The 138,228-nt window shown below is 58.9% G+C and overlaps 3 protein-coding genes and 2 long non-coding RNA genes across 9 annotated transcripts; 2 read left to right on the top strand and 3 right to left on the bottom strand.

The window, feature by feature from the left end:
• Window positions 1–6,225: 6,225 nt before the first annotated feature.
• LOC122467786 lies at window positions 6,226–8,736 on the bottom strand. The gene is made up of 2 exons (XR_006293062.1): window positions 8,545–8,736; window positions 6,226–6,545 (listed from the first exon to the last, which is right to left on the bottom strand). It is a non-coding gene; the product is annotated as an uncharacterized LOC122467786 (long non-coding RNA).
• Window positions 8,737–37,699: 28,963 nt separating this feature from the next.
• On the bottom strand, window positions 37,700–40,136 carry TLNRD1 (talin rod domain containing 1). Its single transcript, XM_043554610.1, has one exon. The coding sequence runs from the start codon at window positions 39,439–39,441 to the stop codon at window positions 38,350–38,352; it is 1,092 nt and encodes a 363-aa protein (XP_043410545.1). The 5' UTR covers window positions 39,442–40,136; the 3' UTR covers window positions 37,700–38,349.
• Window positions 40,137–51,248: 11,112 nt separating this feature from the next.
• On the top strand, window positions 51,249–80,541 carry MESD (mesoderm development LRP chaperone). 3 transcript variants are annotated; one of them, XM_043553894.1, is made up of 5 exons: window positions 51,258–51,519; window positions 57,362–57,594; window positions 58,805–59,074; window positions 69,519–69,522; window positions 80,528–80,541. In XM_043553894.1, the coding sequence occupies exons 1-3, from the start codon at window positions 51,316–51,318 to the stop codon at window positions 59,067–59,069; spliced, it is 702 nt and encodes a 233-aa protein (XP_043409829.1). In that variant the 5' UTR covers window positions 51,258–51,315; the 3' UTR covers window positions 59,070–59,074; window positions 69,519–69,522; window positions 80,528–80,541. The 3 variants fall into 3 exon arrangements, with proteins under 3 accessions (XP_043409827.1, XP_043409829.1, XP_043409828.1); XM_043553893.1 differs by lacking the exons at window positions 69,519–69,522; window positions 80,528–80,541 and adding an exon at window positions 73,940–73,956 and having other exon boundaries at window positions 58,805–59,087; XM_043553892.1 differs by lacking the exons at window positions 69,519–69,522; window positions 80,528–80,541 and having other exon boundaries at window positions 51,249–51,519; window positions 58,805–60,059.
• On the bottom strand, window positions 74,118–129,734 carry LOC122467521 (cell migration inducing hyaluronidase 1). Of its 3 annotated transcripts, none has more exons than XM_043553889.1 (28): window positions 126,864–129,734; window positions 122,931–123,080; window positions 122,299–122,437; window positions 121,421–121,657; window positions 118,801–118,980; window positions 116,279–116,349; window positions 115,401–115,496; window positions 114,887–115,008; window positions 112,972–113,104; window positions 112,035–112,226; window positions 106,029–106,204; window positions 104,177–104,386; window positions 97,007–97,212; window positions 96,348–96,417; window positions 95,444–95,572; window positions 93,142–93,227; window positions 92,114–92,245; window positions 91,153–91,188; window positions 90,916–91,071; window positions 88,069–88,249; window positions 86,806–87,021; window positions 84,618–84,829; window positions 83,791–83,976; window positions 81,662–81,866; window positions 81,407–81,493; window positions 80,663–80,820; window positions 78,415–78,515; window positions 74,118–76,783 (listed from the first exon to the last, which is right to left on the bottom strand). In XM_043553889.1, the coding sequence occupies exons 1-28, from the start codon at window positions 126,940–126,942 to the stop codon at window positions 76,656–76,658; spliced, it is 4,074 nt and encodes a 1,357-aa protein (XP_043409824.1). In that variant the 5' UTR covers window positions 126,943–129,734; the 3' UTR covers window positions 74,118–76,655. The 3 variants fall into 3 exon arrangements, with proteins under 3 accessions (XP_043409824.1, XP_043409825.1, XP_043409826.1); XM_043553890.1 differs by having other exon boundaries at window positions 81,407–81,490; XM_043553891.1 differs by having other exon boundaries at window positions 122,931–123,077; window positions 126,864–129,733.
• On the top strand, window positions 81,864–83,696 carry LOC122467524. The gene is made up of 4 exons (XR_006292999.1): window positions 81,864–82,260; window positions 82,412–82,633; window positions 83,242–83,330; window positions 83,605–83,696. It is a non-coding gene; the product is annotated as an uncharacterized LOC122467524 (long non-coding RNA).
• Window positions 129,735–138,228: the final 8,494 nt, after the last annotated feature.

Raw genomic sequence — 138,228 nt, 5'->3', positions numbered from 1 at the left:
CGGGTGCTCCCCTGGGCACAGAGTAGGGGACGGGGTAGACTCACGCGCCCGCCCGGCACGCCGAATCCCACAAGCTACGGCTAAGTATCCCAGTGGATGAATCCCAAAAGCAGGATCTTGGGTTACAAAAAGAAAAGTTGCAGAATATATCCATAGAATAGGATTTCTTCATCTTTTCTTTTTTAATTTGTTTAAATGTTTTTATTTATTTTTGAGAGAGACAGAGAGAGAGAGCATGAGTGGAGGAAGGGCAGAGAGAGAGGGAGACCCAGAATCCGAAGCGGGCTCCAGGCTCCGAGCTGTCAGCCCAGAGCCCGACAGGGGGCTCGAACCCATGAACTGTGAGATCATGACCTGAGCTGAAGTCAGATGTTTAGCCAACTGAGCCCCCCAGGCGCCCCTTAGTCATCTCTTCTTTTTAATACATGAAATAATACTCTATACTGTTTTCAGGGTGTAAAATAAAATAAAAGCATAGAAACACGGCCCGGGAGTGGGGGGAATGTCCACGGATTTCATGGTGGGTTTGCTCTGAGGAGACTAAGGCAGAACAGAAAGGGGGTTTCAGGGACCTTTGACTTCTGACATGGTAAAAATCGAAAGAGAATGTGCCCAGATGACAAAAATCTGTTCAATTCCAGTAGCAGGCTATACGAGTATGCATTAAATTAGTCTCTGCACTTGCTCTGTTTCTAATTTTGTTGTCAAAATTACAAAAAAAATTTTTTTTTCAGAATCAAAAATGTTAAAGAAAATGAAATCATGAGATAATCAAAATACCATATAAGTAAAGTTTAATTCATATAAGAGCTCTCTGAGAATAAACACAATGAAACAAAATCACAGCAAAAGATCAATTTTGACTTTAAACCAGTTTGAGGGTAGGGGCACCTGGGTGGCTCAGGCAGTGAAGCGTCCGACTTCAGCTCGGGTCATGATCTCACGGTTCGAGAGTTCAAGGCCCGCGTCGCGCTCTGTGCTGACAGCTCGGAGCCTGCCGCCTGCTTCGGATTCTGTCTCCCTCTCTCTCTGCCCCTGCCCTGCTCGTGCTCTGTCTCTCTCTCTCTCTCTCCCTCTCTCTCAAAAGTAAAAATAAACATTTAAAAAATGTTTTTAAACAGTTTGAGTGTAGAACCAAAACGTTCTGAATTGGGTTAGAAAACAGCCAATTGCAAACTTGCAATAAAATGGCAAAGGATTAATACTCATAATTCGTCAAGAATTAAGAAAAAAATCAAGTCTATTTAGAAAAAAACCCAATGGACAAAAATGAGAGTTTTCACAAAAGAATACGAATAAATACATTTAAAAAATCAACCCCCACTACTAATCCCACAAATGCCAGTTAAAATATCTTTTGTTAATCCATCAAATTGGCAAATATTTTCTTTCTTTTTAAATAGAAGTTATTGTCAGATCGGCTTACCTACAGCGCCCAGTGCTCATCCCAACAAGTGCCCTCCTCAACGCCCATCACCCATTCTCTCTGCTTCCTTCTGGCCAGAGTTGGAGGGTTCAATCGGTAAAGGTGACAAGGGAAATTATCATTCACTCAGGGCAAGAGTACAAAATGGGTGAATCTTTCTGGAAAACAATCTGTCCGTGTGTAATAAGAGCCCAAAATCTGTGTGTCCTCCTGGAACTACCTCTAGAAATCTAGCCTAAGGAAATAACAGGACACGAAGCAAAGACTCGCTCAAGGACACACGGAACCTTGTTCCATACTCGCTGCCATGGGACATTTAACGTCGCGAATTAGAGAGGGTTGAATGCCCACTGCTGAAACAGATAGTTTTTGTTTGCGTCCACACGTAGCAATGTTGTACGACACTGAACGTATATTTCCAGAAGCTACAATACCGACATGTATGAATTGCGCACGATGAAACGGAGGGCGCGATGCGGCTACGTGCATCGCGTGCTTCTAACGTCGTGCGCATCTATGTGCACATTTTATGCTCAGAAAGCATACACGTGAGAGAAATCAGGTTGCCAAATAAAACCGTGCAATCCCGGTTTTCAAAAGATACGTGCATTTAATAACCTGGAAAATTGTTAATTAAATCATGTGCATCCTGTCTGGACTTTTTTCCCCCTTCTCTATCTACCCTACACTTTTATGAAGTCTAAAACTGAGTTGAAGGGGGAGAAACATGAGTGTAACAATGTCCAGAAACCCAAAGCTCCCCTGTGAGTCAGAGGAAAACAAGGAATCAAGGTCCAGAGATTGGGGAACCCAAGCTCTTCCTTGTTAAAGCTCTACCATGGCATGGGCACCCACTTCTGGACAGATTCAAGATGGCACCCGATAGACCTCTCTAAGCTATTCCACGTTCACGGCTGGAAGGAAGGCAGCATCTGCACAACCTGTGGGTCCTCACATGGGGGCTTCCTCCTCAGAGCCCCCAGCCAGCCGCCCAACCGACCATCAGCCTCTCTGCTCCTGGGCCTGTGCTGTCCTCCTCCTCGGCATCCCGAAGTTCAGGGGTCCGCTGCTCGCCCGTCACCTGTGCCGCTGTCTTCCTGAACGAGATCACATCTCAAAGGCTCTGCATCTCCAACCTGCCTGATGATCCTTCTGTTCACCCACTTACATGGCGAACGTTTGATCTTGGGTTCTGGAATCTTATCATGCATTTCAAATTCTCTTTTTAGCTACTGCTGGGTGAGACAAACAAAAACAAGAACAAGAACTCAGCACACCCACTGTGACAAACCTCCGATCACAGAGCCTAACTGAATCTTGAGCCCTGAGAATTTTTCACAAAAGCAACAAACCAGAGACAGCTTGTCCAAGTTTGCCTGAGCTTTCTGGTTTGGGCGCCGAAAATCCCACCTCTCGGGAACCCCTTCTTTTCCTGAAAAACCAGGGCAGGTAGGTGGTCGCCCTGGGAAGGGTCCGAAATCCTTCAGCAGAAACTCAGGGCATCATCGCTGATACTCAGAAGAGACTCTCTGGATCCCCCACGGCTCTCCCTGGTCACAGCCCCTGACCTCACTGCCACATCACGTCCATGGGACTCAGAAAGAATCCTTCCTTCTTCTGATCCTTTGTTCTCTCAAGCTTCTACCTTTATAACCCTTGTTTGGTGCAAATATCCAAAATAAAAACCATGCTCACTAAAGCACTAGGAATCACACCGAGATTCTAACAGAGAATCTGCTCTGACATCTTCTGTGACAAATCAATGGCTGTCATTCTTCAGGAATTGGAGGTATGGAGCCAATGTGAGAGTCGTGATTCCCCGCAGCCCCTAGCTCCTGCCCCCGCGGGGGCGTCCATTAGTCAGGAGCCTGTACATTCTCCAAACCCAATCCAAGGGAGCTCGGTCAGGTTGGTATGATCAAGTCCACAGCCGGATGGTGGCAAGGCGGCTTCGGAGATGACTAGAGCCTCAAGTCTCTCCGTCTTGGGCCCCTTGTGTTGGTTTTACTCCCTGCACACTCACTTGTCACGGCCACGGCACTCTGACACTGGGAGAAGCAGCCTGTCTGTCCCAGACCCCATCTGAAAAATCCCACTAGAGGACTTTCTGATTCTGGCTGAGATCATGTGTCCATCCTTCTGGCCAAGAGGTCAGGTTCTTTTGCCGGATGGCAGACAAAAGGACTGAGCAGATGGAAGCAACAGGTTCCCACAACAGCCCCCTCAATGATAGCACGTGTTCGTGCCCATCCTGAGAAGCTGGCCTCAAACCTCACTTTCTGGACACAGAAGCACCAGATCTGATTCGATCTGGTGAACACCTGAGGTTCTGAGCTCCGATTTGTTCTCGTGAACACCCAAGGTTCCGAGCTCTGATTCGATCTGGTAAACACCTGAGGTTTCGAGCTCTGATTCGGTCTTGTGAAAACCTGAGGTTCTGAGCTCCAATTTGGTCTCGTGAACACCCGAGGTTCCAAGCTCTGATTCGATCTGATAAACACCTGAGGTTCTGAGCTCTGATTCGATCTCGTGAACACCTGAGGTTCTGGGCTCTGATTCGGTCTGGTAAATACCTAAGGTTCTGAGCTCTGATTTGGTCTCGTGAACACCCGAGGTTCTGAGCTCTGATTCGATCTGATAAACACCCGAGGTTCTGGGCTCTGATTCGATCCGGTGAACACCTGAGGTTCCGAGGTCTGATTTGGTCTCGTGAACACCCGAGGTTCCGGGCTCTGATTCAATCTCGTGAACACCTGAGGTTCTGAGGTCTGATCCGATCTGCTGAACACCCAAGGTTCTGAGCTCTGATTCGATCTGGTAAACCCCCGAGGTTCTGGGCTCTGATTCGATCTGATAAACACCTGAGGTTCTGAGCTCTGATTCGATCTCATGAACACCCGAGGTTCGGAGCTCTGATTCGATCTGATAAACACCTGAGGTTCTGAGCTCTGATTCGATCTGGTAAACACCCGAGGTTCCGAGGTCTGATTCGGTCTCGTGAACATCCGAGGTCCCGTCGTCTCTGTTCCACCCTCAGACACTCACACGTCCTTTCTCAACAAGGAGTAAATCTGCACAACGGAATGATTTTTCACAAAGTCCTTTGTCTAGAGGGCTGAGTATTTATCTAAATATAGAGTTAGTTGTAGGGTAACCAGAAGTCGTGTCGCAGATCATGCAACACGCTCACCTTCCTTCCCTGGTTCCTGACCAACGGGGGCAGCATCCCCGCCCTGAAAAGCATTTATGATCATTTATTCCTTTCCCGCCTGCCTCCACAAACTTCCAAACACGACGACAAATTACAACGATGGAAGATGCCAGAGCGGGGTGACGGGAATCCCGGCTCCGCTCCTCCGCCCTCCAGGCCGGTGAGAGAGAGAGAGGAAGCCGAGGGAGGTGGGAAGAAGCCCGAGACTCTGGAGTGACGTTGACCCCAGTGGGTCACTGCACAGCCAGGGCAAGTGCATAGAAAAAGCCCTCGCTGGCTGGGCATCCAGTGGAAAGGAGAGGACGTCGGAGGGCCGTCAGATCAGCGTCCAGGACCCTGCACTGAATTGGGGGAGGGGCTGGAGGTCAGAGATGGGTCTCTACCTCCCAGAAAACAGATGCACACCCCTGCTTGGGAAGTGAGCCCTGCAGCGGTCCGGGAAACTATTTCAGATCAAAGGCAAGGCGCCCACGCACTCTCTGATGTGTCCTCTCCCCACGCAGTGTCCTCAGGCCACAGGAAGGCCAGGGGACGCTGGAGCCATTCTTTCTCAGACTGCAGCTGGGACAGGAGTCCAACAGGCTCAGACGAGCCGGGAAGGGAAGCAAGTTTGGGGAAAAAATGGAAGAGCCACTGCAAACAAGCACTAAGGCCCGGGACTTTCATAGGTAACTCCTCCAGCCTTCCCGAGAGAGCGCCATTCCATGCCGGAGCCGCGGTCACCTGAACACAAGGCACCAGAAGGGACAATTGGAGGCATCACAGCCTCGAATGACCTCACAGGCCGGACAGTGACTAAAATGTGTGACGCTGACCAACCAAGACGATGGGAGTGCACATTTGTGTGTGCCAGTCCCAAGGGGGGCCTCGGGTACGGCCGGTCCCAGGGGGGCCTCGGGCGCGGCCGGTGCAGAGGTGACCGCCATCCACCCCAGACCGTCTGCCACGCGGACACTCAGCCCCACTGAAACGACAGACTTTTCGAGAAAAGCTCAAGGGAGGGCGCCTGGGGCCTCAGTAGGTTTAGCGTCCGATCTTGACCTTGGCTCGGGTCTTGATCTCACGGTTCGTGGGTTTGAGCCCCCACATCGGACTCTACGCTGACATTCAGGGCCTGCTTGGTATTCTCTTTCTTCTTCTCTCTCTCCTTGTCTCCCTCCCTTTCTCCCTCTCTCTCGGTCCCTCCCCTTCCTTGAAAATAAATGAATAAACTTTTTAAAAAAAAAAAAAAGGAGAAAAGCTGAATTGTATGTTTGACCTCCCAGTTCTGAAACACCGACGGGCCCAAGCAAACTTCGTCAGCTGCCTGGACGTGTCTCACAACCCAGCGGTTTCGGACCCCTCCCCGTTGAGCCTGCACTTACAAATGTTGGCCCAAAATCTTTTCTACAAGGCAGCAAAAATGTTTTCTTCGTGACCAAGTGGGCCCCATCATTGGAATAAAAACGTGGTTCGATATTAGGAAACCTATCAACACGCTATACCAACAGCTCAAAGGAGAGAAAGCGTAAGAATAGTTGCCTTCTAATAGGGAGCCTTGATTTTTGAAACAAAAGTAGCGCTTCGTAGAACAGCCATGGCTCACATCTTGCACGCTGCCGAGGACTTTTGATTGTCAGAGATAAAGCTCAACTCAAGAAACATACGAGGAGTTTTGTTTTGTTTTGCTTTGCTCTGTTTCGTGAGTTGCGCATCTGAAAAGTCCAGATGCGGCTCCACCTTAGGTCTGGCTGGAAACCAGAGCGTAACACAGGTCAGTCCTGACCAGTTTGCCACGACTCACCTTGGCCTCTCTTTTCACGCCGGCTCCGTTCTGTCCCCCTCCAGGTGGCTTTTTCCGTGTGGCCGGGAAAGACGCGTGCAGGGGGCTCTGGTTGAGTCCGGGCTTAAAGTGAACGTGGAGGCAGCCTGTGGGAGCCAGAAAAACAAACAAGGCGTCTGCCCACAACGCGAGCCGCGAAGTCCCCAAGTGGTCTCCAATCTGCTCGGCGAGGGACACGTGCGTCAGGGACTAGCACCCACAATATATACACACCTCTTGAACTCCATAATAAAATGACATGATAGGGGCGCCTGGGTGGCGCAGTCGGTTAAGCGTCCGACTTCAGCCAGGTCACGATCTCGCGGTCTGTGAGTTCGAGCCCCGCGTCAGGCTCTGGGCTGATAGCTCGGAGGCTGGAGCCTGTTTCCGATTCTGTGGCTCCCTCTCTCTCTGCCCCTCCCCCGTTCATGCTCTGTCTCTCTCTGTCCCCAAAATAAATAAAAAACGTTGAAAAAAAAATAAAATAAAAAAATAAAATAAAATAAAATAAAATAAAATAAAATGACATGATAAAAACTAAGCAAATGATCTGAATAGACATTCCTCCAAAGGAGATATGCAAATCGCAAATAAGCCGTTGAAAAGATGTTCCGCGTCATTAGTCACTGGGGACACGAGAACCAAAACCACAATAACAGACCCCTCACGGCCAGTAAAGTCAGAAAGACAGACAATAGGGGCCCCCCGGGGGGCTCAGTCGGTTGAGCGACCGACTTCAGCTCAGGTCAGGATCTCACGGTTCATGGGTTCGAGCCCCGCGTCGGGCTCTGTGCTGACAGCTCGGAGCCTGGAGCCTGCTTCGGATTCTGTGTCTCCCTCTCTCTGCCCCTCCCCTGCTCATGCTCTGTCTTTCTCTCAAAAGTAGATAAACATTAAAAAACTTAAAAAAAAAAAAAAGACAGGAGATTGGTGCGTGGGTCCCCAGGATGGAGGGCATGGGGAGACAAAAGAATTTGACTTTTTGTCGTAAGCCATTCTGTATTTTTAATTTTGAAAACTTAGCCAGGAGCGTGTATTACTTTTATGATTTATCGAAGTGGCTCGACATTGTTAACTCTCTGTCCTGACACGGCCTTTCTCCGGGGCCTTCCACGCTGGAGAAACGGAGTCTGGTGCATCTGGAATGGGACGGCTGGGTGGGGGCCACCCTCCCACCTGGGACGTCCCCACCCCGGGAATGGTGGGTGTGTGGCTAAGGCCGACTGCCCCCACCTCAGGAAGAAATGAAACGCTCTCTTCCCGTTCACGAGATTGTCCCTCGTGTCCTGCCTTGCCTCTTCTTACCGTCGGATGTCAAGGGCCAAGAGAGGGTGTGGGCCGTGGGGAAGGGGCCAGGGACGCTGCTCAGCCTTTGTTTCGTCCTGGCTGGGACAGGAGGAGCGGGAGAGTCCTGTGGCTCAGGTGTGGGCCAGGGGGCCCACAGGGAGGTCTGGGCCCCAGATCTGCGCTGAAAATAAAGGTGACAATGCCTGGCCTCGTCGTCTCTGTCCTAGAGGACTGGGTGTCACGGTAGATGGCACAGCTGACTGCCCAGTCCAAGTAAATGTGCCAAACATCTGCTGACCCTCGGATCCCCCACCCTCCCCCACCTCCCCTGTGCCCAGGGGCCTCGCCGCGCCCGCAAGACCCAGGACAGCCCGTTTTTGCTGCGGGGAACTTGTCACGGGCTTCTCGTCCTGACGTCTGCACGGTTCCACGTGCCTTCTTTTTCACTTTTTTAATTTTTTTTTAATGTTTATTTATTTTTGAAGGAGAGAGAGAGAGCGTGAGTAGGGGAGGGGCAGAGAGAGAGGGAGACCCAGAATCTGTGCTGTCGGCACCGAGCCCGACGCGGGGCTCGAACCCACGAACTGCGAGATCGTGACCCGAGCCGAAGTCAGACGCTTCACCGACTGAGCCACCCAGGGGCCCCTCAGTTGATGCTCGGTCCCTCCAGCCTGAGCCCCATCGGCGAAGCCTGAGCACGGCTGTAAGGCCAGGACGGGGGCACTCTCCCCACCTGCTGACAAGGTGGCCTCCTAGCAGGCGAGCTCGCTGACGGGGGTCCCCGCTCAGCAGCACGTCCTAGGTCACACGGGTGAATACCTCCAGCTGGAACTGCTCCAAGAAGCCCAGGGCCGTGCTCTCCTTCGACGCCCCGAGAAAGAGGTTGGGCTAAATTCCCTCCGGATGCTGGGAGGCCTGCAGCCTTGTAGATGAGCCCCAAAATCCACATAAGTTTGCAAGACAGCACTCAAAGAAAGGGATTCAAAATGCTCATCCTTCTGAGGGACAGAGTCCTGAAAAGGAGGAAACCCGAATTCATTATTCATTCACCTTTTCAGACCCCAGCGGTCCCGTTTGTAAGATGGGGGCGATCGGACAAGAATGTCCCTTGACTCTCCCACACTTATTACTAAGAGATGGGCTGTGATTACTAGGGAGGACTAGACTCTTCCCTTTGAGGAGCCTCAGATTACCTGGTGGCATCTGTCCCCGGGGCCCTCACGTCTGCCCTGAGACGGCGGGGTGGGCCACGTGGTCAGAAAAGCTCTTCTCTATCCTGCAGCCTCGCGGCCGTCTTTCCCAAGTCGGCGTGGGACTCAGGCCCACAGACTTCCCCCGGCCCCCAGCATCTGCTCGTTGGGACTTGCCCTTCCAAAAAGGTGTGACCTTCTCGACCCGCCTTTTCACCGTCCAAGCCACCTGTGAACGGCATGCAGATGAGAGTACCAGCCAGTCACGGTGACGGCGTTCTGCGTAGACGCGGGAAGGCCCCTCCGAGTGAATCTGCTACTCGGGGTGCCGGGCCCGGGACGGCAAAGGGAAGAGAGGCCCGTCTTCCAGCCGGAGGCTGCTGGGCGGCGGGGCTCGGAGAGGGCCGTGCAGGGGCGGGGACCGGCCACTTGCCTCCTTCCACCGGAAATGGGTGAAGCCGGCTCGAAATCATTACTCAGACGCTCTGTGCCGTGAAGGAAATGTCTTCTGATAGCACAGAGCTATTGGTTTCCTGTTGTGAGCGGAGGGTTCTGGCTTGCCCGAGAACGCGCAGGAAGGGGGAGGGTGGCTGTCCCTGGAAGCCTGTTCCATGAAAACGCCAGCTCAGGGGCCTCGGGGACACTCCACGGGCCGGCGGGGGGCTGGCGGGCGGGGGAGGGCAGGCCGGTCGGGGAGGCCGGGCGGAGGGAGCACCGGGGGGCAGACGGTTGTCCCCGGGTCTCTGCGCTGTGCGTCGTGCCACGTGCGCGAGGCGCGGGCGGCCCGGGACCTCCAGGTGACAGTCCCGGCTGCAAACGGGCACCAAAGTCGCGTGTGCGCGGTGCAGTGAGGGGCAGCCTGGAGCCGTGCCCGCGTGCCGGCAATCTACGGCCGAAGCCCGGACCAGACTTGACCCCTTTCGGGCTCCGTTTATAATGAGGGGCGGGACAAGGAGTAGAGTTTTCTACGTGTTTCCACGGAGTCATACCTCCTGGGCACGCGGCACGTTCCGGGTGTTCCCCAAGCATTTTCTCATCCACCTTCGCGATGACCCGTGGCAGGGTGTTTAGAAGGGACGGCAACTTGGGGACGGTCCCGGTGAGTAAGTGGCAGGGCGGGGCTCCAGCCCTCCTCCCCCCACGCTCACCTGCCATGCTAGACGCCCCTTCTTCCGTGAACGTGGGGTCGGCAGGGCTCGCCACAAGCCCGGCTCTGGGCCCGAGTCGCCCTCCGGCAGGTGCGCTCGACGGGTCGCCGCGGCCCCCTGTGGGTGCTGCGGCCGCCGACCCGATCTGCCCCGCGGGTCCAGCCCCCCCTGGTCCATGCAGCGTCGTTCCTGCCTCGCCGGCCCCTGGAAGGTGACGGGGGGAAGCTCAGAGTCCCTCGGGGACCTAGCCCGGAGCCCCCCAACGCCACCTCGGAAGGCTGGCTGTGTGAGGGGCATGCTATCGGACATCTGGGGAAGGAACTGCAACGCTTCATGACGCAGGAAGGTTCCCCTCCCCCCCCATCCCAAAGAAAACAGTCTCTCCTAAAAAGTTACAGACCAGCGGGAAGTGGTGGGCTGGCAGGTACCCCCATTCCTAGGTTTGACCCCCTGAGTTCACCCCTCTCCTGTCCCTGCACACTGCCGTCCTCACACTCGAAGGCACAGCGACCTACCTACAGGGAGCAGGTCTGAGGCTCCCAGTCCTGTGCACGTGTCCACTCCGGCGTGCGTGCGATTTCGCACGGCGGTCAGCGACGGGCCAGATACTGCTCTAGACGCTAGGGATTCAGGACAAACGTTCACGGACCCTTCCTGTCTTGAGGAGGTGGCTCTCAGTAAGGGGACACTGTTTGCAGCTGATGCTGTGGATGGGCTCGCTGAGCACCTAATTCCAGCTCCCTTCTCCCAGAGGCTGGAGAGCTAAATGCTTGCTCGTCGGCCCTCCCTCCTGGAACACAGTGCAGGTCGGGGAAACATAAACAGAAGCCTATGGAAGGGTGTTCTGGAAAAGCTTTTGCTGTCGCGTGAGAAGAGGGACGGACAGAGACACGACTTTCTTTGCTTCCCGCTTGGAAGGCAGACGTGATGCCGCAGCCACCCTGTGACGGAGAGGTGACAAGACGACCCCGTGATGGCGGAGGAGCCTAGAAAGTCCCCGCGTCCCCAAGGACCCTGTCACGTGCACTTGGCATTTCTCGCCGTGAGGAAAACAGCCCCCACAAGTCTAAAGTTTATTTATTTATTGTAGAGAGAGCACAAGTGAGGCAGAGGGGCAGACAGAGGGAGGGAGAGAGAGTCCCAAGCAGACTCCGTGCTGTCAGCACAGAGCCGGATGCGGGGCTCGAACCCATGAACTGTGAGACTGCGGCGGGGGCCGGAATCGAGAGTCGGTCCCCAACCGACTGAGTCCCCCGGGCGCCCCCAGCCCCCCCACGAGTTTAAAACACCGTCAGCAGTCCGGGCTCTGTTGCGTGCCTACGTCCCTAACACGATCCTACGTGAGGAATCACATCTATGCGAGACGCTCTGTCGTGAGAGGCGAGAAAACAGAGTGCTGGAAACACCGGAGAGACGCCCCGGAAGAGGGGGCATCGGAGCGAACCGCCAAGACACACAGAGGCAGGAAGGGCGCCCGCAGCACGGCCACGCAGGGGCGGCAGGTGCACAGTCCCGGTGAGGACGCCACCGGGGAGCGAGGAGGCCTGAGTGTGGGCTGAGGGACGGAGACGGGGGGTCCAGGAGGAAAACACGGGGCCGAAGCAGAAGCCGGGTTAGACTTTAGACGTGGGGCCCTAGAGGCGCCCCTGAAAGTTGTGAAGCCAGACGACGCCCCAGGGTTTATTCTTGGTGCCCGGGGCACTGGGGTCTCACACGGGGGGACACCAAAACCGGCACCGAGGCGGTGGCCGCAGGGCACAAGGAAGGGAGGAATTTTTAAAGCACCGGCACTTAATCCCCACCTGCAGACACACACACACACACACACACACACACAAGCGTATGAGACTGGTGGAAAACTGAATAGGGTCTGGAGCCCAGTTAACAGGACCCGTGTCGCCGTCCTGATTTCCATGCTGTGCTCCGGTTACCTAAGGCGTCACGGCCGTGGGGGGCTGGAGGAAGGGCACACCGCTCCTTAGGCACGGTGTTAGCAACTCCCTGTGAATTTATAATTCGTTCAAAACGAAACGTTTAGCAGCCTCTCATTTCTTCAAAAATTCTACAAGAATCTAGGCTTTTCTTTTAGAAGGAGACACGTTTTGTAGAGAGGAAAGTCACAGAGGCAGGTGCCAAGGTGGCATCTACGAACTTCTAAGGATGAATCAAAATAGGGATCTCGAGGGGCGCCTGGGGGCTCAGTAGGCTGAGCGTCCAACTTTGGCTCAGGTCACGATCTCACGGTTCGTGGGTTCGAGCCCCACGTCGGGCTCTGTGCTGACAGCTTGGGGCCTGGAGCCTGCTTGGGATTCTGGGTCTCCCTTTCTCTGCCCCTCCCCCCCCACCTCTCAAGAATAAATAGACATTTAAAAAAATTGTTTTTAAATAGGGACCTCAAGAATGGGGAAGACATAGTTTAAAATACTAAAAGTCAGCAGTGACATCATTTCAACGTGGAGTAGTCTTTTGAGATTGATTTCGATTTTCCAAACGCGTGTTGGGTTCTTTCTATCTCGTTCTTCTGACTCCTTGGCCCACCTTCACCCCCTTGGGCTGGTGGTCTTTGCATTTCTTTCTCTTTTTTTTTTTTAATTTTTTTTAACGTTTATTTATTTTGAGACAGAGCATGAATGGGGGAGAGTCAGAGAGAGGGAGACACAGAATCTGAAACAGGTTCCAGGCTCTGAGCCGTCAGCACAGAGCCCGACGCGGGGCTCGAACTCACGAACTATGAGATCGTGACCTGAGCCGAAGTCGGACGCTCAACCAACTGAGCCACCCAGGCGCCCCTGCATTTCTTTCTCAAGCATGTACATTCTCTTTGGCCACCGGCCTCCAGGGGCGGGTCCCAGGTCACCTGGCCTGCACCCGAAACCACGGGGGTCACGGTCCCTTGGTCCCCCCTCAGGTGTCTAAAGGATCCTATGAATGGGCTCAGAGCTGCCCCCGGGCGCCAGGGAGGCATCGTCTGATGGCTTTGCCCGCAGTGACCAGTAGCCACACTGGCCTCCGGCGTCCCTGTGTGTCCTCCTCCTGCTAACCCGGCCCACATCCCTTAGCCGTCCTGACCCTCTGGGGTTTGATCTTGCGTCACCCCTGCCCTCCGAATAAATGATCTCTCCTTCAGCAGGAGGAGCGACGGGAGGGGCGATTTATCCCACCCTGTGATTCCAGACCAGAAGGAGTGATTTCAGAACAGCAATCCCCAAACTGCGTCCTGGAACATACCAGAATCCCGGGAGATTAGCCATAGGCAGTGTGGGGCAAGTTCAGTCGGACGACCATTATTGTAAATCATCTCAGACTTCTCAATGCGCGATGTCATTGTAAATATGATGCCGCAAACGAATTTGAGGACCCTTATTTGTGGAAAACCTAATTTCGCTGCTCGGAACGCCAGACGTTTACAGAGCTACAGTTTGGGGACAGGCTGCTCGGGGGAAGGTGGCCCCAAGGAGCAACGGACCCCTGCGGCACAAAACCCGCGGGGAGAAGAGTCTGCTCGCCCCGGTTGCTGGTATTTCCAGGCAAAGAGCGAAGTAGGTGGGAGGGAGAGAAAACCGCGGAAGGAGGGCAGGAGGGGGTCACGGGGATAAATATAGTCTCTTCATTCTGGATGCTCCCCTATGTCAGTCCCCTGCCGACTCGCTCTCTCCTCTCTCTCTCTTGCTCTGTCTCTCACTCTCTCTCCCTCCCTTCCTCTCTCTCTCTCTCCCTCCCTCTCCCTGTCTGCTCCCCCATCACCCTAACGCCATTTGATTCTAATTCCTCCGTGAACCGTCTTCTTAAAACCAACACAACCTCACTCATCCCACATTTAGGATTTGCCTCGAAACATCTGAGAGAAAAAAGAGAGAGAAACAGAAGACAGAAAACAGGTGAGGGTGGGTGACTGGGGTTCACCGTGTGACTCTTGGTATTTATTACAGTTTCATGATGAAGTAAATAAAGCGACGCGCCCGTCAGGTTCTTGGCCCCACGGCGGGCGTGGCCTCGCCAGCACCCGGAGTTTGTACAAGATGCCACGTGGCAAACGGAATTCATAAAACGAAGAGGAACCAAGAAAGAAAGACAAAGAAACAAGAGACCCGAACAGGCAGGAGACCCGGGCGCTGATTACACAATTGCGACATCTAAGCCTTGAGCAGCCGCTGAGGAACAGCCCTTGTCTCACACCCAGCACCCAGCACCCAGCACCTAGCACCCAGGATAAGATACCCACCACCTCAGTACCCTCAGTACTCAGCACCCAGCACCCACCACCCAGCATGAAGCACCCAACAGCCAGCCTCCTGCGGCCATGCCCCGGGCTGAGCCCGGGAAGTATAAGTAAATGCTACAAACCTACCCGAGAAATCATCTGAATTTTTAACTATTCACGTTTCTGTCAGACCTGTTTGGTTTTGTGAATTTGGAACAATTGTTTAATCTTTTGTTGTGGTCCATGCTAACTATCCACAGTAGAGACCAATCTTTTTTTTTTTTTTAATGTTTATTTATTTTTGAGAGGGAGAGAGTGCAAACAGGGGAGGGGCAGAGAGAGAGGGAGACACAGAATCGGAAGCAGGCTCCAGGCTCCGAGCGGTCAGCACAGAGCCCGACGCGGGGCTCGAACTCACGGACCGTGAGATCACGACCTGAGCCGAAGTCGGAGGCTTAACCGACCGAGCCACCCAGGTGTCCCAAGAGGGACCGATCAGTTTTGTCTCTAATCTCCAATTCAAAAATGCAGTGAGTATAAGTGACACTGAAAACCTTACATTTTAGAGTGACCTCTTTTGTAAGCTTGGTTTAACTTGCACTTCTGGAGTTAGAGCTCGGAACCGCATGAAGGCTTCTCTCTCTGGAACAGTGTGCCATACAGCCTGAGTACGGCCCGATGTACGTGTGTGATTAGTATGTTGCTGGTGGACCCTCGACGGCTTGGCATTCCTACAGGTCGTGCAGACACGGGACCCCAAACCCCCGGCCGGCCTCTGCCTCTGCCATCCGCCCTCGAGGACTGGGTGTGTTTGTGACAAAAATGCAAACATCCTCCTGTTTTGCCCATATTTCTCTCCTCTGACACCAAAGGGCTTTCCACACTCAGTCTCCGCCCGACCGTGACTTCCCGCCCTTATTCCCGGCCCCAAGAACTGTTGGGTGTCTGTCCTCTCCCTCCGAGGGGCAAAGAAGCCGTGGAGTCTTGCCTTCGTGGTAGAAAGCCTACGGGGCAGGAAAACACACAACAGTCCACAAGAGGGAAACCGGCCGTGTGATGTGGACGTGTTTCCCTTCTCCCCTCTCACAGGGGCCGCCTTCAGTCCGCAGGACAGCGTCTTCACGCTCAGAAATCCCTCCGGGCCGAGACGGCTGCTGGATGTGGGCTGACTCCTCTCCGATTCGGCAGGCTGAGCCCAGTGGCCACACGTGGTCGGGGAGGGGGGCTCCGCTCCCCTGGCCCCTGGCCCCTCGCCAGCCGGGGAGCCCCAGAAAACCAGGGGAGTGTGGACGTGTGAACAGGGGCTTGGTCGGGTGAAAAGCGCTGTCTCTGCAGTTGGCGCGGGCTGCGGACCCGACCCTGTGACCCACGTCCCCGGCGGTACAACGGTCACCAAGGGGGCCGTCGTCGCCCGGTCACGACGCGCATGGGCTGAGACCATCCGCAGAGTGCCCGGACCGGCACACGGCCAGCCCACGATAAAAACGAGCTGTTCTCATCTCCCGGCACAGGTAGCCCTGTTTCGGTTCCCAGGTGTTCATCAGCCACGGACCGTACAGACCCTTCCAGAAACACGCGGGAAGTTAACATCGACCCGCCGTTGGGGAGTTTCGGGATTTCCCCCTTCCGTTTCCCCTCAGCAAAAAAGACTCGGAGGAGCATGGACCGTTTCTGATTTCTAACGTGACCCCTCCCTCTCCCAGTGCCCTCGGTTTCTGGAAGATTCCTAACACGGCTTCCGCTCTCAGAGCTACGCTTCCCCTCGGGCCTTGCGGTATAATTCAGGTGGACCCGACGACTCGAATCCAATTAGCGCGGCTACCCTCCCCCTCCCCCTCACGTACCTTGGTTCACTCATTCAGCAAATACTCCCGAGCGGAGCCCTGTGTCAGGGCCGGGTCAGTTACACGCTGGCAGGACCCAGCTTGCAGTCTAACGTCCCAGACGTCAGCTCCCTGTGCGTGCCATTTGCCCCATCCGTTTGCCATTAAAGCTAATTCCCTGGCCGCAGAAAATGGAATCAGAGTAGGGGCTGAGCCACTTTGCTTCCTCTTGGTCCCCTGGTAATTTTACGTCATCTCCTCCGAGCCAGGGGCCTTTCCTGTCCTGTTCTTCTCCATCCGAAGCCTTCGAAGTCCGTTCTGAGGAGTTCCGTCTTTCCTCCACCCCTCTGTTTCTCCCCACTCCGTCCCTGCATGTTGCCCTCTGTCCACCTTTTACATACGACCTAAATCTGTGCCTGGGGAGAGATCGGCTGGGTCCTCCGGGCCCCTCTCCCTGTCCTCTCTCCCTGTGAACGGTATTAGTCAGGACAAGTCAGTTTTTGCTGCGGTAACAAGTACCACCCAGGCCTTAAAGCCACAACAAGCATCGGTTTAGTTCTGGCCCGGTCAGCCGGCGAGAGTCAGCAAAACGGGCTGACCGAGGCTCGGCGTCTTATACCGCGCCATGGGAACGGGTGGCCTTCTGGCCAACGGGGCAGGACGGAGAGGACTCGAGGGTCTCCCACCCGTGAGTGAGGGCGGCCGCAGGGACTGATGCACACCGCTGCCACTCACGCACCACCGGCCAGAACGCGGCCCCCGCTCCATCCGCCTGCCGGAGGGGAGGGGGGCGCTGGGGAAGTGGCCCAGGCAGCAGAAGAGCAGAAATGGGGGAGCACGAGCTCCCACCACGGGCTGCGTCACAATAACACAACCACTCATCTTCCAGGCCCTCCCGGTCCTTAAGCATCACGGACCCTTGGCGACGCTCTGACCCAGCCGAGGGTCACTCCCATCCCCGGCTGACCCTCTTTTTCTAAAATCCGCTTCACGTCCGATTACTCCCAGCCTGTCCCTGCTTCGCTCCTTAAGCCCACGAGCAAGATTCCTCGGGAGAGACCCCGGCCCATCTGACTTAATTCCTGAATAGCTTTTTGGGCAACGGGAGGGAAATCTGACTCGAGCCAGACGGCCCTGCCGGGGGACAACCATAAGACAAGTGCGCTCAGGCCAGAGAGAGGAGAGAGGCAGAGGGCAGAGAGGAGCACGCGACTCCCGTAGGGTTGGGGGACGTGAGGCAGACAGAGGCAAGGAGGGTGTCACCGGGAGCTCATCCAGCCTCTCGGAGCACGGCCCCCCGTGCCCGCTGCCCCAGCGCCCCCTGACCCCCAGCCCCACCCCAGACCTGCCTGCCGGCGGGAATCTGCACTTTAACCAGATCTGAGGGTCCTCACGCACACGGTACAAGTTTGGGAAGCCCCGTGTCAGAGCACTGAGAACGCACCTGTCGGGACGGACGACCTGGCTAGATCTCTGGAGCCGAGCGAGAGCTGGCAGACAGAATTCAGCAACCGCGTATCTCAAAAACAGAGGCATGAGACAGTCACGTACAGGGTGTGGGCACGTGCCAGTGGTGGTGACAGGATATATGTTCTTTCGGCAGCAAGACGCAATGGGTTTATGAGCATGTTGTTCAAACCAAAGAGGAAGGAGATTCTGCAAAGCCTTTACCGAGTAAGGAATAATAAACGAGAATTACTTACGTGACGTTTACCGTCGTTGATGGGAGGTGTGCTAAATGTTATCGGTAGCCTCTGAATTTAGTATTTTATTTCAGGAGGGCGCAGATATCAGCAGGGCTTTGGCGCAGGGTCCCCCGGCACCCTCAGCCCCGCCAAGCTCTTTTTCTGTATCAATTCCCGTTGGCGGTCCAGGATCACAAACCACCCGCCTCGCCACCCCCCGCCTTCGCCTGAAGAAGACGCGGTCAGGGCATCTGATTTGGTCACTTCAAATTCTCGACGTTCTTACCGCCCACGCCCCGAGCCTCCCCCCTCCAGCCCGGGGACTTCTTATCTCCGCACCGTTGCCCTTATCCGTCCTGAGCGGTCACAACCTCCAAGTTTACAGGCCCCATTCTTCACCTTTCGTGGGCTTGGTTACGTCCTCAATGGCCTGGAGAGAGGCATCTGGGCCACAGGCCACTTGGGAACAAATCCCGGACGAAAAGACGAAATGCAGACTGATTTCACGCAAAGGAAGGCTATTCCTTGCATCTGCTGATAAACCAGGCTCGTTTCACTCTTTTTAAAATTTTTTTTTCAAAGTTTATTTATTTTTGGGACAGAGAGAGACAGAGCATGAACGGGGGAAGGGCAGAGAGAGAGGGAGACACAGAATCGGAAACAGGCTCCAGGCTCTGAGCCATCAGCCCAGAGCCCGATGCGGGGCTCGAACTCCCGGACCGCGAGATCGTGACCTGGCTGAAGTCGGACGCTTAACCGACTGCGCCACCCAGGCACCCCTGACTCTTTTTAAGGAACTTTTTATATCGCCATCGCTCCACATAGCTATAGATAGAGACGTAGGTGTATGTATTCATTTATTCATGCACGGGTTTGGGATCTATGCTCCAGCCACGCGCACCGTAAGCGGTTATAAGGCTTCTCTCCTCTTGGGAAAAGCCAGTGTCAGTGAGAGCAAAGCCAGCACACCAAAGGCCGCAGGTGGGAACACGGGCAGCACAGCCCCCATGCGTTCAAGGCTCCAACATTCGATCATTCCGGAGGCCTACTATCCCCTCTGCTTTTTGACTCAACTCATTCTCAACCGTGAGCCAACCCCCTTCGGTGCCAAGTAGCTCAAGCTAGGTTTGTGTTGAGGTGGGACCAAGAGACCAAAGTCATTCTCTAAGGCCTTACCTTCTCCAGCCTGATGCACCCAGGCAAGCTAACGGGGGACGCGGGAGGGAGTGAGCAGCCCTGAACGTCCGTCACCATCTCCAGGATGACCTGAACGCACGCCCTGCTGAAGTCAGGCAAGAGGGCATCGCTGAGATCACATGCCAAGGCACGTCCACTAGAAGATTTGCCATATGGGAGGACGGGTGCATCCCACTGGTCCTGGGGCTGGCTGAGTCCGGAAAGAAAAAGAATGTGTGTTTTTGAAGAATCTACACGTACCAGGCTTGGTGCATTTCCTCAGTCGACAATCTGTGGGCTTACGTGCGCCGTGGCATTGGGACGGCGTTCGTCATCTTACAGAGGAGGAAACTGAGGCTCAAGGTCGCCAGCTAGTGAACAGTAGAGGAAGGATTTGAACCCAGCTCTGCTAGACTCTAGAACCCCTTCTGTCCCGTCACTGTGCTCCTGACTATACCGTGCACACAGCTCCCCGGGGACCTTGTGGACCGCAGTTTCTGACTCATTGGTCTAGACTTGAGGGTTGGAACTGAGAGTCCACATTTCTAGCAAGTTCCCAGGTGATGTCGGTGGACCCACTTTGGAGAGCAACACTGCGGAAGGCAACATGGCCTTGGGGCTTACGTTGAGAATTCTCAAGGGCCCTTGGGAAGTAGGAGCAATCTTGGGGAAGGACTCTGACTTTCCCAGCCCATGGAATGGGGAAAGGTTTGAGCTAATTTTGCACAGCTCTTGTGGGGTAGGGAGGCCTCCAGCTAACATCTGGGCTACATAAGTATTTAGTTTTACAGAACACAACTTCCTTTTTTCTAACATGCAAAGGAGTTTGCAATTCCTTTTTTGGTCTGCGGGACCCTGCTTCTTCCAGACCTTGTTCTTCACCGGCCCCGTTCAGCATCCCCCCACGCCCTGGAAGCCGAGAGCACCACGGCCGGCCGGCCATCAGCCCCCACCTCCCTGCGTCCCTACCCCGGAGCTCGCTGTCCAAAATATTAAAATTATAGTAATTATGCGAATTGCTTTGACAGATGACCTGGAGACATGGATTAGTACAATGGAGCCCGCGTCGTCAATCCAGGGGGAGGAAGGGCAGAGAAAACTGGCTTAGGGATCCTTCTAGCCCAGAGTCTGGGCAACCCAAAGAGCGTGCCGGAGGTGCTTGGCCGTGAAGACAGCCCCAAATGCGCTCCGGGTCCGGAGGTGCGCTCCAGGACGGAGGTGAGCTTCAGGACAAGGGCGCGCTCCAGGACAAATGCAAAGACGGCTCCAGGAGGAGGGTGAAGGTGCGCTCCAGGACAAATGCAAAGGCGCGCTCCAGGACGAATGCGCGAGTGCGCGCCCCAGGACAAAGGCGCGCTCTACGACGAATGTGCCCCCCCCCCCCCCCAAGGACAAAGGCACATTCCAGGACGCGGGCCAAGGCGCGCTCCAGGACAAAGTCGCCGGGAGCCATGTCTCACAAGCAAGTCAGACGCCGCCGAGGCCTTTTCTCACGGGACTGTGAGCTCCGCGTGTGATCCATCAACAGCCGCAGCTTGACGCACACCCGCCAGCCTCGTTCACAAAACCCAACCTACCAAACCGGAAGCTCGTGTGCCGCAGCACCCGCCTCCCCGGGGACCCTGCGTCCGGTCCCGGGTGCAACCCTCAGGACAGGTGCGCTCGCGTGGGCCTCGGAGACCCGGCCAGGGCCGCCCGTGGAGGCCCTGATGCCGCGGGGTCTGCACCGGGAGCCCCTCGGTGTCCGCCGGTAACGGAGGAAGCGAGGGAACCGTGCTGTTTTTGTACAGCAGAACGTGGGGAGCGCGCGAAGCGGACCAACAATTCGCGGGGATTTCACAGCACGCTGAATGGAAGACAAAAGCCATCTGCGGTTTTGGGAGTCAGAATGGCGGGATCCTCGGCAGAAGGGGGGAGGGGAAAGGGGGACACGGGGAAGGGGGCCTGGGGCGCTGGCTGGGCTCAGTCTCCCCATGGGGGTGCCGGTTAGGCCTGTGTTCACCCTGCGAGGAGTCATCAAGGGGTAGGTATCCTCACCGTTTGCGTGCTTGTCATGGATATAGGTGACACTTGAGAAGTTTACTAAAAAAGGAAAGCCTAACAGTCCCATCTAAATCAAAACCTTCTTTCTTTGTTTTTTTTGTTTTTTTTTTTTTTTTTTTAAATGAAGTTCTCCAATTTTTTTTTTTTAATTTTTTTTTCCAACGTTTATTTATTTTTGGGACAGAGAGAGACAGAGCATGAACAGGGGAGGGGCAGAGAGAGAGGGAGACACAGAATCAGAAACAGGCTCCAGGCTCTGAGCCATCAGCCCAGAGCCCGATGCGGGGCTCGAACTCCTGGACCGCGAGATCGTGACCTGGCTGAAGTCGGATGCTTAACCGACTGCGCCACCCAGGCGCCCCAAAACCTTCTTTCTTTGAATGACTTCAAAGGAGCACGCTGGAAGGTGCCCTAGTCCCCCCTCCCACACCAGCCTCCACCACAGCCTGGCTTTGCGGGGCCCCTAAGCCACCGGCGACTGTCCCCTCCCTCCCCACGCCCTCACCAGGCTCTCAGGCCCTGAGCCCCGTGGTGAGGTCGCTGCCTTTCTAGGCTCCCTGCCTCCTGTCTCCCCCAGCCAACCCCTTCCAACCTGGCTGTCCTCACTGCTGCTTTCCTCGTGACCTCCCTCCTCAGCCCTGGCACCCTAAGCAAAGAGAAAGCCTGGGTCCCCTCTCTCTGGCTCCTTCCCCCCAGAAGGACGGATTTCCTCAGCCTTCCCGGGGCAAAAGTCGGCCTTAGCCTCGCCGCCTGGCGCCGGCCGTCCCTGCTCACTTGCCCAAAGCACGCAGGGTGCGCCCCTTGCAAAAAGCGGGAGAGAAAACTTCCTGAATTTTTTCTTCCCCCCCATACCCGATCCGGTCCCGAAACGTCACAATCCGCAGAAAGTCGGCTCAGCGGGGAGAACGCTGCCAACGATGACAGAGCGTGAGCGTTTCCTCCGGCTACACAATGGAAGGCTGAGTAATTCACCCACCACTGAATGACAGGGACTAACATCACAGGGCTCGGAGGTCGGCTGAAAGTCCGCTGCCGAATTTGTCCTTCCTCTCGGGGGAAGCCTCCCTGAGAAAACCCTGCTTTTGCAGAGAATCAAAGCTGGAGTCACGGCCCAGGCAGTGCCTGGCCTGCCGGGCTGGGCCGGCTACTTCTCGGCCCTTCCCCGGGGTCGGGCCGCAGGAGGGCCGGGGACAGAGTGAGGCAATCCTGGCCGGGCAGCTGCCGCGGGGGCCGGCAAAGCCCCGCGGGCCGCAGTGGAGAGGAAGCGGAGCAGAGGCGGCCTGTCAGTCTTCCGCGGCCAAAGACTACGAGTCCAAACTGGATTTCTGACCCAGCCCAGACGATCCCCCTGGGAACGTCGGCACGGCCGTCATCGGCGGGCCAGGGAAAAGCCAACGGAGCTGCTAGGAATGCACACGCAGGCGGTCCCGGCGATTCCGGGTCCGCGTCGCGGTGACACCGCGCGCCGTGTGGCCTCGGACCAGGTGCCTGAAGCCTCCGCGACGCCCCTGCCCGTCTGGAAGTTGTGATGACCACATGCGTGCTTCCTGGCGGTGTCGTATGAGATGGGGGCGTACCTTAGGGGCTCTGTCCCTTCGCACGCCCTCACGATCGGGATTCTACCAATATCCTGGGCGTCCGGCATCCTCTTTCCAAAGAGAAGCCCTTCCGTGCAGAGGAAGTGTGTGTTTTAGTCATTCCCATACTAGCGATGAATTAGCACTCTGCTCCTGCGAGGGACTCAGGGATCTGACTGGGCGGGGGGGGATGCGGTTAATTCAGGAGCACAGAGCACTGCGAGTGTTAGGCCCGGGCCCCCTGGTCCCGCCACCCCGCCCCACGCAGAGGCTCTGGGTAGCAGCGTTGTTCAGAGCACGGATTCTGGAACCGCCCTGCCTAGGCTCAAATCCTATATTTCATCATTTAGTGGCCGTGACCTTGGGAAAGCGTCTGCACCTCTTCGGGCCTCGGTTTCCTCACCTATAAAGTGGGGATGGTGATCCTGAGGTTATATCAGGAACACGAAGTCAGTTGTGTGTACGCGCTTGGAACCGTGCCTGGAACACAGGAAGTATCATATGCGCACGTGTTGGTTATTATTAAGAAGTTAGAACCCGGGGCCCAGATCCCGAATTACCAGGAAGATGATGTCAAGGACACATTGCCGCCATTTCCAAACTCAAGGCCCGGCCAGAGTCACTGTTCCTCCCCACATCCGGGCCATCCCATAGTCCTTTGCTGCCGACACAGGGAAATGTCCGTCCACCCCGTCTGGGGGAACGGGAGTGTGGGGGCCGCTGAGGACGCCAGGCAGCAGAGTTGGCACATTTTCCTCGGCGAAATGCACCTAGGCTCCAAACCACCCGGTCTTACCAACGGTTTTGTGGGTCCAGGCCTCACCTGGCTCATCCTGGAGCACCGTGCGTGTGAACACGGGGACCTGCAGCCTGGAGAAGACACCAGTTTGTCCGGACAGAAGCGCCCTGGGGTTAAGATGGGTGAGAGCAAGCTGTCTCCCCACAAACATGGCACCCAAGTGGCACCCAAGACGAGAAGCTCCTCTGGTCGCAATTGTCTTTCTGGAGAAATCTCACAAAATGCCCTTATCAGACCTTGACCTCAGCCTTCAGACTCAAAAGACAAGAATTAGCTTATTTTGCTCTTCTGTGCATTCTGGCGATGACCTCACTTTCCTTTCCCTGGGACAACACCCTGCCGCAGCCCTTGTCCCCTCTTTGAACTTCCGGCTCCTCATCTGTACAAAGGGGATAAAAACCCAGACCTCCCAGGGCTTGAGGAGGTTTAAATGAAGTCAAGTACGTGCTGAGTTCGGAGATCCGGCCCGCATGTAGCTGGTCCGTCACACGGTTCCCATTAGCATTTCTTTCTGAGCCAAACAAATCTCCCCATTGCAAGGTGCCTCTTTCCAGAAGCTTTTCATTTCTCAGCTCCTCTTTGCTCCAGGCCTGGACCCTGTTTCTTCATCGATAATTTGGTTTGTACGAAGGTGTCGTCTTGGGGTCCTAGGGCAGAAATAAACGGGGCTACCTCGCTGCCTCCCGGCGAGTCCCACAGAAACTGTCCCAGATTGCTGGACGTAATTAGACATTTAAAAAAGGAAAGTATGCACTCATGCTCACCCACAGCCTCCAACTATTTAAGGGGCACAGAATGGCACCATTCGAAACGACCTAATCCAATGACCTCATTGAAAGATGAGAAGACCAAGGCCACACGAGGACAACTTGTCCCAGGTCACAGAGGAGGGCGAAGGCAGGCTCGGGTCAGAATCCTTCAGCCCTGAGTCCCAGGGAGCGCTCAGTTCTCCTCCTGGGAGTTCGGGCCCCAAGCACAGGAAGGCGTGTTGGAAAGCGTGCACAGAGATGACCGTAAGTCTCTCTCTTTGGGCTCAGTCCTATTTTCACTCCTACCATACTCCCCGACTAGACTCTAAGGGCAGGAACCAAGTTCAAGAATTTCTTCACCAATGCCCTGTACTCACTGCATGCGTGTGGCTAAGCCTAGAGACACGTTCTGTACGATGAGAGAGCTCAAACTCGGGCTGTTCACACGGTTTCTACAAATCCATCGTAGAAAGTGATCACAAATGTGGAGGGGAAAAACTCATTCATAAAGACGCCCATGCAAATACGACTTGTAAAAGCAAACGATTGACAGAAAACAACTAAAATGTCTGTGATGAGTGACCCATTATACTGTAGTATACTTATATAATAATATCGAATTGTATTTTAACGACATTTTAATTCACTTAATTTCTACACAATGGGGGAATGCTGATTTTATGAAATATTTTTTTAGTGTTTATTTATTCCCGAGAGATAGAGAGACACAGAGCACGAGCAGGGGAGGGGCAGAGAGAGAGAGGGAGACACAGAATCCGAAGCAGGCTCCAGGCTCCGAGCTGTCGGCACAGAGCCCGACGCGGGGCTCCAACTCACGGACCGTGAGATCATGACCTGAGCCAAAGCCGGACACCTAACCGACTGAGCCACCCAGGCGCCCCAGGAGTGTTAATTTTAAAAAGCAGGTTACAAAATAATTTTTTTAGGCGATGAGCTTTGTTAAAGAATATGTACAGGAAAAAAACTTGGAGAGATGCACACCAGAAATTAAAGAGTGGTTACCCCGAGGGCGTGGGTATCAGGGGAATTTCTTTTCCTTAGAACCTTTGGTGTTTTCTAAATTGTCTACAGTGGGTAAGCATTTTATGACAGAAAAAAAAATCACTATAAAAGTAACAATTGAGAAGCTTACTTTTAGAAGAGTATGTGCTTGGGTCCCTAGAACTCAGGGTACCAGGCAAGCCTGCAACAGAGAAATGTACTGCTTCCCGAGTGCTACATGCCCCTTTATCCCCAGCTCTCCTACAAGTAGGGCACGTGATTACTTCTGACCAATCACCTATGACACAGAGCACTGGACGTCACTTCTAGGCTGAATGAATCATTGAAACCACTGGCCTGGTTCTCTTGGCCTTGAGTAATACACTCATATTAACTCAAGTGCTTTTTTTTTTTTTATTTTTTTTATCGTTTATTTATTATTGAGAGACACACAGAGAGAGAGAGAGCATGAGCACGGGAGGGACAGAGAGAGGGGGAGACACGGAATCCGAAGCAGGCTCCAGGCCCTGAGCGGTCAGCACAGAGCCCGACGTGGGGCTCGAACCCACGAACTGCGAGATCACGACCTGAGCCGACGTCGGACGCTCAACCGACTGAGCCACCCAGGCGCCCTTTAACTCAAGTGCTTAACTGAAGGCGGACTTATTAATAAGATTATAAAAAGACAGGTCCCAGCTCCTCAGAAATGCCTCTTTGCCTGGATTCACCTTTGAAAGAATTTTGACATAGTCTTTTCCAAAAGCGACTGCATTAACTCAGGCTCGTGGCAAAAGAAAAGCCATCGGACTCAAAATGCTTCCCGGGCCCTTCCATTCGCCACCCTTCCATTTCACTGTCTCTGTTTTCCCTTTTGCTCAGACGGGTGAGATCTCCGTCACCGACAGGCTCTGGTCCTCAGCCAGCCTCCTGGAGCCACTGATGTAGGGGACAATTAGGGCCAGCTCTCTATTCCCCGGGACATTACGTAATATCCGAAGCCTCCCCAGAGGCGCCAGAAGTGGACCCTTCTAAGCACTGCTGTGATCTTCAGGACCAAGTTGTCACAACTCACCAATCATCCCACCTCTCCAGAGGCTTGGCTTCTGCATGTCTACAGCGTCATTCACGTATTTCCCCAATCTTCTGTCCCCAACACAATGACAGGCCAGAGCATGTTGTTAAGAATGTCCATACACAAGGGGCGCCTGGGGGGCTCGGTCATTAGAGCATGCGACTCTTGATCTCAGGGTCATGAATTCGAGCCCCACGCTGGGTGTAGAACTTACTTAAAAAAAAAAAAGGGAGTACCAGGGCACCTGGGGGGCTCAGTTGGTGACACGTCCGACTTCGGCTCGGGTCACGATCTCGCGGTTCGTGAGTTCGAGCCCCGCGTCGGGCTCTGTGCTGACAGCTGAGTCTGGAGCCTGCTTTGGATTCTGTGTCTCTGTCTCTCTCTTTCTCTCTGCCCTTCCCCAACTTGTGTGCTCCACCCCTCTCTCTCTCTCTCTCTCTCTCTCTCAAAAATAAACATTAAAAAGAAAAGAATGTCCGTCTGTAAGCCCCACTTACAAAGACACAAGTCCTGCCCAGCCTGACACACCCTTCCCTCAGTACAACCCTCCCCCAACACCAGTCAAAGCTTCTCTCCTAAGAGACAAGTGACCAAGTACAATCTCTGTAATTTTTTGTCACATTTAGTTATGAGTTGGCGGCTTGCCTGGAACCAGCTAGGACATCCTCCCTTTGGGGGAGGGCGAGGCCTGAAATCAGTGCTCCCGGACGAGGTTATTAGTACAAAGGCCAGAGCGATGCCAGTTAAGCAATCTGAGTCCAGATTTCTGTCCAGTATGTTTTGCCCCAGAAAACACCGCCTCAGATGTATTCCCCGGAGCCTTGCAGGACGGGCCTGCGGAAATCAAGCGTGTTCTAAGAGCAGAGTCATTCTTAGAGCGTCGAGAGCGGGCCTCACTTGTGTTTCATGCATGCCTGGCGGCCGAGCAGGCTTACAGGAGCAGGGGCGTGGCTCCGGGCACTTCTGGGGGATGCACTTGATAGGAAGTCTGCTGTGTGATAGGAAGCCAGGCAGTGAGCGGGGGAAAGCGCTCCCCTGGGGGACGTTAAAGGCGGGGTTGTTCTGAGAAGGTCGGTGAACTGCCTCCAGCTGCTATGAGCTAATCTCTTAAGGGTTCGGATGCAGGCATCCTCGGACAGGAAGTACTTCGGGGAGTATTTGGGGAGAGGGCAGGGAGGCGCAAAGACAAGATGCCAGACTGCGCCTCTCACACCTGCCCTTGGACCCCGTGGGTGGGGATTCCTCCCCGTGCCAGGGGCACGCGGCCTCAGACCGGGCTCCCGAGCCCCATGGCAAGCTTTCGCGTGTGCTGAGAGGGGCCGCTGAAATCCTCAGTGGCTTCATCTGGCATTTCCTTCGCAGTTGAAAAGCACAGTGTGCAGCAGCAGGGCCACTTGGAGGCCATCAGGCCGTGGCCCACGCAAGGGGCCCGGCCCCGCCCCGGTGCCCCCGGCCTGCCAGCGCTCTTCGGGTCCCTGTCACCTCAGCGGAAGGGAACGCGAATAACTCATTGTGGCTTTTATGGAGACTGTTATGGCAACGCACCGTGGCCATGGTAACTCTATCTGCCTGTTACTCCCCTGAAACCGGAAAGTCGGCACTGGAAGGAAAGTTAAATGATTAAGTAGATAGAATGCTTTCGTTTAAAACAATCCCTTTAATTCGATGAGATAAGCATCGTCTTTTATTTTTAGGTAGTGTCCACAACCACAGGCAAGAGAAAAGAAAGAAAAACCGGTTGGATGAACTACTCCAGCTGCAGGGATGAAATGGAAGTGAAGCCCGAAGGCCCAAGTGCCAGTTTGCCGGACGCCTTCAGAGGCCTCTCGCTCTGCCCGCTGCCGGGGGTTCGGGCAGAGCGCCCCGCCTTCTTCCCCGAGGCTTCGGCTCCTTCCCTCCGCTCACAGGAGCCCGGGCTCAGCCCAGAGCCCGGCTCAAGCACGCTGTTACAACCCAAACCTGACTACGGAAAGTCGTGAGTAATTTTTGCACTGACAACAATTACGGGATCGAAAGCCAGGACTCACCCCCTCGGTCCATTCTCACGCCGGCTTCAAGGGCTCCCCGGGGAATGTGGCTCTAAGTCAGCTTGTGGGAAAAAGCGTCCCTTCCCGGGGTAGCGAGCGGTTTCCACATCCCCGCTGGGCCCAGCACCACCCCGAGGAGGCCAAGGAGAATGACTACCAGGCTGCCCTCCAGTCCCACAGCCGAGGCCCCAACGAACCCCGACCGGCTGAGACAAGAAAGTTTGGTCCGTCCAGGGCCTCTCAAACACCCCCCTGGAACCCACCCAAAGCTCTGGAAGGTCTTCAAAGGACCAGACGTGTCAGAGCAGCTCCGTCCCGCAGCACTGAGAGCCCCAGTCTTCGGACCCGGGGAGCTGTCTGGGCTCAAGGGGTTAGCAGCTGTTTGGACGGATGGGAAGGACATTCACGTAGAGGCCAACAAAAGCCAAGTGCAGAGCCGGGAGGTCCGCCGTGCAGGAGGCAGTGGGAGGTGAAGGCCACAGCCGGATCGGGGCCGTGTGCCCAGTCCCGAGGCGTGCCGTCCGGACTCCATTAACGTATCGAAATACCGACTGTGCGAAGCGGCAGTGAGGGTCTAACTTTGCTGCACTCGAGGCAAGGCAGGGGGAAGGTGAGAGCAGGCCTGACGTGGGCGAGTGACCCAGGCTGCAGCCAGGGTGCCTCACTCTGGACCGCTGTCCCGGCGAAGGCCAGCGAGGAGCCGGGCGAGGGTCTGGGCAGTGCAGTCCGGGGTAAAGGATGTTCGTGCAGAAATGTTTACTGGGGCCCCAAGGCAACTGCACTGGTCACTGCGGATGAAAAGATCACTCTATCACCTGACTGATGACACGGGCTGGGGGCGTGGTGGGTAAACAGAGCGTATGACGCGGTAAGTTCTAATAAAGGGGAAATACTAGGGACCCTAGGGACCCGCAGGAGGCTGCCACCAGGCTGAGGAGTAGGGGGCAGAGGGGAGAAGCAGTGTGCGGGACGAACGGCCCAAGCGACACCCGGGCAAGAGCTCAGAGGTCAAATGAGAGCGCGGCCAGGGAGGGAAGTCACAAGCGTTACTTCCCAGGGAGTTGGCCGGGAGCTGTGAGACACCGGGCTGGTTGGAAACATCTCCATCGGGAGTTGGCCTTCCACCCTGCAGTCAGCGGAGCCGCCACGGAGGTCGCTAACTGGGCAAGTAAGAGAGAAGTCTGTACGCTAGAAATCCACATGCAGGTTATGGGACAAAGCCGGGGTCGATGTTCCTCAAGCATCCTCAGGAGACGAGGACCACGCAGCAGGTAGAAAGCCACTGGTCCACGCGATCAGCTCTGCGGGAGACTTTACGAGGGGAGGGAGGGCATCCTGGGCCCTCCCTCCGCAGAGGGTCCAGGAGGGGCTCCGTCCAAAGGCTCATGGGAGGCTCGGAAGGAAACCCACAAAAACGGCCGTGGGTAAAGTTAAAAAATAGCAGGCGTGGGGAGCATTTCAGCCTCGGAGGGCAGAAGAACTCCATCCCAGAAACTCATTCCTTCGTTCACGGTGGTCAGGTGACTAAGGACGCTGGGCTCCATCACCGAGACCTCGATCCTCGTCTGCACCCCACCGCTCGCCGGCTTTGTGACCCAGGGCGCACGCTTTCCGTTCCGCGCCCTCCTCTAGAAGATGAGAACAACTCTTCATACCTTGAGCGGTGGCCCTAAGGACTCGGACACAACGTAACCCGTCTACCATACGTAGTAGGAGCCCCCCAAATGACAGCTGTTGCTTTTCTCCCATTAAACATTTACTGAGCACGCTGGCCACCTGCTCGGGATGACAACAGTGAAAAAAAGAATAATTAAAAAAAAGCAAAACACAAAAAACCGGTTCTTGCCTTGGAAGGCTCCCAGTCTATCAGCCAGCCCACACCCCTGCCGCACACTTCTTCAGGTGCCCCAGCTCCGCTCCGGGTGACCCCACGGGATGCCAGGCAGCCCGGCCCAGGTCCCGTCTGCAGGTAAACTGGCCTCACCGGCCCCACCGAGAGGGTTCCCGATCCAAGGCCAGGCCAGCAACCTGGGGGAGGCGGGGACCTGTTCTGCTTCCTGTAGGGCAGACCCTGCCCAGTAACAGCCCTACACTCTGCGTCGACACTACTCAAAATCAATGAGTGAAAAGAAAATGATCCCCAGGCCTTGGAATAAAGCCCCCTCTTTAAGGCACCTACACCCCCTAACTGAAAACCCCCCTCCGGCTACAAAAAAATAAGTTCAGTGAAAGTCTCCCTTAAATGCCATGCAGTCACCTGGCACCAAAGGTAGGAAAGACCGGCTCTGATACCGACATCCTTCCCCGGTCACCAAGATAACATCAGTCTGATCAAATCCAGGGACCTCCAAGTTCTCGAGTAGCCAAAGACCCAGGCTCGAAGGTCCTCCGTGAACTCCACGGCGTTCATTCTCGTCTCGCGTCCCGTGCTCTCCCTCCTATCATCTGCACGACACCCGAAGTATGTCAGAATCAGCCTGATCGGAGAGCGCTGGAAAATCCAGGGTGAGGCTCCCGCTATCTCGACATCCCCAGGAGGCGTCAAGTGACGTCCTGCACTCTGCGTGGTGTTTGTGACCCATTCTCTTCTCAGCCAGAAGGAAAAAAAATGAGCCAGAACAAGGTAGGAGGAACCATTTAGTTTAGGTAATTAGGAAGTCCTTCCGAAAGTCTAAATGAACTCACAACAGACACTGTAGAATTCACTTCTCCACCCGTCAAGAGGGTAGAAACAGCTAGTCTCTCAGGCCTCAGATCCATACAAGCTGATGCCATATGCAATTTCCTGGATACACCTACACGGGAAAGATCAAACAGACTCTCACTTGTAATACATATTTAAGCCCTTTTCCTGTGGCACTTCAAGTGAATAATCCTCGTACGTCCAAGAAGGAATCGGCCCCCGTGCTACTAAAACCACTTATCGTATCTAAAAGGGAAGAAGCCGTGGGGAGTCCTGATGGTTCCCGCTCACTTCTCCCCGGTCATTCGGTGAGTTCTCTGAAAGCCATGCTTTCCCAGACCTGAGTTTTTTGCAAAATTAAACGGGTGTAACGCTAAAGGACGGCGTGCCCAGAAGACATCTCCATCGGAAGACAAAGCATCTCGAGTCGATTTTGAGGGCGACAAAGGAGGGGGCTTCTGGGATTGTTGCTAAGAATAGCCGTGCGGCTTCGTCATTCTTCTCAAACAAGCTGATATAAGGAACATGGCGACCATCAGACTTGCTAAACCTGACACTGTTCTAGACCCGACTAATAATAATAAAGTGTCATGATCAGCAGCCTGACCCTAGGGGACACTGGTGTCACACCTCATCTGGTGTGGCTCTCTCCCGTCTTCTCTGGCTGCCCAGGATGAAGCAGCCCCAGTGAAGTCAAGAACTGCCAGCGTTTCCAGAAACTCTAGTGGACAAGAAGCGTTGGGTTGAGTTGCAGAGGAGAATGTCGGGACTGCACTAGAATACTTGAATGACTATTGACATTATTTCACATCGTTGGACACCACAGTTCCACTTTAGTTATGGTGGGAAAACTCCTGTTTTTGTCCTAAGTTGTCAGAGTCATGGTGGCTGAGCCACATTGGATTCAAAGCCATCTTCTGGGACTCCCCCTGGTCACTAGCACGTCTGTCTGATGCCCATGGCACGACTCCACTGAGAGATGCTCTCATGGAAAACCAAGACGGGTGAACTACCAGATGATGCCCTCTCTTGTCATTTCAACAGACGACCGCCCTACTGTCACTAACACAAAATGCCCACACACCTTAGAAATGAAATTCCGAGTGGCAAAACCAGAACTACGCTTACACTTTCAGAAACACCTTTATCCGGGAACTTATAAGGGAAAGAATGTCCAAGTAAAATCTAGCCTCCAAGGAAGCTTTTAGGGCAATCGTGCCAAAATCCTACCTAAGGGGTGGTGCTCGAATGACGCGCCAATTAATTTTAGAACAGGAAGCGGATGGCCATCAAACAAAAAGTGAAGTTGAAGCCCGAAAGGCACCAGTAAGCACTGGATGGACGAGGTTCCCTGCAGCGGTTCTGGAATTTCTGGAGGTTTGACATCCATCTGGGTCTCCTGAGAAGTTGCCGAGTAGGAGTGTCTGGCTGGTTCGGTTGGCAGAGTCTGCGACTTGATCTCGGGCTCCTGAGTTCGAGCCCCATGTTGGGTGTAGAGTTTACTTACGATAAAAAGCTCTTAAAATTTTTTTTTAACGTTTATTTATTTTTGACAGAAAGATAGAGACAGAGCACGAGAAAGGGAGGGGCAGAGAGGGAGACCCAGAATCCGAAGCAGGCTCCAGGCTCCGAGCTGTCGGCACAGAGCCCGACGCGGGGCTGGAACTCACGGACCGTGAGATCGTGACCTGAGCCGAAGCCGGACGCTCAACCGACTGCGCCACCCAGGCGCCCCTAAGTGGATCCATTTTTAAATCAGGCTAGCAAATCTCAATTAGCATTCAACCTCCTCCGTGAAGTCTGAAATGTCTGACTGACACCGCGGTTTGAAGAACTTAAGACCAGGGGCGCCTGGGCGGCTCAGTCAGTTAAGCGTCCGACTTCGGCTCCGGTCCCCATCTCGCGGTTCGTGGGTTCAAGCCCCGCATCAGGTTCTGTGCCGACAGCTCGGAGCCTGCAGCCTGCTTCAGATTCTGTCTCCCTCTTTCTCTATCCCTTCCCCATTCATCCTCTGTCTGTCTGTCTGTCTCTCCGTCTCAAAATAAACATTAAAAAAATTTAAAAATTTAAATAAAGACAAGCAATGTTTCAAGGTGCCTGGGCAGGCGTGGGCAGACGGACGAAGAGGCAGGGCTATGCTCCCTATCTGGGATGTCCTTGAGCATATCACAACATAGCAGCTGTGTCAAATTGAGTGAAGGGTGAAGGAAAGAATACTAAGGGAAACAGACTTGCACATGAATGTTTTAGATGATACTCCCAATGACCCAATGGAAGCAGAGTAAGGTCCACGGAGCTCATCACATGCCGACACTTCACGGCAATTCATCAGAAACATTTAACTTTTACAATGGGAAAACAGAAGCACAAATGTTTAGATGACATGCCCAGCAAACACCTGCCTACCTTCCCAAGACCGCCGGAAGGACCCAGCGACATAGCATACGCAAACTTGTAAGTTGAAAAGAAGTAAAACACAGTAACTGCCTCAGCTCCCACAGCAAATAAGGCCGTAGTCCGGTCATGGTCACTACGTGCGTCTCCTAGAACAATGCTTCTCAAAGTTACCGTGTCCACAGATCACCCCGGAGTCCTTGCCAAAGAGCAGATTTCTCATCGGGTAGGTCGGGGTGTGGGGGTGGGGGCAGGGGTGGGGAGATCCTGCTCCCCACCCAGTTCCTGGGCAAGGCAATGCCAGCCCCCGGGGACCACCCTCGTGAGGAGCGAGGCTCTGAGAGGTCACCCCGGTTCTTGGTGCAGGACGGCTCTGGTAGGACACATTCCTGAGTGCACTGCAGGCGTGAGCGTCCCTACCGTGGGCTTTGGAGAAAGTCGGCATGCTTCGTTTGGTTCTGAACAGAGTACTTTAAACTCAGTGGCAAAGTGTCCTTTCTCGGGCGGCCCAAGAGCTCAAGGGTTGATTTTTAATTACGGTGTCTGCCAGGCTCTAGTTTTCTAGGACGAGAGTCGGCAACATGCAAAAACCCAGAAAGCTGATTTGCCAGCGTGCTATCCTAGACTTCAGCTCCTCTCCAAGGGGGGGTCGGAGGAAGGGAAGAACTCTGTCCTCGTAAACACGCCCCGACACACACAGCAAAAGAAAACCCTGCCAGTTTGGAACTAAATTTGGACTAAATTATCTTCTCTATCGGAAGAATCGGGCTCAAAATATCCAGGAGGGGGAAAAAAAAGAAAAAACACCTGAGCAAACAAGAAACTTGCAGAAATGCAGCTCCCTCCTGATACAGAAGCACTCTGGTCTCACGGAGTCTGGCCGAGAATAAAAAGACACCAGCAGGGTCTGCAGACCGGTGGTTGTCCAGGCTGCGTGTGCATCAGAATCATCTCGCTGGACAAAATTCAGACGCTCCACCCCCAGGGTTTCCGATCGATCGGGCCGGAGGGAGGGCGCAGAAAGGTGCTGATAAGGCCACTGCCGGGGTCCCCAGACGTGGCCCGCAGCACAGAGTCTATGCAAGGGGGAGGCACCACGTCTCCCACACAACCGCACCCCGGCGCCCAGCACCGGGCCCGGCACGCACCGCTCGCCCCCAACAAGTATTTGCCGAACCAATGCCTGTTCTAACTTTCACTTCCAGAAACATTTCACTGCTCGCCTATATACACTTGCACTTTGAAAGCCAATTACACGTGTCCCAGGCATGACAGCCCGTGACCCGTAAACGGGGACCTGTAAACGAAATCCATCCCAATCACAGACACTGGTATCACTTTTCCCAGACACTCTCCAGACGGTCGGCCTCTGAGCCTTCTCCCGCTAAAGCGGAAACGCACACACAACTCACCGGGCCGGAGGACCCCAAAAAGAAGGACCCTACTCGGGTAAGACAGGTCAATTCATTTCACGCATGCTCGGGCAAAAACGAAATCTTTCATCAAGACAAGAATTTGCTGGGAGAGCACACAAATATCTGCGTCCCCCTCGGAAACCCAGAGATGGTGCCGGACCCAAGATGCAGCCCCGCAGGACCAAGTGCGGGGCGGGGGGGGGGGGGGGGGGGGGCGGCGTTGCGGATTAACTCCCTAACTCCGAGCTCTGCACAGAAGGGGCTGCGGCTGGCGCTCTTCAGATCCTCTGCCTGATCTGCACGTTACCATAGCCACCAACCTTCCGAAAAACAGGTGTTTCTGTTAAAATTAGCTGTTTCAAACTGTTCGGTGTTCTAGATCCCTAGATGCCAGCTTTAAAAAAAAAGCGTTCACGGGATAACCAATCAGAGGTCACCGATGCTTCCGGCATCATAGTCTTTAGATCTTCCTGAGAAACATCTCCCCTAAATTAGGAGAAAGGGGGGTGGGGGGGAGGAAAGAAACTGAAGTCGGGGAGAACACACACACCACACACACAATTTCTCTAGTTCCTCCCATCGACCCGGAACGAATAACAGGACGAGGCCATGCTTAAACCAGCCAAGGAAAGACAGCTTTTTTTTTTCGGGTTAAGTCTTGTGTTTGAAAGCCTTTTGTCCCGCTTATTTGCCTTGACTGTCATAAATAATGGCTTTTGTTCTAAGACTTTAGGCATAATGATTTCCTTCTCTCCCGAAGATCCAAAGGAAGGTTTTCAACATCCCCGGTCAGGATGGCCCCATTAATCCTGGGTAAGAAAACGTGCCCTTGGATGTCAAAACGGCCCAAGGATGAGGTCTTAAGTGAACTCTAATGTGGTTTAATTAAAACAAAACAAAACAAAACCAGGCCACTCTGATTTTAGTCCTGGAACACCAGTGATCTCTGCTGACCTCGTGAAACCCAATGAACTAGGTCTGAGACGTTCCTTTTTTAAAAATCAGGGCTATTTTAAAAACAAGTTTAGCAAGCTGGTGCACTGAAAGCTGAGATGACACGAGGCGCTCGCCTACAGAAGCAGCACAGACACAGAGATGCACTGTGTTCCTTGTTCTGGTTTCCCGAGAACCTGCTGAACAAAATACAAGAATTCATTTCGAGCCACCTGCTGGAAGAAAAATCCCAAACTTATCTTAGAGACAGAAGGAGGGAAGGGAGGACGTTAAGACACCAGTGAAACTTTTAACCACTTCAGAGGACAGAGATTTTGAATATTACAGGACACCTTTCATATACAGAAATGTAAAGAGACACCACCAGGTGGCTATGACAAAAAGAAGCTTTAAAATTGATTTGCTGGCAGGCTAGGTAACTTCATCCAAGTAGACAGAGAAAGCGAGGGTTTTTTTGGCACGCGGTGTCCTGAAAATTGCTTCTGTACGGAATGAGCCCAAGCAACAACTGGCGATTATCTTTGTCTGAATCAAACACCAAACTTAACGGGTTCCTGGCTCTAGTTTTGTTTTACCTTGTTCTTTTCAGTTTGCTCTCTGTGACCTGCCTAGGCTAAAGGAAGCAGATAATTAGAGACTCTACAATAACTTCTGTACATAAATAAAAGTAGCCATTCCTATATGCAAGCAGGATGGTCGTTGGCACACGGGTTAAGATTCCTCCCCGCAAATACTTCCGGAACCTGGCTGACCCAGACTTAAAGAAGGGGCAGGGGGACAGGAAAAAACATTCTCAAGGTCATTTTCATTTTTTACACACTTTAAACGTCTAAATCTACCAGGACCCAGGAGAAAGCCAAGAGCGCCACTGACGGTTTTTTAAGAAACGTGTACGTGTACTACCATTTTAAGACTTTTCCAAACATCGAATTCAGAGCAGTTACACGATCTAGTCTTACCCAACACGGGTTTACACGCCGAGCATGATGTTCCAGTAACAAACACAGCTATTCAAGTAAAACAGACGTCGAAAGGACTTTCTAACATATTATGGTGAGAAAGTCTTTCTTCTCAGATCCGTGGGAACTACAAAGGTTTAGGCACAACAAACCCCAAGAAAAGTGTAAACGGAGCAAATTTAAAGCATGTATGACTTCTCCTCCGCGTGGCTCTCCAGGACAGGCGCTGCAAATAAACATGTTACACTTTCCGTGGGGAAATGTCCAACACGTAACTAGGTTCAGCAAAACTGTAACACCCCTCCCTCCCCAATGTTTTCTTAGCGTGTCTGCAGAGAGGACAAACCACCTCAAAATAACTCCAAACTTCAACTGACGGAGATTCTTCCAACGCAGAATCAACCAGGGCAGATCTTGAGACAAGGTCACCAAAATCAGCCCTTGGCCTGCAACTATGCTGAGGCTCTAGAAAGTTCTCCACGCTTCCCGCCCCCCCCCCCCCCCACCACCTCTCCCTCTATTACAGGCCAGATCCCTCTGTACTTTCTCCTGACATCACGGGATCTTGTCCGAATAGACCCGCCTACGTAAATGAGGCTCCACGCTCTCCTGGAAAGAACTTGGTCTACTTCGACAGCTGCACTGCACGGACCCTCCGACCCGAGGAGGGTGGGGTACCACGCAGGATTAGGGAGACCCTTAATCTGAAAGAGACGGGCAGAATGGCACTCAGACCAGGGTCAGCCTGAACCAGTGTTCATCAGGGCAGAAAGGGGTGGGAGACAAAGGGGGCTGACTTACGTTCCAGGAGAAACCAGAGGCCAGACAAAACCCCACCGACAGCCCAGCCCCCGCACCCACGCCCGTGACACGTGCTTTACATCGACAGTGTCACACGGTGCTCGCTTCTTGAATTCCAGGCTGCTCAAAGCGGTGACTCTCCAGGAAAAAGGAGACAGCGCTGAGGACCGGAGGCACTGCTCCCGAAGCACAGGCTCCGGGGCGCCCTTCCAGAGAGCGCGTGCCGAGTGCAACGTCACAGCGATCGAACATCAACAATAAGTGCCAAAGGCCATCTGAGAAACATAACATTTTAATAGATGAAATAAATACTCCAGTACATGCACGGTAAAAACTTGACATTGGGGGGAGGGGGGAAGGAGGGGGGAAATCACTCTATAGTGTAAATTAAAAAATAAAACACACACTCACAGTAGCTTTCCCCCCCATTTGCAAATCACATGGCAATGTCATACTCTCAACACAAAGTATACGCCTAATCCAACACGATTTGCTTAAAAAAATAACAGCATACAAAAAAAAAAAAAAAAGATAGCTACATCCATGTCTAAGGAGTGAAACTGAGGTAACCTTTCTTTTAATTAGGAAAAATCAAAACAAAACGGAAAAAAAAAAAAAAAAAAAACGGGCCAAAAAAGAAACGAACCCATGACCTCCTTCCTGCCCGATTGGTTAGAAAATTGAGGGGCGGAGCTCCGGAACAGGAGCCGGGGGAGGGCGCGCCACCTCGTGGTCCCTGCTGCGCGCGCGCAGGTGGGCGCTGCGGCGGGAGGGGCCCCCAGCTCTCTGGAAGGTTCTTTCCGAGCGTCTGCCGTGGGGGAGGGGCTCCCCCTGGGATTTCTTTGGTATAAATGGAGAGGGGCGGAGAGTGAGTATCTTCCTCTAGTGGGGCGGGGGGGAGGGCGAAGGGGCGCGGGGCGGGGGTGCTAATTCACAGAATTGGAATTCACTGGCGGTAAAGTCCTGGGCGAAGACCTCTCCCGTAAAGCCTGAGATAGCAGGGTGCAGCCTTCAGACACGGCGCAGGCCGAGTTCCTCAGCCTCTCCCTGTGGTCCGACATCTTGGCGCCCCCGTCGGGGTGCTGCGCCAGATCCCTGAGGCACTGGGTCAGGAGCACGCAGGCCGACACCACGCTCATGGCGCCGCCCAGGATGGCGGTCTGCACCGCCTTGCCCTCGGCGCTCACGGCCGCCGCGCGACCCAGGAACTGCGGCTCGGTGGCGAAGCCCACCAGGGCGCTCACGGCCTGCACCAGCGGCCCGCTGAAGAGCGCGCAGCGGCTGCGGGCCAGCTCGCTGGGCGCCGCCTTCACCTCGCGCACGCAGGCCAGCAGCGCCGACGCGCTGGTGCTCATGCACTTGACGCCCAGCTTGAACTGCTCGCGGGAGAAGCGGTCCCGGGACTTGTCGCTGGCCAGGGCGCACGCGTCCGTCAGGAACTTGAGGTTGCGCGACAGGCCCTGGGACACCTCCAGCAGCAGCTGCGGCGTCATGTCGGCCAGCGGGGTGGCGCGCAGCACGGCGCAGCCCTGCTCCACCTCGTGGCGGCAGCGCGTCACGCGGTAGCGGTCCACCAGGCCCGGCTGCGCGGGCTGCGCGCCCGGCGTGGCCACGGCCGCCAGGTAGGCCGCGTGGGCGGAGCACTCGGTCAGCGACACCACCAGGTCGCCCAGCTCCACCAGGCTGTCCCCCGCCTCCCCGAAGCGGCCCATGTTGAGCTGGCTCTGCACGTCGTGGGTGAGGATGGAGAGCCCCTTGGTGCGCGCGATGATCGTGTCCCGGCACTGCTCGAAGGACTCGGCGGCGCCGGCGCAGGAGGAGGCGGGGCCCTCGAAGAGCACGGGCCGCGCCTCGCTCGACAGCAGCAGCAGGTCGGCCACCAGCTGCATCTTGCCCTTGCAGTGGTCGCAGACGGACACCAGCCTCTTCCGCGGCTGCGAGCAGGCCCCCCCGACGGCGCTCGCAGGAGCCGGAGAAGCGGCCTCGCCAGCGGGCTTCCCGGCGCTGCCGCTAGCCATCGCGCCCGGGGGGCACTGGCATGCCGCTGGGGAGCCCGCTACCGCCGCCGCTGCCACTGCCGCCGCCCCCGCGGCCGTCGCGACTCGGCTGGCCAGGACCGCGGTGCCTTCCCCGCACCATCATGCCATCCACCGCGCCGGGCGGAAGGCGCTGGGCTGCGGCGGCCGGGGCCCGGGCGGCGCGGGGCGGGCCCGAGGGCCAGAGGACGCAGGAGGCTCTCCGGGGCGCGGGGAGGGGCTGCGGCGTTCGGCCTCCTGGAGGGCTTGCGGGAACCATGAACCGGGGCACGGCCAGACTCACGGAGCGCGCTCCTCGTCGCCGGGCTGCCAGGAAAGTCCCTTCTGCTGGGCCGCCGCTGCCGCCGCCTTCCTGGGCATGGCCCGGCCCGGCCGCCGGAGCGGGAGGGCGGGGGGGGGGGAGCTGGGAGGTGTCCTTCCTTCCTTCCTTCCTTTCTTTGAAATCAAAATCTCTTCCTCGGGGAGGAGCGCGGGCGGCGGCTCGGGCGGGCTCTGCTGTCAGCCTCCTCGGGCTCGGCGGCGCACGTGGGCTTCAGGCGCCCCGACCCCGCCGGGCGGCACTTGCCCGCGACGGCGGCCGGGGCCGGCGCGGTGGGGCGCGCATCTCCCGCCGCCCGGTCTCGGGACGCGGCGCCGGCGGCGGCGGCGGCGGCTGGCCGAGGGTGTGGCCGGAGCTGGAGTCAGAGTCGGGCGGGAGCCTGCACTGATTGCGCACAGCGGCCGCCCCGCTCGCGCGCTCGCCCGCCCGCCACGCCCGGGCGCGCCGGCCGCCGCGGCCGCCCCTTCCCGCCTCGCCGGCTCACAGCGCGCGGCCCGGCGCCGAGGCGGCACGCCCTCCCCGACCGCGCGCCCCGAGGCCGGCCGCCGGCCGCGGGCGCGAGTCCATCCCGGTCGCCTGGTCGCCTGGGGCCCGCGGCGGCTGCGCTCTCCCGAGCCCCCGGGCCCTGCGCATCGGACGCCCGGCGCGCGTCTCCCCGGCGGCCGCGCCAACTCAGAAGGTCCCCGCGGCGCCGCGGCCGCCCGCCCGGGCCCCGGCTCCTGCCATTTCCGTCAGCCGCCAACTTCCGAGCGAGCCGGGAGAAACCGAAAGGAAAAGGGCGGGGGCCGCCTCCCGTGCCCGCGCGGGCCGTGCGAGCGCCGCCGCCCTGCCGGGGCCGCCCGAGCCTGCTCCCCTCCGCGTCCGCGCCTCGCCCCCGGGCTCGCCGCCGCCGCCGCCGCCCGGCCGTCACCTCCCCGGAGCCTATAGAAATCTTTTGTGTGGCGTCACCGCCTTTCGTTTAAATCCCGCTTCCTCCTCTCGCCCTTCCTCCCGCCCCCTCCGCCGCTCCCGGATGCTCGCGCGATGCGCTGCTCCTCCCCCGGGAAGCTGGGTGGCTGCGGGGGGACGCCGCCGCCCAGCGCGCCCGCCGCGGGCGCGGGGCCGGGGATCCCGCGGGGGTGGGGGTGGGGGCGGGCCGGGGGTCCCGCGGGGGTGGGGGGCGGGGGTGGGTCGTCCGGGCGCGCGGCCCGGGCGGGGACGCGGGGCGCGGCCGCCGGCGGCCTGACGGGCGCCCTGGGCCGGCCCCGGGGCTGCACGCTTCCCGCCCGCCGAGTGGGCGAGTCTCGAAGGGGACTGTTTGTGCGCCGCAGGGAGGAGGGCGTCCCCTGGAGACGCGCCGGGGGCCTGGCTGCGCGCTCCGCGGGACCCGGGCCGGCTGGGCCAGACGTCGCCCTGCCCTTTGTTGTGCGTGCCCCTCCTCCCCGGGGCGCCGAGGGCGCCGGCCGGGGAGTCCGAGAGGAGCCGGGGTGGGGGTGGGGGGTTGGCTGTGTGGTTGGATCGCGGTCTTTGCGCCGGACTTCCTGCGGGCACTCTCTCTCGGGCCGTGTAGGAGTTGTGTGACCCAGTGCGAGCTCTCCCCCCCAAGTGGCCGTGGTCTCGTCTCGAGATCAGATGGCGTGCACCGACTGCTGGAGGGCCTGGCTCGCCAGCAGTAGCGGCTAGACCCTCTCCTAACGAGGACGACTTCCGCTCCGTGATGGGGTCGTAGTGGCCCCTGTGAAGGAAGACGAACAGCCTTTCGGGGATAAGCAACCGATGGTCTGATGGCTCAAGAGCCTCCCTAAGGGCAGGAGGACAGCCAGTGGCCGGGCGAGGAGCCCACCCCAACCTGTTTTCATCTTACCCAGACCTGGCTGGTCAGGAAGCGGTTCAGGCATCTGGGCTCCCTCCCAGCCAAGGGCCCCCCAGATGCCCAGCCCCTCGCAAGCTGGGTGTGTCCGCCAACGGAAATGTTTGTTCCTCTGTCCCTTCCTGGGACCTCGGGGTCACCTTTTTTTTTTTTCGGCCAGCCAGTTAAGGTTACTTGTAACTAAGATGACCTTGCAACTTATCCAAACTGAGGCTTCTCTGAGAGTGAATTGTGAAGTACATTACTTTAAAAATTAACCAGGAACAACGGATACGAGCCTGAATGGCTATAGTCACCCTACTTATAACACAAAGTGTCCTTAGATATCTTCTAGAATCTAGCCGGACCCACTTGTTTTGCAAGGCAAGGCCAACGAAACTGGTGATTTTCTAAACGCGGGGCAAATCTATAGGGTTAAAATCCCTTTTGTTTTTCTCTGAGCAAAAACCAGTTGGACGAATCGAGCTCTCTCCCTGGCAATCCAGGAAAGTACCCTGTTCTTCCGTAGCTCCGGAAACTTACTAGAAGTCAAACCCTTCCCGCCATTCCCGGTTTATTCATGAAGCTTGCTCTAGGATCGGGATTTTTCTCCCAAAGCTCCTTGGCTCTTCGGGGTGATGTTTTCCTTCCACGTATGCACTCTCTTGGTTTTGCTGGAAGCCTTCTGCCTCCTCCGCGAGCTCTTACACATAGAATGTCCCGCCACATTTGCTTTAGCTTTAAAAGCAGATCGGATTATCTTCTTGGCCTTCCTGCTTCATTTTTCAGGTACGGCAGCTCCTACACTGACCCTTCCCCATACTATCTGCGCCTGCCTTTTGGGTCACCTTACCCTCTGCCATCATTCATTCACTCCACGAACACTGGACACCCAGCACGTGCCAGGACCCACGCCGGGCACGAAAGTTACATAATAAGTAACGGAAGGGCTCTACCTTCGGAGGGGCAGAGCCCAGAGAGGGCAACAAAGTGACACAAGGGAGTCGTCATCGGAATGGTGACAGCACGGAGGACAGAAAGTACCAGGGATACTGCTGCTCACCGATGTTCAGTTGCAATTAGGCTGGGGGGGGGGGGGTGGAACATGAGCAGGACAGACACCCATGTCAAGCCCGGTGCTGTAGCCTATTGTAGCCTAACTTGATTGGTAGAAGGCGGGCTGTATGTGCCCCTCGGAGTCACCGGAGTAAGGACTTTCTCTTGAGAAAACTCCACTCATTGGGGCGCCTGGGGGACCCCGACTTCGGTTCAGGTCACGATCTCGCAGTTTGTGAGTTTGAGGCCCACATTGGGCTCGCTGCTGTCAGCGCAGAGCCCGCTTCGGATTCTCTGTCCCCTTCCTCTCTGCCCGGCTTGTGCTCTCCCAACGTAAATAAATATTAAAAAAAAAAAAAAAAAAAAAACCACCTCCGCTCATCATCCCTTCGAATCCTCTCTTGAAATATAATAATGAACCAAAGGCACTATGCAAAGCGTTTTCCACTAAAATGGAAATTGGGTCAGAGAAGAAAGCTGCAGATACACGGGCTGAAGGGTTGGCTGGGGGAAGGTGAGTGGAGCCCTCAAGGGGAAGCTGGGGCCGAGTGGAAAATAGCACGACACTTCGTGGGCATTTAATAAATACGTGAACGAGCAAGATGCGAGTAGAGAGCTGCCTGAGGGTTTGGGGAGGCGAGGTGGAGCTGATTGGGATCGGACCAGGCAGGACTGGGGAGACGTGCTTTCTCTCCTTCCTCGCCTATTCTAGAAGGGGTGTCGGCCACCTGGACTTTGGGCAGGGATGACACCTTCGACAGTATGAACGCTCTGTTTGGGTTCATTTTAATGTTTTTTTCTTTTTGAGAGAGAGAGCGTGGGGGAGGGCCAGAGAGAGAGAGAAAGAATCCCAAATAGGCTCCCCAGCACAGAACCCGACGCGGGGCTCGAACTCACCAACGGTGACATCACGACCTGAGCTGAAATCAAGAGTGGGAGGCTTAACAGACTGAGCCACCCAAGTGCCCCGGGTTTTTTGGGTTCTTTTCAATTGTAGCCAAACATTCACAACATAAAACTTTCCGTTTAGCCGTTTCTGTGAACTTGGCCGCAGTTCAGTGGCGTTATGCACGTTCGCGGTGTTGTGCAACCGCCCGCCCCGCTCGCCTTCGGATGGATACCTCTCGTCTTCCCAAGTGGAAGTTCTGTTCCACTCACCGTTCACGCCTCATGTCCCTCCCCCCAGCCCCTGCCACCCACTGTTCCGTTTTCTGCCTCTATAGATTTGTCTGCTCTGCGTTCCTTATGTAAGTGGAACCACACATACCCTAGTTTTCCTTCTGTGTCTGGCTTATTTCACCTAGAATAACGTCTTCGTGGGTCACGGGTATTGTAGCAGGTGTCCGAATTTCCTTCCCTTTGAAGACTGAATAACATTCCATTGCAGGGGTATAGGCTGGGTTTTGATGCCCAAGGGTCAGGCGCTCTCCGGGGCTTAAAGACCGACAACCAAGCTGTGTCTGGTCTGCTGTGCCACCTGGTGGTCAGTGAGGGGCGTTCTCTGCCCTGATGCATCTTTCCCTTGAAGCAGCTCTCCCTTGGTCTTGTTTTGGCTCCCAGATGAGCCCCTTCTGACTCAGGCGGTCTTTTCTTACAGGGAGCCAAACACCACTCTGTATCATCTTCCTTTTCGAGCCTCCTCTACAGGACGGGAATTTATATCTGGAAACTTACCCCTACCCCCTCCTTTTCCCTGATTCACTCAGCCCCACTGGTGATGAACGAGTGTGTGACAGCCCTAGGGCTGTGGTTCATCAGGGGCGGGATCACGTTGTGACAGGTCCACCCCCCCCCCCCCCCAGCATGCCGTCTTGCGCTCTGGTGTATCTTGTTCCCAGCCCTTAAGAACTCCTGGGGAGGATCACATGCATTACTCCCACATCCTCCCCATCCTCCCCCCGCCTCCTCCCTCCCTCTGTGCCCTCTCTCTGTTCATCTGAAGCTGAACGGGGGAGGGAGGTGGTGTGCAAGGCTGGTTATACCACGGCAGGCACACGTGAGCACTCAGGTCCCAAGAGCTGGGAGATCTGGAATTCTCTCCAGTCTGGTTTCCAGAAAGCCCTGCATAGAGGTGAAGATTGCTTTCACGGGTAAATTCTCTACCCCATTTCCCGACTGGTGAATCATCTTGGGGGTTATTTTCCATTTTCCAGAACTCTGTAGGGGAGGAAAGATAAATGCCAAGATCCAGGTTCCCTGAGTTCCCAACACCAGTCCTGCCGAACCATTTTTGATACCTCTCATGGTGCCTAGCACATAATAAGTCAGTAACCGCAGACTGACTAGCTTTATGGCCTTTAGGTGGAGCCTCTCCGACCCCCCCACAGACCAGGGCATCTCTGCCCCCCGAGTATCCATTGTGCACAGCGACAGCGTGGCCGTGAGCACAGTGTATTTGTAGCTGTTGGGGACAACCCTGTCACGTCTTTAAGCGCAAGGACTTGATGTGTTCCTTTCTTCCCCCACACCTATTTGCAATACTCTGCAAGGAAGGCGTCCTTTCACTGAGCCAAAATCCTGCTGGCCACAGCTCTTACTTAGCCGTGAAAGTCCTGGACATTCACAAACCCACAGCAGGGGCATGGCCTGCGTGTGGTCATGACGTACGGCTCCTGGCTCCGGGGTTGAAGCAGAGGCCAGAGGCCTATTTGCTTAGCGAGAGCGTGCACCCCATTTTTTCTTACAGCTTCTTGTAGACAGTCCAGGGAGGCGATTCTTTGGAATCAGAGACTGTGAGTTCACTAGACGTATCCGTGCTGCAGAGCACAGCCGATGTTTCAGGCGACACCGATAAAAGTCGTCCCTTCTCCTCTTAGAAGATTCAGATCCGATCCTCAAATTTTCAAGGCAGTTGCAATACCATGGATAATTCGGATTAAGTGTATTATTCTGGGAATTTCAGTCAAAATTAGACTTTTTTCCCTTATATGCTGGTAGAGAGAACAGTATTAATCAATATTTTAGGGGCATCCGTGTGTTTATGTGTGTCTCACCCCTTTTAGAATATAACTGACTTGACATCCCACTGCTCAGAGATAACCATTAGCCACATATTTATAGCTATTTTCCTATGCATTCATAGATACATATGATTTTAATACCATTTTATAACATTTTATTTAATAAATAAGATGACCGGTTTTAATATCAACAAATATACATCTAGGAATCATACATGATGATTGTAATGTTCCCCATTGGACAAGTGGATGACAGTTTTGCAATCTGTGAGTGTAGATTTTACAGTCCGCTCTTGTCGAACATCCAAGGTTCTCCTGTTTTCCCCTCTTTTTAAAAAAAAAAAAAAATTTGTGTTTGTTTATTTTTGACAGAGAGAGAGAGAGACAGAGCACCAGCGGGGGAGGGGCAGAGAGAGAGGGAGACACAGAATCCGAAGCAGGCTCCAGGCTCCGAGCTGTCAGCACAGGGCCCGACGCGGAGCTCGAACTCACAAACCGTGAGATCATGGCCTGAGCCAAAGTTGGGACGCTCAACCAACTGAGCCACCCACACACTCCTCCTGTTTTCCCCTCTTATGGAAAGAGTCGCAGGGGCACCTGGATGGCTCAGTGGGTTAAGCCTCTGACTCTTGGTTTCGTCTCAGGTCATGATCTCACGGTTCGCGAGTTTGAGCCCCGCGTCGGGCTCTGCGCTGACAGCTCGGAGCCTGGGGCCTGCTTCGGATTCTGTGTGTGTGTCTCTCTCTCTCTCTGTGCCTCCCCCACTGATGCTCTGTCTCTCTCTGTCTCTCAAAAAAGAAACGTTAAAAAATTAAAAAAAAAAAAGAAAAGAGTTACTTAGGATTATTACAACAGGTACATGAAGAAATACATGTAAAGCACTGGGAAGAATTGCTGCCATATGGTAAGTGCTCCGTGTTATGATCAGCTCTAGTGTTTTCATTGTCCGTTTCCTCGGAGTCAGTTCTTGGAAGCAGAATCGCTAAGCAGAGATCACGTACATTTTTGTAGGGTTTTGATAGCGTTCACCTAATTTTCTTGTGGAAAAACTGCCCCCCCCCCACCCCCGTAAGCAAATGAGACTGCTTATGTCGTAAGCATTGTCAACAGGGTACGCTATAATTCCATCCTGGCCCATAGGATAGGTAAAAAATCATATCTTGTATGTATCCTGGTGAGATTCAGCACTTTTTGCTCGTGTATAAATTGGCCATTTATTGATTCTGAGTAGAGAACAGTATTGCTCGTGTCCTTTCCCATTTTTCAGTTGGGGTGTTCGTCTTTTTTCTTACTGAGTTGTAAGATATTTTTGTCCATGCTCTGTTGGAGTCTAACTTACTTTTTGCCTTTGAACTTATTTTCCTGGGGCTTGGCAAACACACGTTTTAACTGTTCTACTTAGATGGGAGTCCCCCTCTCCTGTTCACCCAGAGTGGTGGTGGCCAGGAATGGACTCTCACCCTAGCCTGGGCCAATCATGTTCTCCTCTGGAAATCTGGGAGTGCTACCAAAAGAGAATCAAGTAGTTGCTGTCTGTGAATAAATTTAGGGGCAGGTAAAGCCCGTGAGATATGTTTCGCCTTTTCTTGCATTGGGCAAAAGTCAGGAATGGTAAATAACCATTGTTCCCCATCTCCAACTTAGCCCCACCCCCAGGACCCTCCTCCCTTACCTCCCCATGATCCAGTCTTTAAAGGGTTAATGTTTGGCACACCAGAGCCTCCCAAACCACCCAAACCACAGGTACCTTTCAGGTTACAGGCCTCAGTTCTGTTGGTCAGTATTCCATTCCAGTTTTTCAACATTCTGAACATCACTAACCCCTTCCCCCTGTCCGGATGCCCGCCCCGATTCCCAACACTGCCAGAACGTCGCAGCCTCCGGTTGAGGCATCCCTCCTCTGCTGTTGAGGACACAAGCCAGGATAAACCCAGATGAGGACACCGGTTAGATCTGAGACTCAATTGTGCAATCTGCAGTCACTGAACCGCTGAAAGGAGAGGTGGGTATGAAACCCGAAAGCAATGAGAAGTTCGTGGCTTCACTTAGCCCCTAACCATGCAAAACTCTTTCACTTCTGTTCCCTCCTCTCCTGCCCCGCAGCACTGCCTCAGACCTGGTTGGACTCCTGTCTCGCCCCATCTGAGCATTCCTGCCTCCAGACTCCTTTTCAGTGGCTCTTGCCCATGGCTCCCCGTTTAACTATGTGAGCGTCTCAGTGGTGACCTTTGGGCCGTGACCCCCGGTAATCTGCATTATACTGACTGTGTATTGTTTATCTCCTCTGCTATATGGCCATCTCTTTAGCGCAGGGATCTTGCCATCAATGCCTCATCTGGTTTTTGGTTGACAGTAGGCCCTTAGAAAATAAATGCTCGCAGAGCTGAACTGACTCAAGTTCCAAACACCAAAACGATGACAGCAGTCAATGCAGATGTTTTCACAAAAGTCAGTGGGTTATAGACTGAATTGATTTGTGCCTTCGATGAAAGTCGGTAGCCCCGGAATTTTTCACACAATCCCACTAGTATCTGTGAAACAGTAAATGACTTTTTTTTTTTTTCTTTCTGTATAACCAGACACCGTGGACCAGGAATCTCAGCACTTTCGCACCTTAGCCTGGCCGCTGGCAAAATAAATGAGCAGGGTGACCCCTCCCAGCGGAGCACATGATCGACCACAGCTGTTCATGTTTTTTAGCATGACTGCACCGGGACAGGGCTCTGAGCCACTGGGTGGAGCCCTGGGGAGAAAGCTTATGACATTTCCCCTATGATTTCAGAGAAGAAAAGGAAAAAAAACCCTCTTTTTCTTGTGAGTTTCTGCTCCATGTCAACGGAAAATGTCATAGACTATATACATATGGATGCACGCATGCGTGCCTCTGCTGGGGGAGAGAATTTACACAACTGTCCTGGGAGAGAAGGTGCTGCCTGCATTGTTAGGTAGCTGTCTACGCAGCAGCCGCTTCCTCTCGTCCCTTGGTAACAGAATCCCGCTTTTATTTGGGGTGACAACGTATACAGCTAGAAGACGGTCTCCCAGCATCCTTCGGGGGGCTAGGTTCCAGCCAATGAGATGTGAGCAGACACGTGTGGCTATCCACGCAGGCTGCTTAAAGGAAGCTAGCTCCCTAGAAAAGTGTGCCCCTTTGACTCTCCTTCCTTCCCCCTTCCCCTGGATGAAAGTCATCCTAACGCAGGTGCTCCAGGGGCCATCCCAGCACTTGCCGTGAACTTGAGGGTAGAAACCAGCAGCCAGTATCACGGAGCAAGGTAAGAAAGAGGCTGGGTGCCCGGTGACCGAGGTACACTACCAGCCCTAGACGCTTATGTTTCTAACCGCTTCTGCGAAAGAAAAATGAAACAGTTAACAACAAAGCCCTCTGTCTTGTTTCAGCCACTTTACGAGAAACTCAGTTTTCTGTTATATGCAGCCTACCACGGATCCAATCCTATCCAAGCGGGATACGCTAGTTTGCCAGGGCCGCTGTACCAGAGTAGAGCGGATCAGGTGGCTTAAACAACAGGACTTTATTTTCTCACTGCTCTGGAGGCCAGAAGTCCCCGGTGGAGGTGTTGGCAGGATTGGTTTCTTCTGAGACCTCTCTCCTTGGCTTGTAGAGCGCCACCTTCTTCCTGTGTCTTCACATGATCTCTACCCTGTAGGATTATGATCAAATTTCCTTTCTTTTTCTTTTTTTCTCCAATTTTTTTTAGTGTTTGTTTATTTTGGAGAAAAAGAAACACAGAGTGTGAGTAGGGGAGGAGAGAGAGGGAGACACAGAACCTGAAGCAGGCTCCAGGCTCTGAACTCTCAGCACAGAGCCCCACAAGGGGATCATGAGATCATGGACCACGAGATCATGACCTGGGCCGAAGGGAGACACTTAACCGACTGAGCCACCCAGACGACCCCCAAATTTCCTCTTCTTAAAAAAGACGGCATACTGGGACCAATCTTTGCAACCTCTTGTTAACTTAATCACCTCGGTAGCACCCCTATCTCCAAATACAGTCACATTTTGAGGTACTGGGATTAGGATTTCAACATATGAAATCTGGGGGAGATACAATTCAGCCCATAACATAAGGCAGGAATAAAGAGGTTTACTGTGGCTATTTTTTTTCTTTTGGTAATAGAAAAATTGGGAAGAAGTGTCCATCAGTAGGGTAAGAGAGAAATAAACTATCGCAAATATGCTATGCCGAAGCATAAAGCAAGTTCGCGTTATATTGCTAAGTGAAAACACTTAAGGAGTCAAAATGTTTACCAATATGTACACTCTGTTGCCATAGACCTACATATAACAAGATTTATATGAAACACATTTCAAGAGACATTTTCATGTTTAAAAATGTACAGAAAAATGTATACAATATGTGACAAACGGCTTGATTGGAGGCCAGTTGTGGGGTGGAGCAGAATGTTTGGAACGTTGTACGACGTGTGACTATCTTACAAGTACAGTGTCTTTTTTCATGTTTTTACATAATTAACAATTTAAAAGAAACATCAGCAGGTCGCGCCATTTAAAACTCGTGTGATTCGAAAGCATCTCTGTCCACGCTCTTTTTAAGTAAGAAACAAACAAACAAAAAGATCCAGCTTTAAAATGCATTAGTCAGAGCCTACAGTACTAGGTTAAAATCAGACAAAATACTGAAGCTGTCTTAAAAATGAAAAGCGATGCGTTTAAGTCTTATTCGCGTTCCAGAGATGACAGGGATCCTGAAAGCTGGTGGCGCTGAATCCTCTGTGCCCAAGAGCAGAGCAGCGGGCCCCGTCCATCCGTGACCTGAAAAGGCAGAGCCACCTGCCACTCACTACTTGGTAAGCGGCTGCAGGAAGGGAGAAGAAGCGCCCGACAGGCTACGACGGTTTTCCCGGAGCCCAGGCAGCTCCCAGAACTTCCCCTCCAGTTCCTTTCGCAGGCCAGAAACGGAGGCCCCTCGAGGCGCTGTCTGGGGGCTCCTGGAGGCCCCGAGGGGACTTGTGGACGAGGCTTCCGCCAGCAAACCAGCGGGCGCGGCGGCGGCGACCAGGCCGGGGGCCGAGAGCCTTATCTGGACCGCGGGAGGGGGCGGGGCGGAGCCAAGATGGCGCAGGGGCGGGGCCTCTGGAGGAGAGTACGAGGTGGGGCCTGGTAGGCGCGGGCCAGGAGGCGGACCCAGGGGCGGGGCCTGTGGCGGGGCCGACGCGGGCCGGGAGGCGGGTACGAGGCGGGACCTGGTAGGTCGGCGCGGGGCAGGAGCCGGACCGGAAGGAGAGCCCGGGGGCGGGGCGTGGTAAGCTGGAGCGGGTCGGGAGGCGGGCCAAGGGGTGTGGCCTATGGCCGGGCCGACGCGAGCCCGGAAGCGGGTACGAGGCGGGGACTGGTAGGTCTGCGTGACGCGGGGGCGGGGCAGGGGGTGGGGTCGGAACGATAGCCCGGGGGCGGGGCGTGGTAAGGCCGTGAGGGCGGCGGGGGCGGGCTCGGGGGCGGGGTCTACGGTGAGGCTGACGCGGGCCCGGAGGCGGGCACGAGGCGGGGCGTGGTGGGCCGGCGCGGTCCGGGAGGCGGGGCCGGAGGGGGTTGGGGCTGGAGCGGGGCGTGGTAGGTCGGCGCGGGCCGGGAGGCGGGGTCGGAAGGAGAACCCGGGGGCGGGGTCCGCGGCGCGCGCAAGCGTGATCTCCGCGGTGGCGCGGCGAAGATGGCGGCCTCCGGTTGGGTGCGCGCGGCCCTGGTGCTTCTCTGCGCCTCTGACCTGCTGCTGCCGCCGCTGCCGCCGAGGGCCTGCGCTGCCGAGGGCGCGGCCGGGACGCCCGGGGAGGCCAGCCCGCCTCCGCGGAAGAAGAAGAAGGATATTCGCGACTACAACGATGCGGACATGGCGCGTCTGCTGGAGCAGTGGGAGGTCCGCGCGCGCGCACCCGCCGGCTGCTCTCGGTCCCGGGCCCCGCTCCCGCTGACCTCCGGCCCCTCTGCACGGGCGCCCTCCACACCCCGTCTCGGTGTCGCCCTCTCTGCCAAGGCCGGGCGGCCTTGCTGCCCGCCCCAGCCTCACCCCAGTGCCCCCTTGCGCCCTTCCGGGGCCTCGCCCTACTTTCTCGGCGCCCTGGTGGTCAGTGAGCCCGGCGCGTGGGGAGGGGGGCCTTTTGCACGCTGCTCCTCGAGGCTGGGCTGAGCGGGCGGGTGAGGGGTACACAGCGAGGGTCATCTCCCCTTTACTGGTTCTCCCGTCTTCTGGACCAGAAGCGTCCAGACTCCTCGTTCCAGTATATTTCTTGCTGAGGGTTTTGTAATTTGGGGAGTGGGGGTGGGGGAGGTCAAAAGCTGGTGCTCACATTTCGTTTAAAGGAGCAAAGACTTGTTTTTGTGAGAGTAGGTTTTTTGGTTTGTTACCTGAGTGCTCTGGAGTGTGTGATAAGGTTTTTAGATGAGGTTCACTGAAGGAAAACTCGTGCCTTTTTTCCCTTGCAAAAGTGGTTGAATGGTCCTGGCTCATTTGCAGAGCTGGTGGAGTGGAGTCCGAAACTTGGGTTCTTTTTTAAAGTTTGTGTATTTTGAGAGAGAGAAAAGAGAGCATGAGTGGGTTAGGAGCAGAAAGAGGGGGAGAGAGAATTGCCAGCAGTGCAGAGCGTGAGGCGGGGCTGGAACTCAAGGAACCCTGAGATCGTGACCTCAGCGGAGTTCAAGAGTCAGCCGCTTAACAGACTAAGCCACCCAGGCGCCCCGAGAAACTTGGGTTCTGCTGGCCGTGTAACCTTGGGCAATTCCCGTTTCCGCCCTGGGCTTCAGGTTCCTTATCTGCAAAATGAGGTTTTACCCGATGATGCCTTCCCAGGCTGGTGTCTTCTTACTTTGTGGTTATCTCCGTGTGCGTGCCTCATTTGATAGAGACTTTCAGACGTGAGTTTAAAATACCATCTGATGAATTTGACTAAGAGAAAGCAGACTTGTACTTCCATGCGTATCCGCAGCTGATGGCAAGATGGGGGTAGCTATGAGTGTGCACGGGGTAGATAGGAGTGTGCGCACTGCTAATGAAGAGGGAACGTCTCGCAGCAGCTCCTTCCCTGTTTACTGTCTCCCTTGTAATCGCCCATCTGTTTATGGTCTAGCTACTGAAGTGTCTGATTCCCTAAAGTAAGAGCGCTGTCTCTTGAGGAAATAATACCTTGAAGTACTAAGTTAGACAGAAACGGAGATGAACAAGGGATCCGACCGTCAGGAACAGCAGTGACGGTACAAACAACCATAAAACAAAGTAGGAATTGCGGAGTACTGTGGGAAGAAGGTGCGGTGGGACTTTCAGAGGGTTCCAGGGAACACAGGGCATCTGGCCAGAGGCAGGGGCGATGTGGAGAAGGGCAGCGGGAGCTGGGTCGGCGGGGGGGGGGGTACAGATGATAGAGGCCAGGCTTGGCAGCTAGACTGGCTGGGTTCAAACCACTTGTGACTTTGATGGTGAAAGTCTCCTTACCCACAAAACAGAGGCGTTCTCAATGCCCACCTCAGAGTAGTTTGAGGATTAGCCGAGGGAGCCTGGAAAGAACCTGGGATAGTGCCACTCTGATGGCAAGCCGTGCTGGTAGGAATAGTTCGGTTAGCTGGAGAAGGCTGAGTTTGAAGCAAGGTAGTGAGCGGTCCGGGTGGAAAGGCCGACGCAAACCAGGCTGCGCTGGGCCTCCAGTGTTCCGGGGTCTTCGCTTGATTTAGAAGACAATACACGGGCCCTGATGAGTTTGAAAAGCTGTGTGACCCAAATACTGCCATAATGGAACGCTTCCGTGTGATCATTCCTACCTTGGGACTGACACGCGTGTTCCCTCGCTCGTGTCCCCTCCGCGTGCAGGTGGTTTTTACAGCTCAGAGCCCGGCATCAGGGTCATTTCCCGCTGTTGGTTTTCTCATTAGACATATTAAGCATTTCCCCAGGTTACTGCACGGCCTTCACAACGCTTTGAGAGGGTTCAGAGTGTGCCCCGGAGTGAGGTTCCAGCTGTGGCGGGGGTTCTTGAATCGTGGGCTATCATGATTAGAAAAATTGGTCAGCAGAGTTTAGGATGGGTGGGCAGAGAGAGACTCCGAAGGCAGAAACAACTTCGTAGTTAATACTTACTGAGTTTTTGTTTTGTAACAGGACTGCCCTGGGCATGCACACTCCTTTGATGCTCTCACCCTGCTTTCTAGATGATGACTCTTGAAGCCCAGAGAGGTTGAGTAACTTGCCCCACGTCATACAGCATATAAGCTGAATTCCGAATTTCGTCATTTGACTCTCAAGCCTATTCTTTTCACCATTTTACTGCCTGGCCGTGCACCCTGGTGAGCCGAAGTACAAGTGCAAGGTGATGGGAGGGCCTGCATGAGCTGGAGTCTCCTGGATCAGAGTGGAGGGGGGAATGTGAGAGAGTGTGCTCAACTTGGTAGCTGGCGGTTGTGTGACCAGGCAGGAGACAGCATGATGTGCTGAAGGCACAGGGGTTTTGAACCCGGCCTCACTGCTTGTTAGTGTGACCCTCCTTTTCCTTAACCGTGAAGCCGGACAACCTCCCCCTTTGCAGGGTGCCGTGCAGACCAGGTGAGCTAACATTTGCACACCGTCCACAAATGTGAGTGCCCTTCCCCGGTAGCAGTGATTTTTCTGTGGGAGAGCTTTTTTGTGAGAAACGGTACTTCCTCCCCCAGGGGCCGATCCCTAAATCCCCCCGCCCTACCTCCTTCCCACTGGTGTGAGAATCATTCTTCCATTGAGATGCCTGCCTCCCGGGTCAAGTGGGGCAGAACGGGAACCCTTTCTTCTGTGTTCGGTTTCATGCTGAGTCCCAGGTGGTGTAGGAAAACCGAACGCAGTGCTTTCATTCTACACGCCAGCGGGGGGCAGGTGGGGGGCGGATCCCAGAGCCAGAAATGTGGGTTCGCTCTCCAGTGTCGGTGTCACCCCTGCTAGCATGTGACCGCGAGTAAGTTATTTTCTTCTCCGAGGCTCATCCCCCTCATCTATTCAGTGGGGGCCTCGCAGGGCTGTCCTGAAGGTTGGGCGCATGGCAGCCAGTGTTAGCATCAAGGAGCACCGGAGGGAGGAAGAAAAGGGTCTGCGGAAAGAGGAGTTCAGCTTTGTAACTACTGAATGTGACCAGCAGCCAAGGAGAAGCTGGGAAGAAGCAGGGAAGCCGGTTGAAAATGCCTGGAGGCAGGGTTGGGCTGTGTCTGGGGAATGCCTGACCTGTGACAGTCCCACCCCTGCCCAGGGGTAGAGGCTTGATTGCTGCAGGAGTAGAGAAAGTGATAAGAACATATCAGATTGCCCAGGGGAGAAGCCGAGGGGCATGGGAGGAAGTAAGTAGAACCCGACCGTGAGCCACGTGGGGTACTGTTCCTCCCCCTCCCCTCCCCCCTTTTTGGTAACTGACACACAAAAACCTAGAAGGTGGAATTCAAGTTGTTTGAAACAATCCTTACCCTTGCTGTTTGCACTAGACTTCTGATCAGTTATGTTTTCATTGAAAAGATATGCTATGTGTGACCTACGGAGTTAACTTCATGACCGTTAGTGAAGTCAGTGTGAAAAATACAAATATTCTAGGTTACTGGGCCAACTCGAAGTCTGAAGGTGTTTTAAGAAGCGATAGCACATGTTAGGGAGGAATAAAACGGAGATGGAGACAGCCTGTGAATTCGGCGACCAGGAGGTCCTACGTCATCTCCACAGCTGGTTGCGGGTCTGATCGTTGGGTGTTTATGGCCTGCCTTTATGTCACTGAACCCCCCAAACCCTAGGAGGGAGATGCTGTCCCCCCCACCCCGTTATAGGTGGTTTTCCAACCTGCCCAAGACCCTCTGACTGCACAGCACGTGCCTCTGTGTGCCGATCGCCATGGCCTCTTAAAGCAAAATGAGGAAGAAACGGGTCGGGAGAGAGAGTGGCAGAGATGAGAAGCTCTATGCATCGTGTGTAGTCGCTGTTGGGGCCGTGGGGCCAGCTGGTTCTGCTTTTCTGTTTGAAGATGAGGAAACAGGCCCAGGGGAGGAGGGAGTCCCGGTGGCCGCGGTCAGCCGGCTAGTTAGGTGGGGCTCACGCAAGGTCCCAGGTCTGATGCAAACGTGGGGCACCTTCAGGGACCGCTGTACGAGTTCCTGTGTTCGCCTTTCATTAGGTGCATTTTAGTAGACTGTCGACGTTCTCGCCAGTTTGTCAAGAGGACCGAGTAAGAGATACGGGCTCTTCGTGTCATTTTAGGTTAGTCGTTTATCGGGGTGTTCGATAACCGCTTTATTGAGAGAATTCACACGCCCGACAGTTCACCCATTCAAAGTGTACGTTTCTGTGGTGTTTTCAGAGGGGCGTGCCGCCGTCACCACTGTCAATTTTAGAACATGTTCGTCATCCCAGAAAGAGACTCGTCTCAGTCGTCCTCCCCCACTTCTCTTGACCCTCCAGCCTGTGCCCAGCAGCCACTAATCTCTGATCCGTTCTGGACACTTCATATAGCCGTCTCGCACAGCGTGGTCTTTTGCATGAGGCTTCTTTCACTTTAGCATAGTGTTTCCAAGGACCGCCCGTTTGGTGACTTCTCTCGGTACGTCGTTTCTTTTTGTGGCTGGAATTATTAGGCTTTTCTCCGAGGAACTCTGATTCTTAAATATTTGTATTTATCGCTCTGCCTGCCTACCTGTGAAGAATCACGTGGTCCTTCGGCCACCACAGGGCATCTTCTTCCTCCTGTAGTTCTGCCCCTAAGTGAAGAACCGGGTGTCATTGTCCCTAACGTATTTCCTCCTTGGCTCCAGCCTGGAAGTCACAGATGGTAGCGTCACAATTGCTTGTTCGCACGACTGCAGAAAACGAAGCCTGCTAACTAGAGTTGAGTGAGTAGTTCAGGTTGTTTTATTAAAAATTATTTTTAATGTCTATTTTTGAGAGAGCGAGAGAGACAGAGCACGGGCAGGGGAGGGGCAGAGAGAGAGGGAGACACAGAATCCGAAGCAGGCTCCAGTCTCAGCCGTCAGCACAGAGCCCGACGCGGGGCTCGAACCCACCAGCCGTGAGATCCTGACCTGAGCTGAAGCCGGAGGCTTAACCGACTGAGCCCCCCCCGGGCGCCCCAGACAGTTCTTATTTTTTAGTTGACGTTGATACACATGAAATGCAGATTTTAAGTATAGTGTGCAGGAGTTTGACCGGTGAGTATCTGTTGTCCGCACCCCCTGTCAAAGTAGAGACCATTTCTATCATCTCAGAAGTTCCCTTGGGCCCCGTCCTAGTCAAACCCACCTCATCCCCCACCCAGAGGCCACCGCTGTTCCTAATTTCTTAATTGTGTCTCATCTCGAACTTTAAATAAATTTATAGTGTTTCTGATTTTGTGCCTGGCTTCTGTCACTCAGTATTGTCCTTTTGAGGTTTGGGGCACACCGTCAGTGTTCTCTTCTTCTTCATCGCTGTGTTGTGGTTCATTGTGGGACCAAACCAGAACGTGGCCGTATTTACAGGCCACCGTATCGGGTAGATTCTTTGAAGCCATCACACAGGGGCCTCGGGTATCGGTGACCCGGAATGACGATGGGTGGTAAGTCCTGCCTGAGACTCGGGCTTCACCTGAAGGTCAGGTAGAGGAGGACAGCTCCCGGGTCTCCTTTTCCTGTGCTAACGTGGGTCACCGCACCTGCGGGCACGCGCCGCCCTTCTCGCCTGCCCCGCTTGACAAGCACATTTCTGATGATGCGTGACACTGTGTTTTGTGTCTTCATAGAAGGATGACGACATCGAAGAGGGGGACCTCCCGGAGCACAAAAGACCCTCAGCCCCTATCGACTTCTCCCAGATAGACCCGGGCAGGCCCGAGAGCATCCTGAAGATGACGAAGAAGGGGAAGACGCTCATGATGTTCGTCACTGTGTCCGGAAACCCCACTGAGAAGGAGACGGAGGAGATCACCAGCCTCTGGCAGGGCAGCCTTTTCAACGCCAACTACGACGTGCAGAGGTGAGGCGGCGGGCCCGCTGAGAAAACCATAGGCGGTGCTGGGACTTTTCCCCAGTCTGGAGGGGGAGCCCTTTCTGGCGGTGCCTCCCTCGGGCCCAGGACCTTTCCTGCCTCGGGTTTCCTCTTTGACGCTTCTGTTTATCCCCGCCTTTGTTTTCTTTTTAAAGAAAAACGTTTATTATTGGTCAAGGCCCGTAAGTTTTTTGCTTTTTTTTTTTACTATCTCATTTGATCGTAAAATTTTATATATCTTTATACCTTCAGCTGTTTTTTTTTTCTGAGTGCAGCTGACAAACGGTCTATTAGTTTTGGGTGAACAACGTAGGGTTTGTCAGCTCCGTGGGCTCTGCTCCTTACACCTGTCACCCCCCCCCCCCCCCCCCGTCCCCACACAACACTAGTACAGTGTCAGTGACCTTATCTCCTGTGCCGGGCTGCATAACTTCTGTTTCATCTGAGGAAGACTGGACAGGTGGTTGGCCTCTGGGGGCAGACTAGTCACAGCAGGACAGGGCACCCCCCCCCCAGGAGAGGTTTCTCACGCCGGAGATCCTTCCGTGTGTGGCCGTGTTCACACGCCGGGACCAGACTGCTGAAAGGTAACTGATCCGAGGTGGGGGGTCCGGTTTTCATAGCCCAGTACGATCCTGAGATGCAGTTTTTGAGAAGTTTCTTGTTCCTCCTCCATTCAGGGTCTTCACGCGTCTTAGTTTAGGAAGTAGCAGTGACAGACAGACACGAAGGGGTACCGAGCACGACGCTCGGTGCTGTCGTCGGCCTGCGCTCAGGCCGAGGGGACCGGTCAGTGTGCCCCTGACGCCCCGTCCAGAGCCACCGCCCCTCTCTGCGGGGTGGGCTGGGCGCGGCCCCCCAGGAGCCGAAGCTCTGTGCCCGCCGGCCACGCCGGTGCTCCACCCTGGGGCTCATCCCCTCTGCTTTGCCCCTTGGGGCCTGTTGAGTGTTGACACGCCGAGGCGGATCCAGATCGTTCCGGGGCTCTGCCTCCGAGACTGGAGCCGAGGGGTTGCATGGTTCACTCAGGTCGGCTCGGGTGGTGGTCGTCACCGTCAGCAGCTACCGGGCCTCGAGGAGTGTAGCGTTTAGTTCTGTGTCGAAGTTGAGAGCAGTTGCTCCTCTTGGCGACGTGGCACAGGGCGGCTGTGCCCGTGAGCGCTTCACCCGCGTGTCCTGACCGCGTGTTTCTGTCAAGGTTCATCGTGGGGTCCGACCGGGCCATCTTCATGCTTCGGGACGGAAGCTACGCCTGGGAGATCAAGGACTTCTTGGTCGGTCAGGACAGGTGCGCCGATGTGACGCTGGAGGGGCAGGTGTACCCCGGCCGGGGAGGCGGCGGGGAGAAGAATAAAACGAAGCAGGCGAAGGGCAAGAAGAGGAAGGAGGGGGAGCCCAAGTCTCGGGCCGCCGAGGCCGCGAAGGAAGACAACCGAGCCGGGAGTGAGAGGGCGGAGCTGTAACGGGGGCGCCCCGGGCTCGGGCAGGGGCGGGAGCCCCTCCCCGGAGACTCCTGCGCCCGCGACCGGTGGGCGTCCACGCCGGAGTTCCCGTTGAAGAGGCTTCGAGCGAGAAGACGGCGGCCTCGGCGTTGACGTTGGACTCTGACGCGTTCGAGGTTCCTGTGAAGTCTCGGTAAATGGAAACGGCGGCCCTTCGTGTCCGGGGCGGCCCTGGCGCCGGAGGCACCCCTCCCCCTCGCTGCCCTGGCCCTGCCCCGCGGGCCGCCGTGTCCCCGCCCCCCTCGTTTCCGCTAACCGGGCCCGCGGGCCGCAGACCCCGCCTCCGTGACCGCCAACTTCCGCCCTGGCGCAGGGCTCCGGGCCCGTCCGCGCCGCACGCAAGGTTGGGACGCGGGACGCGGCTCCCCGCACGCGCGCGGTCACGTGGACGTGCACCGTCCCGACTTTGAATTTGACTGGAATCCCCGCCGTCAGTCAGGGACGCCTCCCGACAGCCGTCCGGTGTCGCGCGGTCTGTAAAGGCCGGGAGTTGTGCCTGTGTCCTGCTTGGGGCGGCCGCGCGGGCGGCGAGGGCTCAAACGTGCCATTTCATGTGACGACGACCGTCAGGGTGTGACTCGGGAGCCGGCGGCGTGTGACGGAAGACTCAGTAACCTCATCGTTTCTAAACGTTTTTTTTGACAAAGTGCCTAAATCTGTGGTGTTCTGTATGGTACTAACGCGCCCTGTAATGTTCATGTGTCAGACCTGCCCTGCGTCCGAGTTACAGAATTTACATGCAGGTGTCATTTTTAAGGACTCACACTGTTTGTACAGAACTTCCCTCACAATTTTAACAGATTGAAAAGAGCACACGGACGTGGTTAGGAAACGTCACTGCTGCAGGAGGGTCCAGAGTGAAAAGTCTGTGCCTACCCCTGCCACGGCCTTGTCTCAGTGCAACCTCCTGTTAATCTGTTTCCAAAAAAAAAAAAAATTCACTTCCCAGCCTGCAGCCGTGTGTTTGTTGCGGCCTCACCCCGTGCACGAAGTGCACCCCCTCCTGTGTGGCTGGAGCTTAGCCCCTGCCCTGTCCTGGGGAGGGCCGTCTACACCCTTGCATGCAGCCACGGTGGGGCACGCGCTGTCCCTTGGCACTCTCAGCGTGTCCCTTGAGCATGTCGGCTGTCTGTCCTCTCTAGTCAGGATGGAGCAGGTGTCCTGACGGGTCGGGCATGGCACCCTTCACACGGTCCCGGGCCTTGTGTTTCCAGTTAGCAGCCTTCCGGGTGGGGAAGTCCTAATCCCACCACTTCCTGCTCAGGGTGCAGCCACGTCCCCCAGTGCTCGGAGCGTCTCTTACACGCGAGGCATTGCTGGGAGCCAGGGACGGCCCGGACGTGGGCCCAGGCGTCCTGAAACTTCGGGACCTGGTGGGAGAAGACAAATACGCATCATGCACAAAGTGGCAACTGTTGGAAGACGCACATGGGCCTCGAGGTGGGGTGGAGGTGAGGGGAACCTTGGGATGTCGGCGAGGCCATCTCTGGGGCAGGAGCAGAGGAACGGTCTGTGTCAGGGCCCTGTGGTTAGAAGGAGCAGAGGGGGGCTGGGGGCCCAGTCAGCACCCGCCTGAAGAGGGAAGGAGGTGCGTGGGGTCTTGCGGGGATTTGGGGTGCCCTGAGGGGTTTTAAGCTGTGGTAGGCCGAGTGTGGGACACGATCCAGTTTGGACCAGGCTGCGCTGAAAAACTGATGGCGAGGGGCCCCCGGTGGGTGTGCGGGGCCAGCTGGGAGGGTGTTTTGGTCGAGGGCCACGGCTGCGGGTGGCCCAGATTAGCAGGGTGGGGGTGACCTCCGCCCCACAGCTGACCCGCGCCGTGCCTACCGGTAGACCCTTGAGTTTGCAGTTTTCGGCGTTTCGTTCCTACATGCGGCTGCCCAAATATTTTGGTAAACTTATTTATATCTCAAGGGCAGCTTCCCAGCAGTGGACTCGCCAGAACAAACGAAAAGTGACATCTTGGCACATACTGCCGACCTGCTGTCCCAGCTGGTTCCGTTACCTTGTCCCTTTGCCAACAGTGGATCTCAGATCCTCGCTGGTACCGGGCGTTGCACTTGGCCGGTTCACTAGATGTAAAAGCTTTGTCGGCTACCCCGAGGCCACCACGCTGGAGAGGCCCCGTGGAGACAGAGATGCCGGTGGCGCGTGGGGTCCGCGCCTGCCCAGCCCCCGCCGTGTCCAGCCCACGTGCACGTGTGTGAGCTTGGGCGCCTTCAAATGCTTCCGGCCGCAGCCTCCAAGGCCTCCTGGAGACGGCTGTCACCACCTGGCCCGCCAGCCTGCAGATTCACGAGCGAGAGAAGTGTGTTTAAGGGAGGTGGGGGGAGTGTATACACAGACACCCACCTACGGACGCAAGTTTACCTGTGCTCGTTCACGTTGCTTGTAATGTCCTGATCCAATACATTCTCGTGGTAGCTTTAACGATCAGCTGCGAAACACCAGCACGTCATTAGGGAGACATCCTTGACCCCTTGGTCCTCATGCCCTCTGGTTTTTGATGGTCACGCTGTTTTTAGTGCTTCTGGTGGTTTCCTTTATACACAGTGTTAACCCTCTTTCTTATTTTTATGGTTTTGTTTTGAGAGAGAATTCAAAGCAGGCTCCGTGCTGCCATCGCAGAGCCCGCCTCGGGGCTTGAACACACGAACCTCGAGATCATGCCCTGAGCCGAGATCGAGTTGCGTAACCGACTGAGCCGCCCAGGCGCCCTGTTTTTTTAATTAAACCGACTTCACCAGCATGCGTTAACCCATAACCAAGGCGGGGAATTCACAGACTTTCTCCTCTCTCCCTGATTCTCATCAGTGTCTTCCTTGTAGTGGTCCAAGGCCAACTGTCTTTCTCCTTAATAATGATTTTTTTCTGTCAGATTCCTGGAGATCCTTCCTCATTGCTAATGTTCAGTAATTTTGCTAAGTAAGAAGTCTTATTATGGATTTTCCTTCCTTCCTTCCTTCCTTCCTTCCTTCCTTCCTTCCTTCCTTCCTCTTTCTTTCTTTCTTTCTTTCTTTCTTTCTTTCTTTCTTTCTTTTTTTAATTCTCATAGAACATAGTGTGTTATTTTCAGTTGCAGATTCAGGGATTTTTTTTTTTCTTACCATTTTGGAAACATTTACCTTTGTGTTGGGGTTTTGGGCACCCAGTTTTTTTCTTAGTTCTGAAATGAGATTTTTTTCTTTAAAATCATTCTGGTTTTAATCTCAGTGAGTTGGTTTTATTAAAATTCAAGGTTTTATTAAATTTTATGAACTCAGAAAGTCCAAATGGAGAATCCCCACCTTGGGTTCTTTTTTTTTTCCCCCCCATAATAGAATATTTATCTGTATTTGTAAGTATTTTTCTGTTGTTTTTTATTGCAAAATGTTTGGCTGCCACATCGTTGTTTTTCCCCTCCTGTTCATGCTCAGCAGACAGCTTTTCCCAGGCCTTTGCCCACAGCATCTATTTTAGGTGAATTCTGAGTTTCCTCCATCCTTGTCTGAGCATTGTTTTATCCGTTGGAGCTGGGACCCAGGGGCCGGCTGTCCCCCAGCTTTCCTATAGCTGAGCAGAGAGGCCAGGGGCCCGGGCAGGGCTGTGCGGTCTGGCTCGACAGGTGGGCTCTGCCCCGCTGTGGGTTTACCCGTGCCCTGGACCAGGGCTCTCCTCGCACGGTGGCAGCGGGAGGGGTCACCACTGCTCCTGGGAGGCCACTTGTCAGGTTTCCGGAGAGTTTCTCAAATGAGCCATGGACCTTGGGCTGTTGGCTCCTCTCAGAGAGGGAGGGTCAGGCTGGGGCGTCCCTTTCTGCTCCACTCTGAAAACCATGTTTCCTCCCGTGTCCGCAGGAGGAAGGGCCACAGGGAAGCTGCTCTTGGCCAGGGCGGGACTAGGGCACCGGCGGGCAAGCGGGGGGGGGGGGGCTTGTTGCAAGCACATGAGGTACAGATGTCACAAGGCGCAGCACCCAATGCAAATACTGTTTTAACACTGTATTTAAAAAATTAAGTAAATGTGAAAAAGCTGACAAAAGTTGACAGCGTTAAAGGCAGAATCGGAGAGTGGGGATCAAGGTGAAGAGTGAGGCCACGCCACACCAGCACAGGGTCCAGCAGACCTCCGTCAGCACATCCTCTGTTTTAAAAGGTCATATTTTCCCTGACTTCCTGGGTTCTTGCTCTCAGACCAAGAACTGAAATCCTTGTTTTTACTGAGATAATATGACGGCGACGTTAAAAGATCCCTATAAAAGGAAGAACTCAGCTACCCACACGCCACCCAGCTCTTGAAGCTATTTTCATTCGACCACGCTTCCTTCCAGAACATTATCTGTGCACTTTGTGTTCACACGGCCATCGTCACAGCGGGAAGAGAATTTTGTTTTCAGCCTTTCCCACTTGGCGTCATACTCTAATCAAGTTTCCGTGGTGGCGCACGGACTCCGTGTTTGACATTTAGCGGCTGTGCGACGTCCCATGCTTGTGCCGTGCCTTAAGCCGACTTTGCAGACTGCCGGCGTGGAGTGAGTCGGGCCAGACCGTGGTGCCCAGCTTTGTCTCCCTGTCCGCATCCCCTTCGGGGACCGTCTGCTTCCACCCAAGCCCACCCTGCTCGCGCGAGTGGCCCTACCCCGTTCCCACCCCGGCGTGGCCACGGCCATCCGCGCCAGAGGTGGGCCCCACGCACCAGGGTGGCGAGTCGGATCCTCTCTCAGCCTGACGCTGAACGATTTGGTAGCTGTATTCATCAATGCATTTATTTGTTCAAAAAATACTCAACTGATGACCTACATGCCAGCCAGAGTTCAATAGAGAGACAACAGTAATTTAATTTGTATGACTCTGATTACTAAGGAGTTTTCGTGTTCTCTGCACTTACTAAAAGTCACTCCCTCCTGTGAAAATGTTTAAAAAAAATTTTTTTTAATGTTTATTTATTTTTGAGAGAGAGAGAGACCGAGTGCAAGTGAGGGAGGGGCAGAGAGAGAGGGAGATGCAGACTCCGAAGCAGGCTCCAGGCTCCGAGCTGTCAGCACAGAGCCCGATGCGGGGCTGGAACCCACGAACAGTGAGATCGTGACCTGAGCTGAAGTCGGACGCTCAACTGACTGAGCCAGGGGCCCCCAAAATGATTTTTTTTTAATAGGGATTATTTTATTTTGTTTTTAGTTTGAGAGAGAGAGAGAGAGAGAGAGAGAGAGAGAGAGAGAGAGAGAATCCCAAGCAGGCTGTATGCTCAGCACAGAGCTGGATGCCGGGCTCAATCCCGTGACACTGGGATCGTGACCTGAGCCGAAATCAAGAGCCGGAGCTCAACTGCCTGAGCCCCCCGGGCGCCCCAGAATTGATTAGTTATCTTTCACCTCTTCATCTACTGGTGGATTCTGTTAAAAGTCATGTGCTGAGCCTGGCGGAGTGAGGGGTCGCTGGATGGGAAAAATTCGAGAGGAGCCTGATGGGGGACCGGGTGTTCTTCCCAAACTGGATTCTGGCGGAAGGCAGGCCCAGGACTCGGATGTCAGGGCTCCCAAGAAGCTGCTGGACCCACTTAGCTGGATCCTCCGCTAACACTGGGCGCCGAGGGCCCGTTTGAGATGAAGCCTCTGGAGGAGTCTGGCTCCCGGGAGGTCAAGGACAGGGGTCTGCCGTCTCTGACGTGGGTAATGTGTGTGTCCTTTGGCCTCGAAACCCGGTGAAGGAGTGTCTGCCCGTGGTGAGGCCGGCGCCCGGCGCCCTGGGGCCTTTGGGGTGGGCACAGGTCAGGCTTTTCCTCGGGGGGGGGGGGGGGGGGTCCTGGGACTGCGGGTCTGCAGGGAGAGGCCCCGAAGAGGGCAGTCGCTGAGTGGGACGCTCAAGTTCATTCGGGGCCTGGGGGCCCGAGGAGGAGGGTGATGACGGCGACCGGAACCACGGCTGGGACTTCCCTTCCCCGCCTCCGGGGAGCCTCGCCCTGCCTTGCCCTGGAGCCCGCTGTGGCAGGGCCAGCGGAGAGGGGCGCCGCTGCCTTCACAGGACCCCGTCAGTGAGGCGGGACGGCTGCACCCCGCGCCCCTAGAGCCAGGACCCCGCTCCTGCAGTCACGTGGCCGGGCCGCCTAAAGCCACGAGGGCCTTTCACAGTGAGGGGCGTGTCCACTAGGGGGCGGCAGAGACCGGCGTCCGCCCGCGCTCCGACCCCGCCCCTCCGGTTCTAAAGGGCGGCTCCCGGAGTCCGCACCTGCCGAGCCGGGCCCCGCAGCGCCTGAACGCGCCCCCGCCGCGACCGGCTCCCGGACCCCGACGGACTCCCCGCCGTGCCGTGGAACGCGCACGAGCGCACTTCGTCCCCACGGCGACCCCGGGCGGCCGGTGCTGTGTTACCGCCCCCGTTTTAGACGCAAGGAAACCGAGGCCCAGAGAAGGTAAGTATTTCTCCCAAGGGCACGCCGCGAGGGGTTGCCAGAGACGGGAAGAGGTGCTCGGCGGGGTCCCCCGCTTTCGGAGACCCCGGCGCAGGCGGGCTCTTCGCGCCCTCCATCTCTCTCGTGCCCCGGCGCCCCGCGCTCGGTTCGCTCGCGGGGCCCGCGGGGCCGTAGCGCCGCCTTCTCCACGTGCAAACCATTCCCTCCGCCGAAGCACAGCTGGGATGAGGCCGGATGGCCTTGCCCCCGGGGCCTCCCCTGTAGCCCAGCCCCCTGAGGGGAAGGGGGGGATGGGAGACCGCCTGGGCCACAGAGACTGTTCTGGAAGGAGTGCAGACATCCGCCCAGCACACTGCACCCAGGAGCGCAGCGGTCTGCGTCCGTTTTGGCTTTCCGGCGGCGGGAGCAGCCAGCGCTCCCAGATCTTCGTGGGGCCCCGGGGCCTCCGGCAGGGGCTCCACCCTGAAAAGGGGGAGGGACCCGGGCCACAGCTGCCTGGGTCCTGGGTGGACCGCAGATCCAGGGTTTGCTGGACGAGGGGACTTCCCGTGGGCCGATTTCGGGAGGTCCCACCAAGTGTCACAGGCCTTCTCCACTTGGTCCAGCGTCTGGGGACCCGTGAGCTGCAGCCAAGGCCACTTGGTGAGCTCCCCGCAGGCGTCGTTGAACTGACCCCTGTCCACGCGCAAGCCTGCCGCTCTGGACCTGAGCAGCCAGCCTGCACCGGGTTCCAGTCTTGGAGCGCCGTGCCCGGCCAACCCAGGCCAACTATTTTTCCTCCAGAGAGGTCGGCCGGAGTTTCCAAGATGCAGCGTCCGAGCCCACGAGTCCAGAGTCCAGAACACTCCGGGCCAGGAGGGCTGCCGTCCGGAATGTCGGGAATTTCAGGGGACGTCTGCTCGGCTGTGCACCTGCTTTTCCCGGCCAGCCGGCAGGCACTCCTCCTCCGGGGGACGGCTTCGGTGCGGGCTTGGAGACACGGGGCCTCTTTGGTCCCTGCCTCCCACCTCAGCCCCGATGTGGTGGCCCTGAGTGCCCGTATCTGACGTCCCTCACACTCACCCCTTCTCTAGACAGAGGTGAGGACTTCAGCCAGGCCTCAGATTTACATCCCAGGGTCTGGAGGAAGCAGGACAAGAGGGACTCATTTCCAGTGCAAAGCAAGTCCCTAGACCCCTAAGGCAGAACCTTCCTCACACACTCCTGAGGCCTTCGCTCCTCCATTGGAACCTCTTGAGGGGGAGGGTGGTGTTTTCTGCCTTTGGGCGCCCACTTCTAATTTTTAATCAGTGCATGTGGTGGGCCAGAAGGTCACTTCTCTGTACCACACTTGGGCCAGAACAGCCCCCTGGGGAGGAGTTTGCCTTTTTGTTTTCCGGCTTTGCCAGATTGTTCTTTGGCCTTTTGAGATGCAGAACCAGGAGGGAGGGAAGAGGTAAGGGAGGAGGAGGTGCAAAGGCCCAGGGGCATGAGGGGGCAGAGCCAGGATGGAGACAGGGGCTGTGGCTGTGGGAGTGTGGCCCCGGGTAAGGGGGGAGCAGAGCCAGAGGGCGCACGTGCATGTGCGTGTGCTTGCGTGTATATGTGACTACGTGTGTGAGCGTGTGGGCAAGAGAGTGTGTGTGCGTGCACACGTATGAGTGTGTGCATGTATATGAGTGCGTGTGTGTGTCTGTATGCATGTGTGTCTGCGTGAGTGTGTGCATGTGTGTATGTGAGTGTGTGCGTGGGTATGTGTGCGTCTGTGTGCATGTGAGTGTGAACACATCAAATGTGGGGAAAGTCGGCCAGTTGAGCTCTCAGCTCTTCGTCCTGTAATACTGCGTGACTTCCAGAACCCACGGGGATTCTGCAGCTGACTCTGCCGGTGAGCGGGGTGTCCTCACACACTATGGAAGTAGTTTCTCCACGAGGACTAGTAGTTCATCATGAGGCTGTAATGGGTGTAGCCATTCCCACGTAGCCGGACGTTGAGGCTCTGACCCTGTCGGGTGACTAGATTACAAAGAATGCCGTAATGAACGTCTTTACACTGAAACTCTGTTGGCTTAGGGTAAGTTCCCCACAAGTAATTAGTGGGTCACAGACAAGGACTGTTTCCAAGGGTCTTGATGCACAATGCTAAATACTTCCTAAACTACTGTTACTTCTTAAAAAAAAAAGTGTTTTTAATGTTTATTTATTTTTGAGAGAGAGCGTGAGCAGGGGAGGGGCAGAGAGAGAGGGAGACGCAGAATCCGAAGCAGGCTCCAGGCTCCCAGCTGTCGGCACAGAGCCCGACGCGGGACTCGAACCCACCAGCCGTGAGATCATGACCTGAGCCGAAGTCCGATGCTTAATTGACTGAGCCCCCCAGTGCCCCCTTCAACAGTCACTTTTAATCTTTGTTTTGGGAAAGGGAACCTCAGTTTAGCCAATTTCTGATTACTGACTATACAGTTGTCTCAGAGTTTCTTTATTATTATGCAAAACACGGCAGCGAATGTCCTTGTCACAGATCCTCATGCACCCCAGTAGCCCTTTCTTGGGATAGAGTTTTGGAGCCCAACTTTGCACACATCGTCAGACCACCTTTACATAACAGTAAATTGCTTTATGGAAAACTCGTACCAAATTCTCTGGTCACCATCGAAGAGTGTCCATTTCTTCTGGCCCTTAGCATCCTTTTTCATATTTTCAGTTTGATGGGTGATTAGTAGCATCTCACTGTTTGAGTTTGCATCTTACAATTGCCAGTGAGGTTGAATTTTTAAATGTAGTTATGCGCCATTTGTCTGTTTTCCTTTGTGAGTGGCCCCTTCCTGTTTTTCTCCTGGTATTTTCCTTTTCTCCCCACTTAAACTTCGGAAGGGCGTCTCGTATATAAAGTTATCAGTAGAGTCCGGCGGGAAGCCTTAGTAAGGATCACTTCACGAAGGGGCCATTTGCAAGTCACGTGAATAAAGTTTAGGGCCCCAGCAAGGAGCGGGTCAGCAGCCCTGGGCCTGGGGGTGCCCGGAGGGAGGGAGGCGGTTACTGGGCTTCGGCCAGACGGTGGTAAAGTGTGCTGACCCAAGCCCCGTGTTCCTTAGGAGGATAGCACCCGCCCGCAGGGCCCCGGCAAAGAGGGAAGCAGTGACATTAATTCCCCGAGCCTCCCTCCCATCTCCTGAGGGTGCCTCCAGCCGGCCCAACCCGCTGGAAGTCAGCGGGGCAGGAGATGACCTGGTACCTTCCAGGGGAGTCTAATCCTTGTCCTCCGCCTTCCTCTCTGTGATTGATGTGCTGAAGGGCCCGGACTGGCGGGGACTTTCCTGTTTCTCTCCGCGCTGCCTTCAGGGCGCCCTGCCGACTCGGCCTTCTGCCTCGGTGAGCCGAGCCAGCTAGTATCAGCTTGTGAGAACCAGTGCTCAGACCGGCGGGGACCCGGGGCTCCGGTGCTCAGACCGGCAGGGACCCGGGGCTCCGCAGCTTGGCTGCGTCAGGACATTCACACCATGGGCTTCAGCAAATGCTACAAACCAGGGATTTCTCCTCTTGCCCCCAGAGCCAGGTCACCTGCACCCCGCTGCTGTCCCCCGCCTCCGCCTTCTCTTTGAGCCCCTGCAGGAGGGAATGGGGGCCATCGGCTCTCCCTCTTGTCTTCCTGCTCCGCGTCCTGAGCCCTCCCCAGCCCCAGCCCCGCTGGCTCCTGCAGGGTGGGGCCCAGAGTGGGGGGTTGGAGGAGGGGGGGCCACAAGGCTTCCCCAGCCTGTGTCATTGCACACTGTCCTTGGGCGCCCTCCCTCACGGTCTTTGGCTTGAGACGCGTTCCGGATTATTCCCAGATACTGTCCTTTCGACTTTGATCTGAGCAGTGCATTTTCCAGTCGAATACTGGCGAGACCACTTTCTCCTTCAGCTCCTGCCTCTGGGGGCAGCCCATCACCTCTTCCTGGAAAGATCCCGCCATCTGAGCAGGTGGCCCTTTGGGCCGGGGTCCCTTCGAGCTAGCTCACGACGCTCGCGGGTAAGGTCCGTGGCGTGTGCGTGGCTCACGGGAAGCCTCGTGCGTCCTTCCCGGCTCAGAGGTGGAAGTGAATGCGTGTATCCAGAGGCCGCCCTCTGTTCACCCGGGAACGGCGGCCTCACTGCGTCCACCTCCAGATACCCCAGTGAGGGGACGGGCATCTTCAGCCTCTGCCTTCCCGAGTGACGGGACACTCCAGAGGACACTCTTCCCGCTCCGCCCCAGCCGGGTGGCCGGTCAGCTTGGGGCTCAGCGAGCGTGCAGCTGAGAAGGGAAATACCGGTCTTGTCTTTCCCGCAAATATCCCCGCCTCCCCACGAGGGGTTCTCTTGGCACCCCTCCCCTGGCTCGGGGGGTGCACCCCTTGAGAGAGGAGAAAGTGCCGAGCACCGTCCACTCTCGGGATTTCCACCAGGGAACCCCGCCCCGGCAGCGTCTCTTGCCTTCTGTCCCCCGGTCTGGAGGGAGGTGACGGGGCCTCTCTCGCGCGAGCCCTTCTGCAGAACGTGGGTAACTGTCTGTCACCTGTTTCCCCCGACAGGCCCCGCCCCGCAGACTGGTCCTCGGAAGAGACCCCCGTGCCTACCGTTCCATCATGACTCATTTTCTATTTTAGATGGCTGCTCTGCCATATTCCCAAGCCCTCAGCAAAATTCTGCTACGAGTGACCTCCCTGTGTCCATGTGATTTGGGGAGATCCAGAAGGAAAGAGGCCGTGTTCCCCACTGAGGTCATCGCACAGTGGAGAAAGGCGACGGCTCTGTCAGGGGAGACAGGGAGGTCCAAAGCGGAGGCCAGCCGGGCACGGGAGCAGTGGAGGCTCGTGGGTGTGTGTGCGCAGGACTTGGCAGGGAGGGGCGTCACTGAGTTTCTCCCAGTCAGGGGACCTTCAGCAGGTTCATGTAACTACTAAGAGAAGAGGTGACCCCCAAACACTGAGGACACCTAGGCCGCCGACGTTTATGGTGTAAACCCGTGTCCGCAAATTATTTTGTTTTCTTTAACTTTTAAAACTTTTTTTTTATTGTTTGTTTTTGAGAAAGAACGTGAGCAGAGGAGGACCAGAGAGAGAAGGAGACACAGAATCCGAAGCAGGCCCCAGGCTCCGAGCCGTCAGCACAGAGCCCGACGCGGGGCCCGGACCCACGAACCGCGAGATCGTGACCTGGGCCGAAGTCGGATGCTCAGCCTACGGAAGCACCCAGGTGACCCTAATTTCATTTTTTTCCCCCTGATTTCATTTTCTTAATGGGCTCTGGAGGTCTTCCATTCTTAGCACTGTTACCGGCCCGTTTTGTCGCACTTCAGAGATATTGCACATTTTCGTAAACGGAAGGTTTGCGGTGACCCGGGGTTGAGCAAGTCCGTGGCTCCATTGTCGCAACAGCCGTGGCTCACTTCATGCGTCTGCGTCATGTGTGTGTGGTTGTCGCAATATTTCAGATTGGCTCACCATTACTGTCTGTGTTGTGGTGATCTGTGATCGGTGCTTACGACTCCCTGAAACCCTGAACGATCGCCAGCATTTTTTAGCTGTAAAGTAGTTTAAAGTTAGGGTGTGTGCAATTGGTCTTTTTAGACACAATGCTATTGCATATTAATAGACTACGGTCCGGTATAAATATAACATTAGTCTGTGCTGGAAATCAAAGCTCATTTGATGCGCCCTGCTGACGTCCTCTGTGTGGGTGGCCGCACATCTCTGAGGCGAGCCCCTGTGCCTGCCCTTCCCGGGGGGTCGTCCTCCCCCCTCACTTCCCACTCCTTTCCTGCCTCTGGGGCAGGGGAGCTCAGAGCGGGGTCGGAGGGCAGCTGGGTCCTGGCCCCCTGGACAGAGGGAGGAGAGGGGTCTGCCCGTGCCATCATTCGACCTTCAATGATGCGTTTATAAAACATTTTTGTTGTTGTTGTTAAAGGTTACTTATTTTTGAGAGAGAGAAAGAGTGAGCGAGCAGGGGAGGGGCAGAGAGAGAGGGAGACAGAGAATCCCAAGCAGGCTCCATGCTGTCAGCCCAGAGCCTGCAATGGGGCTAGAATTCATGAACCGGAGATTGTGACCTGAGCCAAAAGCAAGAGTGGGATGCTTAACCAACTGAGCCACTCAGGAGCTCCCAATTTTTTTTTTTTTTTTTTTTTTTTTTTTTGAGAGAGCAAGAGTGTGAGCAGGGGAGGGGGTTGGAGAGAGAAAGAGAATCACAGGCAGGTTCCATACTCCGTGCAGAGCCCCACCTGGGGCTCGATCTCACAAATGTGAGATCATGCCCTGAGTCAAAACCAAGAGTCAGATGCTCAACCAACTGAGCCGCCAGGCGCCCCTCGATGAAACGTTTATAGAGCACAACTCCGCCCCACGTGGGAAGTCAGATGGCCTGCCCCGAGGGAGGCTGGCGGAAGGGGCGAGTGGCCTCTGGTGGCAGGGTGTGGGCTGTGTTGGCTCGGGGCCCTGGGCCCCGGGGGAGGAAGGAGGAAGGTCCACGGGGGCAGGGGTGGGTCAGAGACACCTTCGCGTGGAACTCAGCCTTGGAGAGAGTAGGGCAGGCACACGGCGAGTGGAGGAGGAGGAGGGAAGGGTGTGCCTGGTACAGGGAACAGGTCACATGTCACACTGCGGGGACACTAAGTGCTTTGGGTGGGCGAGACGTGATGAGATTCCTGTGTGCCTGGGGCCCGGGAAGCAGCAGTGGGTGACGGGTCCAGAGATGCAGACAGGACCCTAGGTGGGGGTCAGCCTGCACACCCAGCCGCGTCTGTCACGTGGATACAGGGACTGTTGCTTCAGACTCCATGCCCCTGCGTTTGGAGCAGATGCTATGAACCCTGACCCCTCGAGGCCACCACTGGGTATCTCTGCGTGGACACCCGTCCCTTCTTCCCTCCAGTCTGTGGAACAGCCCGCCCCCACCACTTCCTACGGTGTCTCCTCCGCCAGGCCCCGCAAGCACTGTTCCCTCATCAGGACCGCCCTCCTGCCCTTCCTCTTTACTCCCTGCTCCTTCCGCAGAAGCCCCTCCCGCCTCTCCCCTCCAGGCTGGCCTGTCAGCAGGCACGGGGCTTGGGGCCCAAGCTCTCGTACGGGGACTTCCCTATGGGCATCAGTGACTGTTGAAGGGTCCCTGAGTCCTCACTCCCGCTCCTTAGCCGCCCAAGGTCTCCGTCCCAGCCCTCCCACTGGGGCCGTTCCCGCATCGCCGAAGTAGCTCGTGTGCGGGCGTCCAAGTGGTGAACCGGCTGCCCGACGTTGCCCCCCCGCACGCTGTTCCACCCTCAAGCCCGCACCTCTGCTCACTTCCCTTGTGCCGGGCCGTGCCTCGCCCGCCCCTGACTTCCGGGCACCTCCAGCCCCTACTGATCCCCGACCACTGCAGGTGAGGACGGTTCGTCCCTGTCCCCGGAGCCCTGACACCTGTCCTCCATGGGGGTCTTTTGTGTCCCCTGTGTGCCGTGCCTGGCACCCAGCAGGTGCTCAGACATTTACTGGATGAATGTTCAAATGTGATGCCTCCAGGCGATGTTCCTCCAGGGCGGAGTGTCGGATTTGTCCCCGGCCCACCGACACGGGTGTCCGAGCTGGTCCACCGGACTCGTTCACTGGCACCTCGATACCACAGCCTGATGCCAACCCGTTTCGGTGGACTGAGTGTGCATGCACACACACACTGAGCCCTGAGAGCCCTCTAGAAGCCCCCAAGAGTTCTCTGTGGTGATGGAAATGTTTTATTTATTTTTTACGTTTTAATTTATTCTGAGAGACACAGAGGGAGAACAAATGGGGAGGGGCAGAGAGGGGGAGAGAGGATCCCAAGCAGGCTCCGCGCTGTATCGCGGAGTTCAACGCGGGGCTCGAACCCGCGACCCGTGAGATCGTGACCTGAGCTGAAATCAGGAGTCAAGAGTCGGACGCTCACCGCCTGAGCCGCCAGGCGCCCGCTGATGGGAGCGTGTGCCAGACCTGCCCCATCCGGGACGGCCGCCACTAGCCACGTGGGCTGGAGGAACTGAACTTTTGATTGTATTTAACTTGTAACTAACTCGAATTTAGCCACGCGTGGCTAGTGGCTGCCAGCCGGGCAGTGTAGTTCTAGAACACTCCCCGGTCTCCCCGTTCTAGGCTCTGCGTCTCACCATCTCCCCCCGCTGATCCTGTGGGCCCCTCCCAGCGTGGCCGAGGGGACCGCTCTAGCCTGCCTCTGCCACTCTTGCCTGACAGCTTGGTTTGGACCTACCTCCCCACCCCCACTTCTGCACTGTTCTCAGACACTGTGCGTGGCCTCCAGAAGGAGGAGACAGTCCTGCTTCCAGCCAAGGCCCTGTTGGCCCCTCCTGGCTTTCCCCCGGGGGACAGTGCTGCCCTGAGGGCTTACTGAGGGCTTGGGAGTGAGGAGGGCAGGGCGCGTCCTGGGCATGGCCGGTCACGTGAACGAATGCCTCTTCTCCCACAGGGCCAGCTGCACCGGCTCTCGTGGGCGCCCCGGAGAGCAGGACAAGGTAGGACATTAACATCTGAATAATTCTTGGAAGTGACAGAGGGGCAGACTGGGGGGGCGGGTGGGATTTCATCGGTCTCATTTTTGCTTAGCTATCTGGCTTAAAACGAGGCCCTCTTTAATGGTAAACCAAAGCAGCAGGCGGGAGGCTGAGATCCTTTGTATGTTTACTATGGTACAAGGTTTTCCAAACCACAGCCAGTGCCCTCTGCCACCAGCAGAACGTTCCGGGTACGTGGTCCAAAGGACATCCCCGAACGTGACATTTAGGACGATCCATTTCTCCCACGACGACTTGCTCCAAGTGCATACATAATAAATAAATAGAAAACACATCTTTGTTCGTGGCAACACCCATGAGAACTGTTTACGAACAAAACATCTAATTCCCGAAAAAGGACCAGCCGTTTCGGCAACAGGAAAGAGACCAGCATTTCAGGGGAGTGTGGCTCGCCCCAGAGGGCCTAACTCATTTGGACGCCGACAGACAGGACCGTGGGAGCGATTTTCCAGGCGGTGAGAAAACGTGTGCCACCAAGCGCACGCCGGGCCCCTGGCTCTTGCTGGCCGGCGTCGGAGGGAGAGTGCGCGCACGGACCCTGAGCTGCTGGGCGTGTGTACAACTCTGAGCATTTTCAAACAGATACGCTCTCTGAAACCAACCGAACCAAAGACTGTCCACACTCCCGGCCACCGGAAGCGACCCCACCCTAGCTGGTTCACAGTGTGAGACCCTCGCGTCGACAGAGTTTGAAAAACTCAACAGAACTGCAGACGGGGACGTGAGGTCACGGCTCCCCTCCCCACCCGTCGCCGGGAATCTGCGTGGAAGAGGTTTCTTCCGGGAGCACGGCCCCTGCCGTGTCCCACCTTCGCCTCCCAGCAGCTGGACGGACCGTGCTCCGGGAAACCGCTCTGGCAGTCGGCTCAGCCTGGGGAGGGGACCCCTCCCGAGGGCCGCGGCTGCAGAGGGGCAGAGAAGGCCGTCTTCGAAGGAAGAGTTGCCAAGAGTGTGTGGTTGGCGCAGGAAAGGGGGAGATGCAGCTCGGCGTGACCCTGGGGCCCCCCGGGAGAGTGTGAACCCCAGAAGGGGTCCCCTCCCTCAGGAGCTCTCGGAGCTCCCTGCAGGGCGGAGGGTGGGCGAGGCAGACAGCTCAGGGGTCAGCGGGTAGCTGCGAGCCCCCGATCCCAGCAGCCGAGCCGGCTCACCCAAAGTGTTGACGCAAGCCCGCCACTGGGCCGCACCTGTGCACCTGCACTCGGGTAGCACCAGCGGGACGGCCGTGGCCACCAGGCAAGCGGGGGCCGCAGGGCCGCCCCAACCCGCGGGGCAGGCAGTGGGCCTGGAGGGAAACAGCCAGGGGCCAATTCTCTGTATTCTGATGACTTTTTCAGGGGACTCGTCCCTGTTCGGGGAGCTCCGGCGGGAGCACCCAGGGCCGGTTGTGGAGGCAATGTGGTGTGGCGGCAGGTGCTGGGCGGGGGCCTCTCGGCCCGGCCCCGGCCTGGTCGCGTGGTTCTTCCCCATCTCGGGGTCTCACACGCCCCCTCCGTGAAAGGAGGGTCTTGGACTGGACGTACCCTAAGGTCCTCTCCGACTCTGAAACCTCGGGCTCCTGAGGTGAGAGCGCGTTCCAGGTCTCGGGATAAAGAACAAATGAGGCCCCAGGTAGGAGCTCACTTCCCTCGACTTGGTCCAGCCCGCCCTGGGGCCGGGCCAGGAGGTGCTCAGTGCTCTGGGCACCTCGGGCCGGCCCGGCGACCCCCCCTCCCCCCGCACGTGCGGCCTCGCTGGGTGGGCCAGCAAGCTGCAGGCACAGGGTGACCCAGCGGTCAGCAGCTTCAGCAGGTGGGAGCTCCTCCGAGCTACTGGGTGGAGAGGGGTGCTGCCCGAGCCCGCCCTCCAAAGTACCCGCCCCCTTCCTCCTCCTGCAGGCCGCGTCCTGACCCACCTGAGCATGCGGGATCCTCGCCCGGTCTTCTTCTGAGCCCGCCCGTCCTGCAGCCTGCGAGCCCGGACCCCAGGCCGGACCTCCCGCAGCTCCGCCCTCACGGCCCAGGGCGCCCAGCCACACGGCACCCTCGCGTCTGCCGCTGGCTTCCGCGTGCAGTGTGGTCTCAGAACGCAGAGGGCCTCTAAAAGTCACCTCGTCCCCCCCCCATCCCGGGACCCAAGGCCTCCTGAACAGTCAGGTGAACCCTCCAGAGGCAGGGCTCGCCCGTCCCCCGAGGGGAGCTGGTCCCGTCCTGGCCGGCTGCATCTACACGCCGGCTCCCGACCCCTTGAAGGTTGGTGTCTGCTCACGGCTCCCTTTCCCCCCGTATCGACCAGCCTGCCGTGCGCGCTGGAGAGCGTGGGGTCTGTGAACGGCTGGGTCAGGGCTCCTGCCGCCAGTGCAGCTCGGGTCTCCTTGCGTGGCCCCCGCGCCCCCCCACTGAAGAGGCACAGGTAGGAGAGAAGCACCCGAGAGGCTGCAGGAAGGAAGGTTTCCAGCACGGTCGGCTGCCCCCCCGGGGGCCGCAGGGAGACGCTGGAGTGGGGGCGGGTAGCCGCGCCAGGGTCTCTGATACCCTCCCCCAGCCCGTCAGGGCTGCCCCGGCCCTTCCCAGGGGGAGCCAGCCGTCCCGCCTGGCCCGCGGCCAAGAGTCCACCGTCCACTGCGGAGCGACACGAGGTGGCTGGCGTCCTCACAGTTTCTTCTTCCTCACCACGGGGATGGGCACCACTTGGAAGATTTTGGCACCGTGGTCCTCGGTGTCCAGAGTCACCCAGGTGGGCCGGAAGCTCCCTTTGAAGCCAACGAACGCCATTTTCTCTGGAAAGCAGGGGTGAGTCACATGAACAGAAACCCCAAGAGAGCCGCTCCTGCCAGGCCTCCCATCGCCCTTCCCTGCAGGCATTTCCAGGCGCCCTCTCCCAGCCGCCCCGGGCTCTGCCTCCCCGGGAGCAGCTTTGCACCCGATGACGTCATTTGCGAGGGGCACACAGGGTCTCACCCGAGCCTCCGGTCGGCCGTGCGGGGTGGTGGCCCTGCTTTGCACAGGAGGCCCCCCCGGAGTCCCGGCCGCCTTCGGGCTGAGCCTCTGATCACCAGCGAGTCCCTGCGCCTCTCTGAAGCCCAGCGTCCCCCGTCAGCCAGCGAGGCCCTGACCCTCTCTGAAGCCCAGCGTCCCCCGTCAGCCAGTCACACGAGGGATGACGCTCAGCTACAGGACCTCTCCCGGCTCCAACGTGTCGTGGCTTTGGAAGGACTCCGTCCAAGGGTTCAGAGTAAGTGGTGCAGCCAGACTAGACATCTAGGCCCCCGGCCCCACGCAGCGAGCCCTGCCTTGCATTTGGAGCTTAACCGAGGGAGGGGTGTGGGGCTCTCTGTCCACACTCGGGATCGGCCCGGCCTGGCAGGCGGCACACACGTGCCACCTCTGGGAAGATGCCACTTAGATCACCTCACCTACGTCAGCTTTTGGCAACAGGGTCTTAGTTAAAAAGGCAGAGGCCCCAAGATGAGTCCAGGATTGAGCCCGAGAAGATACTTCTCTGTTCTTGGGGCTCTCTTTTGGCTCGAGGGAAGGGCCTTCAGGGCCTCCGGGCTTTCCCGTGGGAGCTGCCAGGAATTGACGTCCCACATGATGGGCCACGAGCTTTGATGCTCCTCACAGGATGGCGTGGCAGCTGAGCTCTGGGTTAGAAGTTAGAATTTCGGGTCCAAATTCTAATCTTGGGCAAGTTACTTAAGCGTCTGGTTCCATCCCAGACGGAAGCAAGGGCACCGTGACCCGTGAACGCGTGGCAATCGCGGCGAGCTCAGCAGGTGCACAGCCGGGCACCACGCGTGGACCCCAGCGGACGTTAGCGTCTGCGGGCTTGTTCCGCCTCCCTCCCAGCCTCCCCTGGGCTCCGCGGTGACGGTGACGAGGGTCATGCTGGGCGGGCTTCCCTGTGGGATCTGCGCTGGGCTTCACTGCAGAAGCACCGAGGGGCCTCGGACAAGCCGCAGAGATGCCTCGGACTTTCGTTTCTCCGTCCGTCCCTCCCTCCCTCTCTACGTCCCTTACGGTGGGCGTATGAGTGTCCAGCCCCCCGGAACATGGAGGACGAGGCAGAGCCCTGCCCGTCCCTGTAACAGGAGCCGGGACGGGGGCAGATCAAGCCACTTTCCTGCTGATGCTTTGGTTTAACGAGAAGGGGAGGGGGCCTGTGCTGAGCGGACGGGCGAACAACTCAGGAGGTGGCTTCCCGTGTCTGCTCACACGTTGGGAGGAGGCTGCTGGCGTGTAGGGATGGTGAACGGGCGGCATCCGGCCCGCACGTTCCGGAAGGCCACCTAGTGTCGAGGACCCTGGGGTCTGGTGGGGAGCACTGTGGTCTCGGCAAGAGGTAGCAGCAGCCCCCACACCAGGCGTCTGGACTCACAGTCAGTGTAGACCCCTGGTCTGGATCGCTTACCTTTCAACCTGAGGCTCTTATCTGCACCGAGCTTTTCCAGCACTCTGGTCCACAGGCCCCTGGACGTGTATCGTCCCTTCGACACCACGAGCACAATGGAGCTGCACGAGAGGAGGTGTCAGAGGCCAGGAGGGGAGAGCAGGTAGGGTGGGGGCAGTCAGCAGCGCCCAGAGGCCCGGCTGCGGGTTTGGGGAAAGGCCGCCTGTCCCTCGTGCCGAGCGGACCGGCTCTTTCCATGCTTGACCCACATCCCGGCCTCCCTCCCACACCTCTGGCCGCAGTCGGCACCCGGGGACCTCCCCACACCTGCTCTCAGCTCGCTCGCTGCCTGCACGCGTGTCTGTCCCCAGAGAGGACGGGGTAGGTGCACGGAGGAGGGACTTCGGCTTGGCGTTTACTAACGCGAATGTCCTCAGCCCGTTGGGTTGGGACCAGATAGAAACATGGCGGGAGAGCAAGCCAGAAGCTGGGGTCACCGCGTGCTTGGGGAGTGTTAACCTCCACGTTCACGTCACTTTCTGCCCGGTTTGCACATGGGAGATTGGGCGAGTTTACTAGGCCCAAGGGGAGTCGGGGCCTGGAGCGAGGCGTGTGCCCAGCCGGACAGGCCCCGACTTGCAGAAGCCCAGCTTGGGGGCCCGGCGAGACTCTCTGCTCCCGGCCTTGGTCGTGTTCAGGCCCACGTGTTGGGAACACAGCCTCAAGGTGGCAGACCCCGCGGGGCCGGGACGGACAGGTGAGGTGAGCACCTCCCCCCAGGAACAGCAGCCCAACGGGCTCCCGGCTCACATCTCCCAGGAATCCCATAACCACAGACCACAGTCCAGACGCGGAAAAACCAGACAGGGTTCTGGAAGCCGCGGTCACCCCCGTTTGTGTCCCTTCGGGAGCAGAAGGAACACCCTTCAGATGCACCGGGCTCGTCAGCCCTAGGGACAGGGAGGGGAGCCGGGGCTGCCTGGGGACGAGGCCCCAGGGGACGGCAGGGTGAAGCCAGCAGAGAGAGGGAGCATCGCACACTTGTTCTCGGCACTGGGCTCGGGCGCCATTCCCAGGAGGCCATTTCGTCATCGTTCCAGTTCGGAGGAAAAGCTCACGTCCCTTTGGCACAGCTAAGCCTCGCCGCTTGGGGGAACCCAGACAAAGGTCATGCCCTCTAGATTGGGCTCTGGGCTAGCTCCCAGGAGCGGGACGCAGACGGGGCTCCTCGTGCGTCACAGCATCCTGATGGGGCCAGAAGCCTGCACGCTCGGAGGTGTCCCTGTCTGCCCCGTATGGGACTGTCACGGCCTGTGAACGCCTACACTCGTCAGCACGGGGTTTGGTGGCAGGGCAGAGGCCGCTCCGGTGAGCCACCCGGACTTCCCACCGTGCCAGGTCGTGGCCCCTGAGAGCGAGTTCTACCCCCCCATTTAGCAAGAAACGTGAAACCCAGTTAGACGTGGCCCCGACGCGAGGAAGCGCGGGCCCTCGCCCCGGAACGGCCGCATCCCTGGGGCTGCTGAGACTCGTGTGTTAGTAGAGGCAGAACTTTGTGGTTGCGTTGGAAGAGAACTCACCAAAGAGGTGCGCGTTAGATTGGGAAGGTGCTGGGAATTACCAGGGATTTCTAGGAAAGGGCACAGGAGGTGCTGGGAGGAGTTCAAGCCAGCAGCTGGCAGGGAGGCCGGGTCAGCCTGGGGCGGCAGAGGCCTGGCTGTCAGGAGGTTGAGCCGGAGGGCCTGCTTCGCAGCCATAGACAGGCCCGGCCGGAGGGCGAGCGGGCAGGTGGGGGGCCAGGACCCGGTCACAGAGGAGGAAGGGACGGGGGAGTCACCCAGGACGCCCAGACCGTGGTCCAGCCGTCTGCAGGGTTCAGGCCCATGAACTGAAACACGGCGAACGGGAGGAGGGGCCGGGCTGGGAGGCCACGGCCAAGGGCGAGGTTGGGTTCCACGGGAGACTTGTAGCCTGTCAGACGTGGCGGTGCCGGGAGAGGTGTGGGCCGGAGAACTTAAGAGCCACCGGCACTTGGATCGCATCGAAAGCGTGGGCGGGGTGAGCTCATGCTGGGAAAGCGTGTCGTGGCCGGGGAACGAGGCCAGGGCCAGGCTTCCCACTTGTAAGCGGGCAGCCCGGCCGCCTCGGCCTGACCTACATTCTCCGCCCCGTGCCCGTTAGGTCGTCAGAGGCGCGGGCAGACCTCGAACGCGCCCTCGGCGCCCCCAGACAGGACGCGATGGGGTGGGGGGGACGCGCGCAGACTCACTTGTCGGGGATGGCCGCCACGTGACTGAACAGCTGCCACGGGACGCCCTGCAGCATGGTGCTGCTGAAGCTCGTGTGGCTCACCACGTGCCCGCGGCTGCCGTCGATCGCCATCATCTGGATGCCGTCCTCGGAGCTGGGGTACCTCGTCCCGTCCACCTGCAGGCCCAAAGCAGCACCGCTGGGAGCGGGCTCGGGGCGCCCACGTGGACCCTGAAGCCGGGCGGTCCGCGCAGCCGCTCAGAGCACAAAACCCTCTCCGAGCGGCTCTCCGGGGCCCTCTGTGTGGGTGGGCGCTGGGAAAGGGACCTTACTTGGCTGGAAGGTCTGCGCGGATGCAATTAAGTTAAGGATCTTGAGATGAGGTCATCCTGGCCTTAGGGCCCGTCCTAAATCTGGCGATGGGTGTCCTCGTAGGGGGAAGGAAGGGGGTGTGGGGCCCAGACACCCAGGGTGAAGGCCGTGCGAGGACAGAGGCAGATGCTGGGGGCGGGGGGGGGGGGGCACGTCCACAACCCGGGGGACGTCAGCGGAGGCCTCGGGCAGACGGACTCAGAGCCTCCAGGGGGACCCGGCCCTGCTGAGCCCCCGATTTGAGGCTTCCGTCCTCCAGGATGGCCAGAGAACAAGTTTCTTTTGTCGCGGGCAACCCTGGCTTGGGGTCATCGGTGACAACAGCCCCAGGACATAACACCGCCTCCCCCTGCGGCCGAGCAGCGCCCCTGCAGGGGCCGGAACCACTCACTTCAATGTAAGCCGCGTCGCTCAGGAGGTGAAAGAAACGCTGCCTGGAACTCTCCATCTTCACCTCCAGGAAGCGGTCCTTTGTCTTCTGGAAAGCAAGGAAGACCGGCTGCCCTGGCTGGGTTGGGGGCGCCACGGGCACGGCCTGACGGGGGCAGCCGCCCCCCTCGCTTCCCCGCACCCCCGGCCACCCCAGGATCGGACGGGGGGTGCCGAGCGGGTGTCCGGAAAGGGCCCTAACGTGACGGCCGCTCACCAGCTGGGCACCACGGAGCTTCCTGGGCATCGGCACGTCCACCACCGCGCTCTCGGCGAACCTGGGGTAGGCGGTGGCCGTGCAGTCGCTGACGCCCGCGTTCTTGGGGATCAGGGCCTTGATCCTGATTCGCTCGCAGCCTCTCACGGAGCAGAAGGCGAACCTCTCCCTCTCGTTCTGGGCTCTCAGCTTCAGGAACAACAGCCTGCGTGCGGGGGCCACGGCCGGGCTCGCTCAGGCGTCCGCCGCCCTCCTCCCCCTCTGTCTTCACGTCACCTCCCAAGCCCCGCGGTGAGACCCACGGGCCTTACGAGATGGCCACCAGGCCGTGTCTGCCACGGGGTCACGTGTGGTCCGAGAGAGAAACGAGCACCCGGGCGTCAAAGCTCGCAACGCCAACGGGGACCGTTTTCTGGGCACGTGCCCTATGCCACGCTCCACGCGGGCCGTGAGTGGACACGCCATCTCGCTTAACCCTCAGACGGTCCCGTCCAGTAGGTGCCGTCACCGCCCTGCCTTCTCAGACTCCGAGCAGCTGACTGACCCGGGACCACACGGCAGGACGGTCACAGAGCTGGGCCACCCCGTCACTGGGCCTGGTGAGGCGAGCCTTCCTCACTATACTTTTCTCGAAACTGCCATCTTTTCCCTGCTTGTTGGACGGGACTGGACGCCACGGGGGTGGTGCAGGGGGTCGGCCGACGAAACCGAGGAACTAACTTAGGACTTGTCACCGTTCCTCCTGCTCAGAAACAACCTTCCAGGCTGACTCCCACGCCTGTAGCATTCGAAATGGTGGCGCAGGCTGTTCCCGTGCCGACCCCTCTCTGGGAGCCGCCTGCGCCCGGACGGCCCGGCGACCTGGGTTCGCGCCATGATGCCACGACCTCCACCCACCGCCGCACAGCCGGTCGTGCCAGGGAAGCACCTGGACGCGCAGAGGGGCCGATCGAGACTTCAGAGGGGCCCCAGGTATTGGGAAAGCCCAGTGCTTTGGGTCCTGTAACCCAGCTCACGGCCCCCAAGGGTGTCACCGAATTAAAGCACAGCCTAATCACCACCAGGCACTGACGGTGGGTGTGGAGGTCGGCCTGCAGAGGCTGGGCTCCCCGGTCCGCCCCTCCGTACCCTGAGTCTTGGGGGGCGTCCGCGATTACGCGGTGCCTCCTGGGGCCGGCAGGCACACCTGGGGACTTTGTCGGTTGGCGCTGTCCTCCAGCGGTTCCATCAGCCTAAGCCTCTGTTCCCTCTTCACCTGTGGCCTTGTCTGCCCCACGAGTGGTTTAGAATTTATGTGAAAATCGGGTGCTATTTATTTCCCCCCAAACCTAGCATTTTACTAATGCCTCGGATTTTCAAATTCTAATTTTTCTCTCATCAAATTGATAAAACCGTGTCTGAAAGAGAGAGAGAGAGAGTGCCCCTGCTAGGTATTTCCTTATCGCTGATTGCGATCAAGAGAGGGAACACGGCCATCAAGGGATCCTTTACGGTCACTCCCCAGGGGGATGGTTCTGAGCGGCCTCACCGCTCGGACATTGTTGGCATTCCGGAGGTGTTGGACTTACTCTCTTTTTCAGGGAGGGGACCAGACAGCTCCCTATTCTCCACAGACACTCCGTCCCTGTTATCCCTCCACTGAGCAGCGCCTAGTGCCGTCCAGCAGAGGGTGAGTGACGGCTCTGGGGACAGGTGGACCCGGGTTCGAAACGAGCCGTGCCAAGGCTGTGCCGTGGCCTCGGGGCAGGACCCCGCTATTTCCTCTGTCCCTTCTTTGTCCCCTTCTGGACGAGGGATGATGTCATCTGCTCCCCCTGGCTTGGGAGGACCCGAGGGAACGGACCGGGTCTCCTCCGTCTAAGGAAGAGCTGCTTTTGTTTTTTGCCTGAAATGGGCCTATTTCCTCCCATCCCCGTGTATGTTCACGGCATGTTTACCCCCAGCTCAGCAGCTTGGAAAATGTCACTGGCGGATGGAACCTGAGTTCGGCCCCTGAGTCAAAGCCCTTGGGAAAGCGTTCTCCGTCAACGGCAGGTAACCCGGTGGGGGTTGGCCTGCTGGGAGGGCCAGGGGCACGGCCAGGGGCACGGCCCGGGGCCGAGCCGCCCTGCCGCGGCGGGGGTCCTCACCCTGAGTCCTCGTCCCAGTAGTAGTGGCCCCTGCCCGTGAAGCTCTGTTCCACCTTGTCCATCTGGAGGGTCCGCACGAAGGTGCCCGTCTTGGATGTCTGCTTCAGCAGGCGGTTGTGCACGTCGGAGAGAATGGAGAAGGACGTGCCGCGGGGGTAGCAGAACCCCACTCGGATCCAGTCGCCCCTAGAGGCGGGGGGGGGGGGGCGGTCAGGCCACAAGCAAGGGCGTCCGGGCCTCAGAGAGTCTGGGGCCCGCCTGGAGAGAGACCAGAGAATTCTCCCCCAGACGGCACCTCCATCTCTGCTGGGGGGGGGGGGCGTAACCATCCGGCTGCCAAGTGTTGGGGGTGGGGAGCGTGGCTGGCAGGGCGAGGGGCTCCCTGGGCGCCGCCCGGGCCTAGGCCGGGGTGCTGCCCTGCAGCTCAGCCCCTCCTGGTCCAGCCCGGTCTCAGGGCTCATTTCATCTCTTTCGGTGTCATTTTCCACATCTGCTTGGCGTCCGTGTCCCAGGAGCACGTGACAAGTGACAGGCACAGACAGCACCCGAACATCGACGCCGGAGGCCAGATCTGGGCGGGAATGCTGTCGTGCTGCACCTCGAGGGGATGCTGGCCCCCGCTCCCACGTGGGGCGTAGGGAGGCCCGCGGAGCCAGGCTTCTGCCTGAGCCCGGCCGCACCCGGGGCAGGGGGGCTCCGCCCGGGGCTCGGATTCTGGACTACTGGGTGCCCTCGGCCCCTCTGCAGGGGTGACGTGGGCCGGCCTGCGGTCCCGAGGCGTCACCACCGCTGCCCGGGGCTCCGTCGGAGCGGCTGCGCCCACTTACTTGTTGAAGTTGATGAGCCAGATGGCCAGCTCGGCGGGCGCCGGCTGGTCCCAGTGCACGGTGTAGCCCTTCTGCAGGGCGACCACCGGCTGGTACTGCTGGTAATGGGTGCTCCGGGCCAGGGCCCCCTCCAGGTGGAGGGGGCGGCTGGGGAAGTCGTTCTTGATGATCTTCATCCGTAGGTTGCTGGTCTTGTAGGCCTGAATGTACATCTTTCAGGACCCAAAAAGGAAACACAACAGGACAGTTACAAGGGATTCTTCCAGAGCGTCTGGTTAACATCTGACAACGGGCCCCGCTTTCAAAGGAACGTTCTCGAGGAGCCCTTTTAAGGATGCGTGAATGGACGGCTGGGGGTGCGGCCATCGCCGTTCTGCGCGATCCCGCGGACACCTCAACAAAGGGCTCCGTCCGGGACACGGCGGTGGAAACACGGGAGAAGTCTGCTTAACAGTCAGATGGGGGACTGTGGGGGGGGGGGGGAGAGCGAACTGGCTAATCCTGTGCGCGCAGCCCCCTCGCCCCTGCTGCTGTCCTGCCTGCGTCTGGGAGGCAGCTTTGGGCACGCTCCTTCTCTGTCTGCCTCCCGAGGTCTGGCCCCCGTGGCCAGGCCCTGTGTCACTACGCCCTGCACGAAGGAGTGCCGGCCTGCTTCAGAGAAGTCCCTGAAAGCAAGACTACGAGCTCTTGGGTCCCTGGGACCCTGGGATCTTGGCGTCCCGCCCTGTGGCACGGCCCCTGTGCAGGTGACACCACCATGGCCGTGGCCAGCACAGCAGCGCAAAACTGGGCACGCGGGAGGGAGGGGTGGTCTCCCCAGTACTGCCTACGGGACGGAAAGAGGAGCTTCGGCTGCCCGTGGCACGGGGCCGTCCCGAGAACCAAAGCTTTAAGGGTATGTAACAGCACGGCGAAAGCTATAAAGGGAAGGGGGGAGATTATGAGTAATAATTAAGCAGTAGCCGGTCAGGAGAACCGGGCAGGTGCTGACAGAGCTTTTGCACAGAAGACAAGCCCCGTGTGGGAGAGACAGGGGGCGGGGCAAGATCCAGGCCTGGTTTCGCCAGCACCCTTGCCTCCCTGTGCCCACCTGGCCCCGTGGCCCCTTCCCCTCTCTGGCACCAGCTGCTCTCCCGCCTCTCCCGGACCCCAGGCCGCCTTCCGGCTCCTTTCTCTCCCACCCTCCGGTCCTGACGTCCACAGCGTCCGCCTGCATGGTGATCGCGAGGACAGCTGCTTCGTACACGTCCCCTGCCGGCCCCGGGACTCCCCTCCTCCCTTAATGCTGCCGTTTTCCTGGCTATCTTCCCTCTTGCTGGTTTATTCACCATCAGCCAAATAACAGCTAATGCCAGCATCGTAATAGCTAGCTGGTATTTTCGGCTCCGTCGTGTCCCAGGTGCTGTTCCCCACGACGGCCATTGGCCACATGTGGCCCCTGAGCCCCGGAAACGTGGCCGGTGTGGCTGAGGACCCACCTGGGTTTTAAATTTTGATTAATTTAAACCTCAAACCCAAAGCAGTGTAAAATATTTCCCCACCGCACGTGACTTTATCCTTTTGGGGAGGTAGGACTAGCTTGCACTTCGTCGAAAATCTGCATCCAAACTGAGCGGGCTCGAAGTGGAAACCGTGTCGTGGATTTCGAAGACTCAGAGGAGGAAAAATTACATGCGGGAAAAGTACCTCACTAACGATTTTGACAAATCGATTGCGTGTCGAGATGATAGGATTTTGAGTACGCTAAGTTAAAATATATTATTACGATTAATTTCCCCTGTTTCTTTTTCCTTTTTCACAGGGCCTCTGGAAAATTCAGGACCACGGGGCTGGTTTGCGTTACATTTCCGGCGGATGGGGCCGGCGACGCACTTTGCATCCGTCATATGAACCTTACGCCCGCCATCTCAGAAGGAGGTTCGACTATTATCCTGATTTCACAGATGAGGACACTGAGGCTCCAACAGTCGTCACCCACGGGTCTGGTTCCACATGTGTCCGCGTCTTTGCACTGACTCCAGGCACTGGGGCCTGACTTGAATCCGAGTGACCTCCCAGTGCCCTCCTCCTAGGCATCTTGCTTTCTGCCTACAACGTGGTTTTCACTTTGAGTTTCTGAAAGGGCATACAGCAGGCGCTCGCTCCTGCTGAGGGGCTGGTGACACCAGGGGTGCCCTTGCTTCCCCACCTGTGCGTAGCGCCCGCTGCAGATGGCCCCTCTCCAGTCGGGGACGTTGATGCAGTCCGGGTGCCGGACCAGCCAGTTGTCGTCCTTGGTGAGGTAGGACCCCGGGTACTCGGACACAGAGCCGTCGACATCATGGAAGACGGACGTCTTATCCCCATCCATGTCCAGCTGGTTGAACCAGGGCCCCGGCTCTCCGAAGAACACTCTAGAAGTAATCTAAACAGAGCCCCGGGAAGTGAGGCTGGGCCAGAGGTGAAGGGGGACTACAGCCCGCTCACCGGCCTCCACTCCAGACCCAACGCATTCGTTTGGCCTCTGCTCACACGAGGCCCGGCTGCTGTGGGTGACCCTGGAGAGTGCTCTGAGGTGCGGGCTCAAAGCCTGCAGAGAGGAGGGGGCACGGGAGTGTGTGTGTGTGTGCGTGCGTGCGTGCACAAGTGTGAGAGGGAGAGAGAGGCGGTGGTGAACGTGTGCATGAGAAAGCACACACACGTGGGGCAACGTGTGAGAGAGGACTGTGTGCGTGTGTGTCTAAGAGGGGGGTGCGTGCACCTGTTTGAGGAGGACGGTCTGTCGGCACGAGCCCGTGGCGGGCTCTGTGACTGACCTCTCCCAGGCCTCGGTGGCCTGAGTAAAGAAATGAAGTCACAAGTTCTCACGCCTTTCCCTTCAGCCCGCCGGCACGAGGCAGACGAGCAAAGGGCAAGACCAGAGTGGAGGAGAAGGAAGAAAGTTCTGGGGGATCCAGAGCCCAGAGAAAGCATCCCGGGCCCCTCCCAGCCTCAAAGTGCCACCCTCCGTCCCGCCCTCCTCACCCCAGCTCTTCATTGGCACCTGTCTGTGCCCAGGAAGACCCCATTTGTGGTGCCCTCTCAGAGAGACATGAGCGCCTTGGAAACCCTGGGACTGGAGATTAACTGACCAACCCAGGTGGCCCTGTCACAAGACTCCATAGTCAAAACCGAGGCCTGTGGAGGAACAGCCTCAGGACCTTGGGTCTGGAGGGAGGCTGTGCTGAGGCTCTGGGGGGCTCGGGGCAGGGGGAGGGCAAGTGGGAGGCAGCCAGACCTGACCTGTAGGGCAACCTACACTTGTACTTTTCCAGCTTGGATGCAGACGGGCTGGGGCGCGGCCCAGCCTGCTTGGAGGAAGTCGTTCGCTCCCTGCGGTGGTGGCAACGGCTCAAACTCCAGCCCCGGGGGACTTGTGAATCACCGCCCAAAGTCTGGATTTGCCCAGAGCCTGCCCCAGCACCTCACTCACCGGGACATCCTCAAAGGCAATGTCGGTCACATTGTTATGGGGGCAGCTCTGCCAGGCGTTGTTCAGCCGGAAGGCCAGGGCACTGGTGTGCCGGCCCTCCAGGGCCACAAACTTGCGGAAGGTGCAGTTCTGGATGTTGATGGGGCCGTCATAGAACTGAATTCCTCGGATCGGAAAATTCCTACAGAGTTAAGGAAGTGAGAGGTCAGCCTGTTCGCCGCGTTATGCCACCGAGTTGTTTGCACCCTTCAAGGCAGATGGAAACAGAGACTTTCTGGGTAAACCGTCCTGATCCCCACCTCCTGCCACTCCTCGCTGCAGGGCATTATTGATTCATTCATCAGTTCATGAGAAAGTATTTATAGACACAGTAAATGTGAATAAATGATTGCTAGATGACTTGATGGATGGATGGATGGAAGGAAGGAAGGAAGGAAGGTTGAATGGATGGGTGGATGGACGAAAGGAAGGAAGGAAAGAAGGAAGGAAGGGTGGGTGGATGGATATATGGAAGGATAGATGGAGGAATGGATGGATGGATGGATATGTGTTTAGTTGCTGGCTTGGGGGCTGGGGAATCATCCTCTATTCAAACACTTGCTCCAGTTTCTCCATCCTGTTAAGAGTCATTGGGTAAATACCACAAATACTCTGTAGATGCCAGTATTGTGTCCCTTGGGAGACTAGAGCCATTAGTCATTATTTAGTCTCAGTTGCCATAACCATTTAATCAGATTAAGACCCAAATGGGTTTCCTCTGAGTAAGCCTTTCAATTGTGAATCTGTTGGGTCTGGAAAACAGGCGAGGGGGAAGACAGAACGGAAGGTGATGATGCTGTAGCGAGATAACGCACGTGACCTTTCAGGGCACGTAACCCTACAGGAGCAGCAGGCCCCACTGGGAAGGCAAGACTGTGGGCTGTCAAAGGACCCCAAGAAGGCTCCGATCTCCAGGAGTCAGGGAGAGGATGGGAGGCGGAGGTAGAAAGGACCGGAGAACGGGCAACTTGGCTCAGCAGAGGGCGGGGACTCAGAGACTCCTCTCCTCTGCCCTCGGACTCCTGCGCCGGGCCTGGCAAGGGCCAGCTGGGCTTCTCGGTGACCCTGAACCTAGGCTTGTTTGTTCTGGAAGCCCAATGTGCATGGTTCTGCTGGTATCTGTGCCTCTGGGCCAGGTCCCCTCCTTCCACAGCTGGCATGAAGGAGGGAGGTCAGAAAGAGGGAAAGAAGCATAGAGAAGGGTCTGTCCCTGGGAGGATACACCGCAGCCCCCCGTCTTCTACCTGGGGCTCCCCTCCCCAGATGCAGGTCCCCCGGGAAAGCCCGGATCACACCAGCCTTGGTGTGTGCCTTCAGTCAACACCAAGGACTTCCCGCATTTCTGCATCTTTAAAAGCAGTCGATTCGCGCTGGCGCCTTGAATCCTGGTTCTCAGGGGGTGCCTCCAGGCACTGTTCAAGTTAAGGCATCTTGGGAACCAGCCACTCTTACTGGCTGTGTATGCAAAGCGTATGCTTACTTTTCATCTAAGCCCAGCCCAGGACCATTGCGGACGAATCCCTCGTGACCAGGAGGACACGGTCCCTGCTCACAATCGCCACGTGAGGGACTTGCCCGGTTCGGCAGAACTGTCGGGCCTCCATAAACAAACTCAGCCCTGAAAGTCATCAGAACATTCCGGCCCCGGAGGGCTGGTAACTCTCAGCAAAAAAACGACCAAGTACGCAGATCCAGAGTTACTCATAAACACCACCCAAAGGGGCTGGTCTATCGCTGCGACCAGACAGAGACCAGGGCTTCCAGACCACTTGCGCCAAAGGAGGCCGTGGTTCTGTCCGCAGAATCTTTGCAAAGGCGCACGTCCACTGGGGTGGGAGCTCCGGGGCCGTGTCCTGCCCACAGAGGCAGGGATTATATTTCTCCTGAGAAAGGCGGGGGGGAAGCTCTGGGGGCAGGAGGGCTCTCGGCCCTCGGGGAGCAGAACCCCGCACGTCTGCCCGGCTCAGAGCCTGGCCATCGGGTTTGGGTTCACGTCTGAGCAGAATCACCATCACATGGGGGACAGACGTCCTCACACCGACCCAGCTGAGGCTCCCCCGGGAACTGACCGAGCCCCTCTGCTCCGTGAGCTGGCCAGCTCTCCCGGTCCCCCCTCCTCCAGCCACCTGGCCAGCCTCCCCCCGCTTTGCCGGAAACACGTTCTGCAACAGAGAGCCCGGGACCCCTCAGGACAGCCCTACGTTTCTGCTGATGAACAGGCCTGGCCGTCAGACAGTTCTTCCCGCACTAAACTCCTTCTAACCGTGGGGCCCATGGAGAATGAGTTCTGTCTTGTAAGCGTCTGGAAGCCCCGACCACGTGTGACGTCGCCTCCCGTGCTGATCCCCCTCGTCTGACCCCTGAACTCCTGACCGGAGTTCCCAGTCTGCGTGTGACACGGCGCTGGGCTCTGTCACCTTCCTGGGTACCGTCCTCCAAGCGTGCTTTGGCCCATCTCTCTCTCCCCCGTCCCCAGAAGTGGGTGCAGTGCTCCGAGTAGGGTGCTATCAGAGGAACCCGCGGCCGCTGACCCCAGACACCGTAGCCCCGGAACCACCCCGTGCATCTGGACCATCAGGTCCCCCTGCCGCCTGCCATTCGACACTGAACGCTTGATTTCTCTCTCCCGCTCTAGACCTCACCCCACCGCCGGCCAACCTCCCTTGTTTCAGTGACTTCTCTGACTGGTAACTGACAGGGGGGTTCACAGTCGACAGGCGGAGCTCTCCCACGAGCATCATTCCGTCTGTGGCTGCCACTCGGCTTAAGGCACGCAGGACAAGGAAGCCTCCGTGGCTGCAAACCTACTGGCCTATAGGGAGGGTCCTCCCGCTGTGGTCCAGGCCACCGGGGCCCCAGATCCTGTTGTCCATCATCTCCGTCCCCACGTTGCCACTCTCGCCGACGAACAGGCTGTTCTTGATCTCCTGCTTGGAGCCATCATCATACGGGAAGGTCCCGCCGCTGTGGGGAGGAGGCGTCTGGAATGAGCCGTCCGTAGCCGGCTTCCCACACAGGGCTCGGCACGAGGACAGCTGCTCTTACCTGGCCAGGGTCAGGCCGATGCCATTATCAGCGAACCTGGGGACGAGAGCGGACGGTCAGAGCCTGCCCTCGCGCCACGGCCAGGGACGTGGCGGAGGGCGGGACGCTTCCCTGTCCCTGGCGTCACATGTGGATACTGTGTGGGGAAGGGGCTGCAGACTCTCCCACCCTGCGCGGCAAGCTCGCCTCCCGCTCGACGTCTGCTCGCGAACAGTGGCCTCCAGCATTGCCCCCACGCTGCTGACTCCAGGGCTCGTGGGAGGTTGGATCAGGGGGTCGTGAAGGACCTCCCCACTCTCGGGGCCGGCCCCGGGTGATGGCGGGGTACGTGCGGGCGGGTTGCACTCCCCTTAGCCACGTCCACTCCCATTTCAGCCACAGCGGGAAGGACAGAGGGACGGCTGGCGCCACGTCTCCCCGGAAGGCAGGCGGGCGCCGGCCCCGGGGCCCCGGGGGCCCAGGAAGGGCGGGACCCAGTGTCACAATTGTGCTGTGGCCCTGCTTTGGCGTCCCAGGAGTTGAAATTTCAAGCCCCAGTCCAACCGCTTCCTAGTTGTGTGACCTCCCGGGAAAGTCACTGAGCTCAGCGTCAGTTGACCATCTCTAAAAATGGAGATAATTTGCATCTTTGAGAAGCACAGTGAGGAAGGAAGGCAAACGAGGATTCTGCACGCAGCAGGTGCCCAGGACATGCTGGGAACTTCCTTCCCTCCTTCCGACGACTGGCTACGTGGCCCGAGAGAGCCTCACCCCGTGGCAGGTATGACCCCCAGCACCCGGCATGTGCTGTTTTCAGGGGGCTCGGGGGTGGGGGGGGGTCGCTGCCTCTGCCTGGCTGGGGACTGACCAGAAAGCCGATGTCTGTGTGCCTGTTTCCTCCCTGCCCCGCTCTCCCCTCCCCCATGCGGGGGAGGCACCCCCCACCCCGTCCTCGTGTCAGGACCCCGTGCCCGGTCCTCACCGGCAGCTGTCCAGCCACACGTCCCCGCCGCGCAGCCAGGCCCCGTGGTCCTGGTTCTTGTAGGCCGTGAAGTGTTTGATGATGGCCGGCTCCCGGGGCTTCAGCGGGTCGGCATCCTGGTGAGGGCTGTACCTGGAGCATGCCACGGGGAGGGCACAGGTGGCCGTGTCGGGGGGACGCCTCAGCCGACCCCCTTCTTGGCCGAGAGCTTCTCTCCGCACACACAGAAGCAAGGAGTCCTTCCTCCAGGGCCCCAGCCCCACGCAGGCTACAGACAGGCCACTGCTCTTGTCCGTGGGCACCGAGGAGCCCCCACCCCACCCCGCCCGGGGGCGGGGGGGTCAAGGCACAGCGCGAACTGGCCGGGCCCCACCCCGGCGTGCGGTATGGCCCCTGGAAGGAGAGTGAGCTGCCCAGCCGCCTGGTAACCTGGGGGGCCCTTGACCTAAAGCCTCTTCCGGAATCTAGCTCGTTGGCTACAAAACGGGGCACGGAGCCCAGCTGCTCAGTGTGTCCGGACCAGCAAAAGCCACCCGTCGGCGTTATCACGGACCCTAGCGCCACCCACTTACGACGCAGACCGACGCCTCGGTCTCTAAAGGGCGCTGGTGTTTCTAATACCCTTGAGGTGTCGATGGCACCCGTGGAAAGCAGCCGCTGGCCTTCGGCTGAGCTCTGGATTGTTCTGGATTGCTTTGTGGGCACAACCCGCGCGTCCCTTTAGACCTCGGCCCAACCCAGTCCTACTGACCGTGCGGGTACTGGCTTTGCTGAGGGATCCGGGAACCTCTAGAAATTTCTGTTTCCCTTCGGCTGCTGTAGCATAAAGCCTAATTCAGTCTTTGCCCCGCTCGGGCTTTCAGCATCGGACCCCCAGCAGCTAGCTCACGGGCCAGGACGTAGAAAGTGCTCACCAGACACCGATGAGTGAGTGAGCGAACGAACGGACGAACGAACGAATGAGTGGAGAGGACGGGGCTGGGTCAAGAGGTCAGCAGGGAGAGTGTGCGTCCCCACGGGCCGTCTACCTGGCAGAGATGATGGACAGGAAGGGCCGCTTGTCCTTGGCAGAGGCCTCCGTAGTTTTGACCCCGTTGTCAATGATCATGCCAGCCTGCAGGGGAGGAGACGGTCAGGGACGCATCCACGGCCACGGCAGGTGGCAGGCACCTCGTCACGCCACGCACACTCTTAAACCTTCCAGTAACGCCGGCTCTGCTCTCAGGACCCATTAGTGGAGGCAAGGGGTCTGCAGCGAGGGAGGGGAGGAGCCCATGCTTCTGCTCTGCTCAGGGCGAATCTGAGGTGTTCACGAAGGAACCGAGAGGTCTGGGGGCTAAGTGTCTTGTCCAGGGCCACGGAGCTAAGTCCGTGACCAGAAGTCACCTTGCTCTGGGCGGTTACAAGCCCAGGCCCAACGTCAGGGGCTACGGGAAATGTGTCTGGTGATTTAAAGGAAACACTGCACTTGAGGCCCCTCCCCTGGGGCAGGGGTCTCGGCTCCTCCCACTGGACTCTCGGCCTCCCGGGAAAGCCCGAAGGCACGTCCCCTTCTTGAGTAGCTGAGGCCACTCTGGCTAGAACAGTCTTCAAGGGACTGACAGTGAGGCAGTGGTGGCGTGAGTGGAACATGAGGGGCTGGATCCCCGCTGCTCGCTCATGGGCCGTGACCTTCACCCTGCAAGCCTCAGCTGTGGCCTCCACAAGCCGGGCTACGAACACTGATTTCAGAGAATATGGCGGGAGGCTCGGTGCTGGCCCCGGTGGATGCTCCATACCAGGACCCTCGCCCACTGGGCACAGGGTCAGGGCTCACTGGAGGGGCACCGAGACTGGGGGCCCTCGCCCACTGGTTACGGGGTCAGGCCTCACTCAGGGGCACCAAGACTGGGGACCCTTGCCCGCTGGGTGCAGGGTCAGCACTCACTGGAGGGGGCACTGTGCCCGGGGACCCTCGCCCACTGGGCTCAAAGTCAGGGTTCACCGGAGGGGCACTGTGCCTGGGGACCCTCGCCCACTGGGCACAAAGTTAGGGCTCACTGGACAGGGCACTGTGCCCGGGGACCCTCACCTGCTGGGCACAAAGTCAGGGCTCACTGGACGGGGCACTGTGCCCAGAGACCCTCATCCACCGGGCACAGGGTCAGGGCTCACCGGGGGCGGGTACCTCACCCTGCCATCTTCCCCAAGGCCCGCCCCTCCTCCTGTGCCCCTGAGTCCTTGCCTACTTCCTTGTAGGAAACCACTGTCCCTCACAGACCTCCCTGCTCTGACCTCTCCAGGCCCACCGCCCAGCTCAGGGGACGGCTTCTGGAGGACGAGGTCCTGACAAACGGCCCACACGTGCTGTGTCCTCTCGGCTGCCCACACGGCACCCCTGGCCGCTCCCGCGTGGCCCACGACAGCCTCAGAAATGCCCGCTCTGTCAGGGGGACACCGATGACCGGCAACTCTTCCTTCTCAGCTCCCTGGGGTGTGCCCTCTGCCCGTGCCCCCCCCACCCCTGCGGGCCCCTCTCTGGCCCCACCACCCGTGTAAGCACAAGCCGAGTGTGAGAAGGTTTCTCTTCTCACAGTCTTCTCCCCGGTTGACCTTCTTTTTTAAACCCTCCCGTGTCCGTTCCCCGCCCCCCCAGGGGCCTCAGTTTCCTCATTTGCGCTATCAGGGACTGGACAGAAGATCCGGACACGGGGCTCTGTCCACGCACCGTGCCAGCGCCCCCAGCACCACCTGTGTCCCCAGGGCGGCTCCCCGGTCCCAGCCTGGCTCCCCAGCTGTGCGTCCCACGGCTCTGGTCTCCGTGCCGTCCTGGGTGGGCGTCCTCCACACCCTCGGGGCCCCGGCCCCTTCCTTGCGCCTAACTCGGCAGCGTCTGGTCTCCCCTCCACCCCCCGCACCCCCCGGGCTCTGTGCGGAAGGACCAGAGCAAAAGCCAAGGGGACGGAGGAGAGGGGCCCGTGCCACGTCTCCGTTCCTTCAGGAGTGCGTCCTGACTGCGTCCGGCGCCCAGGCCGGGCCAGCCTGTCACAGCCGGCACCGCGCCCGGCCACCAGGGGGGCGGCGGGCCCGCGCTCGGGTGTCCCCCTGCCGTCAGCCTGCACAAAGGCACATCCCGCTTCTCCTCCCGGCTCTGACCGGGGGCCGCGTCGTGTGGCAGGAGCGGCCACGGGACATTGTCGCTAAGAAGGCCGCTTTGTTTCCTCCCAGACCCGCGCCAGGAAGGCGGCTGGTGCCCGGCCGGAGCCCGGTGGCCGTCCGGCCCTGGCAATGTGCGGGCCGGGGGAGGGGGACCGGCGGGAAGCGGGGGGCGCACTGTCTGGAAGGACTTACGCGGTAGTTGGAGTGTGCTCGGTTATTGTGGAACCTTCCCAGCGGGATGTGCTCGGAGTAACCTGGCGAGTACGTTCCCACCGACGGGCCCGTCGGAACGTGGTGAAAAATGAACCAGAATCCGGTTTCCTGTGGGAGGAGGGCACGGGGGGGCGAGCCGCCGAAATCAGCCCAGCACACCCCTGGTCGGGGCCACGGGCTGGCGCCAGCCCCCCACGGGCCCCCCGCCGCCCTCCCCCAAACACGTCTCCGGGAGACGGTCCAAACTCTGGCAGATGCATTTCGTGGGGCCCACCCGGGCTGTGCCAACCCTTCACAGGGTCCCGCTCGATCGGCCGTGGGCTCCAAGCGGTTGGATTGCAGAGTCCCCGTGGGGAACGTCCCATGATGTGCTTGGCCCCTCTCATCTGGCAGCTGGGGAAGCCGAGGCCCAGAGATGGCACCTGGCCCGCTCGGGGTCCCCCGGACGGCGAGCCGCAGGGAGGAATGGCCGTGTAGACGGAGTGCTGTGTTTGGATCCCACGCACGCCCCTGGCACGGCAGCGCTCCCTGCCTCGGTTTCCCCACCCGCCACATGAAGGGGAGGGGTGCTGGCCTTGGGGGGCTGACGCGAGAATTAAACTACTTCGGCTTGGAGCGCTGGTGTGCCAGGCACCGCCCAGGCTGCACCCATTGGATCCCACGAGGAGTCATTTCGATAAAGCGCTTTGATCGCCAATATGATGCAGCGACGGAGCCATCCGTCAAAAGCAAGTCCGTCCGCCGCCAGCCTGGTTTTCACGTCTCCGCCCCAGCGGAGCCTGAGCTGGGGCCCCGAACCCACACTCCGGGCTCATCCCCGGCCGCCGCCGCCTCCCAGCCCCCCTCCTTCCCTTCTGCCCGGCCCGGGACCCCTTGCGCTCACCTCAGAGCCCGCGGCCGCACAGTTGATGAGGTTGTTGTTGGGGTTGGCCATCCAGAAGGTGGACACTGCGCTGCAGGGGGGAGGGGGGGGACAGAGATCGCATGGGGTCACATGACGGGCAGCCAGCTCCTGCGCCCCTCGTCAGACACTCGAGGAATCCTTAATTTGCGATGAGACTCGGTTTTCTCGTTCGAGTGCGGTACATCTAAGCGCCTCATGTGCTCAGAATTTCCAGGGGGCCATGGCCCCGTGGGGCGGAGGCAGATCAGAGGTCACAAGTGCCCGGGAGAGGGGCTGTTACTAAGGGGGCGACCCCGCACCGGCGGGCGGATCACACGGGAACCCCTGTCTGCTGGTGCCCACGGCCACACACCCTCACGGGAGTGCCGTGTGACGTCGGCAGAAGCCAGAGGATGAGAACAGAGGTTCTCTGATGGACGTGAGGCGAGCTGGGGAGGTACAGCACACCCTGCCCTCTGCGCCTGCTGACCCTCGCGCCCTCTGCACCCCCTGCACCCTCTGGCCGCGAGGCTGAAGGCACCAGGTGGTGAAGGGCTGGCAGGTGCAAGCTTCCCAGAAGCCCCAGGGTGCAGAGATCAGAGGCCACCTGGGGCGGGGCAGGAGGGGGATGCGTGTGGCCTGGAGACGAAGCCACTCACTTGCAGTCCTGCCGGGGCTTGGGGACGTAGCCCGGGTACGAGTCTTCCGTGATCATCCTGCACATCTTGCTGTCCCGGTCAGAGGGGAGGAGGGTTCCAGACTTGACCAGGAGGCCCAGACAGTGGTCAAAGGTGTTGCGTTCCTCCGGCCCGTCCTCCGTGAAGAAGCAGTGGCCCAGGGAGTTATAGCCCACCACGTCCTTGACCTGCAGGGGCCAAGACAGGAGGGGACACGTCGCCCAGCGTCCAGCTGCTCATCAGGCACACGTGAGACGCCGTCAGCCGTACGGCCGGTCCCACTAGGAGCAGGGGAGGCTTGGGGAGGGGGAGGGACGAATGGCGACTTCGAAGCCCCTTCCCGCTGGAGGTGCTGCGGCCGAGGCTCCGTGGGGTGGGAGGGGACAGGGTGTCAGAAGTGCGTCCAGGAGGAGGCAGGGACAGGTCACGTGAGCCCGCCCTGGTGAGAACGCGGCGGGCCCCCGGCCCACAAGGACAGCAGGCGAGGTAGGGGGAGCAGGAAGGTAGGGGGAGCATCCCCGGGAGGCAGCACGAGAGCCAGCCCAGGCCGTGCCCTCACCCGGGGGCCCGAGCCAGCCTCACAGCCCAGAAGGCACAGCCCGTGACATCTGCAGACTCGAGGGCCAAGAACCAGAAAAGTGTGCAAACCCCAGCTCGTCACAACCCATCTTGGAATCCCGGAGTCAGCGGGGGGCGAGGGGCGCAGGGGGGAGGAGGAGCGGGAAGGCCGTTCTCAGGCCCCGAGAGAGCCGGGATGGTCCCAGGGCATCTGTCACACGGGCCCCCGGCCCCCGGTCCCCTTGCCCGCCGCAGATGAGCCATTCCAGCTCTGTCATCTCGGAGGCCCCTTCTGGGCCTGAACCCCGCTAACATATCAGTCTCGGAACCAAGAGATCCTCAGATCGGCCTGAGCCCCAGCTCCCTGCCCAGCGCCAGTCGCTCACAAGCATCTCTGGCAGACGGGCTCTGTGCTCCCCCTCGAATGCCCCAGAGACGGGACGCTCACCACCTCACGAGGCAGCCTGTCCACGGTGGGACCCCCAGGACGGCGAGAAGCACCTCGTTCATCTTAACCGACACCTGCCGTCCTCACCCCCACCCTGGGGCCTGACCGGCCGGTGGCGTCACCCGACGAGGACGCCCCTGCCTCCCTAGGACCGTTCCACTCACACCTGTTAAGTACCTACCGCCAGGCCCGGCCCGGAACATCGACACACCGTCCAGACACAGCTCCCCCCGCAGTACTGGGCACAGTTCGAGGGGCCGGCCCGTACTTGGTCAGATGTTTAGCGGCAACCCTGGCTTCTGCCCCCGATGCCGACAGCACCTCCTCAGAGTGACAACAGGGGGGCCTGGGCGGCCCGGTCGGTTGAGCCTCCGACTTCGGCTCGGGTCACAATCTCTCAGTCTGTGGGTTCGAGCCCCGCGTCGGGCTCTGTGCTGACAGCTCGGAGCCTGGAGCCTGCTTTGGATTCTGTGTCTCCCTCTCTGTCTGCCTCTCCCCTGCTCACACTCTGTCTCTCTCTCTCAAAAATAAATAAACATTAGCAAAATTTTTTTAAAATGTCTCCAGGCTCATTGCCAATATTGCACTGGTGTGTGTGTGTGTGTGTGTGTGTGTGTGTGTGTGTGTGACAAAACTGGCCTGACTGGGATGCACAAATCGAGGCTAAATACCCCAACTCCCTCCCAAGTCGTTGACAAAGCCTGCCCATTCCCATTTTTAGGCAACCACGCTCTGGAAGCATCCGGAACGGGGACCCTTTGTGTCCTTTTAATCTTGCTGAAACCTCGCACGATTCTATGATCATTGTTTTCGGTTCTTCGCTTTGTTGTGTTTTTAGAGGTAGGGAAAGTGAGGCTCTGGGAAGTCAAGTGATTTGCCCAAGGTCACACGACCCACGTGCTCAAGGTCAGGGCTGGAACCCCAGTTTTCTAATTGTGTCCATTCACCCCAAAGGGGAGGATCCGCCCTGTTCCAGGCGAGCTCTGTTCCCTCAAGCGTCCGTCCCTAAACTCTGGCCACTGGCAAGGGCGTGATCTTGAATCCTATTCGGTCCCTCAATGAGCATTTTGTAAACACCAAAGTCATCCAGTGGGACTGCTTCCTCTCCTCCCAGTGAGCTCTGAAAGCGTGTTATAAATAGCCTGGAAAGACAAGGACGGGAGGAAGAGGCAAGGAGCTGGGAGGCATCTCAGAGCAAGTTCCGGGCCTCAACTTGGCAGGGAAGGGGTGGGGGTGGGGCGCCTCCCAGGGGCTCATGAACCTCGGGCTGGAGCCCCGCTTGGACCCAGGCCCCCTGCCTCCCACCCGAGGCTCTTCCAAAATCGTAAGCCCCTGCCTGCCCCACCGTCTGATCACACCTTGCGTGGCCCTTCTCTGAAGGAAGTGAATGGTGGATCGGGGACATTCTAATTCTGACCAGTGCCCCAGGGAGAAGTCCCTCCAAGCCCCTTGAGGTGCGCCACGGAGACAAAAGTCCCCATCGAAAGGAGGAACAAGGACTATTTTTTGGGTGTCCGATATCTTACAGACAGTATCTCACTTAATTCTTATGACAACATCATTCCCTCTCAGCCAATGACACTGAGGCAGAGAGTTGCCCAAAGCCACTTTCCCTTCAGGGACAGAACTGAGACCCGATTCTCCATCTGCCTGATCCTATAACCTGTGTGCTAATCAGCTGTCAGCACCCCAAGCAGAAAAAAACCCCCTCATCCCGTGTTGCATTTCTTTCTCCTTATCGGGGTGGCAGGGGGAGGGCGGTGAGGGTGGCGTGGGTGGTCCAGGCGACAGCACGGGACGGGGGAAGCAGGTGCTGGGTGGGGAGTGGAAGGCACAAGTTTCCGCCACAGGTTTGCTGTGCCCAGCTCGGAACACGTCGGAACACGAAGCCGGGAAGGAGGCAGAGCCCCGTCGCCCTCCGTCCGCCTCACCAGGAAAGGACCGAGGCCCGGAGCCGGAGGCAAGGACAGCGGCCGTGGCCCGTTTCTGGTTGCTTCCTGCGCTGACCGGTGGGTGGGGTGGCCCTCCCTCGTCCCCGACCCGTCAGCAGAAGCCCCGGCCAGGAAACTCGTGGGGGAAGCAAGCAGGGGTTCCTCACGTGGGCTCAGGCGCAGCCAAGTTCAAGAAGCGACTGAGACTACGAACTCGAGAAACCGGGGAGAGGGGAAACCAGGAGAAATGCACGCTCGCCTGAGAGTCCCAGAGCTGAGGTGGGGACACAGGGCAGGGGGCTCGTGCCAGGGGCGTCCAGGGGTGCCCCGGCCATCGGCAGAAGGACACGGGATGGCGTGTCCCTAAGGCTGGAGGGCTTGGGGGGGGCGGCACGGGGCACGGCCAGCAGACCCAAGCCGGGGGCGTCCCGGCTGCTCCTGGAGGCGTTTACACCAACGACGACACATTGCGAGCAGGGGACGAGGTGGGGAAGCGGGGAAGGACACGTTTTCTTCCCCACCCCCACTCTTGGCCCCAAAAACAGGGGAGTCGGGGGCGGGGGGGGGACGAACAGAATCCATATGGGCGTCTTTTCTACCTTCCTCAAAACTATTGGAGGACATTCATTGTTTCCACGAAGCAAAGGTGGGGGGTCCCCCGTGTCCTGCCCCGGAGCTCAGAAACACACACGAGGACGCGGTGGGAGCCCCCCGCAGGCCCCCAGATACCCCGCGTGCGGACACCTTGCAGGACAGCCTTCCCCTGAGCACCGGCCTCGCCCACACGGTAAACCGCTCACGCCGAGACGAAGCCAGTGAACGTAAATGCCAACGGAGAGGGTCCGGCCCCCTTCTGACGACCACGCGGTGCGGCTCCCCAACCCCCCCCCCCCAGGGGGAGGAACGGGAAGGGCTCAGGGAGTCAGAGGCCTGCGCTTCGTCCGGGTTTGAGCCACGGCGATTCGGTTTCACCGTGGAAGGGCCACACGGGTCCGTGGCTCCGGATGGCCCCCCGGGGAGCTGACGGCTGCTGCCTCCCAGTCTGGTGGCCGGCGTCCCCGGGGGGCAGACGGAAGGACGGCCACGGGGCAGGACCGCAGGGTCTCCTGCCTCCGAGGGGCTGTCCGCGGCTCTGGCTCCAGAAAGCCTTCTCTGCCGCGGGGGCAGCTCCCCGCCTGCATCCCTGCTCGGCCGTGCCGAGGCCTCCGCCCCCTTCACCGCTGCTGGCCCTGCGTCCCCCACCACTGCCTGTTTCGGCCGAGACCCGGGCTCCGGGCTCTTGGAAGCCTACCGTGACCAAGACGGCCACATCCTCTCGTTCTTGTCGTCTTTTTAAAAAAATTGTTTGTGTTTATGTATTTTTTGAGAGAGAGAGAGAGATAGTGAGCAGGGGAGGGGCAGAGAGGGAGGGAGAGAGAGAGGGAGAGAGAGAGTCCCAAGCAGGCCCCGCGCTGTCAGCACAGAGCCTGAACTCATGAGCCGTGAGATCGTGACCGGAGCCAAAACCGGGAGTCCGACGCTTAACTGAGCCACCAGGCGCCCCCTTCGTTCTAACTGAGAAACCACGAGAGGTGTTTGTCAGGCCCTGCACAGCCGCACGTCCACGCTACATGGCGTGTGCGTGTGCGATGTCCACGCTCCGCGTGTGCGTGTGACTGCCCCGAGCTTGAGAACAGCTTCCACCCAGCCCAGATCTGTAGTCACAGGGCCTCTGGGAAATCTTGGTACCTTTCTCTCCAGGAACGGGAAGCAGGGGTGAATTTACGCCGAGTTCAAGGACGGAACTTCAGAACAAATGCTCCAATCAAGCAAAGGGCCTCACACTCGGGCCCGTCACCCTTCTTCACTAATTCTGCGCCGTCCCGGTTCCCACAGCTTCCGAGCTCAGTCACCACCCGCGAGGGACCGTCTCCGACTGCCCGCGTGGGGTCCGGTCGGCAAACCGCGCGGGCGGACGGCACGGACCAGGCGCCGCTCTGGGGCCGAGTGTGTGCCCCGCGCCCCGCGCCCTTGGCTCCCTCCTTACAGCCACCGCGTGGGACGGGTCCTGCCCGCCTCCCCGTTTTCCAGAGGAGGAAACAGAGGCACAGAGAGAGGTACGGAGACTGGCCCAGGCCGCACGACTCGCGAGTGGCAGGAGCCGATGAAAACCCAGAGCCCGAGCTTGTCGGGTGCCTCGTGCTGCCTCCCTGACGGTTTCCCCTTGTGAATCCTACTGTCTTTCTGCTTCAGCCAGAAGACGCCCCCTTTCCCTCTTCCTTGAGCCGGAAAAAAGTTCACGTTCAGCACAACCCCTCCCCTCCCGCCGGGGAGGATCAGCCCCGGCCCCCGGTCAGCTTCCACGGGAGCCCCGGCCGGGGGGTCCCCTGTGGCACCCGTGCCTGTGTTTGCTGCGACTTCCCCACCCGGCTGAGGAGGGAACGGGGGGGCCACGGCTCATACCCTGGGGACCAAGCCCTAGAACCCGCGGCTTCCAGACCAGGCCCCGTGGCCCATGCCGTCGCCCCGTTTCTCAGCGGGTTTTCAAATCCGAGCACTTGAGGCAGCAGGCACCGCTCAGAACATAGGAGCGCACCGAGCAGCCTGGCAGCGGCTTCACCCCTCCCCTGCCCGGTGCGGAGGTCCATCACGTCGGGCCTCGAGCAGGGCTGCAAACTCGGGGGGCCTTGGGGGCCAACGGGCCATGGGTCGAGTGGCACCGGCCTGGGGCGTTTGCTGTAATGTGCTAGGGGGTGGGGGACACAGGGGAGCCCTCGGATGCAGGCCTGGCTTCGCTGTGGCCCTGCCCCAGGCCCTTGTGCCGTGCTGGAGTGTGGGTCCCACGTGCCTACCCAGACCACTTTTTTTTTTTCTCTTTTCAAATGCAACTGCTTTTTGAAACTAAAAGTTTTTGAACGTTTTATTTTTGGAGAGAGAAACAAAAGCATGCAGGGGAGGGGCAGAGAGAAAGAGAGAGAGAGGGAGGGAGACACAGAATCCGAAGCAGGCTCCAGGCTCTGAGCCATCAGCACAGAGCCCGACGCGGGGCTCAAACCCACGAACCGCGAGACCACGACCCGAGCCGACGTCGGACGCTTAACCGACCCAGCCACGCAGGCGCCTCTCAAGACCACTTTTCAAGAGAAGCCAAGAATCCAGATTTCTATGTGAAACCTCTTAATTTTTAAATGATGGAAACTAATCCCAATGTTTCTTTAAACACTATTTAAGCCAAACAAAACACAATCTGGATTCAGCTTGCAGAATGCCAGCTTGTAACGTCCAGGTCTTAGAATTTCTAGAGGATATAAGTTGAGTTCTTTATCTTTTCTTTCTTTTCTTTTCTTTTCTTTTCTTTCTTTCTTTCTTTCTTTCTTTCTTTCTTTCTTTCTTTCTTTTTCTTCCTTCCTTCCTTTTTCCCTTTTCTTTCTTTCTTTCTTTCTTTCTTTCTTTCTTTCTTTCTTTCTTTCTTTCTTTCTTTCTTTCTTTCTTTCTTTCTTTCTTGTTTTTTTGAGAAGCACAGAGAGAGAGGCAGAGGGAGAAAGAATCCCAAGCAGGCTCCACACTCAGCACAGAGCCTGACTGGGGGCTCGATCCCACAAACCGTTAGAACGTGACTTGAACAAAATGAAGAGTCTGATTCTGACTGAGCTGAGCCCCCCCCCCCCCGGGCACCCCCAAGTGTAGTTCATTTAAAGAAGAACAACCTAGAGTAAAAATCGGCTGTGCAAATCGGGACAAGCCTGATGCACACTCTGCTCATGAAGCCGTGCCTCCCGGCGGAGCTCGTGCTGAAGGACACCCGGTGCCACAGGGGAAAGGTCTGTTGCAGCCGCCACAAGCGTGGGGGGCAGAGGCCACAGCGTGGAGTCTTGGCATGACCCCCTTGCCGGCCCTGGCAGACCCGTCGTGCCGCGGAAAGGTCCTCGGATGGCCCGCCGCTCTAACGCGGCACCGAGGGGCCGGGATTCCCCGCGACCACTGCCAACTCGCCCCCCCCTGCAGCCCGGCGCCCTTTGGCAAAGGCACAGCCCTGTTCCCTCTTTCCTTCTTGGCTGGAGACCTGCTCTCAACTGGCACCATGCTCAACTCTGAGCCAAGGACGGTTCAATCCCCCGGGGCCCCAGGAGAAACGACCAGATCCGGACGTCCCTCCAGCGCCGACGGCCCGGAGGAAGGGGACTCGAGAGCGGGGAGGGGACGGACCCTCCTCTTCCCCGGGAAGGAGGTACTTACCAGCAGGCCGTTGGAGCCGTGCACGGTGACGCAGCGCGAGAACGTGTGGTGGATGGAGAGCTCCCGGACGTAGGTGGGCGGGTCGTAGCCTCCCCGTCCGTCCACGTCGCCCGCCAGGTGGAAGTGAATGGGGTACTGCCCCACCAGCTGCTGCCCCATGTGCTTCAGCTCTACGCCCTCCAGGTGGGCCGCCTTAAAGCCCAGCGCGAACTGGAAGGGGGGAGCCGAGGGTCGGCACGGTCTGGGAGGCGCCCCCGGCTCCTCGCTGCTGCCACGTCCCGGACACGCAAGGGGCCGGGCCAACCCCTGCCTCGGCCACGGAGCAAATCAAAGATCCGATCTGCAAATGGCCCTTCCCATCCCCCGGGGGGTCGAGGCTCCGCGAGGAACACAGGGATGTTACCAGGCAGTGAACTTCCCCGGGGCGGGGACCCGTGGATGGACTGGGCGAGAGCGCTTCCATCCCCGCCCCCACTCCTAGGCCCTGAGGGTCGCGAGGAAGGGGGATCCCCGAGATAACCAGGGGCGGGGGGAGGCTGGCATGAGCCCTCCCCCCACCAGGAGAATGGGAATCCGGGGTAGGGCGGGCCATGGGGCAGAAGGAGCCTGTGGCCTGGCCCACGGTCTCCAGGTGAGAGGAAGGGGACGCTGAGCCCAAGTCCCCATCAGCCCGTGACTCCGGGAGCGTGTGCGGGGCTCGGGGTGCCCCACGGGCTGGCTACACCGTGCACGTCCGCAAAAGCACGCTCCAGAAACACCGCCTGTCAACAGTGGGGCTCAGCCCTCTGCCACTAGAGTAGGGTGACCTTCAGGACTCGCCAACCATTGTCCCCAAGGCAGGCGTCACCCGCAACGCGGCTCTGGTAGGGCCGCCCTGGAGGGCTCTGTTGGCAATGCCTCCGAGGTCTGGTTCGGGCCACGTGGCAGGGAGCTGGAAACAGTTCTCGGCTGAGGACGTTCCCGCAACCCCTGCCCCCTTCCGCCCCAGAACCCGACGGGGGCATAGGTGCACCTGCTTCTGGAGGTTTACCGTGACCTCGCGTTGAACGAGCAGGGCCCGGGGACGCTGGGAGCCCCTGGGGGAACACGTGGCCTCACAGCATGACGCTGCCACGTTGGAGCCGGTGGGGCTCCGGTGGTGAGGTCTGGAAGCTTCCCTCTGGCGCGCAGTGGGGTCACCGAAAAACCTTATCCTGATGACACGCGATCGTCGCTTCGCGAAGCTCTAAGGCAGCCATGTTCTACCAGCTTTGACCCTAAGTCACTGAAAGCAGCGGCCACGCACGGAGCTTCTGGGCGTCCAACGGTACCCGAGGTGCCGGGTAAGGGCACCTTACACAGGGATGCCGACGAACGTCCTCTTTGGGCTCAACGCTAGGCAAGCACGAGCTCCGAGAACCGACAGCCGTTTCGACTTATTGCCGGGGGAGGACGCGGCAGCCGGGATCTCCGTCTCTGCCCGGAATGCTCGCGGGCAAGCTTCGCGCCAGACCCTGAACCCCCCAACCCCCCTTGCTGTTTGATCTGAACTTGCATGGATCTGTGGTAAGTGGGGCTGTGTGAGTCAAATGCCCGTTCTTCCGGGGAGCCCTTGGGGTGGGGGGGGGACACCGAAGAAAGAGAACCAGCACAGTGGCTGAGGGTCGGAAGCCGCGAAGGCAGGGAGCGCGGTGTGCCGTGTGACTGGGGGGCGGACTCATCTGTCTTGTGGCCGAGTGTTGACGGCTGGGACAGCACGGCTCTGGTCTCTCCCCCCCTGGTCCTGCCTTCTGCTCCCCGGCCCGGCCCGGCCCGGCCAGGGTCCCGGCCAGGCTGGCATCGTGCGAATCCTCCCGGCCGCGAGGACCCTTACCTTGATGTGGCCCCCAAAGGTATCGAAGTCAAAGAAGCTGCAGATGTGGTTGCTGTAGGGGTAACACCGGTCCTCCATCTCCCCCCTCACCACGATGTTCCGGCTCAGGAGCCCGACCTCCGCCCGCATGTCCACACCGTCGATCTCCTCCCCGATGTGCAGGTACAGGGGCTTCCCTAGGGCGGAGAGGGGGGCGGGGGATCAGAGGCCGGTGCTCCAGGCCCCACGGCTGCCACTCGTGTGTCACCGCGCCCCGTGTGCTCGGAGGTCCCCGTGGTCCCCCAACCCGGTCCCATTCTATGGAAGAACGAAGGCCATGCAGAGATGGCATTCGTCTCCCCGCATCGGTCCCTCCTGGGGTCTGTCGGTTGTAGCTCCCCATGTGCTCCCAGGGAGACCCACGTGTCCCAGCCCCCCTGAGGGCGGCTGTCATACCAGCCCCCCCACCAACCCCCTGCTCTGGCTCCACCCCCAGCCCTGGAATGTGGGTGTGTCCTAGCCGGCCGGGAAGGAAGGAAGGAAGGAAGGAAGGAAGGAAGGAAGGACACGTACTCTCTCCCCTGTATGCCGACCCCAGCCCCACCCCTCCCACAGTCTCAGGGGCCTGGATTCCAGTAACTTCTTCTCTTGCCTCGTGTGGGTGCCTTAGGTTCTGTCTCCAAACTCATCCAGGCCTCCTATCCTTAAAAATACTATCAAAAGACTTTTCTGCACCACTCGGATGCCCCTGTAGCTAAGGGTGGTCCCCTCATATGCCACCGTGAGTCCCTGGGCGAGGGTGCCAGCTCCCAGCACCACTCCACCGGTCCAATCCCACGCACTTACTCCCCTCCAGCCTCCTCCTCCTCCTGCCCCCCCGGGGTGGGGCAGTGCACCCCAGGAAGGTGCGGGGCGACAGGACCCCGGAAACTTGGAACTGTCTTCCGGCCCCAAATCTGCCCCCACCCAGTCCCAGATTCTTCCGTGGAGCAAAGACATCTTGGCCTGCCTCTAAACGTGGCTCGTCACTGGGACGGCTGACCCGGCCAGCAGGTGTCTCCTCCATTCGGGGACACGGTTACAGGGCACGACCTCTCGTGGGGATTCCCGGCCCGCACCGCAGGGCACACGCCGTCCCTGCGGCCCCGGCTCGAGCGACGGGCACACATATCAGCCCACAACACGGCTGACCCCCGCGCGCAAAGGCTGGGGCTGTGACGCATCCGACTTCGGCTCGGGTCGTGACCTCACAGTTCGTGGGGTCAAGCCCCGTTTCGGGCTCTGTGCTGACTGGAAGCCTCTCCTTCGTCCCTGGCTGGTCCGGCCTCCTGCCGGTCGGCCCCGTGACCTTCACAAGCATGCGGGGGGCGGGGCCTTCCGGGCAGGTGGCGGGGAAGAGTCTCCCGCGCAAAGAGCTTTGCGCGGGGTTCTGGGTGACCCGCCGGGGGCGCTGGGCAGAAAGCTGCTCCCGGCCAGCGAGGAAGGGCCCTCACGTGCCCGTCAGCTTTAAACGCCCGAAGGCCAGCGGCCGCTACAAGAATTGATGACAAGGCCCCTGGTCTGCCTGGCTCGTGCCTCTGAGCACGCTGGACGCGGACCTTCTTTTCTTTACCAGCGGCCACCCCCGTGGGCAGCTTCACGGGCCCCCTCCACCAAGCGAGGCCACACCTCGGCCTGTCCCTGGAGGACAGAAGGAACGCTGGCCGGCCGGGGCACTGGAGGCGGCTCAGAGGCGCCCAGGAACCTGCCCACACGAGTGCCCGCCCGACGGGCTGGGTCCCGGGAGGCACGGCGTGGCACTCGCTTCCCGGGGCGGAACGCGTGACGGGAGAGGTCGAAGGGAGCGTGCAGGCTGGGTCCTGCCAGCCGGTCACGGGGACTCCGTGCTTCCCGATCCCGCCCCGACGGCTCCTTCTCTGCCCAGCCCTCCCACCATCTGCCACACGCGCCTTCGATCCCCGGGGTTCCCGCCATGCCGGCCGGGCCAGGACACCAGGCCTCCCCCTGCAGACACACATCCCCGGACGCCCAGCCACCCCTCACAGCGTGTGCATTTGGGGGCCCAGTGTCCCCCTCAACTACGGGCGGGGACCAGTGGAACCCGTGTGTGCTGACCAGGGGCGTCCGCTCTGGTGGGGGCTCAGAGGGCCTCCCCAGGGATCCGCCCTCCTCTCCAACACGGCTGGTGGCGATGCAGCCAGGCTGCCCGTGTCAGATGGGGACTCAGGTGATAGCTGTGAGTCCCCGAGCACAGCACTTTCGCTCCCGGGACCTCGGGCCCTCCTTCCAGAAGATACGAACCGCACGCGTCTCAAAGGTAACCGTGCTTGTTAAGTGAGTTAATCCATGGAATGAGCTCAACACAGTGCCTGGCACGTGGCAGGGGCTGGTGTGGCCCAAGTGGCACGTGTGGCTGTGGCCCGTGTCATCCTCAGGGAAGACTGGAGTCTGGGGCTCCCGCCACTGCCTCACCTCCAGGTGGGGCATTTTTGTTTGTTCCACGGGGGGGGGGGGGGGACACAGGGTGAGGGAACAGCCTCGAGGGATGCGGAGGGACTGTGTCTTTCCAACACCTGCAGCGGGGGCCAGGGGGGCACAGGGCAGGAACGCTTCACTTCGGCTGCCCCTTCTGCACCATGGGCCCTTTGCAGGACCTGTCAGGACCTTTACAGGACCCATCAGGACCTTTGTGGAACCTGTCAGGACCTTTACAGAGCCCATCAGGACCTTTACGAGACCTTTGCAGGACTCATCAGGACCTTTACAGGACCCGTCAGGACCTTTGTGGAACCCATCAGGGGCTTTACAGAACCGCACAGCCAGTTTATCTGTCCTGCTGCCGTGTTCACAGGCCACTCCCAGGCCCTGCTCTCCCCCCCGCGCCCCCCCCCCCGCCCGCCCCATCCTGTCTGCAGACCCTCCCACCCAGCCTCACCCCTCCTTTGCTCCTCCCACCGCTGATGTGTGAGGGCCAACCAGAGAAAGCAGATATGGCTGAGCCAGATTGTCCCAAATAACCCAGGAGGGCCACGGGCACAGGTGAGGGGTGGGGGGTGGGGCTGGGGAAAGCGGCGGGGGGCTCTGCAGGTGCCCTGGCTCCACAGCCCGAGCTCTCTCTGCAGGCTGGGCTCCCACCTGGACACTCGGGGGTCCAGAGAGGAAAGGCATCGAGGCCCTTCCAGTGGGAGAGACGGGCAGGTGCACTTGAGGCTCAGACCCAGCAGGGCCCGGTGCGTCTGGGGGAGGGGCTCGGGCTGGAGGAATCTAAGCCACGGAGTCCCCAGGTCCCTCCTACGGGCCAGTCATCGAGTGGAGGCCCTGGGGACGGGGGCCTCCGAGGAAGGGGACGGAGTAGAACAGGGAGCCTTTGGAGCCAGAGAGCTCGGGGTTTGAGTCCCGGCTCCGGCCGCCCGCACAGACACCAGCTCGCCCCGCTAGAGCCCCCCGAGGTGACGGACATGCTCCGTCGTGCGCATCCAGTACGTCAGCCACAGGCCGCCCGCGGCTACCGGACAGGCGGGATCTGGCTGGGGTGACGGAGCGGTACAATTTTCCACTTTAAGTTTAATGAGATGTGAAGAGCTTCGTGTGGCTGGTGCCTGCGATGGAAAGCAGGAGGCCGGCCGTTTGAGTTCCCTGAACCTGAGTGTCCTCCTCTGTCCTGGAGAGACGGTGGCCGCCACCTTGTGGGGTCACCGCGAGGAGTGAACAAGATGGCTCTCGTCGCGTGCTCGGCAATCACGGGACACAAGAGGGGGCGACACCAGCCGACAGCGGTACCGTTTAGAGGTGCGCGCGCGGGGTGGGGAGGGGGTGCATGGAACAGCCGGGGTGTGGGAACGGAGGTGGAGAAGGTCTCAGGTTTCCAGCCGCCATGTCAGGAGGTGTGGGCATCCACGCGGCGGACGGCAGGACCGAAACAGCGTTTGCAGATGAGTCACAGTTTCGTGACTCTGTTATGCCCATCTGTTTCCTGTCAGAAAGCCCTTCGTGTGCACAGAAGCCTGTTTCCTGGAATCTGGGGGCAGCGAGGACAGAGGGCCCAGGAAGGCTGTGTCCCTCCCTGCAACCAGCCCTGGGGTGACCCTGAGACGTCACTGTTGGGGGCACGGTTTTGGAAAAGACGGAGCGGGTGGGCCTTTGCTTCATGCCAGTGGAGGACGGGGAGGCAGAGAACGGGCTTGGGGCTGAACGGGAGAAACGTGGGCCTCCACAAGACAGACAGACGGACGGACACGCCCCCTGCCCCCAACTACCTGGGGCTTTTCTGATGCTTCCCACCAGGGGGCGCTGTCCTCAGGTAAGCGCCCAATGCTCCTGAGCCAAGTGCAGGGTTCACCAGGAGCCTGATAACTTTAAGGGGGTGGGGGCTGAGAAGGGGGGGAGGGGTGGGGGCCTGGTGGAAATACAGGCAAGGCCGTGCTACGCCAACGGAGTGAGGAGGGTCCCCAGGGGCTCCAGCCTCTTCTCCTGTCCTCCCTGGGTGCTCGGGGCCCAGGGCAGCCCCATCCCACTCTGTGTCCAGTCCTAAGAAGCTTCAGGAAGCAGCCGGGCCTGTTGGCCAAACGCTGCCCAGCGGGGCCGCTCTCCAGCACCCGTGCCCAAGCCGCACCATCGGGCGAGGCCCGCGCGCCCTGACACCGCATGGCCCTGGGCTCTCTGGGCCTCTCGGTGCTCACAGCTCCCCCATCGGGACCTCTGCCCCCGAGCCTTGGGGTGTGAGACACAGGGGTGCAGACGTGGGCTGGTCTCTGCCGGGCGCTCCTCCGTCGACCTCCGTGCAGGCACGGGCGTCACGGGCTTTTCACCCTCTCAGAACCACAAGTGCCACCCCGGAGCCACACGTCACCGCACACTGAGCAGTTGACATCAGCTCAAACCGTCTCAGTGCCACTCTCACCGACAGTCCAGGAGGACACCTGACGTCCCAGGGGACCCGTGCACGTGTACTGGCCCCGGGGACACAGGAGTCGCCCGGCAAAGACCAGGGCCTAACGCTCAGGGGGGCCTTTCCTTCAGGGAGGGAGCCGCTCTCCATTCAGTAGTCCCAGAGGGGCGCCGGTGAGGGTGCACCACCGGGGGCGGTGGGCGGCACACAAGCCCCCAGCCCGTCTGCTCTCTCCCCGGAAGGTGACCTGAGCACCGTGTCCAGGGACCGTGCAAGGCGCTTTCGGACAGCGATGCCCGAGGACGCTTCCCGCTCGCTCCCGCTACCCAGACCCCCGAAGCGGCCCCTGCCCCTCGTCCTTGTGCACCTGGGCTCTCCAGCTCCTCCCTCGCTTGTCTAAGCTCAACGGCCTCCCGGAAAATTCCTTTTTTGCTTGCGACAGTCGAGTTGGATTCCGTTGCTTGTGACCAAAGCACCCTCGTGGATGGATACGGAACTCTCTCCACTAATAACGATTGACCTGGACTATACCTTTAACCCCAACTGTCTGAGACTCCAGGAACCTCACGTGATATAAATTGCAGCACCACTAAATCTACGTTTAGGAGAAGAGTAAGGAAGACCCAGAAGCTATAGACGGAAAGGATTTAAAACTGCGGTAGGTCGCATCATGGCCTAACAAATATTCACCCCCTTCCCTCATCCTTGGCGGGAGACGCAGGCCGACCCGCCCTTCCGTGTTGAGCTTGACTATGTTACTTGCTTTGTCCGCTGGAATGTGGCTGTGAGAACATGCCAGTCCTGAGCCCAGGCCCTGAGTCCCCTTGTGTTTCTGTTCCCTCCCCAACGGGAAGACAATGTCCTGGGAGGAGTGAGAGTCGCGGGTGACTCTCAGTCAGGTGAGAGCTGACCTGAACCCCGCTGGCCCCCTGGAGCCACGCTCGGTCCAGGGAAGCTGAACCCTCGACAAGCTGCAGACGTGGGAGTAAGAGATAAGCGCTTGCCACAGAGGTTCGGGTCTGTTTTGTTACGCAGCATTATCATGGCGGTGGCTAACCGATACAGATTTCCCCTGCTTTCCGACAACTTTGAGCCTAATAGGTCCGCTCGGCCCGGGGAGGGGCTAGTGAGGGTCTTACCTGCCACCTTGACCTGGTTGGAGGCACAGGCTCTGCAGGGGAGCACCTGGAACTCTTCTGCCTGGTACATGGAGTAATCGGTGCTGGCGACGACCAGCGTGTCTCCGGGCTTCCACGACCGCACATCGTCCTCCAGGTTCAGGATGGTGCTGTTCACGTTGGTGTCGATGGTGACGGTGAGTCTGGGTCTCACTGGAACCCCAAACGGGAGGGACTGAGAAACGGCCCTCGGTCCTTGGCGAACTTTTGACCGCCCGCCTCCCCCCTTCCCCTCCCTGAATAAATGCTAGGTTTGCCTATCCAAACCCAAATCGCCAGGCTCAGCCCATCCCAGGCTTGGTACAGGTTTTTGAAGTCAACAAAACCTTACCAGAAAAGAGCCGTTCATTAGCCCTGCCAGGGGAATTTTCCACTGGCTCCTTTGCTAGAGTTAAATGCGGTCCCTCACCACACCCACTCTGCTCAAGCTGCACAAATATAGTTCCCCTCAACTAGTATTTACAGTAGCCGTAAGCCCTCCGCCCCACCCCCCTGGGAGAACTCTCGTCCCTAATGACTGCCTTCTGGATGGGGCCAAGGGCCTCCACGGACCGGCCGACCATTTCCAGGCCCTCCTAACGGGCACCTCGGGATCCGGGTTTAAAATAACAGCACCCAGAGGCCGCGAGCTCGCGCCTCTGTGGGGGCGGGGGGGGGGGGCGCAGGGAGGTCGGCTCTGTCCCCCGCGCCCTGGCTTTCTTGGACCAGGCCCTTCCCCTTCCTGAAAGGCATTCGGGCAGGGCGGGGCTCTGCCGGCTGCTGCCAGCTCCCAGGACCGTCCCCCGGCTCCCGTGTCACAGACGCGCTCCCCACGGCGAGCTCGGCAGTGGCCCCGTGTCACCGCCACGCGCGGAGGCGGCCGACCCAGCCACAGCCCCGTCCCCGGCAAGCTGCTTACCAGGCTTCCCGCAGAGGAACCGCACGCGGTAGCCGTGGCAGGGGCGGCCCTGGTCGTAGCACGCAAACCTGTAATCCTGGCCCTTTTTGTGGACAACCTCGGCGGTGAGGTTAGCGCCGTCCAGCGTAGTGGCCTGGAAACGGCACAGAAATTACAGGGCAAAATCATCTTTCTTTTCGTGCGGAAGGAGGGTGATGATTCACGCTATAGACGTATTGCCCCAAGCCTCAGGGCGTCCCTGCTGCAGATGCTGTTTGCTGCGGCCCGAGACTTTTCTTCCAGGGACCGAGTGTCACTTCGGTCGCAAGAAAACGGTCTTGTGACAGGGAGAAAGGCGCGAACTCGCAGGATTGGACAGGCGCGCCGCCCGGGGTCCTCAGGTCCTCGGGGCCCAAACCACTGACGGCCCCGCCGGCCGCTGGCTGAGCCGTCACGGCCTCTCCACGGTGACACGGCACTTTTTCCGGAGCCCCTCACGACCCGCACGCCAGCCCTGCAGCTGTGCGCTCCGGAGGACGGGCTCTGTCCAAACTCCTGGCGCCCCACGTGGTTCCGCATCATGGAAGGGGGGGAGCCCGGGAAAATCTGGTGCGCACGACCTCCTTCCTCCTCCCGGGCAAGCCAGGAGGGCTCTGGCTTTACGGGTACCAAGGCGGACACCCAGAGAGGCTGTGTGACCTCCCCGGGGCGAGCCAAGCCAGCGAGCAGCAGAGCCGAAATTCGAACCCACACCGAGCCCGTGCTTCCCCCCACCTCCCGCTGCTGCCCTCGGACGAGCCGCCCTGCGTGCCTTGCTCTGTGTCCATCTCCTCCCGCCGGACCCCGGGCTCCGGGGAGGGCAAGGAGCCGGGCTCTGCCCGCCTCCCGGCCCAGGGCTTGGCACACAGTGGGGTCTCGGGGATGGGCACGGACGGGCGGGCGGCTTCAAGGCCAGGTGGAGGGTTCAGGGAGCGGGCTCAGAAGAGGTCGTGATCCCTGCCAGCTGGGGCTCGTCCCGGAGCCCGGGTGTGTCTGCATCAGGACTGTGGCCGTCATCAGGGGCAGGCAATTTAGAGCAAGGCCACAGCTGTTGTCCTCTTTGGCACAGAGACCAAAGGGACCAGGGCTGGGGAAACAGGGGAGGCGAAGTATAGTCAGCCTACTTAATAATAGGGTGGCGGGGGCGGGGTGGGGGGACTTTTCAGGAAACACTAGTTTGAACACAGCAGGTATCTGTCGTCCTTGGCTTCAAAGAGCCACGTAGCAGTGAGCTCAGGCGTCATTTAACTCCGCCCTTTCCTGCCAGTGATGCACTCACGCCCATGATCTTGGGGGGCGGGGTGGGGGGGCGTCCAGCTCCCCCACAGAAGCAGGAGTCGCAGACTTGCCTGCTCCTTGCAAAAAGCTAAGGCCGATAATTAGCGATTGTAAAATAATTAACAGTATTATCACGATAATGAAATAAAATAATCGTGAAATAATAAAATCTACGGGCACTTCACATATTGTTGCATTAAATCGACAGAATGATCGCGCGGGGGAACGGTGATCATCTGCATTGTTGCCTGGGAGGAAACGGGGGCCCTAGGTCACTTGACGGGCACCCGCCGTGGGGAAGCAGCAGCTCAGGGCCCCCCGTGGGTGGAGGAACTCCAAGGGAAACTGCCGAGCAAACGCTGTCCGTTCTCCCATCGCGGGTTTGCATTCAGCTCAGTGGAGCCCAGGGCGGTGGGTGTGCTCTCCACTCGGGCTGGGTTCAGCCTGCACCCCAAATCCCACTGGATACTGTGTGTGCACCCCAGGGCCCAAAGGAGGTCAACTCTGCGGGAAGACTGAAGGAGAGGCCCCAGCCCCACGCCGGGCGCTCTCAGCCACGGCTACGGGCGCAGGCTTAGGAGGAGGCAAGGGAAGGGGAGACTAGAAGAGAGCTCGGTACCTGTATATCGATGGGGCGGTTGCAGATTTTTCCCGGGTGAGCCGCCCGGAGGTCTGAAATTTTCTCCCCGCCTTTAGTCTGCGGCACTTTGTCGTGGTCGAACCACCCCGTCCATTCCACGTCTAGACAGAAAGCAAAGGGCAGGGTCGGGCAGGAAGGGCCAGCGAGGGCACGTCCCGCTCGGCGTGGCCCCAGGCGTCCCGAGGACAAAGACGGGATCTGCCATCAGCCCACTACTGGGGGCACCGAGGGGTGCTCTCTGCACCCCTGTCCCGCCCCGGCTGTCTCCCGTCCAGTGCTGCTGCTTGGCACAGAGAGAATTCAAGAGGGAGGGCGTCCCTCTGGGCTAGCGGCCGCACTGGACCGATTCATTAGTGACAGCTTTCCGTCCGTTGCAAATTTAATTTACGGCCATCCGGTGGCCTTGCGGCCGCAAGAGAAGCACGCTTGCTTTGCCAAGACAGGAAGTCCCGGCCACTGTTGGGTTTTGTCCTGGGGGCCCCAAAGTCCTCACCTTGAACCCACTCGCTGGATGAAGAAACGTTGAAATGCTCGCCGTGCTCCGTCCGGAACACTTTGAACACCCGGGCAGCAGCGGAGCCGCGGTGCCCTGTGGGAGAGACCAGACCCCCCCCCCCCGGATTCTGAGCGCTGTGATTCCGAGGCAGAGAAAGCCCCCTACGCCCACCGATCCTGAGCTATTTCTTTAAAAAAAAAAAAAGTTTCAGGCCAATGTTTCTACTTGGGAAGCAGACGGTGGATTACGTCTACTGTCCCTTCTCATGATCCTGTTTTAAGAGTCGACTTTTGGAGGGGCGCCTGGGTGGCTCAGTCGGCCCAGGGTTTTCATCTCCCGGGGATGACCTCGCGGTTCATGAGCTCGAGCCCCGCGTTAGGCTCTCTGCTGCCAGCGCCGAGCCTGTTTTGCGCGTGAGCTCTCGCTCACAAGTAAATAAGCATTAAAACAAATAAAAGCTTGATTCCGGTGTTCCGGCAAATCTATATCTCGGAGGCTCGTAATTTCTCATGTGAATTCCCGTCTAAGATTAGAACAGTGCCTTCCGCAGACTTCTCCGGGCAGAGGAGGCCCCCCTGGGTGGTAAAGGCCCATCCATACACTCTTTCTAGCTCCAAAGACTATCTCTGCTGGATTGTCCCAGCTCCCGCCTGTCCTAGGTCACTCGTTTCGAATTAAGTCAGCGACCACCTCTTTGCAAATACGTTAAATATTATCTCCGTGATCGGCTTTTGCCGCTTTGGCGTGACACGGTCGGGACGAAGGGTGTTGAAGGGGGCTCCGCGATGCTCGGAGGGAAGAGGGGGGGTTCGGAAAGGGCCCCGTGTTCAGAGGGACGCCGGCGGGGATGCAGCCTCTTGCCAACTATTTATTACCGTGATATTCAATGTGGTCTTCGACGGAAGAAGAGGGATTTCCTTTCACAGTTAGGAAACTCCAAGGGTGTCTGCAAAAACCAACAAGCAAAAGTCAAGTTCTTCGCACGTCTCAACCTGTGGCGGAGGCACAGCCCAGACAGACTGCCACCAGCGGGCAGCCCTCCCCGCCGTTCGGGGGCGATCGGCCCCCTGGCGGGGCTGCCCGGCTCCGGAGAACAGGGGCCTTTCTCTGCCAGCGCTGGGCTTCCTCGCCACCTGGCTCGCCCGCTGTTGGCTCGCCCCGAGCGTCGTCAACCCCGCTCTGGCAGGAGCCCAGGTATGAATCACAAACAAACAAGCCCGCGGACCCACATGCCACCCGCCAGGCTCAGTTAGGTCCTGAAGCAAGCGCTCCGGTTCCTTTAGGAAAACAAGGACACAGGTTCCAAGGGAGAAAGGTTCTCTCCGGGCTGCCCAGGAGGTCAGCACGAGGGAGACCCCGGCGGGCCTGTGCCCCGGCTGCCCCGGGAGCCGCACTGGCTTCGGGGAAGGAGGAGACGCGTCTCGCTCCCCACGGGGGACGGAGGAGGAAGAGAGTTCCTCCCCCGAAGCGTGCTGTAAGGCGGGAAGGCTTTCTTACCCATTTCTGTCTCCCTCCCGCCCCGATGCCTGCTACAGCCTGAGATGCCGATAGATTACGGCACTCGAGAGCTTTCGTTCTTTTTGTTGTGAGCCTTCATGTCGGACAGGGAGCCTTCATTCACGCCGGGGATCTGACTGGGTCACTCTCTTGCTCGGGTCCCTTCAGTGGCTCCCCGTTGCCCTTCAGGTGAAATCCACACGCCTTGGCACAGCGCGAAAGCTCGTCCCCTGCCCACCTCCTCAGCCCCCCCTCTGTCCCCTCCCGCCCTAACCCTCTTCTGCCGCCTGTGCGCTCCCCCCGCCCCCGGCCTCTGCACCTGCAGTCTCTCGTGGGGAGTCGGCTTGTCCTCACCCTCACCTGCAGCACGGCCCAGCCTCTTGCTCACGCGTCCCTGCCACGTCCCTTTCCACGCCTGCCTTCCCGCGAGAGCTCAGCACACTTCGTCAGGCCCAGAGCCTCGGGCCGGCATCTGCCCGATAACTGCAGCCCCGGGTCCCAGTTCTATGCTTTTAGAGGTTTTGAGCTTGCCCCTCACAGTGCGTCTGTGCAAACGAGGGGGGAGAACGGAACCCCGCCTGCCTGTGTCCCGGGCCTGGGGGATCGGCCGTGACAGAACGTGACCAAGCATCCCCCCCCCCGCCTTCCGGTGGCTTTGTTCACCAGGAGACACGTTATTTGAATCCTTATTCTGTGCCAGAGGCGATGGCAAATATTTCGCTCCTGTTGTCACATCTAATCTCTCCCAATGGTCCTTTGAGACGGCTCCCAACGTATCCCACTGTACGGATGCAGGAACCGTGCAGAGAAAGAACGAGTCACTTCCTGCAGCCACAGCTACCAGGAGGTGCAAATTCAGGCCAAATCAGAGGCCCGACGGTGGGCCCTCAGCTGTTACCTTCGTCTGCCGAGGCCCTAAGAGCCCAGTCCCCTGGTGGACAGCTCTCACGTGACAAATCAAGAAACTGGCCTTCTGGCTTATTAACAAGGGGATGGGAGCCCCCTCGGCTTCTGCTAACAAAGGAGCCTCGAGAAACCAAGGTGTGCTCGTCATCTCGGACTACTTGAGCTCCTGTCCAGGCCCTTCTAGAAGAAACAGCCCCTGGGCTGTCAGGGAATCACCCCGGAGCCCAGAGCATGCCCCGAGCCCCCACCCCTGCCTGGCCCGGGAATCTCTGTCCAGCCCATAAAACGGGGGTGGGGGTGGGGGTGGGGGGAAGTGCTCTGCCGGCCCCGATCCTGCTCCCGGATCTGCAGAGCTTAAGGGAGGGCCCCCCCTATCTTCCAGCAGCCACAGGATGGATAACCTCAACCCCAACATCCCACCGCGCTGAGGTCGGATCCAACGTGATAAAAAGGTGTGGCTACTGTGGGGCAAACGGCTTCCTCTCGGGGCCAATGCGTGTGCCCCAACGTCAGGCATGAAGCTTATAACCCGAGACAAAGCAGACCACGGTGGAGCACAACCCAGGGGCCCTCCTCCCCGGGCGCGCGGCCGGGCAGGGACACTTTATGTCTGCCAGTCCCCGGAGGGGGCAGGGACAGGGGCCGGAGGGGGCCGGGCAGGGACACGGATGTCTGCCAGCCCCCGAGGCACGCGATGACCCCTTGGCCAAAGAAAGGGAAGGCGCAGCGAGCTGTGCGGACGTCCGGCTCGTATCTTGTAAGTGGCTGAATGAAACGGACGAGCCCGTGCAAGGAAAGACCGCTGCGTTTTAAGAAGGGAAGAAGCTTTTGCAAGAAAAGCTTGCTCAGACTTGCCCGGTGCAGACGGGCGATTGCCCGCCACTCCCCAGGCCGGCACTGGGGGGCGGCGTGCCGTGGGGAAGGGACAGAGGCTAGGGTAAGCTGCGGGGCTGCCCTGGTGTCCTGGCGGAGGCGACGGCCCTGACCGCGGTACCTGAATCCAAGGTGCAGGAAGTGTTTGCTGCCCAGCTTCGTCATCGCCTTCCTGGCCGCATCATCCAGGTTCCGGGACCCCTCGTCGTTCACTGCCACCGAAAGGATCCTGCCCGCGGGCACCGCGTTCAAGTACTGGACCAGGCGTTCACTCTCCTTCTTGGATCTGTAGGTGTCAAACCTAAAAAGGTCGGAGGTGGGGGGTTAATAGTCCTGACAGCAGCCCCTGCAAAGAGACGTCCGAGCTCACGGTTGTGTTACAACCACCAACACGCCATCCAGAGCCCCCCGCGGGCTGTGAGCTTTCAAGAAAGTCGCCTCTGTGCCAGCAAACGCCAATCTTCCCAACCTTGACAAAGGTCACGCGGTCCCGCACAGAAAATACCCAGGAAGCGTGACTTCAAACAAACATCTGTACCACCGGGGGTGCGCATTTACAGGGAAAAGACACAATTTCGTAACGACCCCCATGGAACTCTAAAGATTTGGTGTAATGACAACAAAAATGCCCAAAGAATGCGTCTTGGGAATTAACAAGCGAAACTGCTCTAAAGCGGATCTAGGAGCGTCTGGGGGGCTCGGTCGGTTGAGCGTCCGACTTCAGCTCAGGTCATGATCTCGCGGTTCGTGGGATCGAGCCCCGCGTCGGGCTCTGCGCTGACAGCTCGGAGCCTGGAGCCTGCTTCCGATTCTGGGTCTCCCTCTCTCTCTGCCCCTCCCCGGCCCATGCTCGCTCTCTCTCGAAAATAAATAAACACATAAAAAAAGGTGTTTTTTTTAACGGATCTAGAAAAATGAGCTGGCATGAAGACCAAGATTTGGGGAAAGAAAAATGGTGGTGGTCACGGGGGTGGGGCCGGCTGGCTAGGTGCTCCTGAGCCCTCAGACTGGACAGCAAGTGTCTATGCAGCTGGCGGGTCCGGGCCCGGGCTGCTCATTACCGCCCCCCCCCCCGCCCCCGGCTTTGAGCCAGGCCAACCTCAGTGCCACAACCACACCGCACGTCTTCACACGCCCTTCCTCACCTCCCCCTGCCTGATCGCACGCTTACTGCCTGTCAAGGGCGGACCTACATTCTTCTCCCTCCCGGAACCTTCTCAGATGGCAGCTAGTAGCTCCTGTGTGCGGGCGTGTGTCGTGTTGGCGACCCTCTTCACTCACACACCTCCGGCCGCCGGGTTCTCGAAGCCACACACACGCATACTTTAACCAAAGGAGATTCGGCCGAGCAGCCGTTCCGTCTTGAGAACCTGAACCCCAGCTGCCAGGGTGGCTTCCCACGGACCGCCCAGCCCCGGGGCACCCGCGGAAGTCGCCCAGGGTCAAGGGTCTGGGCAGACCCGGGTTTGAATCCGGCTCTGACACTCGCTGGCCTTGTGACACAGCACACGGAGCCCACGGGGCCTCAGTGTTTCCCTCTGTACGACGTGGATTACCACAGAACCTACTCGGGGGGTTGATGATACAGATGGCTGGTCACCGCGGTTAACTCGTTTTGCACAAAGCCCAATGAACGTCACTGGTGTTCACCGCAGGGCAAGGGGGGTCGTCCTGCATATTCCTGCCCAACGTGCCCTCTGTCCCCGCGGCCCCCTGCTCCCTGTGTCCCCGTGACCCCTGCTCCCGGCTCCCTGCTCTTCGCGCCCTGGTTCTTGCGGAGCCCGCGCACCCCGCGTCCAGCAGCAGGACGGCTCGGGGTCTGCCCGCCTGCCCCAGCCGAGTCCTTCCTGGGGGGTCCTCCCCTCCGAGTGCCCTGGGACAGCCTCTGCAGACTCTGTTCACACCCGAGCGGGGAATGGGTGGGGCGGGAGGAAGCGGAGACTTGCCCTCCCTGCCTCTTGGGCATCTCTCGAGTGCTTCCATTTGCACTGCAGTAGCTTCTGCCCGAGTCCCGGCCGGCAGCCCCTCTCAGGCCAGGCAGAAGCCTCCCGGCCACCTCTGCTCTCTTTCCTTCTGTCTCCACCATCCATCCATTCTCTACTCGGCAGCCAGAACGTTCCTTTCATCAGATCAGACCCTTCTTAAAACCCTCCAGGGGCTTCACGTCCCACTTAGAATAAAACCCGACTCCTTACGGTGCCCCGCGAGGTCCCGCACCTGCCCCTGCCCCAAACCCGGACATTACTGTGTCCCAGTGCCATTGCTCTGCACCCCTCCGCCTCTCTGCTGGCCCTTCCGGGTTTCCATCACGACCCCCTCACCACTGGCCCTTTGCACTTGCCGCCGTCTCAAATACTCTCTCCCCGACTCATGTTCACCCTGCAGTTCTCCGCTCAAATGTTGCTCCTTGAGGCTGGCCTTCCCTGGCTGATGCCACGTGGGCTTCCCCGGTCACTTTCTGCCTCTTCGCTGTGTCTTTTCTCCCTAATCACCAACGATCGCGATCTGGAACGCTGTCGTGTGTACGTGCGTGTGCGTCTGCCCGTTCCCGCTAATTCTCTTCTGTAGGCAGATGCCCGGGGTGGGGGGGGGGGGAGGGACGAAACTCCTGGAGGTGAGGGCTTCTGGCTGGCCGGCTCCCTGCCGTATCTCAGCGCCTGGACCAGCATCTGGCTACGGCCCAGGCTTGGTGAACGTCTGTGGGACGAAGGGCTGCGTGCTCACGTGAAGGCAGACCTTACCGGTCGGAGTGGATGACAGTCGCCGATTTGGGGTCGATGGTATGCACGATGACTCCACGGTGACCCCAGCTCCTTTCGAAAAAGTAGCCCCCCTCCTGCATGCCGCCTGGGTGAAGGGTCTTGTTCAGAAACGTCCAGGAGACCTTCTTCTGTCCGTGTAGCTCAAGGACACCTCCTCTGCCGACCCCGATGTACTTGAGGCCAAAGTAGGGGTCCGGCTGGATGCCTTCGTCGGCCCTGCGGGAGAAAACAGCTGCCCAGAGTCAGCCGACGCCCCACGGGACGCGGAACCCAGAGGGGACCTCGCCGCTCCCTCCCTGACGGCCGGAGAACCGGTCACACGCGGGGACTTGGGAGGCCGGCAGCAAGGGCGTCACCGACCAGATCTTCCTAAGCCAGACGGAAATGCGGCCGAAAGGCCAAGCCAAAGCCCTTGTCATGAGTTTGTACGTTGCTGCTTCGTTCCGGGCCTGACTGTGCTACACTCCGGTCCACGTCAGAGGCCCTGCACGGTGCACACGCACCTCTGTGTAGTTCTGGCCACCACTTCTGAGAACTCTCAGTTGGCTAGAGGCCGGCACCGTGTGGAAATTTGCTTTATCGTGTCCGTCCTAACCCATTGAATAAACACCCCCAGAGGCCCCTTGAGCCTTGACGTGACGGAAAGGCAGCCGGCGTCCCCTCGGCGTGGACCCACAAGAAACACAGCACCGCCTCCAGCTCGGCCCAGCGGCCCACGTCTGTGTTGCTCGTGGTTCCGCCCGGCGGGCTGCGACCATGGTCCCCGTCCCGCCATCCCGCCTCCCTCCCGCCTTTGGAAGGCCTCCTTCCCGTCAGATCCAAAAGGAGCATTCGACCCACGGAAGCTGACCGCCCACCTGCCGTACAGAACAATGCTGAAGTTGCCCTGGTAAGGGCAGAGGGCGCTCCCCGCGTGCAGCTCCCCTCCGTTGTCAACCAGGATGTGCCGGGTACGCAGGACGATCGCCTCGTCTTGGTCCTTAATGACCAGCTTTCCTGAGGAGGCGGGCAGGGGTGGGGTTGACGAAGACGCGTGTTAGCGGGGAGGCCGTAGGGGGAGCCGCGGGCGGACCCGCCAAGCCCCCGCCTCGGCCAGACGGGCAAGAAGGCGGGTCTGTCCCGGGACTCCTACCCTTCCCGCGCTCACTACCGGCTTCTCCTCTCCCCTCTCACCCTGCGATGCGGGGACACCGCCTGCCGGCTTGCACCCGCCGCCGTGCGCGCCGTGCTCAACGGGCGAGCGTCTGGCGGCGTGACCGGCCGGCACGCTCCGAGCGCCAGCGAGAGCCTCCCTCTACGCTTCCTCCGCCAAGACTCGGACCGCTGACGGGCTGCTCCTAAGCGCCCAGAGCGGATGGCGTCACGACCCACCAGACGCTCTGACCCGAACCCAGGGCCCGTGACCGTCATTCTGCCCGTCCGGACCCCCGGCCGCCTGCTGGGCTCCGAGGCCGCGGCCGGGAGGGAGGTCGGGGGGAGGCCGGCTTACCTCCCTCTGAGACGTGGATGGAGTTCACCGTGGCAGAAGACGTGAGCAGCAGTGTCCTGCCCCGGCCGATGTGCACGCGGTGGCCCGGGTCATGGCCAGGGCTCCAGGGCTGCAGCTCAGGGCTCCGGTCGGGGCACTCGGCCGCCACTGCTAAGGACAGAGGGGCGTCACTGCTTCCACCCACCCCCCTCACCAAGCAAAGGCTCTGCCACGCGGGGGCCTCCCCCACCTTCACGGCTCTCGTGGCCCGAGCCGCATAGGCGCAGGAGCCCTGGGGTCCGTCCCCACGTCTTTACTACAGTCCATCCCATCTGTCCACAGGTCACTTCCTTTCTCCGGGATCAGTCTCTCCGTTTACAAAACGGAGGGCGTGGCAGATGATTCTTTAAGACATTCCCGGACCCGAAGCTAGGTAATGATCTGCCCAGAGTTCTTGCAATCCAAGAGAGTCCTCCCTCTGGAAAGTGGCGCTCTGAGAGTTAAGGAAGCCCCCTCCCTTTCCGCGCGAGACTCTGACTTTAGTTAATTTTCTAGCTCTGCTCCCCTGGAAACCCAAGAGGGGATGGTGTTATATCGTAAACCGGGTCACCAAGCAACGTTGCTTCGAACAAAAGCGACCCCTTATCAGTGAGCGGCATCTAAATGGGTCAGAACTGTGCGTAATTTGTTCTCTCTCCCTGGCGGAGTCATCTCCCTGCAGGGTCCCCCCTGGGCGCGGTGACTCCTGGAGCCCGGCACGTCTCCTGCGGGGACCCAGCAAGTCACGTCTATGCAGTTGTCGTGACGGATCGCCACGGTCCTTTTTAAAAGAGAGTAATTTGGAAAAAAAGGTGCCAATATTTAACAACACGTTGTTTATATACTAGTATGTTCTGTGGAACAGATGTTATTGTCAGAGTTGAGAGAGAGAGAGAGAGAGCGGCTCTGCAGGCCCGAGGCCCCCAGCCAGGGCAGCTCCCACACCTGGCCCCAGCTGCCACCTGGGGAACCACACAGGGTGGCTTCTGGAAAGCCACGTGGCACGCAGCCAGGATGTCCCCGGGCAAGAGAAACACACGCCTCGCGCCCGCGCCGACGGCGGCCTGTGTTTTCACCCTGCACCCTCCTCAGGGACCTGACGCCGAGCGCGGCCTGTGGCGGCCTCGGGGTCGGCATGTTTAGCTGAACGAGGGCCCCGTGGGGGGGGCGCTGGGGAGGCGCGTGTCCCCGGCCCCAGCGGGAGCACCGGGAGCAGCCCCCTGGCCATCTGGAAGAATCTCCCCGCAGCGAGGAAAAATCCAGAAGGAAAGTGGTAGGAAGACCAAACGAGAAGGGCTTGTGTCCGAGAAAAAGCCCTCATGCCTTCCTCTCCTCCGTGCCCAGAGGTTGCTACATACGAGGGTTGGGGGATGTGGGGGCTGGAGAGGCAGGAGGGCGGGGTGCAGGTGCCAGGAGGAGGTCGGAAGGGATGGATGCGAGCTCCCGGCTCAGGCTTCGAGGAGGACGGTTGTGTCTCTTGAGCAAAGCGCGTGCAGGGAACGAAGTCCACGACGGGGGGCCGTGACCCCAGGAGGGATTCAGTAGGATCCCCAGCATGTCGGTCCAAAGTGTCGCTTTACTTCCGTCCCGTTATCTCTGGGATGAGAGCGTCTGCCCCGCATCTACGCGTCCCCAGAGAGCTGGGGGGGGGGGGGTGCTGGACACGGATCCCCGAACACACATCACCTCCTCCTCTTTGTGCATCCGAAGGCAGTAACCAGCCCTCTGTCCTCTGCCAGGCAGCCCGATGCGGGCTGGCCGAGCCGTGTCCCCACCCGCCCGGCCCCGACCCGCCAGCACCCCCCTTCCGCCCGCCATCCGCTCCGTCGTCAGCGCGAATCCGGGCTCCGGATCTCCTCCACCGAGCACAGAATTCCACGCTGTTTGGAAAGCACCTCTCCCAGCTGCTGGAAACCCCCAGGGGCTCCAGCAGTGGTGACAAAGTGAACACTAGGGTGCTTGCTCATCGCTGGAGTCTCCGGAGCCTCCAGCAGGCACTGCTCTGCCTCAGCATTTAGCAGCCGAGGGTCCCGGGGGCCCAGACGAGAGCCCCCGTGGGTCAGTGCTCACGCCTGGGCTTGTCTTTAACTGGGTCACGTGCCTGGCTGGCTTCCAGCAGAGGCCAGAGGCCCCGGGCTGCCCTCCACCCAGTTCCGGACCCGGAGTATCCGTTTCCAAGGAGGCGTCCCCGCAGCACGCGGAGGACACGTGTGGCCCGTGGCGAGCCACGCGGTGCAGGCCTGGCACCAAGAGCTCGCTGAGGAGGAGTCCCTTCGACCGCACGGGACACAGCCTCAGGGCCTCGCCATCCACATCTCCCAGGACGAGCCCGATGGCCCCTTTACTCCCCAGACACACGCGTGGCACCAGACGTCACGTCTGGATCTGGAAGTGGTCAGCCTGAGCCCACGGGCCCTCAGGGGAGTGCAGGTCCCAGGGCACCCGCGGCTCCAGCCCCACAGCGGAAGCTCGGCGGTCACCAGACGGGCTCTTTCCTTACAGCTGGATGCTTGCACCCGGGGACGGCCCGTCTCGGTGGGTTTTCGTCTGTGTGAGCTCACCAGTGGCTGGAAACGGTCGGCGCCTTGGCTGGACTGTCTCCGCAGCAAGCACCCTCCCCGGGAGGGGTCGCGGGAGCAGGAAGGAGGGTAGAGGGGGGAGGGATGTGAACGCAAGGCCCACCCGCTCGGGGCACGAACGGCAAGACGTCAGGGAGAAGGAGACGCGTGGACCAGGGGCAACCAGAGGCACGGCCGGCTTTCCGGGGGTTTAGACACACACCCAGAGTGAGGAGGAGAGGAGACACCCAGGGTGCGGGAGGACAGCACCCCGCAGGGCCGCCCCACGGCCCCGAGGCGGGCCCTCCTACGAGCGAACCGGAACCCCCTTCCTGGCCTGGAGCTGCTGCCCCTCGGTGTTTATGAGGGGCGAACACGACGGAAGAAGGAAGGAACGATATTCCAGCAATGCTGACAACTGTTTCGTCGAGAGCGAAAACGTCTGAAAGGCTGCGCGAGGGGCCGCGTGGAAGGAATATCGCTCGTGATGGTTACAGAGGCCCTCCATCCCTCCGTGGGTTGAAGAAAACAAAACATAACCTAAGTTCCTTTATTCTTCTCGTAGGAAAGCATCCGGCTATTAGCGACAGCAGCATTTTAAAAACCAGGGCGGCTGACGGTTGGCGTTATGACCGCCAGCCCCGGGCTCAACCTTGTCTCCCATCTTCTGCCTCCTTCGACCCCGAGTCCGGCTCACGCGGTGGCTGCTTCCTGCTGGCCCTGCAAACCGGCCTGGAGCTTCGGTGGTTCTTAGAAAATCATCCAAACAGCAAGGTGACATCGAGATCAGAGCAGCAACCCTGAGCAGAGCGGCGCAAGGTGCCCGAAGCTTCCCCGAGCCTGGGATGGCGAAGGGAGAAGGGGACGAAGAGCTCAGGTGAGGGGTGGCGAGCTGGCTCCCAGAGGTGTGGACTTCCTCCGGCCCCCGAGGTGCTTTGCCAAGTTTGAATTAGTCGTCGACGCTTGACACGAAGAATTTTACGGAAAAATCTATGCTTCTGGCTTCTCTGAGCAACCCGTGAGCTCCCACCTTCACGCGTGACAGCAGATTGGCCAGATCTGAGGCGCGGGGGTCCCTCTCGAGGAGTGTGAACGGCCCAGGCGGCCACGGTGCCCACGCGGCCCCCCACACTGCTCCGCGTCTCGTCCTTGGCTCCCGCAGATGCTGGGTTTGGAGCCCCTGGGGCCGATTCAGCCCCTTGATTGTGTGGACGACAAAACCCGGGCCCGCGGTGAGACTCACCCGGGAAGGGGTGGGTCAGCAGGGACCGGCTGGAGCCCAGCCACCCCGCCCCCCTGCCCCGCGGCTGCCTCCCACCGAGACGCGCGGCAGTCCCACGGTTTTGTGGCGACTCACCTGCGGACGCGGCCAGGGTGAGCCAGCTGAGTGTCAGCATCGCCTGGAAGGTGCCGTCCTGCCCGCTGGCGGCTCCCATCCTGGCCGCGCGCTCCCTGAAACCGAAGTGGGCGAGTGAGACCCGGGAGCTGGGCGGGCCGGAGTCAGAGAGGCGGCAGATGCGCGCGCACACACACACACACACGGGGCCACCTGCACACACAGCACAGCGCCCCAGCCAGTGCACAGGCCTCAGCCGCCCCGACTCGGGGCCGGGCAGACCAGGGCACGCGAGCCCTGTCACCGTCCCGCCCGTGTCCTGCAGCTCAGAGACCCGGTGATGGATGGAATTTCATCCTCGGAGCTCGAGCTCCCTCTCCTCCAGAATGAAGCTTTCTTTTCTTAAGTTCAGAAGCAGAGAAAACAAAAAATACCCCCCCCCACACACACACACACACTGAACGTGAGCTGGGAATCAGATGCCATGAACGTGCTGTGTGATCTCAGTGTTTTTGATTGACCTCTCTGGGCCTCAGATTCCTAACCTGGAAAATGAGGGTGTGGGCTGGCCGATTTCTAAGCTTCACTCCTTTTTTATCAGTCCGTGCTTCTAAAGCAAGTCTTGGTGATAATATTGAAACCCTGACTAAGATGCCTGTGTGTTATAAACCCTCTGTATGGTACCTGCCCGAAGGAAGGTGAGGCAGACAGAGACAATCGTCCCCTGGCGCTTCCCTCCTTACCTGGTAAACGAACCCCTGACTTTGACCTGGGCGTATGGCCAGCCAGTCTCAAGGCGACCTCTTCCAGACTCTCTTACATTTAGTCGTGGCCTTGGAACAGAGCTCTGGCCAACACAGCCCCAGTGCGGTGTGCGAATTCCAGGAAATGCCCTTGAGGGAAGATAAGAGGACCTTCCTCCCTCCTCCCTCCTTCCTTCCTGCTAACTCGAAGGTGGATATGATGGCTGGACCTTCTGGCTACATAGTGCCAGCCATGCGGAGGGCGGCAAAGCAAATCTAGGGGAACATCTAGGCCCTGCCCCTGTGGAGGCCTCGACAGCCCTAGACCGTGGGTTTATTTTTATGGGAGAGAGAATTAAATTTCTATGTTGTTAAACTTCTGTTTCGTTAAAGCTGCTTCACTTTTTCCCTTCTTACTCATATGGACGGTGAATATGGGACTCTGTCTAGAAAAGCCTCAAGATAGGAACTGTAAAAAGAAGATACCAGACTCCCCCTGCAGACCAGAATGCACCTGTTAGAGGATGCTTGCTTGTCCTCAGGCCCCATGCGGCCCACACCGAGGGCTCACACTGGGCCTGGGGGGCGACCAGCGCCGGCTTCCCTGCCGGGGGCCCCAGGTCCTGTCCCGAGCCAGATGGAGGCTGTGCCCAGGCACTCACTGACGGAGGGGCCCGAATCCCTCTCACCCAACACAGGCTCCTCCCCTTGAACTCGCTCAGGGACAAGTCTGACCGACCCCGGCCTGTGGGCTCCAGGTGAAGCGCTTTGGGGGAACTCGGGGAGTCGGGCAGGCAGGAGGGTCCGAGGCGAAGCCCCCTGCCCTCTGCCTGGCCGTCCCTCGCAGGCGTGCGGGGAGCTGAGGTGGGGGGAGGAGAAACCGATACTCTGAGATTCAATGCCTGCGGTTTCCTCCCGGCCCGGCCCAGGCCTGGTCTTCGAGAACAACGGGCTCATTCTAGTGCCTCAGCCGGCTGCTGGAGGGACGCATCTCGGCATCTGGGAATGGCGCCTTTCCCATGGTCCCAGAGGAGGAGTGTCTGCGCTAGAAAGGAGGGGGCCCCGGGGACGGGAGAGCTGCCTGGCCCTCCGGGGACGGCCACAGCCCCGTTTCAACACTTCATCGGTTTAGAAAACCCAGAAGAAGCGTGCCGTCTGTTGCTGGGAAGGCCCAGGTCGTCGTGGGCTCCTCTGAAGGGGCCTGGACTTTGGGGCCATCGGCCGGGTGAAGGGAGGGGACAGGCACCAAGGCTGGTGGTGACGGGTATGGGAGGCAGTCTGGGTGCGGGCACCCCTTCTGGCCCAGCTGCCAGGGGCCCCTCAGGAAAGCGTCTCCTTCGGTGGCCTCGGATTTCCCGTGGGCAGAGTGGAAGTTTGCGTCCAGCTGTAGCTCTGACGTCTTCTGATCGCATCATAGTTCATTCCAAAGACCAAAGAAACAAAACAGAATCGCTTTCTGGATGGACGTGAAAACAATTCCACTTGGCGATGGGGTGGGGAATCGCGCTCAAAACCTCTTTTCCCCAACATTAAGGAGACCTGTGCCGTGTCTCTGTCTGACCACCGGAGGCACAGACATCGTGCCCGGAGAGGGGAACCCCACATTGCTGGGGTCCGAGGGGCCTCTGCACTTTATCTCTCCGCAGTGGCCGCGAACAGAGACCCCGAGAAGCATTCTGTTGAAGCAAAGCCCCAGACTTTCTCTGATCTCACTGGGGAATTCACCAACGGGCACAGCTTTCTCCGTGGGCCACTAAAAGCTCTCTGGCGACGAGAGCTGAGATTCGGCCTCTCCGGCTGGCCAGACTCGGTCTCGACCCGGCTCCCAGCTGCCAAAGACCCGGGGAGAGCGCGTTGGCCGATGGCGCTGGGGGTTTCCACAGGAGGCCGCTGGCCAGAGCTGGCCGACCGCTGCCCGATGGCCCCGAGCCGGCGATATCCTACTCCGTTTTCCAGAACAGGAGCGTTTCTGCCATCCTGCCGCTGCCCCGGCCTCTCGGGGTCGAGAAGAAGTGGCACCTAACCGGGAACGAGAGACGTGGCCTCCGTCCGCCTGGCCTCGCTGCCTCACGCACCGGCGGCCTGCATCTTGCCTCCTCCTCCAGGAGGCCTGGGCCGCAGCGGCCCCGGGGCCCAGCGCTTGTCACCTGCAGAGACAGGGCGCAGAGTGTTGTTCGAGTGTCCAGAGAAGCCCCCGGACAGTTGCTCAGCCCTCCCCAGAACAGCCTGGCCCCACGGGCCGAGAGACCCACCGCCCCGTGGGGCTGCGCAAGCCGGAATTCTCCAAGAGTACTGGATGCGAGCCCGGAGCAGCGGGAGAGGGTCACTTGAAGCTCTGCGGCAGGGGTGAGATGGGACCTGCCGGGCTCAGCCGTCTCCCCCTGTCAAACCCACACGAACCCGGACGAGGCTCGGCCCAGCAACCAGCAGGACAGCGTGGTCTGGAGTCCTCGGTCCCGGCCACGCAGCTGACCTCGGGGGAAGCGTCTGACCGCCTGGGGCTCCCTTTTTTTTTTAAATTTTGAATTTTTGTCTGTAAAACCTGAAATGATGCATCCCAAATGCCAAGGTCACTGTGGGATGGAGACGCTGCCAGGCCCGAGCTCCTAGCCCTGTGCCTGCCTGACCCGTGGCCAGCGCCCCCGCCCCGGTTGTGCGAGCCCTGGGCATCAGGACACACGGCTGCACAGGTGCTAGAACCAGGGAGAAGGGTCTGAGAACCTGCCACCGGCTGTGTGGCCCCAGACAAGCCACTCAACCTCTCTGTGCCTTACTCTTCCCGATTGTTGAACAGGCTCCTGCTACCCACGAGCAGGAGTTATTTCCGTGAGGGTCAGCGGGACAGGCTATCTCTAAAGACGGCGGCTTACCACCGTGAGCGCCGGGGTCTTCCGCACAAAGGGAGGTAAGGAGACGGCCCCGGAGTCCAGAAGAACACGGCGCTCCCTCTTGGCCTCGCCTCGCAGAGTTTAGGGCAAATAGGTGACGTGGGCCCCGTGGGTCTGGACACTTCCCTTACAGTGAGTGACACACGTGTAGACAGGCCACTCTTGTCCCTGCTGAGGCAGGGCGGGGGTTCTCTGGAACCAGCCCCACCCCCTGGATTCTCGTGGGTGCTTTGACTTCCTCTTTTACGCCCCACAGTGTTCACGAGTCTCAGCTGGGCTGAGCTGTGCCCCCCCCCTCCCCCGAGAGTCCTGTGGTGACGTCTCACCCCTCCGGACCTCGGAATGTGACCGCATTTGGAGAGGGAGCCTTTCAAGAGGGGATTAAGGTAATATGAGGTCCCCAGGGTGGCTCCTGAGTCGGCATGACTGGTGTCCGTGTAAGAAGAGGGTGTTAGGATCACAGACACGGAAGGAGGGGAGAGCAGGTGCAGACAGGGGAGGAAGACGGCTGTCGACACACTAAACAGAGCGGCCTCGGAGGACAGCAGCCGTGCTGACCCACAGCCCCCGGAACTCTGAACAGTGAAGCCGCCCCGTCTGTGGCCCCAGCAAACGACGCCGTGTCCCCGAGCGAGTTCGTCTTCCCAGGCCTTCGGCCTCCTGTCCGCAGCGATGACACCAAGAGTCCCGGCAAACGCCAGCGTAGCTTTTGCGAGGCTCCGGGCACCGCTTTAGGCCCCGGCCACACGTCGACCGATCTGCTCTTTTGCAGCTGGGGGGCACGGTCATCCCTCGACACGGATGGGGAAACTGAGGTACAGAGCACGCAACTTGCCCGAGGCACGCAGCCAGCAGGTAGCAAAGCCCAAAGCCTGCTCCCTCCTCCAGAAAGGGCGTTTCCAGCTCCCAAAGATTAAACGGTTTGCGGTCTCGTCTCAAACTCCGAGAACGTAGAAGCCGGAGGGAAAGTCAGTGCTTCTCAAACTCCGTGCACACATGACCCCCCCGGGGAGCTGACTCAAAGGCAGACCCCGACTCGTCGGAGCAGGGCGGGGTGGGGGGTCCTCTGAGGGCTACGGAGGCAGCAGGCGGTGACACAGTCAGGTCTGAACCTGGCAGGTCTGGCCCCAAGGACATGTCCTGTAACGCAGGACCACACCCCTGTCCTCCAGCCGGGCCTCCCACGAGCAGCAAAGGTCGGATTCAAGCCACCTCTCTGCCTCTCGCTACGGGTCAGTGATCTGGAAATCACAGCGCCCAACGCCCCCCGCCCCCAAGGGAGAAGGAAGGGGCAGGGGACAGGGCAGCCCACGCACCTTCCGGACCACAGGGGAACACGGGAGGAGCCCCCGCCCCCGCCCCGGCAGCCTGGGCCCCTTCTCGAATGCTGTGCGAAGGACCCCGGGGACAGGGAGCCCCGCCTGGCCTCCTCAGAGAGAGGCGCTCACAAGACCCCTCGCTCCTGCACACCAGCGTCTCCCGGGGCTGCTTCGAGGACCAGCCCCTCCCCCAGGAAGCACACCTGCCCAGTCGGTTCTCACCGCCGCAAAGACCGAAAACATTCCAAGGAGACCCGCGACCTCACAAAGCCCGGCCTCCTCTCCAGAAACCGGGCTCCCGCGTCCTTCCGACCGGCCACGTCGCGTCGGGCTCGCACCCCGTAGGAGCAGACACGGCACGAGACCCGCTCCGGCCGGCCCGTGCGTGCGTGCGCGCGTGAGTCACGGGGGACTTGTTAAAACACGGGTTCTGACCCGGCAGGTCTGGGGTGGGGCGTGAGTCTGCGCTTCCGAGCGGCTCCCGGGGGAGCCTGGACTGCCGGGCCGGGCCGCGCCCTGAGCCGCCAGAATCTCCTCATTCACAGATGGGCAAAGCGAGGCCCGTCGAGCCAGAGACGGTTGCCCGCGTTGCTCAGGAGAAGCGAATGGAAATCTGAACCAGCATCTGAGAGGAGAATTTCTGCCCGACTCTAACTCATGGGACCCCTGCCTGTCCCTTCCTTGGCTGGGCGGAGGCGGGGGGCGGGGAGGGACACAGAGGGGAGGGGGGCCCATCCGGTCCTGCCCCTGTTCCAACCCGGCATCACTTTATGTCACAGTTTGGGGAGTAGACACGTGCCTTTCCCGACGCCCTTGACACGCCCAGACTCTTAAATGATCTTCCCCAAACAAAACACCTCCTTTGATGCGGGAAATCCCCTCTGGGGAGCCAAGCAGGAGAGATGGGGGGGGGGGTTTCCACGGATCAGAGAGATTCGCACCAAGGCTCCCCCAGCCCCGAGCGCTTGGGGTCCTGCCGTGCCACCGAACCCAAGCCCCTCATCACGCCGCCAAAGCAGTGCCCGTGATCCCCGGTCCCATCACACGTGCCACAGGCACCGAAATCGGAGCCAGGAGCACGGCCCTCGCAGCAAACCGGACGCAGACACGACGATGTTTCCTAACGAAGAAGTGGCTCCTAACGACTTGCGGCAGCTTAACCCCTGGAGTGAACCATTAGCTACAAGGATAGATCTACCTCTCCTCTTCGTTTCCAGCTCCTCTGCCCGACTCCCGGCCGCTAGGCACATGTGGCTATGCAAACCTGCATTTACAATCAGGTAGGGCCGCCTGGGTGGCCCAGTCGGTTAGGCATCCGACTCTCGGTTTTGGCTCAGGTCACGATCTCACGGTTCGTGAGTTCGAGCCCCGCGTCGGGCTCTGTGCTGACTGCGCAGAGTCTGCTTGGGATTCTCTCTCTCTCTCTCTTTCTCTCTCTCTCTCTCCCTCTCTCTGCGCCACCCCACCCCCCGGCTCACACTGCCTCTCTCTCAAAATAAACTTAAAAAATTTTTTTTAGTAAGAAAAGTAATTTAAAAAAACAGGCAAAACGAAACCCGCACATCCTCCGCCCTCCCAGGCACACGTGAAGTGCCCGGAAGCCCCTGGCTGCCAGGGGGAGCGCAGAGCGGAACCTTCCCGTCACTGCCGAACCCCGTGGGTCAGCCCCGGTTAGAGCCCCAGGATTCGCAGACCCTCTGAGTGAGCCGGGTTCCCCGACCAGGAGCGTCGGCCCCCCCCATCTGGGGATCGCGGCAGCCTTGCCCTCCCCACCCCCACCCGCCGCCCCGCCCCGAATCAGAAGCTCTGGGTGGCCCAGCCATCTGTGTGTGAGCGCTCCCAGCGGGGCTCATGTGCGCTCACATCTGACCCCCCGTGAACCTCGTGAGTGTTTGACAGTGTGTTGGCTGAGCGCTAACCGTTCGGCCTGTGTCACCAGACGGATCCAAATTCGGGTCTCAGGTCGGCTGCTTAAGAGCCGGACGTGGCTGTTCACTTAAGGGTCTAAGCCTCAGCCCCACGGCTGTGAGGTTGGGGAAGCCACCGGAGGGGGTGGAGTGATGCACCCCACGGTGACTGAGCCACGATGGTCCGCCACTGGGAGTCTGTCCCCACCCTCGGGGCCCGGCTCCCGCCGGCTGCGTGGGGCTGCCTCATGTACCAAGTGGGGCCCTTATGGGCCTCTTCTACTGGTTAATGGGCCGCACTGGGTCATCCGTTAAGAGGCACCACTACACCAGAGACACTTTCTCAAAAGCTTGATGTGGGGGACGGCACAGGGAAGTCCCCCCCGCCCCACTCAGCGGTGGTTACGGTGGGGGAGGGAACACATGTGACACGGGGGGCCCCACGCCGGGCCCCGGGCAGAGGTCGTGCCTGGACGGGGCCCCGATCAGTAGGCCATCTCAGCGGGAGGCGCAGGTGGTGGGTGGGGCTCCCGTCAGCCCCGGGGGCCCCGGGGCAGGCAGAGGAGGTGCCCTGGCAACAGCTCGGCTCCTGCTTTGCTCCGGGAGGCCCGGCGGCCCTCACACTGGGGCCGAGCACACGCCCGGGAGAGGACAGGAGGCCAGACGAAAGGATGAGCCGAGACAGGGCTTAACCACACAACCCGGGATTCAGTTAGCGCTTCTAGCAGCTTCCATGCGGGGCCGGGGAGGGGGGATGTCAGGAGGCCCGTGCTCGGGGAGCAGGTCCCGTCTCCGTCCCCAGCCGGCTTCCCGCTAACTCCCTCCCAGGCTTGCACACATTCTGCCACCTTGACTCCAAGTCCGTCTCCCCCCCCCCCCTCCCCTGACCTCAAGCCCTTATCAGCTGCTTCTTCCTCGGCACCCTCAGCTTACTGACCCAGCCTTTCTTTAATTTTTTTTTTTAACGTTTATTTATTTTTGAGACAGAGAGAGACAGAGCATGAACGGGGGAGGGGCAGAGAGAGAGGGAGACACAGAATCCGAAACGGGCTCCAGGCTCTGAGCGGTCCGCACAGAGCCCGACGCGGGGCTCAAACTCACGGACCGCGAGATTGTGACCTGAGTCGAAGTCGGACGCCCGACCGACGGAGCCACCCGGGCGCCCCCGACCCAGCCTTTCTTTAAACTTCTCTCACCCGTGCCTGGGACTGACTGAATGATTCCCACTGGAAACTCGGGCTGCGGGCTCCTTGAGGGTAAGCCCGCTTTTCTTTTCCCACAGAACGGAGCTGGCCACGCAGCGGCCGCCCGGCAACCCCTGGGCGGTGGGTGCGTGTGTGTGCCGCGTGGCTGCCGCAGGAGCAAACGACTTGGCTATCTGACCGCGCGGCATCGTTGGACTCTGTCCAGTGCTCTCGAGAACACCGCGTGGGAGCCCGAAAGCAGCAACCGGAGACGTTTACACAAGCTACCACTTTCAAAATTATAACTCTCTTTTGAAGTCTCTTAAGTCATACCCTCAGTGGAGGAAAAGAGATGATCTTCCCTCTTGAGGATGCTTCTCTCCCCCCGGGGTCTTGAAGGAAGAGGGGACGTCACGTCCCTGCTGCAGGTGCCTTCTCCCCAGACTCAGAGTCCAAGGCCGGCGTGCCTCTGCTACGGTCAGGGCAGCGCTGGCTGCGGTGAGGGTCCTGGCCCGTCCTCTCCTGCTAAGCCCGGCACTTGCGGGGACGGAGGGATTGCACGCTCTAAAAGGGGACCTCCAGAGGCGCCTGGGTGGCTCAGTCGGTTGAGCGTCCGACTTTGGCTTCCATCATGATCTCACGGTTCATGGGTTCGAGCCCCGCATCGGGCTCTGTGCTGACAGCTCGGAGCCTGGAGCCTCTTTTGGATTCTGTGTCTCCCTCTCCCTCTGCCCCTCCCCCGCTCATGCTCTGTCTGTTTCTCTCTCTTTCAAAAAATAAACAAAACATTAAAGCAATAAAAGGTGACCCAAGTGTCCCCGGGTCCCTACCTCCAGTCCCCAGGCACCAGGTGCCCAGCACCTCCAAGCTCACTTACTCACGTGGGAAGTCTGGCCCCTTGCACGGCTCCTCTCTCCCTCTGGGTCTGTCTGGGACTCCTCGAGAGCACCTGCACGCGTCCACGAGCCAGCCCTGTCACTGTCCATGCAGCCAGTGCCCTGGGACGTCACGGCTATAACCCCGGGTCAGCCCTGCTGAGCTCCAAGTCTGCCCTCGCAGGCTGGGCCTTCCCCCGGGAGAAGAGCCTGTCACTGTGCCTCGGTGGCTGGCACATGGGGGTCCCCAGCACAGAGAACCGCCCGGCTAACTGAGACGGAGGGCCCGCACTCTATCACACACGCCCAGCCGGGTGATGGCTTCTCCCACTGTGGGACTCCTCTCCCAGCACCTCCTTGCTCCCCCCGCCCCCCGCATCAGAGCGTCTGTCTGGTCCGCAAAGCTCATCACGTGGCTCTACCCACCCCCCTCGGGGCCGGGTGAGCCTGAGCGGGGGGCAGCGGGAAGGCTCTCGTCCCCGGCGTGCCCCCCCCAGACGTCAGAGCCCCTCGCCCCTCCAGGCGGGCGGCTGAAAGGTCAGACGATGCCCAGAACAGACTGATCGCAAAGCACAGTGACCTCAGAGGGAAGCTTCTCCCAGGGCTCTGAGTCAGAACCCGGAGCTTTCCAAGTCAGACCACCAGGCTGCACACCTTCCCGGCTGGCTGTGTGTCCTTCGCCGGCTGCCTGAGCGGCTAGGGCAATAAACACTTCATCAATTGTGTTTTTTAACCGAAAGTTCTAGCATCAGCAGCTGGCTGGGCATTTCTCCTGGCTTCGGGTCATATCATGTGTGCCTACTTATTTCTGAGGCTCCAGAAAGATCTTTGCAAAACGGCCCCTACCTTCTCATCACGTCCCGCCAGTGTGGCACCTGCTGAACCCCTCCCCCCGCCCCCAAGGGCATCGTGACAGCCCCTGCCGGCCCGTCCTCCACGCCGAGGGGGGCTCCCGCCTGAAAGGGGGCAGGAGGCCTCATTCCCACAAGCCGCTTTATTTCCAGGAGCACGAAATCAGTGCCAAAGAGACCGAAGGTGCGGGAGGTCAGGGGCAGCAGAGGGGAGGGGTGCGGGGTCCGGATCCTGAAGCACCCCCGGGGCAGGAGTTGGGACTTGGCCCTGCCACTTTGGCCCTGGCAGACGGGAGGAGCGGGGGACAGAAGGAGCCCACGTGTGGTTCATAAAGACGCTGCCGCCGGGGTGGGCCCGGCTGGGCGGGGTGGGGCCTCCAGCAGCAGCCGAGGCCTCCACCGCCAGAGTCGAATGAATCCCACACGCGTTTCGGGAGTGCCTACCGCATGACAACTCGGGAAAAGAGCTCGTCGCGGGTTCAGCTCGAGCTCAAAGTCCAGCAGTGGAGGCGCCCGGGTTAAACGAACAGCCAGCGCGTCCCGTACCGTTCGCGCTCCGCCCGAGGCCTTCGACGCTGACAGCGCAGCCTCCGGGGGCCACACACCAGGCGCCCTACGCAGACCGTGTGCGCCCCACGGACGACTGTCACCGTGACGCCAGCGCCCAGGGGGAAGGGGGGTGACATGGCAGGGTCTGCAGAGGCTGGCTTGCAGCTGAGTGCACGCCGGGGAAGGGAAGGTGTTCTCGAAACCGCGGAGCCCGGGTAAACGTTAACTGCGACAGAGCGGTGTTCCGTGCGGTTCTGGGCCGTGCGTTCCAGGCATTTTCGCGCCGTGGAGCTTAGCTCCAAAGCACCTACTTCCAGACGGGAAGGAAGGAAGGAAGGAAGGAAGGGAGGGAGGGAGGGAGGGAAAGGAGGAAGGGAGGGAGGAAGGAAGGAGCTGCGGGTCTGGGGCAGGACCCAGTCACCCGGCTTGCACACACACCCTGACACCTTGGGTGACTGAGGCAGGCAGTGCCCTTCCAGAGGCGCCGGTCGAGACCTGTGCCTGGACTGACGATCTGGTCACCACACAGTACAAACCAGGGCCTTCCTCCAGACCAGAAACAAGGACCTGCGGGGGCAGAAAAATGCTCCCGCGCCCGGGACCAGCCCTTTGTAGGAGGTGCAAGGTCCAGACACGAATTTAGAACAGGAGGTGATGGGGGCACCTCGGTGGCTCAGTCGGTTAAATGTCCGACTTCGGCTCAGGTCACGATCTCGCGGTTCGTGGGTTCGAGCCCCACGTTGGGCTCCGTGCTGACAGCTCAGAGCCTGGAATCTGCTTCGGATTCTGTGTCTCTCTCTCTCTCTGCTCCCCCCCCCCACTTGCTCTCTCTGTCTCTCTAAAAAATAAATAGTAAAACATTAAAAAAATTTAGAACAGGAGGTGATGAATCTGAGTTTTGCCCGATGGAACAATGAGTCTTAACAACCCACAGGGCGGGACGTGCTGCACTTGAACGCAGTGAGACACAGGGAGAACTGGACGGGGGCAGGGCAAGGAGAATTCCAGAAGGGACAAAACCAGGCCGTGGGTTCTGGAGCCCACACGGACCTGCGGCACCCGTCCCTTCC

This window comes from Prionailurus bengalensis, chromosome B3 (genome assembly GCF_016509475.1).
Source record: "Prionailurus bengalensis isolate Pbe53 chromosome B3, Fcat_Pben_1.1_paternal_pri, whole genome shotgun sequence".
NCBI classification, from domain to species: domain Eukaryota; kingdom Metazoa; phylum Chordata; class Mammalia; order Carnivora; family Felidae; genus Prionailurus; species Prionailurus bengalensis.
This window is presented reverse-complemented; position numbering and strand designations above follow the sequence as displayed.

Coding starts and splice junctions, on each gene's coding strand:
- LOC122467521 (XM_043553889.1), bottom strand. CDS start 126,942: ATGGGAGCCGCCAGCGGGCAGGACGGCACCTTCCAGGCGATGCTGACA. Junction 115,009..115,400: donor ATCCAGCGAGTGGGTTCAAG/GTGAGGACTTTG, acceptor CTTTCTGTCTAG/ACGTGGAATGGACGGGGTGG. Junction 91,072..91,152: donor ATCGGCCTGACCCTGGCCAG/GTAAGAGCAGCT, acceptor TCCTCCCCACAG/CGGCGGGACCTTCCCGTATG.
- TLNRD1 (XM_043554610.1), bottom strand. CDS start 39,441: ATGGCTAGCGGCAGCGCCGGGAAGCCCGCTGGCGAGGCCGCTTCTCCG.
- MESD (XM_043553894.1), top strand. CDS start 51,316: ATGGCGGCCTCCGGTTGGGTGCGCGCGGCCCTGGTGCTTCTCTGCGCC. Junction 51,520..57,361: donor GTCTGCTGGAGCAGTGGGAG/GTCCGCGCGCGC, acceptor GTGTCTTCATAG/AAGGATGACGACATCGAAGA. Junction 57,595..58,804: donor GCCAACTACGACGTGCAGAG/GTGAGGCGGCGG, acceptor GTTTCTGTCAAG/GTTCATCGTGGGGTCCGACC.